This window comes from Schistocerca piceifrons, chromosome 7 (genome assembly GCF_021461385.2).
Source record: "Schistocerca piceifrons isolate TAMUIC-IGC-003096 chromosome 7, iqSchPice1.1, whole genome shotgun sequence".
NCBI lineage: Eukaryota > Metazoa > Arthropoda > Insecta > Orthoptera > Acrididae > Schistocerca > Schistocerca piceifrons.
In genome coordinates, this window is record NC_060144.1 from 338,070,198 (window position 1) to 338,214,376 (window position 144,179).

General features: G+C 44.0%; 1 protein-coding gene across 1 annotated transcript; it reads left to right on the top strand.

Moving 5' to 3' along the window:
• Positions 1 to 3,095: 3,095 nt before the first annotated feature.
• On the top strand, positions 3,096 to 118,695 carry LOC124804977 (acetylcholinesterase-like). Its single transcript, XM_047265368.1, has 11 exons — positions 3,096 to 3,408; positions 24,584 to 24,703; positions 35,605 to 35,739; positions 42,367 to 42,631; positions 68,815 to 69,000; positions 82,790 to 82,989; positions 85,677 to 85,830; positions 90,118 to 90,299; positions 99,642 to 99,774; positions 111,119 to 111,239; positions 117,603 to 118,695. Exons 1-11 carry the CDS (start codon positions 3,352 to 3,354, stop codon positions 117,748 to 117,750), a joined length of 1,701 nt encoding a protein of 566 aa, XP_047121324.1. The 5' UTR covers positions 3,096 to 3,351; the 3' UTR covers positions 117,751 to 118,695.
• Positions 118,696 to 144,179: the final 25,484 nt, after the last annotated feature.

The following is a 144,179-nucleotide window of genomic DNA, read 5'->3' on the forward strand; positions in this document are numbered from 1 at the left end:
TTGCTTGTTGATATGCTGGTTGCTATGGGTTTATTTATTAATTGCAATTTTTTATTTGTATTTCACTGTTGCTATTTGAGTTTACATATTGTCATTTTGTCATTTGAAGGTAGTGAGTGGAGCTGTGGACCCTAGAAAATGGAGTGCCAAGTGGAGAAATTGGAGCGTTTCCGAAATATTCTTCTTTTGAGTTTAATAAAGGGTTTACAGCAGCAAAGGCAGACAGAAACAATTGCGCTTTATATAGGGATAATGCCACTGGACAAAATGGTTTTCTCGTTTTTCGGAGGATCATTTTGAGATTAGAGACTCTTCGCTTTAAGAGAGGCATTAGGGGTTTGATGACGGTCGTTTAAACGCATTAGTCCATTATAATCAAAGTAAATGTACTCGAGAAATGGCAGATGTGTGAACTGTGATCATTCCAGCATCGTGCGACTGTTTCATGCAATTGGAAAGGTTAAAAAATCGGAGGTACCATATGCTGTAAGCCAAAATCTCAAAAAACAGCGGGTGGCCATATGTGCATCTCTGATTTCTCGCCAGCAATTATTTCGTGAAGAATTCCGACCATTCCTGTCCTGTATCGTTATTGGTAACGAGAAATGGTGTGTTTATGATAACATAAGGAAAATAAAGAACTGGTTGAGTTCAAACAAACCAGTTACTCCTCGTACAAAGACTTGCGAGCATCCGCGAAAGGTAACGTTATGCATCTGGTGGAACAGCGACGATGTGGTGTACCATGAACCGCTACCTCGAAGTGTAATAAGCTCTGCTGACATTTATTGACAATAACTGAGGCGTCTTGCAGACAGAGCGGTTCCAGGCGCTTCAGTCCGGGACCCGAGGCTGCTACGGTCGCAGGTTCGAATCCTGCCTCAGGCATGGATGTGTGTGATGTCCTTAGGTTAGTCAGGTTTAAATAGTTCTGAGTCTAGGGGACTGATGACCTCAGATGTTAAGTCCTATAGTGCTTAGAGCCATTCGTCTTGCAGACAAAGTCGAAGAACAAGACCAGGAAGACTGCGTGAAGTGATGCAACTGCTCGATAACGCCCGCCCACATTCTGCTAGACGGACAAGAAACACTATACAGGAATTGGGTTGGTAAGTCACCGCACCCATTTTATTTACATCATCTTGCGCTCTGAAATTTGCACCATTTCCGCTCCCTACCGAACAGCCTTCTAGGGACTTCTTTTCCGGCTGGACAATACACTCAGAGCCTGGCTCGACGAGTTCTTCGCCTCGAAACCACACGATTTCTACGGTCGCGGACTCGCAAAGTTATCCGCAGCGTTGGCAGAGCGTTGTAAATAGTGAAGGGGAATATATTATTAATGACTGCAGCATCTGTTGTATTTATTAAACTTACGGAAACACTCTAAAAACTTATGCTCCAGCACGGTATGTGAATGTACACTACTGGCCATTAAAATTGCTCCACCACGAAGATGTCGTGCTACAGACGCGAAATTTAACCGACAGGAAGAAGATACTGTGATATGCAAATGATTAGTTTTTCACAGCATTCACACAAGGTTGGCGTCGGTGGCGAACCTACAACGTGCTGACATGAGGTAAGTTTTCAACCGATTCTTCATACACAAACAGCAGTTGACCGGCGTTGCCTGCTGAAACGCTGTTCTGATGCCTCGTGTAAGGAGGAGAAATGCGTACCATCACGTTTCCGACTTTGATGAAAGTAGGATTGTAGCATATCGCGATTGCGGTTTATCGTATCGCGACATTACTGCTCGCGTTGGTCGAGATCCAATGACTGTTAACAGAATATGGAATCGGTGGGTTCAGGAAGGTAATACGGAACGCCGTGCTGGATCCCAACGGCCTCGTATCACTAGCAGTCGAGATGACAGGCATCTTATCCGCATGGCTGTAACAGATCGTGCAGCCACGTCTCGATCCTGAGCCAACAGATGGGGACGTTTTCAAGACAACAACCATTTGCACGAACAGTTCGACGATGTTTGCACAGCATGGACTATCAGCTCGGAGACCATGGCTGCGGTTACCGTTGAAGCTGCATCACAGACAGGAGCGCCTGCGATGGTGTACTCAACGACGAACCTGGGCGCACGTTAGTTTTTCGGATGAATCCAGGTTCTGTTTTCAGCATCATGATGGTCGCATCCGTGTTTGGTGACATCGCGGTGAACGCACACTGGAAGCGTGTATTCGTCATCGCCATACTGGCGTATCACCCGGCGTGGTGGTGTGGGATGCCATTGGTTACACGTCTCGATCACCTCTTGTTCGCATTGATGGCACTTTGAACAGTGGACGTTACATTTCAGATGTTGTACGACCCGTGGCTCTACCCTTCATTCGATCCCTGCGAAACCCTACATTTCAGCAGGATAATGCACGACCGCATGTTGCAGGTCGTGTACGGGCCTTTCTGGATACAGAAAATGTTCGACTGCTGCCCTGGCCAGCAGATTCCCCAGATCTATCACCAATTGAAAACGTCTGGTCAATGGTGGTCGGCAACTGGCTCGTCACAATACGCCAGTCACTACTCTTGATGAACTGTTGTATGGTGTCGAAGCTGCAAGGGCAGCTGTACCTGTACACACCATCCAAGCTCTGTCTGACTCAATGCCCACGCGTATCAAGGCTGTTATTACGGCCAGAGGTGGTTGTTCTGGGTACTGATTTCTCAGGATCTATGCACCGAAATTGCGTGAAAATGTAATCACATGTCAGTTCTAGTATAATATATTTGTCCAATGAATACCCGTTTTTCATCTGATTTTTCTTGTTGGTGTAGCAATTTTAATGGCCGGTAGTGTATCAGTCAGTGAAGTGCTACTGGCGTGATGGCGTTATCTGAGACTAGCTGGTGGTGAAAAGTTCCACCGTGAAATCCACAAACAAACGACCTAAAAGTCCTCGGACCGGTTCACAACACTGAGCGGGTGATTACGTTAATTTATTCCGCCACGCCAGCACGAAGCGAGCCTACAGCCAGCGCGGATACTGTTCCCGCTCACCGCTGTTAAGGTTAAGGTGCCAAGGTTTGCGCAAGGCTGCCGCGAGGCGCGGCCAGGGGGTTTCCGGCGGACGGGCCGGTGTCGCGTAGTGCGGGTCGCGGGACGGATGCAGGCGGAGCAGCCGCGCGCCTCCGCTCTTGTGAAACTGGCTCACCGAGCTGCACGGGCCGGCCGGCGTCACTCCATATGATAGCTCGAGCGTGGCCGCCAGATTTGGAAGCGGGAGATAAAGAGCCGGCGTACGCGCGGCTATAACAATAGCCGACCGGCACGCGTGGACATCAGTGCGCGTCCGTCCAGCTGACAGATCTCACCTCTCCCGTACAGAGATCAACATGAAGCTCCTCGCGACTATCGTCTTTATCATCATCAGCTTTTACACCTCTTCCCATGTGAGTAAAAACGTTGTTTCTACGTAACACAAAAACACATGCTCAGTGCATCTCTTTATTGTGCTACACAGTTTCGATCAACTAGACCATCATCAGGTAACAAAATCTTAGCATCACGATTCCAACAATGACCATTCTTCCCTAAGTTTAGTACATGTATGGCCAAGTCCACTTCTAAATTGTTGTACGTCAAACGTCAGATACAATCCATCGCAAAAGTTTAAACAGTAATTATGTTGATATCTGAAATTCCAAAGACACTAATTCAAAACATCGGCTGTAAACAATGGTAAGGGTCGAGTTGGTTATTTTGATAAACTGCACAGTTAAGTTTCAGCAAAATATCATAAATAACACATTTCGATTACGTGCAATGTGATTTTCTTATTCGATTATGACATTGTTTTCAATACAACATCTACAGTAACGCCGAATTTTTCAAATGCTGAATTTCGTACTAAATTTTATTATTAAAAATTCTTCATTGGGAACTTAACATTGTTTGCTTGAAAACTGGGTGCACTTGACATGGGTTAGCGTTGACTTACTTGCTGTGCGAATTAGCGAAACATTGCTGCGAAACTTCCCAAAATTACGGGTGTAAAAGGTCCGGAATGTTTCAGTTTTTGATACTATAAGATGGGCCTAAACAATTTGTGCATTAATGAAATATGTTGTTGCTGTTGTGGTCTTCAGTATGCAGACTGCTTTGAAGCGGCTCTTTCATTGCTGCTGTATACTGTGCAAGCTTCTTCACCTCCGAGTAACTAATGTAACCTACATCCGTCTGAGTCTGAAACTGCTTGCTGTAATTATCTCCTGGTCTCCCTCTACGACTTTTACCCCCCCCCCCCCCCCCCCTTCTCCCCTGCTTCACTCTAGTACTGAACTGGTAAACCCTTGACGTCTTGGGATGCGTCCTACCAACCTATCTCTTCTTCGAGTCAGGTTATGCCACAAATTTCTTTTCACCCCAAATCTATTCAGTGTCTCCTAGTTACGTGATCTACCCATCTAATCTTCAGCATTCTTCTGTAGCACCAGATTTCGAAAGCTTCTATTCTCTTCTCTAAAATATTTATCGTCCATGTTTCTCTTCCATGTATGGCTACACTCCATACAAATACTTTCAGGAAAGACTTCCTGACACTTAAATCCATATTCGATGTCAACAAATTTCTCTTCTTCAGAAATGCTTTCCTTGCCATTGCCAGTCAGTATTTTGTATCCTCTCTGCTTCGACCATCGTCAGTTATGTTGCTACCGAAATGGCAAAACTCATCTGCTGCCTTAAGTGTCTCATTCCCTTATCTAATTCCCTCAACATAACATCATTTTAATTCGACTGCTTTCCATTATCACAGTTTTGCTTTCGTTGATGTTCATGTTATGTCGTCCTTCCAGGACACTCTCCATTCCGTTCAATTGCTCTTCGAAGCCCTTTGTTGTATGTGAGAGAATTACAATGTCATCGGCAAACCACAAAGTTTTTATTTCTACTCCCTAGTTTTTGATTCCTACTTCTAATTTTTCTTTGGTTTCCTTTACTGCTTGTTCAATGCACAAACTGAATAACATCGGGACACTCTCTCCTCAACCACACACTGCTTTCCATTCAAGTCCCTCGTATAACTATCGCCTGGTTTCTGTACAAATTGTAGATAGCTTCTCGCTACCTGTATTTTACCCCTGACACCTTTAGAATTTGAAAGAGAGTATTTCAGTCAACGTTATCAAAAGCTTTCGCTGTGTCTACAAAGGCTGTTAAAGCAGATTTGCCTTTCCTTAACCTATCTTCTACGAGGAGTCCTAGGGTCAGTATTGCCTAACGTGTTCCTATATTTCTCCGCAATCCAAACTGATCTTCCCCAAGATCAGTTTCTACCAGTTTTTCTATTCTTCTGTAAAGAATTCATTTTAGTAATTTGCAACCGTGACTTCTTAAGGTGATAGTTCGGTAATTTTCACACCTGTCAGCGCCTGCTTTCTGTGTAATTGGAATTATTATATTGTTCTTGACGTCTGGGGATATTTTGCCAGTCTCATACATCTTGCTCACCAGACGGAAGAGTTTTGTCATAGCTGGCTCTCCCAAAGCTATCAGTAGTTCAAACGGAATGTTGTCTACGTCCGGGGCCTTGTTTCGACTGAAGTCTTTCAGTGCTCTGTCAAATTCTTCACGCAGTATCATACCTCCCATCTCCTCTTCATCTACGTCCTCTCCTATTTCCATAATACTACCCGCAAGTAATATTACCCTTGTATAGACCGTCGATACACTCCTTACACCTTTCGCTTTCCCTTCTTAGCTTAGGACTGATTTTCCATCTGAGCTCTTGATACTCATATAGGTGGTTCCCTTTTCACCAAGCTCTCTTTAATTCTTCTGTAGGCAGCGTCTATCTTTGATCTAGTGATGTATGCTTCTAAATTCTTACACTTGATCTCTAGCCGTTCTTGATTAGCCATTTTGCATTTCTTTTCAATCTCGTTCATCAGAAGCTTTTATTCCCTTTCGCCTACTTCATTCACTGTGTTTTTATATTTTCTCCTTTCATCAGTTAAATTCAATATCTGTTGTCTTACCCAAGGATTTCTACTAGCCCTCGTCTTTTCACCTACTTGACCCTCTGCTGCCTTCACTATTTCATCTCTCAAAGCTGCCCATTCTTCTTCGCCTGTATTCCTATTCCATGTTCTTGTCAATCGATCCCTAATACTCCCTCTCAAATTCTCTGCAACCTCTGGTTCTTTCAGTTTATCCAGGTCTCATCTCCTTAACTTTCTATCTTCTTGCAGTTTCTTCAGATTTAATCTACGAATAAATTGTGATCAGAGTCCACATCAGCCCCAGGAAACGTCTTACAATTTAAAAGTTTGTTCCGAAATCTCTGTCTTACCATTATATAATCAATCTGAAACCTTCCTGTGTCTCCAAGTCTCTTCCACGTGTACAACCTTCTTGCATGATTCTTAAACCAAGCGTTAGCTATGCTTAATTATGATGTGTGCAAAATTGTTCCAGACGGCTTCCTCCTTCATTCCTTCCCCCCAGTCCATATCCACCTATTACGAAGTATAACAATCACAAAAAGTGAACAAGTAAGCATGGTTCAGCACAACAAAAAATTAAGTTTAGCATGAACCTTACTACAGCGTATAAACCATGTTAGGGTGACATTTAACACTCCTACCGTCATTCTGTCACCTAAATTCACATAAATTGTGGTGGGGACAAAACTTAACTTTGTTTACTTTCTTAAATGAATATTCACATTTATCTGAGTAGCAGCAACTTTTCCAGAGCATTTTCAGTCAGATTTTTACCCGAGCCTTAGTTGTCCACAGCATCCTCGGATTCGTACAAATCTTTCCTGGAAGGATTTTTCTGGTACGAACATCGCCGATTACCGAGATACATGTTTTGTTCACTTATCTCTGTTTATGTGCAGACATCATGACGAAGTTGAAGTTAGCGAGAAACTGAAATGAGAGAGAGAGAGAGAGAGAGAACCTCTGTCTCTCGATTTATCGTGGAACCATCAACTAATATGAAAAGGCACATCACTTACCACTTTTTACATGCAGTAACTCTGTTTCTCATCGACTATCCCTTATCATTTTTACAACGAAGATCTTCAATATGAAACCATATCTAACTTTACTAATGGTAAACATTAGGCAGAACAGTCATTGTAGAAGTGATTATGCATTATACATATACCAGTAAACACCTATTCCTTAAATAATCGAGAGTACGAAATTGAACACGTTGGATTTTTTATATGTCTTTCCCTATAGTTTTTAACCTCTACGGCCGCTTCTAGTACATGGAGGTTATTCCCTGACGTCTTAACACATGTCCTATCATAAAGTTCCTTCTTCTAGTGAGTGTTTTCCTTAGTTTATCAGTCCACCTAGCTTTCAATTTTCTTCTGTAGCACCACGTTCTCTTCTGTTCCGGTTTTCCCATTGCCCCTGATTCACTACCATACAGGGTAAACATCAATAAAACGAACAAACTGCAGGGACGGGTTCCTGAAACGAAATGGAGGAGAAAAGGTGCTATGAACTTGCGTCTGGAAATGGACGGTGAGCGTGCAACGACAACAAATCGTCTCGGAACACAGATACAGAGCTGCATCGCATCCACCTCACGAAAGATGTTCAAAGTGGCGTTCATGGGATTTAGGTGATAGGGGTAGTATCGGTTGTCATGCAGGATATACATAATCGTACTTTGGCTTTCACTATGTTGGCGGGCCACTTGCCTGGAGCTTGTACTAGGGTTCGTCTCAGTATCCTGCAGAACCCGGTCCTTCAAATCTAGTGTACGCACAGTTCGACGCCTCCCTGCACGATCGTCTGTGTGAAAGGACCCATGATCACACAAACGCCCAGAAAGGGCCTGAAGTGTTGTGTGATGTGGGTGGTGTCTGTGAGGGTACTTGTTTTGGTGTAGCCGTGCTTCCTCTCGATCGTTTCCATGTGGTTGGACGTACACAAACACCATCTCGGCTTGTTCCAAGTATGAATACCGGACCATTCTGCTGTTTACAGCACGATGCGTCAATCAGACAGCCTGCAACATACATACGGCGCGAGGTCAGAGGAACTTTCATTCGTCATAGCCATTTTCCGCGGCAACGATACATCTCCGGATACAAGGTCATAGTACATTTTTTTGCTCCATTTCCAGTCAGGAATCTGTTGTTGAAGTTTTTAGGTTTCATTAATATTCGCCCTGTACAATACTGCGCACCAAACGTAAATTTTATGAAACTTCTTCCTCACATTAAGGCTATGTTTGATACTAGTACACTTGTTTTGGCCAGGAATGCCCTCTTCGCTTGTGGTAGTCTGCTTGTAATGCCTTTACTACTCTCATTTCTGCTACTGCTGATTACTTTCCTCTTTCTTCCGCTTACTCTCAGTCCGTATTATGTGCTCATTTTATTGTTAATTCCATTCAGCAGATCCTGTAATTCTTCTACACCCTCTCTGAGGATAACAATGTCATCAGCGAATCTTAACATTGAATTGCTTTCACCCTGAATTTTAATCCCACTGTTGAAGTTTTCTTTTATTTCCGTCATTGCTTCCTCTATGCATAGATTGAACAGTAAGGACGAAAGACTGCAGCCCTGTCGTACACCATTTTTAATCTGTTCACTTCGTTCATTTTCTTCCATTCTTACTGTCTGCTCTTGTTTCTTGTGCGTACTGTACGTTACTCGACTTTACGTATAACTTATTCTTATTTTTCTCAGAATTCGAACATCTAATACCGTTTTACGCTGTCCAACGTTTTTTCTAGGTCGATAAATCGTATGAGCACGTCTTGATTTTTCTTCACTTTGCTTCCATTACCAAGAACAACGTCAGGACTACCTCTCTAGTACCTTTACTCGATTGACATTGTTTATCTGACGCTGTACGCTGTGGGAAGCAACAATAAATGCAGCTGATAAGAGTGTCACAAGTGCCTGTTGAGGCTGTGGCTGATAAGTGGCAGATGTCCAAATGAGTGTCGCTTACAGATAAGTCGTGTGATGTTACATCATTCGTAAGGAATAGACAGGCCTGTTGCATTGTACCGTTGTTAAATCACTGAATGTGTCGTGGGGCAGAGGGACATTGCACTAATCAAGATTGAAGGTTTGAAACAAGGAGGTCATAGCTTTAGGCTTGCCTACGTTCAGGTCAGCTGGACAAGGATGAACAAATGCATCGCCGGTGGCCTTGTTATGCGAACCATTCCGAGATTTACCGCAAGTGGACAACATACATCAGCACGGACAGGCAGAGAATAGAACCTCGATTCTCGCCTAAGAGACATGGTTCCAAAGGTGAGAGCTTGTATAACAGACTAAAACCAATAACCACGGTGACATATATCATATGGAAAGTGCCTTCTTGTTTTATCTGAGTGCGGAGATGGGGGGAAACAAATGAGCGTAAAGAGTACTTCAGTCACTCATAGAATGGGGGATACACTGCTGGCCGTGAATATAGCAACACCGTGTAGGTGACATGTTACAAACGTCAAATGGGGTTTGCTGGGATATGCAAATAATTAGTGTACCCCTATAGAGTAAATTTAGAGAAATATCTAAAGAAGACTGTGCGGTCATTATGCTGTTGCTGACGTCTATGTTGCCTAAGGATAGCGAGAATGAAATAAGCAACATTACGGCCTTTAGAGATATACTGAGAGGTCAGTTTTCCACTGCTTGATACGCGAATGGAGTACTAAAGAAATGGGTTACACTGGTACTATGTACCCTTAGCCGTGTAATATGCATTGGCTTCCAGAGTACACTTTTTGATCCAGGGTATCCGGACACCCCTACGTAATGCGGAATTGGCCACTAGATTCGCGATATGCGCATTCGCCAGTGTAAAAGAAAGCGAAGAGTACTGTGTTGTCAGTAGAGAAACAGCAGAATTGGTAGGTTAAAAGATGAGTACTTACTTCGAACGTGAGCTAGTCATTAAATCCAGGAGCGACATTTCAGCCTTTCTAAAGCTACCCAAGTCGAGCATTGGTTATCTGATTGTGAAGTGGAAAAGTGAATGAAAATCCGCAAACTGAGATCAAGATGACGTCATGTACCAGTGGATAGGGACCGTCGAGAATTTCGGACGGTGGCTATAAAAAACGCATGAAATCAGCGTAAGAAATCACTACTAAGTTCCACAGGGCTACCAGCAGTTCCGGCAGCACAGTGACTGGGCGTATGGCGAAACAAAGAATGGGGTACAATGAACGAGCGACTCCCTATACGCCTCACACTTATGTAGTGAGTGTCAAGCGACCCTTGAAGTGGAGTGAAGAGCATTGAGCAGTGGGCGAGTTCAAACGAATTATTTGGAGTGATGAATCACGCTGTACCCTGTGGCAGTCTGGTGGATGGGTTTGGATCTGACGAATGGCTGGAGAACATTACCTGCCACTATGTGTAGTGCGAACAGTGAAGTAGGTGATGTTACGGTGTGGGTGAGATTACAATGTGGTTATCCTACTTCACTTAAGAAAACGCAGAATGTGAAACACATTTTACGCCGTAGTGCACTGCGTACATCAGAGAAACAGCTCGAGGGCATGATTGTTTCATTGCACTCTGTCATAAAGCAGCATCGATGAGACAATGGTTTGTGGACAGCAACGTTCCTGCAGTGGATTGGCCTGCCCAGAGTCTCGGTGTGAACCCAATGGAGAGCATTTGGACTGAGTCAGATCTTCGACTCGGCTCCATACCCCAAAGTCCAACATCACTACTTTGTCTGGTTTCGGCTCTTGAGGAAGAATGGGCTGACACTCCTCCACAGAGATTCAGACATCACGTTGGAAGTGTCTCCAGCAGGTTTCAAGCTTTTATAATCGATGAGGCTGGTCACAGCCGACATTAATTCACACCAATAGGCGTTCGGTTACTTTTGATCAGGTAGTGCAAGCGTGTTACGGCCCGGCATTTGGAACGAGCACCTCGGAAACGGTGAATTTGGCCAGCTGTTTTTGTGCTTCTGTTGTAATCATGTACAGAAAGTGGTTGAAGACGTTGAAACCACCAGTAGGCGACAAGGTGTCGGACGTCCACGTGTCCTCACAGAACGTGTAGGTTGAAAGCTTCCCTGTTCTGTAAAGCAGGGTAGGTGGCGAACGATGGCACATCTGACGACAGAATACGGTGCTGGTGCAGACACAGTTGTCCTGGATCACGCCGTTCAGTGTCTATTGTTGAACACCGAGTTCCACAGCAGACGGCGGCTATGCTTTTCCACGTTGAACGAACGACATTGCCCATAACGACTGCTGTGGGCAGTGGATCATTGCGATGGAAACGTGTCACCTGATTGAATGAATCCGTTTCTTGTTACGCAAAGTCGATCATCGTGCTCTTATACGCCGTCATTCAAGTGAATGGTTGCTCGAAACATACACTGTGCATCGGACGCATGATGGTGGGGGCACTATGAAGCTATATTGGACATTCACCTGGATGTTCACGGTTTTTGTTGTAGTAATCCAAGACACCATGGTAGTTTTGGATTCCTTGAAGATTATTTCGGATCACCTGCAACCCTTCATGTCTGATGTTTACCTGGGACGGCAATGGCACCTTCCAACATGATAAATGTCTCCACTACGGGGCGAGAAACATCCTACAGCGCTTTCAAGAGCATAATAGTTAACTCAGGTTGTCTGTTGGTCACTTGATTCGGATTTGCTGATCAGAACCCGATGTAACAGATCTAAGACACTACTGGGTACCCGTTCCGTTCTCTGAAACCGCTGATCTGTAAATTACGGGAACTGCGTTATATGTTCGTTGACATCTGGTGCTATGTACCACCGAAGGCCTATCAGCTACTTGTTGAACCCACGCCGCGGAACAACGCTTTTACGTTGCTTTCCAATGGCGGACCAACACGCCCTTAAGCACGTGGTCATAATGTTTTGACCTACCAGTGTATGATGTAGCAGCGGTCCGAAGACTGCTTTGATGCAGCTCTCCACGCTAATCTATACGGTGCAAGTCTCATCTCAGAATAGCTACTGCAACCCACATCCATTTGAACCTGCTTATTGAACTCGTCTTGGTCTGCTTCCTCAAGTATCAACCCTCCCCCCCCTTCCCCCTTCCGACAAACACACAAAAACACACATCTCCCTCCATTGCTAAACTGATAATTTGACGATTCCTTGACGCCTCACGATGTATCCTATCAGCAGAGACATTCTTTTGATCAACTTATGCCACAAATTTTTCTCCCCGATTTTGTTTAGTACCTCCTTATTAGTTGTACGATCCACCTATATAATCTTCAGCATTCTTCTGCAACATCACATTTAAAAGCTTCTGTTCTCTTCTTGTCGCAATCGCTTATTATCCGTGTTTCACTTCCATCTAAGGCTACATTCCATACAAATGCCTACAGATAAAACTTCTAAGGCTTAAACATATATTTGAAGTTAACAGAGTTCTCTTCTTGAGAAACACTTTTCTTCTTGTAACCAATCTACATTTTCTATCCTCTCTCCTTCGGCCATCATCAGTTATTTTACTACCGAAGTACTAAAACTAATCTACTACTTCTAGTGTCTCATTCCCGAATCTAATTCCCTCAGTATCGCCTGATTTAATTCGACTACATTCAATTATCCTTGTTTTGCTTTTGTTAATATTCATTTTATATCTTTCGTTCAAGACATTTCCCATTCCGATGAACTGCACTTCCAAGTACTTTGCTCTCTCTGACAGAATTTCAATGTCACTGGCCAGCCACAAAAATTTTACTTCTTCTTTCTGAACTTCAATACCTTTCCAAATTTTTCTTTATCTTCCTTTACTGTTTGCTCAATGTACATGATGTATAGCTTCGGAGATAGTCTACATGTTTGTCTCATTCCCCTATCAACGGCTGCTTCCTTGTCAAGTCCTTCGACTCTTACATCAGCTGACTGGTTTCTGTACAAGTTGTATACACTCTTTCTCTCGCTGTGTTTTACCCCTTCTGTCTTCAAATTTTCAAAGAGTGTGTTCCGCTCAACTTTGACAAAAGCTTTCACTAACTACAAAAGCTATGAAGTAGGTTTGCCTTTCTTTAAGCTACATTATCAACCGTAGGGTGTGCATTGCCTCGCGTGTTGCAACATTTCTCCGGAACCCAAACTGATCTTCCCCGAGGTCGGCTACTACGAGTTTTTGCATTCTTCTGTAAATAATGATGCCGTGAATTATTAATCTGATATTCCGATAATATTCATACCTACCACAACCTACTTTCTTTGGAAATGGATTTATTCTATTCTTGTTAAAGTCTGAGGGTATTTCTCTTGTATGACATACCTCGCACACCAGGTGGATTAGTTTTGTCATGGCTGGCTCTCACAAAGGTATCAACAAGTCTGAGGGAATCACGTGTTCTCCAGGGCCTTGTTTCGTCTTAGGCCTTACAGTGATATGTAAAATTGTTCTCGCAGTATCATACCTACCTCTAATTTTCATCTACGTCCTCTCCCCTTTCTGTAATATTACCTTCTAATTACTTCCCTTCTATGGGCCCTTTACATAATCCTTCCACCTTTCAACTTCCCCTTCTCTGCTTAGTACAGGGTTTCCATCTCAGCTGCCTCTCTTTTCTCCAGAGACCTGCTTAATTCTCCTGCAGGCGGCAGCTGTCTTTCCCCTGGTGTACATGCTTTTGTAATATTAAATTTGTTCTCTGGTAATTCCTGATTAGCCGTTTTGCACATACTCTGTCTCACTTTTTAGGCGGTTGTATTTGTTTTCGCCTGCTTCATTTGCTACTAATATTTTCTTTTAATAATTAAATTTATTATCTCCTGCGATACCCAAGAATTTCCACTAGGCCTTGTCTTTTTAACTGTTTGATCCTTTATTGCCTTTCACCTTTCAAAGCTACCCTTTCATCATCTACTACACTCATGCTCATAAATTAATGATAATTGCAGAAGGTGGTGCCACACAACGTGGCACTAAACACAACTGGCGCTAACAACATAGCCACATAGGGAACAAACACGACACAAATCTGTAAGTCCACGGTATTGGTGATAAGTTGAGAAAAAGGTCCCGAAACACATGTGCTACAAAACGCGCATGTACCCCGACATCAATATGGGATATGATCACCATGCACACGCACACACGCCGCACAACGGGTCGGCATACTCTGTATCAGGTGGTCGAGCAGCTGTCGGGTATAGCCTCCCATTCTTGCACCAGTGCCTTTCGGAGCTCCTGAAGTGTCGTAGGGGGTTTGAAGACGTGCAGCGATACGTCGACCGAGAGCATCCCAGACGTGCTCGATGCGGTGCAGGTCTGGAGAACAGGCAGGCCACTCCATTCGCCTGATATCTTCTGTTTCAAGGTTCCCCTCCACCATGGCATCTCGGTGGGGCCGTGCGTTATCATCCATCAGGAGGAGGGTGGACCCACTGCACCCCTAAAAAGGCAAAATGACATCCCGATACACCAGACCTGTTACAGTTCCTCTGTCGGAGACATGCAAGGCTCTACGTGTACCAATCATAGTCCCACCCCATACCGTCAAACCACGACCTCCATACAGGTCCCTTTCAAGGACATTAAGGAGTTGGTATCTGGTTCCTGGTTCACGCCAGATGAAAACCCGGCGAGAATCACTGTTCAGAGTAAACGAGGACTCGTCCGTGAACGTAACTTGGGACCACTGTTCCAATGACCATGTACTGTGTTCTTGGCACCAGGCTTTACCGGCTCTCCTGTGACCAGGAGTCAGTGGAATGCACCTTGCAGGTCTCCGGGCGAATAAACCATGTCTGTTCAGTCGTCTGTAGACTGTGTGTCTGGAGACAACTGTTCCAGTGGCTGCGGTAAGTCCCGAGCAAGGCTACCTGCAGTACTCCGTGGCCGTCTGCGGGCGCTGATGGTGAGAGCTCGATCTTCTTGTGGTGTTGTACACTGTGGACGTCCCATACTGTAACGCCTAGACACGTTTTCTGTCTGCTGGAATCGTTGCCATAATCTTGAGATCACACTTTCTGGCATATGGAGTGCCTGTGCTACGACCTGCTGTATTTGACCATCCTCCAGTCGCCCTAGTAATCTACCCATCTTAACGTCATCAATATGTGTTCTTTGAGCCATTTTTAACACACAGTCACCATTAGCACATCTGAAAACGTCTGCACACTTACTCGCTGCACCGTACTCTGACATGCACCAACACACCTCTGCATATGTGGACTGCTGTCAGCGCCACCGTGCGACGACTGCATGTCAAATGCACCACATGGTCATACCCTGAGGTGATTTAAACCCGCAAACCGCCCACCAGAGCGTTGTTTCACCGTGTATCAGCATTATCTCTAATTTATGAGCTTGAGTGTATGTTCCTTTCGCCTGTTGCAGTCAGTCGTTACCCAATGCTCCCTCTGATGCTCTTAACAACTTATGGTTCTTTCAACTTATCCATATCCCATCACCTTAATTTCCTACCTTTTTGGAATTTCTTCAGTTTTAATTTACATTTCACGATCAAGAAATTGTGTTCAGAGTCCATATCTGCCACCGAATAAGTCTTGTAGTTTAAAATCTGGTTCTGAAATAACAGTCTCCCCATTATACAATCAGCCTGAAACCGTCAAGGGTCTCCATACCTCTTCGACCTATACTATGTTCTTTCACGACGTTAAACTAAGTGTTGATTGTGCTCTGTGTAAAATTTTGCCAGATGGCACCGTCTTTCATTTTCTCCCCCTTTCCATATTCTCCCACTGTTTTTCCTTTCCTTCCTCTAATTAGTACCGAATTCCTATCATTCATCACAACTGAGTTTTCGTCTTCCTTAACTATCTGAAGAATTTCTCTTGCCTCATCACACATCCTTTCAATATCTTCATCATCTAAGGAGCTAGGGGGATATAAACTTGTACTACTCTGGTTAGTGTTGGCTTTGCCTCTATCTTGGCTTCGAAGATATGTTCACTGTCTTGCTCATAGTACTTTACGTGCATTCCTATTTTATTGTTCATTATTAGCATCTACTCCTGTATTGCCTCTATTTGGTTTTGCATTTATAATCATGTACACACCTGACCAAAAGTCCTGTTCATCCTGCCACTGATCATCGCTACTATATCTAACTTCAACCTATTCATTTCTATTTTTAGGTTTCCTAACCTACTTACGAAATTAAGGGACCTAGCGTTCCACTCTCTGATCCGTAGAATGCCTGTTTAATTTTTCTTGATGGACGTCATCATTCTGAGTAGTCCTCGCCTGTAGATTCGAATGGGGGGACTATTTTACCTCCGAATATTTTACCCAATAGGATGCCAGAATCATTTAACCACCCAGTAGAGATGCATGTCAAAAACAGTTCAAATGGCTCTAAACACTATAGGACTTAACATCTGAAGCCATCAGTCCCCGAGACTTAGAACTACTTAAACCTGACTAACCTAAGGACATTACACACATCCATGCCCGAGGCAGGATTCGGACTTGCAACCGTAGCAGCCGCGTGGTGCCGGACTGAAGCGCCTAGAACCGCTCGACCACAGCGGCCGGCAGCTGCATGTCCTCGAGATAAGTACTGGCTGTAGTTTCCCCTTGATTTCAGCCGTTCGCTGTGCCAGCACAGCATGTTGGCTGGTGTTGCAAGGACAAACTGGACAAACTGTTGCTCCTGCAACTACTGTAAAGGCTGTTGCCCCTCCACAGGAAACGCTCGTTTGTCTTGCTTCTCCAGAGATAACCGTCGGTTGCGGCTGAGGCACTCAAGCCACCTCCGTTAGCCATGTCAGTGACTCACGAGGCATCTTCAGTGTATAAAGAACGAAATAATCTGGTCCTAATGACAATAATCCCCTTAAATGGGTAGGACTTGTCATCGGGCTGAATTATCAAGTTTCCTCCCTTTGAAGGTATTCCTTTTCTTGCTACATAGGCGTAGACCACATGAAAGGCAAGAAGAAAATGGAGTGACATTCGAGAAATCTGAGACATATATGAGAGCTGACTGATGCTAAAAAGCAGCTGACAGGAGCCAATAAAGGAGCAATGTTCCGTATCTTTGGTCTGGTAGCGAAACGATGGTAATGATGATAGTTCGCCAAGAAAATATTAATTTATTTTTTTGTACCTCCAAAAGATAATGACAGAACTGTATTTTTGGAGCGAATTGCAGCACTTGTCTTCCAATATTCTAAAACTGACTGTCCGAAGGAATGAAGATCGTCATTTAGCGTTATTATTATGTGTTTAATGGTGTCCACAGCCCCGCAGTATTTTGGAAGTTGCAATACGTTTTACCTGGAGTTTTATTAAATCTGTGTATTTACTATTAGGATTGTTGTGCTGTTTTCAAGTAATAACTACTATGACGTCAATGCATACATGGAAGATGTAAACACTGTTGACACGAAGATGATATCCTCTTAACAGTAATGCAGTTGCACTGATGCAGCTCGAAGTGTGCCATTACTTACCGAAATTGGGATTGTAAATAACGTTTACATTTTTAAAATTTTGCGGTATGACAACAATGGCCCAATTAAGCCGTACAAGTATGAGGCTCATTCAAGGGAATATGCGTTACATTCACCTGGAGTGGTTTAGCGGTAGATAAAGAATTGAACACCGCTTCTCCGGGGATGAATGTAGTCTTTACTATTGCACCTCTTTAGTTGGTACCAATGTATTCTGACATATTTTCAGTGCTTTGAGCGAAACGTTTCGAAAAATACGAGGGCTATTCGGAAAGTATGGTTCGATGGGGTGCGAAATGGAAATCATAGGGAAAACCCGATGCAGCTTTTCACAGATGTGTTTGGAAGTGTCTCTAATATGCCTGTCGATCGTGTCACGTCGCTCTTTTCAGTTCTGAACGCACAGTGAGCACGTAAATATACCTAGAACAGTAGTGTCTCCCGCCAAGTATGAAGGCCTGGTGTGAGATTTCGTCTGATGTCATGCAGCCCACATAAAATAACTGTCATGCGTTTCCTTCTTCATGACAGTTCTCGGCCGCATTCTGAAGGGACAATGGAAATGTTCCTGCACCGTTTTCGATGTTCGATGTTTGTAATTGACTCTCGCTGAGTTTCATAGCTGCTTACATGAACCACTAACTATGAAGACAACGTTCTGGCACAGACAACGAGCTGTAGACCAGCGTAGAGAATTGGCAAGAACACGGCGGCTTGCTTCTATAACGAGGGTATTGGGAAGTTGGTACAATGCCACGACAAATGTCTAATTCGGAGCGGTGAGTATGTAGAGCGGTAATTGGAAGATGTAGCTAAATGTTGCAAATAAAACCTGCTGGTTTACATTTTTGCGACCTATCGGACCTTACTTCCGAATAGGCCTCGTATAACAGGAAATGTCCCTGTACATGTCATCGGGTGTAGCGGATCTTCTCCTAACTTGCTACGCGAGTATCACAAAATAGGGCTGAAAAGTGAACTTTGCTGCAGATTTCAGACTCATAACCGTATGTTAAACTTTGCAGGGGTATCTATGTGTGCTTTCCTCTGTAAACATTAATCACAGTTGCATTTATTCTAGTCCTCATTTCAGGAATGAAAATACCTGTAGAAAATATGTTTTTCCTCTAGCAAAAGGTACAAATGCTTTAGTGTTTTTGTGTATATTGCAAAATTCTCTGTCTTTTGTGTAGTTTGAGTCACGGAAAACATGGTTTCGGCATCTTGCAGAGTTTATGAAATATCAGTGATGTCCATGTTACCCGGCACACATTATCCTTCTCGGTAGAGAAGATAAGGGATATAAATCAAATGTTTTATCTCGTCGATTTTCATTAACGGTAAACGTGTGTTATCAGATTGCATTTGTGAAGCAATATATGACCTGTAATCATTACCTAGTAGTTCCTTGTGTCACAGCACGTTTCATACAATTGTATCGTTGTTGTCCTCTTCTTTGTCTACTTTTTTGTCATTACTATCTGCCTTCGTACGAGACGTACTGTAGCGTAACATGTCTAACGTGATTGATAAAGTTATTTTGAAAATGTAGAATATACAGGAGTCGAATATGGTTCAAATGGTTCAAATGGCTCTGAGCACTATGGGACTTAACATCTGAGGTCATCAGTCCCCTAGAATTTAGAACTACTTAAACCTAACTAACCTAAGGACATCACACACATCCATGCCCGAGGCAGGATTCGAATCTTCGACCGTAGCAGTCGCGCTGTTCCGGACTGAAGCGCTTAGAACCGCTCGGAAACCGCGGCCGGCTACGAAAAAATTTCATATCAGTAGGACGACATTAATCATTGCCAACTGGAGAGACAAATTTTAATACAGATAATTTTAATTTTAGTCAGTGCAAAAGTTATTGAAGGTTGTATACATCAAAATGAAATACCTATTTGCTTTTCGGGATGCGATTAGTGCTCTTGAAAATATTTTCTTTTCAGTGCTTCTTTCTTGCAATCGGGGTACGGTCTACGATATTCTTGAACACTGCGGAATACAAATTCCTTTTGCTCTTCGTCTACAGTCAACAATCCGTAAAAATTTTGCATTAATTTTACACACATTTCAGCAGGGTCATCAACAGTTTTTAACTCCTTAACTGTCCGTGTAGTGTGTAAATATAAAGTGTTGCTCGTTCAGCTCCTATGAGAGCATTCTTGAATAAAACTAACGTCCATAATCTTCAAGGAGGAGAACAGAAGGCTACTCTTTCTTGATATGGAACATGCTTGAGGAAGGATATATAACTTTAAGAATGAAAACCAATAACAAATGGTAATCAGAATAATATTAAGCTTACCATCTAGTCGTCCATCCACTTCTCCACAGAAAGAAACATATCTGTTTTCGAGTTGTGGATTCTCCCTGTCCAAATTTACTGCCTTTTTGATGTTGGTGTGCACGTCTGGTTTATCATTAAAGAGCAATAAAGGAGAGAACTATTCTGATAAATATGACAAATGATGACTACATTTCTTTACAGACGGTTTTGATATCATAGAACCAGTCCTTTCATACGATCTCGGACGTGGAACTTTTACAGCTCCATTGCACTGCAGCCACGATTTGGCATAAGCACTCACGATGAAAAGAAAGACATCTCTCAATGTATTTTTATTTTTAGCGGATAGTTCAAGCTACGATATTAGCAGAAACATATTAAGCAATAAATTGCTTTTAACATGCATCTTTCTTGACGTATTGCTCCAGCAGAGTATATTTTCAGTTTTTCTAAAGTCTGCTTCCAAAATTTTTACACGGAGATCTGCGAGTTTACTGTAATCACCTCTCACTTTTGGAGTCTCCAATTCACTTTCATAGAAGCCTAACATCTCCTTAATTTGTTACTCATTAAAAAAACAAATCCACAATATTCTTTCCAGAATCAAAATTACTGACACTGGTTTTATCTCAACAGTTTGGTAACTGGTATGTCACGATTGCTTGTTTCACGGTGTCCTTCACAAAATAAGTTCACGAAAGTGATGACGGTATAGTAGATACAACAACTCCCTGTCCATTTTGCGTTCAAGTACGATGTATGCCTCATTGGGACGACCATTGCTTAAGGCAGTTGTGCAGCAGCAGAGGGTTTGTACGTTGCCCTCAGCACCGGAAAGCCAATGAGTTGTTCATTGTCCTCAAACTAAACAGTGATGACGGCTACAGTTTACCTTCCCAATGAATGGTAAGAACTCTAGAAATATCGTTCTACAAACCTGGCTTTATTGTTTCAGACTGTTCTCATCTCTTCTTCTGCCCATCCCTATGAAGAAGTGATTTATTAATACAGAGCTCTAAATTATGGTGACCAAGTCCCTCTGCTGTTGCCGAATTTATGCAGAATCTCTTATATTCAAATGTCATCTATCGAAAAAACCGCTAATTTTTCAGCACTGTTCGGTTCCTTGACTTGCAGCATTCTCCAACAAACTGTCAGTACGTTCTAATAACGTTAATTTCACCTTAACTTGAAAATTTCATATCTGATCTGGAGATAATGAAGAAGGAAGTAAAGCAGAAAATGTAGACGTAGATGGAGTACACTTTTATTTCGTTTGCGTTTTGTTATTTCAATTTTCTTTGCACTCACCCCTACTCTTGTACCTACAGCATCACCGTCTACTACTGAATATCAAGCTTTACGACCTGGCACTCACTGTCGAAGTAAAAACATTATGTCTTTTTTCCGGCTTGGTTGTTTGTAGAGCATTGAAAAGTGCGACATCAAATAAATTGTCCAAATTATTCATAAATTTGACAGCGTTTGAATACATCTTGACATCTTTTCGCGCTTTTTGCTAGTTTCTCCACTCTGAAAGCCGATTAATAAGTTTTTGAGTACAATGCTGAATAGCTCTTGTCAGAATTCTTGCTTTGTCCAAAAATATAATGCGACGCGAGTGGGAACAAATAAACAACTGACTGCACTGCACGTGCACGTATTGTTAAGCTGAGCGTGACATCTATGAGCAATGTGAGTAATGTGGAAGATCGTGTTCCTTACGCGCTGAAGTGGGCATGGGGTTATAGTGCTTCGGCCACCACAGAATTTTGTACAGAGATGTTTCAGAGTCATCCAAGCGGTACTGGGCGGGGGGGGGGGGGGGGGGGGAGCATTCAAAAAAACTGAAAAAACTGAAGTCAGAAAATAAAGGATATCCTAGCGACGTATACTGCGCGCGACCAAGGCGGCTGGAACGCCCCGATGACCCAAGTGAAAACTGAGAAAGCAACGGCAGTCAATGGGTGGGCAGGACTCGACTCATTATCTGAAGCCCAGAACCATCAGGGCTAGATGGCGGCTCAAAGACTAGCGACATCACATAGTTGATGATGGTGATCTGTGAGGCACATTCGACCGATGACTGGCACGGAGACTGCGCCAATCAAATGCATGGTGCCGATGGAATCTGCTGCCACAAGATGAGGTTGGGGCCTACGTACTCACTCTGGCCGGATGTGATGTGAGGTAGCATCGCGTCACTTAGTGGCTTGCCGAAACGCAGCGTTGTGCTGTGGCATGTTGCAATCTAGACCACTGCTGATGGTATAAGCCCTCGTTACTGCACGCTACGCCAGGCATTACTGCACTGTCTAACTACAAAATCATGTACGTGACTGGCCAGCATACCGCTCCACTGGTTCAAAGGCTCGTCTAAGGCCGATGCCGCACATTTATCCCCCCCCCCCTCCCGCCACCCATGGGACAATTCGGTCCTCGGAATTGCAGACTGCTGCTGAACTTGTGGACTACTGAAGCATCATGATATTGCTGTTACCACAAGTATTCCCTTGCATTCTCTCTCAGACTGCTATTCATACTGTACACATTATCTGTTCTTCTCTGCATCCCCCATCACACAGTGTACGGCAAGCGGTGTACTCACAACGTTCTTTCACTGTAGCTAAATTTCGTGGCTGATCCATTGGGTTGGCAGATCAAGGACTGGGAGAGCAGATGAGCCGATAACTCTCCGATGATGATTTCTTTTGAATATGGAACATTCTGATAGTATACTTACTAAACGTTGCAATTTCCCCGAAATATCACATCTACGTAAAATCCTTAACTAATTTGAGTAGATTTTTTAGTGTATGAATAACACGTAATTCCGGAAAACTGAGTGTCGGCGAACAGATTGATGACAATATTGTTAACAAATTTGATTCGATCTTGTATTACGAGAAGTCAGAAAATGGAATCAAACGCATCCACACCGGCATTCTGACACCATCCTTCTACACTGAAGAGTCAAACAATCTGGTACACCTGCCTAATATCGTGTAGGACTCCTCCCCCCCCCCCCCCCCACCGCCACCCCACCCTCCCGAGCACACAGAACTGCCACATCACGGGTTCTAGGCGCTCAGTCCGGAACCGCGCGACTGCTACTGTCGCAGGTTCGAATCCTGCCTCGGGCATGGATGTTTGTGATGTCCTTAGGTTAGTTAGATTTAAGTAGTTCTAAGTTCTTGGGGACTGATGACCACAGATGTTAAGTCCCATAGTGCTCAGAGCCATTTTTTTGCCACATCACGACGGGGCACGTACTCTACTAATGTCTGGAGGGAAATGACACCATGATTTCTGCAGAGCTGTCCATAAATCCGTAAGAGTACTAAGGGGTTGAGATCTCTTCTGAAAAGCACGTTGCAAGGCAACCTAGATATGCTCAGTAAAGTTCATATCTGCAGAGTTTGGTGGCCAATCGAAATGTTTAAACTCAGAAGGGTGTTCCTGGAGCCACTCTCCAGCAATTCTGGACGTGTGGGCTATAGCATTGTTCTGCTGGAATTGCCCAAGTTCCTCGGAATGCACAATGGACATGCTTATGTACGTGTCATCTTCCAGAGTCGTATGTAGACTTATCAGGGGTCCCATATCACTCCAACTGCATACGCCCCACACAATTATAGAGCCTCCACCAGCCCTGATAACATGCAGGGTCCACGGATTCATGAGATTGTCGCCATACTCGTGCACGACCATCCGCTCGATACAATTTGAAACGAGACTCGTCCGACCATACAACATGTTTCCAGTCATCAACAGTCCAAAGTCGATGTTGACGGGCCCAGGCGAGGTGTAAAACTTTTCGTCGTGCAGTCGTCAAGGGTACTCGAGCGGGGCTTCGGCTCCGAAAGCCCTTATTGATGATGTTTGGTTGAATGGTTCGCACGCTGACATTTGATGACGGCCCAGCACTGAAATCTGCAGCAATTTGCAGAAGGGTTGCACTTCTGTCACGTTGTACGATTCTCTTCAGTCGTCGTTGGTCCCGTTCTTGCAGGATCAATTTCCAGAGATTTGATGTTTTATACGATTGCTGATACTCAAGGTACACTCTTGAAATGGTCGTACGGGAAAATCCCCACTTCAAACTCACTTGTCCACTGGACCTGTCGGGATACCAATTCGATTCTACACAGAGTACGCGAAAGAACCTGCCCCCTTTCTAACAGTCGTGTACCGCAAGTCTCTAGAGGAACGGAAGGTTTCTTTGACACTTCAGTGTACAAGGCGATAGCTGCGCTCCAAGCAGACAGTAAGCTACACTTTTAATTGAGATATGCAACGAGTGCGAGTATTATCATGTATATTGATTTTTAACATAGCTTTTACGTCAGGGACAGTGGATAAATAACAAAACGTTTATTTCATTGAATCAGTGAGATTCGCCTCTTTTTGCATTTATTTCATAATCAGCGGTTCCAGGCGCTTCAGTCCGGAACCGCGCTGCTGCTACGGTCGCAGGTTCGAATCCTGCCTCGGGTATGGATGTGTGTGATGTCCTTAGGTTGGTTAGGTTTAAGTATTTCTAAGTATAGGGGACTGATGACCTCAGATGTTAAGTCCCATAGTGCTTAGAGCCATTTGAACCATCTGATAATTTACTGTCGCTTAGACTGCACAACTATAGCAATTATTTTGTAAATTAAATAGAAAAGTAGTTTAAAACACTAACCTCACGACTGGCACTCTCGCCGTCTGTGGCGCTAGTGCCTTTCCCATTGCCAGAGGTTAGAAACTTTGACAGCAATAATGTCAAGACTGTATAATTATGTTACACTGTGACAGTACTCTGAAGATATAGTTACGATAGTACTATCTGCAGACAAGACGGCACTAGCAGCAGTTTTGTGTGTTTGCAGGGCCGGTACTTGCATCAGGGGCCCCACACTGCCGAGTCACAGCCTGGAATCTCGGCAACACCTCGCCCCAGTGCTGAAGCAACACGACCCGGAGTCCAGGCGTCACCTTTGGTGGTAGAGGTGAGACTGCGCACGCAGCTCTGTCGCTTATTCTACAAGTCATGCTCAAAATACTCAGTATTCAGTGGCACCTGTCGCAAACACCACTCATAATGTGCATTCACAATAGATGACTGCTTATTCATTCGTTACATCTCTGAGCACCACCGTGAATTCCACTTACAGATCCGTCCTGGATCAAATGCTTTATCTCACATATACAGCCGACCTTTTTAAATCGTCCCCTCCCGCTTACCTACGCCAATATGCTGACAGACCGTTTTCTTTTCTGTCCATGCCACGCTCCATTCGTCTCAATAATCACTCCAACTCCAACCCAATAACGTCACATCTGGTCTAGCCAGTTGTACCTCCCAATCAATCGTGCAAAAACCAAGGAAGTACCTATATATAAACCACCCAAGCTTTCGAGACCTCTACCTAACAGTCTTCTGTCGACCAAATCAGTACTAAAAACTTGAAATTCCTCGAATTAAAAGTCGACAGAAAGATAACGTGGAACCCCCACAGTCAAAAGAAACCACAGATTAGTATAAGAACTATCAACTGGTATAATACAGGATCTAAACAAATCGATTGTTATACGTAGCTACAAGACCCTCCTCGGTCCCATCCCCATCTATGCAATTGTTGCATAGATATCCGTCACTTCCAAGTTTTATCACTTCCTGCAAATCCTTGAATTTTACGACTCTGCCTTGCTTTCCATATCCGTCTCCTCTCCCTCATCAGTAGCCTAAACAGTTGACTAACTTACATCTCTCCAAACATCTTGAACACGTTCACCAGTGTTATGTCTCCCTCAGACTAGAATTCCAACACCGCATTGTATATATTGCTCCTTGAGAACTGTAGCTTTCCGGTGCGGCTCCATCATCACACCTCATCTTCCTTACAACGCCATAAATTCGTGACCGTTTCCCGGATGGTTTCGACTGCGTTCCTCTATGAGACCATGAAATCTTCCTTGAGATCATTTCATCCTGTCAATTGCATCAAACATGATGATGTTTGCTTCACCAACAGCCATATGTTCCCTTGGAGGCCATGTTTTCTGCTTCCAATGTTCGTGCTTTGCCCTACTATCCCACATGCAGATAAAACATGGGTGCTTTGTGTATCCACTTTGTTGTCCAAGCAAGAAGTTCACCATTTTCAAATCAACACAAATCAACCACTGGTGCTGCATATACTGAATTTTCTGCAGAACCATCTTGATGTTAGCATATGCTTCACAAAGTTTTGTTGAGTGGGCAATTGGAATAGATGCGTAACGATTGCCATTGTGTAGGAGAACACATTTTAAACTTTTAGTGGAACTGTCTATGAAGAGACGCCTGTCCTCTGGTCTATATTCCGGCAGCCCCAATTCAAGTAAAAGTCCAGGTATATTGCTGCAATACACTATAACCTCTTCTTGGTTGAAGTATGGAAGAAGGTTTTCTTCTCTCGTCCGGTAAGCTGTTATTTTAACACTTGGATGAAGACAGTTCTTTTCCTTAAGCCTGGATGCTAAGAGTTCAGATGCTTGCTTTGAAAGATTGAGTTCTCGTATCAAGTCACTGAGCTCCTTCTGGTCGAACTGCTGGGGTTGTGTCTCACGTCCTTCGTATTCCGAACCACTACTTGTACATTCCTCGCCGTGCACATCGTCATCTGATGATGTTAGCGTGGGTAATGTTGTGAAGGTTGGTACAGGAACATCGTTGCTGTGCACCACCGGTCTTCTTGCTGACTCCAAATCGGGATATTCCCACTTTCGTTTTTTGAACCTATTAAAACCTTTCACATTAACAATGCAAAAATAGCAATCATCTGTATGGTTCTTCTGCTCTCGCCATACCATAGGCACTCCGAAGTTTAAGCTTTTCCTTTTTCGTTTTGTCCACTGCCGTAAGCACTCCACACAGCATTTACAAACTTTATGGGGTGCCCACGCCTTGTCTTGATCTCCAAGTTTAATTCCGAAATATGCCAGATACGCTTCCTTCACAAAAGGAGTGATATTCTTCCTGTTCTTTTGAAGAACGTATTCACCACAAATGTAGCAGAACTCATCTGGATGGTTCACGCAAAGACGGCGTGAAGAACTCATGTTTTCCTAAAACAAAATTGCACAAATACTACATATTATGCAGAACTTTCTTGTATTTGCATGTCAATCACATCCAACAAACATCATTAATTGTTTTGTGTGAAATGAATACTCACCTCTTATTTGCTACGTCACGATGAAAAGGTTCTATCTCCTTGACGCTGCACTGCACATGTGTGTGACTTTCGACCATCGCCATTTTTCTTGTTTACACTGAACGCTACCTATCGGCTGTTGCGGGGATTACCTCGGCCAACAAATGAATGTCGAGTACCGCCGAATTCAAATCTGCACAACCCTCAATATCTTCAACACACACACCGCACAACAGGACTGAACACATGCTGACAGTGTGATGTTTGCATGATGTAATCCTCAACCACACAGATGCACTACCTGAGCACAATTGTTTAATAAAGATAGTACAATATCACTAATTAAAAAACAGGTAGCAAATACATTACACCATATATGGACCCTGCAGTCGATATTATCCACATGAAACTCTCATTTCCACAAATAACCTATATCTCAAAAACCAGAGCCAATTTGGAAAAAGTACAAATATACTCGGAATGAGTATCATAACAATATCCCATTTTCGTTCAAACTTCCCTGGCAACGAAAAAAAAATTTTATTTTGTAGAGCTGTGTTATCATTTACCCTAGTTCTTGTACTTCAAACGAAGGGTCCAATACACATTGCATAACTGAAATCCTACCCATCTGCTCCCTACCACCTAATTTCCTTCTTACTTTTACCAGTACTCATCCTGCATCCTTTCTCATACCGCCTCCTCTCCAATCACATCTGCATCCAAATCCTTCACTTAGGAAATGTTGCTTGAAACTCACAGGGCCATCATCCTCTCCGGTATGGAGACGTCTAATATTATCACATAATCATGATTTAGGTCATTGTTTTTATTAATTTTACGGTATTTTATGGCTTTAACCAAACTCTGAAGAGCGGCAGTGTGGCAACTGACAGCACCCCTCCCCCCACCCCCGCCATATGTGCTAATTTAGCTACGAAATAGATAAAATCGGAACTCCAAATATGTTGTTGTTGCCGGCCGCTGTGGCCGTGCGGTTCTAGGCGCTTCAGTCCGGAACCGCGCTGCTGCTACGGTCGCAGGTTCGAATCCTGCCTCGGGCATGGATGTGTGTGATGTCCTTAGGTTAATTAGGTTTAAGTAGTTCTAAGTCTAGGGGACTGATGACCTCAGATGTTAAGTCCCATAGTGCTCAGAGCCATTTTAATTTGTTGTTGTTGTTGTGGTCTTCAGTCCTGAGACTGGTTTGATAGAGCTCTCCATGATACCCTATCCTGTGGAAGCTTCTTCATCTCCCAGTACTTACTGCAACCCACATCCTTCTGAATCTGCGTAGTGTATTCATCTCTTGGTCTCCCTCAAAGATTTTTATCCTCCAAGCTGCCCTCCAATGCTAAATTTGTGATCCCTTGATGCCTCAGAACATGTCCTTCCAACCAGTCCCTTCTTCTTGTCAAGTTGTGCCACAAACTCCTCTTCTCCCCAATTCCATTCAGTACCTCCTCATTAGTAGTCTTCAGCATTCTTCTGTAGCACCACATTTCGAAAGCTTCCTTCTCTTCTTGCCCAAACTATTTATTCTCCATGTTTCACTTCCATACATGGTTACACTCCATACAAATACTATAAGAAACGACTACCTGACACTTAAATCTATACTCGATGTAAACAAATTTCTCTCCTTCAGAAACGCTTTCCTTGCCATTGCCAGTCTACATTTTATATCTCCTCTAATTCGACCATCATCAGTTATTTTGCTCCCCAAATAGCAATCATCCTTTACTACTTTAAGTGTCTCATTTCCTAATTTAATTCCCTCAGCATCACCTAAGTTAACTCGACTACATTCCATTATCCTCGTTTTGCTTTTGTTGATGTTCATCTTATATCCTCCTTTCAAAACATTGTCCATTTCGTTCAACTGCTCTTTCAAGTCGTTTGCTGGCTCTGTCAGAATTACAATGTCATCGGCAAACCTCAAAGTTTTTATTTCTTGTCCATGGATTTTAATACACACTCCGAACTTTTCTTTTGTTTCCTTTATTGCTTGCTCAATATACAGATTGAATAACATCGGGGTAGGCTACAACCCTGCCTCACTCCCTTCCCAACCACTGCTTCCCTTACATACCCTTCCATTCTTATAACTACCATCTGGTTTCTCTACAAATTGTAAATAGCCTTTCACTCCCTGTTTTTACCCCTGCCACCTTCAGAATTTGAAAGAGTGTGTTCCAGTCAACATTGTCAAAAGCTTTCTCTAAGTCTACAAATGCTAGAAACGTAGGTTTGCCTTTCCTTAATCTATCTTCTAAGATAAGTCGTAGGGTCAGTATTGCCTTACGTGTTCCAAAATTTCTACGGAATCCAAACAGATCTTCCCCGAGGTCGGCTTCTACCAGTTTTTCCATTCGTCTGTAAAGAATTCATGTTAGTATTTTGCAGCTGTGACGTATTAAACTGATAGTTCGGTAATTTTCACATCTGTCAACAACTGATTTCTTTTGGATTAGAATTATAATATTCTTCTTGATGTCTGAGGGTATTTCGCCTGTCTCATACATCTTCCTCACCAGATGGTAGAGTTTTGTCAGGACTGGCTCTCCCAAGGCCGTCAGTAGTTCTAATGGAATGTTGTCTACTGCCGGGGCCTTGTTTCGACTTAGTTCTTTCAGTGCTCTGTCAAACTCTTCACGCAGTATCGTATCTTCCATTTCATCTTCATCTATATTCTATTCCATTTCCATAATATTTTCCCCAAGTACATCGCCCTTGTATAGACCCTCTATGTATTCCTTCCACCTTTCTGCTCTCCCTTCTTTGCTTAGAACCGGGTTTCCATCCGAGCTCTTGATATTCATGCAAGTGGTTCTCTTTTCTCCAAACGTCTCTTTAATTTTCCTGTAGGCAGTATCTATCTTACCCCTAGTGAGATAAGTCTCTTCATCCTTACATTTGTCTTCTAGCCATCCCTGCTTAGCCATTTTGCACTTCCTATCGATCTCATTTTTGAGAGGTTTGTATTCCTTTTTGCCTGCTTCATTTACTGCATTTTTATATTTTCTCCTTTCATCAATTAAATTCAATATTTCTTCTGTTACCCAAGGATTTCTACTAGCCCTCGACTCTTTACCTACTTGATCCTCTGCTGCCTTCACTACTTCATCCCTCAGAGCTACCCATTCTTCTTCTACTGTATTTCTTTCCCCCACTCCTGTCACGCTAGAAACGTAGGTTTGCCTTTCCTTAATCTATCTTCTAAGATAAGTCGTAGGGTCAGTATTGCCTTACGTGTTCCAAAATTTCTACGGAATCCAAACTAATCTTCCCCGAGCTCGGCTTCCCTTATACTCTTCCTGAAACTCTGTACAATCTCTGGTTTAGTCAGTTTATCCAGGTCCCATCTTCTTAAATTCGCACCTTTTTGCAGTTTCTTCAGTTTTAATCTACAGTTCATAACCAATAGATTGTGGTCAGAGTCCACATCTGCCCCTGGAAATGTCTTAAAATTTGAAACCTGGTTCCTAAATCTCTGTATTACGAATATATAATCTACCTGATACCTTCTAGTATCTCAAGGATTCTTCCACGTATACAACCTTCTTTTATGATTCTTGAACCGAGTGTTAGCTATGACTAACTTATGCTCTGTACAAAATTGTACCAGACGGCTTCCTCTTTCATTTTTTACCCCCAATCCATATTCACCTACTATGTTTCCTTCTCTCCCTTTTCTCACTCTCGAATTCCAATCACCCATGACTGTTAAATTTACGTCTCCCTTCACTACTTGAATAATTTCTTTTATCTCATCAAACATTTCATCAATTTCTTCATCATCTGCAGAGCTAGTTGGCATATAAACTTGTACTACTGTAGTAGGCGTGGGCTTCGTGTCTATCTTGGCCACATTAATGCGTTCACTATGTTGTTTGTAGTAGCTTACCCGCACCACCGTTTTTTTTATTCATTATTAAACTTACTCCTGCATTACCCCTATTTGATTTTGTATTTATAACCCTGTATTCGCCTGACTAGAAGTATTGTGCCTCCTGCCACCGAACTTCACTAATATTCACTATATCTAACTTTAACCTATTCATTTCCTTTTTTAAATTTTCTAACCTACCTGCCCGATTAAGGGATCTGATATTCCACGCTCCGATCCGTAGAAAGCCAGTTTTCTTTCTCCTGATAACGACGTCCTCTTGAGTAGCCCCCGCCCGGAGATCCGAATGGGGGTCTATTTTACCCCCGGAATATTTTACCTAAGAGGACGCCATCATCATTTAACCATACAGTAAAGCTGCATGCCCTCGGGAAAAATTACGGTTGTAGTTTCCCATTGCTTTCAGCTGTTCGCAGTACCAGCACAGCAGGGCCGTTTTGGTTAGTGTTACAAGGCCAGATCAGTCAATCATCCAGACTGTTGCCCCTGCAACTACTGAAAAGGTTGTTACTCATCTTCAGGAAACACACGTTTGTCTGGCCTCTCAACAAATACCCCTCCGTTGTGGTTGCACCTACGGTACGGCCATCTGTATCGCTGAGGCACGCAAGCCTCCCCACCAACGGCAAGGTCCATGGTTCATGGGGGGGGGACTCCAAATATACCCAGAATTAAACATATGCTCCCAAATTCAGGAACACCTCACTTGTGCTTTCGCTTAGCCTCTGACACATGACTCTATTACCAGTTCGTTCTAGACATACGCCTTTCTAATACTGTTCATTGTACAGACTTACATATACCCTACAGGTTCCGACATCTAACTGATTCTTCTTTATTCTCCGGTTCTGGTTCTCTGTTGTGCACAGAACAACACTGCCATTCAGCAATTCACCTATACCTTCTCAGTATCCTCTGCCAAGGAAAATTCGTCCAATTTCTTCACCATGTCTTATAACGCCTACTCATTCTATCACCACGTCAGAGCTCCTTCCCAGCTGGCCGGTGTGGCCGAGCGGTTCTAGGTGCTTCAGTCCTGAACCGCGCTGCTGCTACGGTAGCAGGTTCGAATCCTGCACCGGGCATGGATGTGTGTGATGTGCTTAGGTTAGTTAGGTTTAAGCGGTTCTAAGTCTAGGAGACTGTTGAACTCAGATGTTGTCCCATAGTGCTTTGAGCTCCTTCCCATTTGAAAACCCTGTGTTTAGGAATCACTGTGCAAGCTATCCTCCCTCCCCCCCCTTCCCTTCAGCCCCTAAAACGTAGTGGAGTGGGAGTTGTATTATAACTTCGTGACAGATTTAATATGTGTAATGAACTGAACTGTAGCCTGGGAATTTGCATTTTGCAAGCAAAGGCTTGAACGACTGAGCCGCGCGGTGTGGGTTCGCGGTTAGAGGCGCCATGTCACTGACTGCGCGACCGCTCCCGCCGAAGATTCGAGTCCTCCCTCTGGCATGGGTGTGTGTATGTTGTTCTTAGCGTAAGTTACCTTAAGTAGTGTACGAGTCTAGGGACCGATGGCCTATGCAGTTTGGTCCCTTAAGAAGTCACAAATATTTGAAAATTTTTGAACGACTGAGCTATCGAGATTGTTGTTGTGGTCTTCAGTTCTGATACTCGTTTGATGCAGCTCTCCATGCTACTCTATCCTGTGCAAGCTTCTTCATCTCGCAGTACCTACGGCAACCTACATCCTTCTGAATCTGCTTAGTGTATTCATCTCTTGGTCTCTCTCTACGATTTTTACCCTCCACGCTGCCCTCCAATACTAAATTGGTGATCCCTTGGTGCCTCAGAACATGTCCTACCAACCGATCCCTTCTTCTAGTCAAGTTGTGCCACAAACTCCTGTTCTCCCCAATTCTATTCAATACCTCCTCATTAGTTATGTGATCTACTCATCTAATCTTCAGCATTCTTCTGTAGCACCGCATTTCGAAAGCTTCTATTCCTTTCTTTTCCAAATTATTTATAGTCCATGTTTCACTTCCATACATGGCTACACTCCATACAAATAATTTCAGAAACGACTTCCTGACACTTAAATCTATACTCGATGTTAACAAATTTCTCTTCTTCAGAAACGTTTCCTTGCCATTGCCAGTCTACATTTTATATCCTCTCTACTTCGACCATCATCAGTTATTTTGCTCCCCAAATAGCAAAACTCCTTTACTACTTTAAGTTTCTCATTTCCTAATCTAATTCCCTCAGCATCAGCTGATTTAATGCGACTACATTCCATTATCCTCGCTTTGCTATTGTTGACGATCGTCTTATATCCTTTCAACACACTGTCGATTGCAATAAACTGTTCTTCCAAGTCTTTCCCTGTCTCTGACGGAATTACACTCCTGGAAATTGAAATAAGAACACCGTGAATTCATTGTCCCAGGAAGGGGAAACTTTATTGGCACATTCCTGGGGTCAGATACATCACATGATCACACTGACAGATCCACGGGCACATAGACACAGGCAACAGAGCATGCACAATGTCGGCACTAGTACAGTGTATATCCACCTTTCGCAGCAATGCAGGCTGCTATTCTCCCATGGAGACGATCGTAGAGATGCTGGATGTAGCCCTGTGGAACGGGAACGGGATACATGCGGACGTGCATTGTCCTGTTGGAACAGCAAGTTCCCTTGCCGATCTAGGAATGGTAGAACGATGGGTTCGATGACGGTTTGGATGTACCGTGCACTATTCAGTGTCCCCTCGACGATCACCAGTGGTGTACGGCCAGTGTAGGAGATCGCTCCCCACACCATGATGCCGGGTGTTGGCCCAGTGTGCCTCGGTCGTATGCAGTCCTGATTGTGGCGCTCACCTGCACGGCGCCAAACACGCATACGACCATCATTGGCACCAAGGCAGAAGCGACTCTCATCGCTGAAGACGACACGTCTCCATTCGTCCCTCCATTCACGCCTGTCGCGACACCACTGGAGGCGGGCTGCACGATGTTGGGGCGTGAGCGGAAGACGGCCAAACGGTGTGCGGGACCGTAGCCCAGCTTCATGGAGACGGTTGCGAATGGTCATCGCCGATACCCCAGCAGCAACAGTGTCCCTAATTTGCTGGGAAGTGGCGGTGCGGTCCCCTACGGCACTGCGTAGGGTCCTACGGTCTTGGCGTGCATCCGTGCGTCGCTGCGGTCCGGTCCCAGGTCGACGGGCACGTGCACCTTCCGCCGACCACTGGCGACAACATCGATGTACTGTGGAGACCTCACGCCACACGTGTTGAGCAATTCGGCGGTACGTCCACCCGGCCTCCCGCATGCCCACTATACGCCCTCGCTCAAAGTCCGTCAACTGCACATACGGATCACGTCCACGCTGTCGCGGCATGCTACCAGTGTTAAAGACTGCGATGGAGCTCCGTATGTCACGGCAAACTGGCTGACAGTGACGGCGGCGGTGCACAAATGCTGCGCAGCTAGCGCCATTCGACGGCCAACACCGCGGTTCCTGGTGTGTCCGCTGTGCCGTGCGTGTGATCATTGCTTGTACAGCCCTCTCGCAGTGTCCGGAGCAAGTATGGTGGGTCTGACACACCGGTGTCAATGTGTGCTTTTTTCCATTTCCAGGAGTGTACAATGTCATCGGCATACCTCAAGGTTATTATATCTTCCCTTTGGATTTTAATTCCTACTTCAAATTTGGTTTCCATTACTGCTTGATCAATGTACAGATTAAATAAAATCGGGGATAGGTTACAACCCTGTCTCACCACTGTTTCCCTTTCACGTCCCTCGACTCTTATAACTTCCAACTGGTTTACAACTCGCCCTCACAGCACTGCCAATGAACCTGTTGCGTACGTAGTTCCGCGTAGTCAGTGCGTACACAACTTTCCCACTAGAGCGCGCCCCGCTAAGCACAACAGCGCAGGCGCAGCGCTCGTCTGCCTCCGCACTACGAGATGGCGCTGCCATATAGACGGACCAAATTCTGCTTCCGCCAATCCGCGTATTAATATGTAACGCAGCCAATGAGATTGCTGCTAACGTAGAACCTTTTCTCCTCACGGAACACACTCGCGCAGAGATACATGGACGCGCGAGGTATTATAACGAGTGTACAGACCTCCGATTAGTCAGTCTGCATTTGTCTGCACCAGTCTGTACCAGTCTGCATTAGTCTGTACGGGTTCTACATTTGTCTGTACCAGTCTATAGTCAAGTTTCAGTCTGCGCCTAATAAGATTACCATATTCCTGTACATAGCCATGAAGATACATGTATAGACACTTTTGTCAAGTATCAGAGATATATGTGAGAATAATATTAACGTACCAATACCAAAGGAACTTCAGACTGTCAATTTTAAATAGCATCCAGCACCAAGTTAAGTAATTTTTATGCTTGTTGTTATTTTAATAAATGTGTGTGAAAATTAATCAAGTTCGGTTTAAAGTTGGTCTCCGTCAATCTGCTACTCTAAGCATGCAAGTGGCCTTTCTATCGTCTGACCTAACGGCAGAAGATAAACACGCCACGATAAGACCACGAGACATATTGCTGACACTCGGCTACTTCGTTAGAGTAACAAGTCAAATAATCTGATGGTGTGTGTACTGAAGGTCTTACAGTACGCACACCACAGAACCATTGTTTCAGAACACTTTCGGTCTCACGTAGATTCCATGCAACGACGCCTCCTCACTTTTGTCAAGGTGAAAAGAGCTACTATGCGCTGCTGCGTATGTGTTTCTAGCTCTTTTGACCGTGAGTGTGTAAGTTGACTCAAGTGTCAGAGAAGTAACACAAAGCCTCTGGTGTCCTCACAGGGAGAAGACGTGTACGCGACGGTGGAGCAGGGCATGCTCAGAGGCGCCGTAGTCACCAGCGAGCTTGGCCAGCAGTATGCCAGCTTCAGGGGAGTGCCGTACGCGGAGCCGCCGGTAGGGGAACTGCGTTTCCAGGTGAGCGAGAGCGCAGCACTGTCGGTGCTCGGCAAAGCACACGGTAGTCAAACGCTTGGGAGAACTAATTATAATTACACGATAAGATACATTGCAAAAAAGTACAGAGGGTAAGTCTAATTGTACACTTCTGGCCATTAAAATTGCTACACTAAGGAGAAATTCTGATGATAAAACGAGTATGCATTGGACAAATATATTATACTAGAACTGACATGTGATTACATTTTCACGGAATTTGGTTGCATTGATCCTGAGAAATCAGTACCCAGAACAACCACCTCTGGCCGTAACAACGGCCTTGATACGCCTGGGCATTGAGTCAAACAGACCTTGGATGGCGTGTACAGCTACAGCTGCCCATGCAGCTTCAACACGATACCACAATTCATCAAGAGTAGTGACTGGCGTATTGCGACGAGCCAGTTGCTCGGCCACCATTGACCAGACGTTTTCAATTGGTGAGAGATCTGGAGAATGTGCTGGCCAGGGCAGCAGTCGAACATTTTCTGTATCCAGAGAGGCCCATACAGGACCTGCAAGATACGGTCGTGCATTATCCTGCTGAAATGTAGGGTTTCGCAGGGATCGAATGAAGTGTAGAGCCACGGGTCGTAACACATCTGAAATGTAACGTCCACTGTACAAAGTGACGTCAATGCGAACAAGAGGTGACCGAGACGTGTAATCAAAGGCACCCCGTACCATCACGCCGGGTGATACGCCAGTATGGCGATGACGAATACACGCTTCCAATGTGCGTTCACCGCGATGTCACCAAACACGGATGTGACCATCATGATGCTGTAAACAGAATCTGGATTCATCCGAAAAAAATGACGTTTTGCCATTCGTGCATCAGGTTCGTCGTTGAGTACACCTTCGCAGGCGCTCCAGTCTGTGATGGAGCGTCAAGCGTAGCAGCAGCCATGGTATCCGAGTTGATAGTCCATGTTGCTGCAAACGTCGTCGAACTGTTCGTGCAGATGGTTGTTGTCTTGCAAACGTCCCCATTTGTTGAGGCAGAGATCGAGACGTGGCTGCACGATCCGTTACAGCCATGCGGATAAGATGCCTGTCATCTCGACTGCTAGTGATACGAGGCCGTTGGGATCCAGCACGGCGTTCCGTATTACCCTCCTGAACCCACCGATTCCATATTCTGCTAACAGTCATTGGATCTCGACCAACGCGAACAGCAATGTCGCGATACGATAAACCGTAATCGCGATACGCTACAATCCGACCTTTATCAAAGTCAGAAACGTGTTGATACGCATTTCTCCTCCTTACACGAGACATCACAACAACGTTTCACCAGGCAAGGCCGGTCAACTGTTGTTTATGTTTGAGAAATCAGTTGGAAACTTTCCTCATGTCAGCACGTTGTAGATGTCGCTACTGGCGCTAACCTCGTGTGTATGCTCTGAAAAGCTAATCATTTGCGTATCACAGCATCTTCTTCCTGTCGGTTAAATTTCGCGTCTGTAGCACGTCATATTCGTGGTGTACCAATTTTAATGGCCTGTAGTGTAGGAAGTGATTTTATAAAGTTATCTGAAACAGTATGGGGAGGACAGGTAAGCCGACATAAAGACGGCTGAATTGGCTTAAACGTGGAGGAGAGGGGCTCCCAGTTCTGAGTGAACTGGAGTGTTATCAGTTACGGCATTTCCCTTACAAACCACGAAACCCTCACGAAATTTTTTTATAGTCTCATAATACTAGATGGAAACGAAAATTAAAAACCAGCAATAGAAAAAAGGAGTATGGAGAAAATGCTGTTGAGAAGAAACAAAAATAACAAAAAATGTCACATTAACCACCGAAATTCCAGGGGGTGGATACTTTATGTCAACCTTTCCAAAATATTGTACTCAAGTAATTTTACATTTTAAAACTCTGAAAAATATATTTATTGTTTTTAATGAAGTCTTCTACCAGATTCCACAAATGTTTTAAATACTTCGGATAAACTTAATCCAAAATTTATGTCGTAGTAGTAGCTTTGACTTTTCACAATAAATGTCATATTCCATACATTCAAGTGCAGGACCCTACTTACACATCAACATCTCTTTAAAAACTATGTTGTAAGTAAAAGTAAACAACAATCAGCGAAATACGTATATTAAATTTTTCCTAGTGGACATAAAATGCACACCCTTTTGTAGTATACTTTTTTGAACGTGCGTTGGTATTTCCAAGAGTGTGCTAAAAGACATTTTCAGCTGACAACTGAAAGACAGAATTCGTATCTCTATAACCGCACATGGTGTTGTTACACACCATTCGTTTCAGAAGGTCTTAATTCCTAGAGAGAAAATCCTTTCGTTCTTGAAATGTCACTCTTTTTTCCTCTCTTCTAGAGCAGAAAATGCTATTTTCTCTTTGGGATTGATGCATACTGGTTGCAGAAATTGCAAGCAACAATGGGCTTTCCTTCGTATACATACAAACGGTAAACTACTGTCGAAATTACCTCTGAGAGAATTTTGGACGGGTGACGAGTCGTATACTGATCCCATGTTTATGTTGTGCTGAGAATCCGTGCGTCACAGAGATGGACCGGTACCTTTCTGCAGCTCGATAAGGTCTGTACGGGAAAGAGGCAGAGAATACAGTACACTGTTTTGGCACTTGTGTGTTAAGTTCGCCGGCCGGAGTGGCCGAGCGGTTCTAGGCGCTACAGTGTGGAACCGCGCGACCGCTACGGTCGCAGGTTCGAATCCTGCTTTGGACATGGATGTGTGTGATGTCCTTAGGTTAGTTAGGTTTAAGTAGTTCTAAGTTCTAGGGGACTGATGACCTCAGAAGTTAAGTCCCATAGTGCTCAGAGCCATTTGAACCATTTGTGTTAAGTTCACATCCATACTGACTAATAACAATAATAGCAGACTAAACGTAGATTTAAGTGCTATAATGATTATCATAAAGATCTACTGCTAGAAAATAAAAGTAAATACGTAGCCACAATGTTAATAAACTCTACTAACACTGGCTTAGCTGTTTGGAAAGTAATAAATAGCTTTAAGGATTGTAAGGATAAATTAACTAGTGGTCTAACTATAAACCATAAAGGGTGTGTCATGAAATGCAAATATCAGATCGCAAATATTTTTAATGAGTACTTTTCGTCTGTCGGAAAATCCGCCAATACATTAAAATATACAAAATCAGAAGGCTATGATGGATTGTGTATCAATATACTGAAAAGATGCATAGACAACATACATGATTCCATGGCCAAAGCAGTAAATGATGTAATTGCATCAGGTTGTTTCCCAGATAATCTAAAGATAATACAAGAAACCTCAATTCACAAGGAAAGTGATAAACATAAAAGTGAAAACTACCGCCCTATTTGGGTCTTACCCGAATTTTCTAAGGTAGTTGAAGTTATTTATACTAGACTAATGACATTTCTGGGTCAACACAATTTAGTATTTGGAAACAACAATGGCTTTATTAGAAACAAGTCAACTTTAGTAGCCGCAGCACAATTAATAGAAGAAATAATAAAATCCATAGAGAAAAAGGAGTATGTTACTGGAGCATTCCTTGATCTAGAAAAAAGCTTTTGATTGTGTCAACATAGCCATATTACTTGAAAAGCTGTGGAACTTGGGTATTAAAGGAGTTGTCTATGAGTTAGTAAAATCGTATATGATCAATAGAAAACAATTTGTCTTGCATAAGACAAACATTGGGTTTTTTAAATCCAAAATTACTGATATCGAATACGGAGTGCCTCAAAAAAATATTGTATTCAAACGATACCTCAATTGCGTGCAAACACAAAGCCTATGACAGTCTGAAGGTGCTGCGCAATAGTGTAACCAACGAAATAGTCAATGAAATCCATCAAAATGTAAGCGCTTCAAAGACTGCAATAACGGAGTGTAACACAAGGAAACAAATTCTTGGGAATCACAATTGAGAACAACCTCAAATGGGACATGCATATAGATTCCCGAGCCTCTAAGCTGTCAAAGAATGTATTTGCCATAAACACGATTAGCAAATATTGTAAACATATGTGTGTACTAAAAGCTGCTTATCAAGCACTATTCTCATCAAATGTCAACCATGCTGTAGAAATATCTGGTGCAACAACTCAAGCAACCTAAGCGCGTTATTAACACTACGAAAAAAATTATATGAATTATTTGTGCTGCTAAACCTTGGGCATCATGTTGGAACCTGTTCCCAAAATTAGGTGTGCTTATCATTGTAGGTGTATACATATTGAAAGTTATATTACTCGTGAAAACAATAGATTCAAATTTCAACTGTGACCTGCACCAGCATGATACAAGACAAAAATACAGGTACCATGTAAATAGCTACAGAACAGCTTTATATTTAAAAATGCACTTCATGCTGGGCTGAAGCTAGCCAATGCCCTTCCAAAATGTTTCACAGGCCTTCCTACTAACACATTAAAAGACCAGCTAGAAAGAATTGTAACTAAAAATCGTTTTTACTCCCTAGCTGAGTACTTCATCTTGAGGAAAAGTGCTTTGTAAGTGTGTTAAGCTCATAGTTTTAAGTAACTCACATCCGATCTATGTATTGCGTTCTCCTACGTACTCGTATTTCTCGCGGAAAGACTATTAAGATAAAATAAGAGAGATTCGAGCCCACACAGAGGCCTACCAGCAATCTTTCTTCTCGTGCACCAGGAGTAAAAGAAGGAAGTAACATCGTTATAACATCTTTATTTGTGTATTACCAAACATAAAATGCATCAAGACGTAAAATTTGTTAATACCTAACCTAACCTAACCTAACCTAACCAGTTTGTAACTTTTATACTGACGTATTCAGAAGAATAATCTGCATGGTGTCCTGAAACTGTTCAAATGGTTCAAATGGCTCTAAGCACTATGGGACTTAACATCTGAGGTCATCAGTTCCCTAGAACTTACAATGCTGGCCATTAAAATTGCTAAGCCACGAAGATGACGTGCTACAGACGCGAAATTTAACCGACAGGAAGAAGATGCTGTGATAAGCAAATGATTAGCTTTTCAGAGCATTCACACAAGGTTGGCACCGGTGGCAACACCTACAACGTGCTGACATGAGGAAAGTTTCCAACCGATTTTTCATACACACATAGCACTTGACCGGCCTCGCCTTGTGAAACGTTGTTGTGATGTCTCGTGTAAGGAGGGGAAATGCGTATCAACACGTTTCCGACTTTGATAAAGGTCGGATTGTAGCCTATCGCGATTGCGGTTTATCGTATCGCGACATTACTGCTCGCGTTGGTTGAGATCCAATGACTGTTAGCAGAATATGGAATCGGTGGGTTCAGGAGGGTAATACGGAACGCCATGCTGGATCTCAACGGCCTCGTATCATTAGCAGTCGAGATGACAGGCATCTTATCCGCATGGCTGTAACGGATCGTGCAGCCACGTCTCGATGCCTGAGCCAACAGATGGGGACGTTTGCAAGGCAACAACCATCTGTACGAACAGTTCGACGACGTTTGCAGCAACATGGACTATCAGCTCGGAGACCATGGCTGCGGTTACCCTTGACGCTGCATCACAGACAGGAGCGCCTGCGATGGTTTACTCAACGACGAATCTGGGTGCACGAATGGCAAAACGTCATTTTTTTCAGATGAATCCACGTTCTGTTTACAGCACCATGGTGGTCGCATCCGTGTTTGGCGACATCGCGGTGAACGCTCATTGGAAGCGTGTATTCGTCATCGCCATACTGGCGTATCACCCGCCGTGATGGTATGGGGTGCCATTGGTTACACATCTCGGTCACCTCTTGTTCGCATTGACGGCATTTTGAACAGTGGACGTTACATTTCAGATGTGTTACGACCCGTGGCTCTACACTTCATTCGATTCCTGCGAAACCCTACATTTCAGCAGGATAATGCACGACCGCATCTTGCAGGTCCTGTGCAGGCCTTTCTGGATACAGGAAATGTTCGACTGCTGCCCTGGCCAGCACATTCTCCAGATCTCTCACCAATTGAAAACGTCTGGTCAATGGTGGCCGAGCAACTGGCTCGTCACAATACGCCAGTCACTACTCTTGATGAATTGTGGTATCGTGTTGAGCTGCATGGGCAGCTGTAGGTGTACACGCCATCCAAGGTCTGTTTGACTCAATGCCCACGCGTATCAAGGCCGTTATTACGTCCAGAGTTGGTTGTTCTGGGTACTGATTTCTCAGGATCTATGCACCCAAATTGCGTGAAAATGTAATCTCATGTCATTTCTAGTATAATATATCTGTCCGATGACTGCCCGTTTATCATCTGCATTTCTTCTTGATGTAGCAATTTTAATGGCCAGTAGTGTAGAACTACTTAAACCTAACCAACCTACGGACATCACAAAAATCCATGCTCGAGGCAAGATTCGAATCTGCGACCGTAGCGGTCGCGCGGTTCCAGATTCAAGCGCCTAGAACCGCTCGGCCACACTGTCCAGCCCTGAAACGGTATTATTTCCAATGATTGTATTTGATTATTGGATGTTGTATAAATATTATTATTATTGTCATTATTATATTATGAATGGTGATGAGAGTGATGTTTGCTGTGAGCTTGGGAGACGCTGTGTTAACGGCGCCGCCGTGTCCCCACAGGCTCCGCGGCCGGCCGCCTCCTGGAACGGCAGGCGCGACGCGCTGCAGCAGGCGCCCGCCTGTCCGCAGACCACGGGGCGGGTGACGTCAGAGGACTGCCTATACCTGAACGTGTTTGTGCCGCTGGGCGCCGCTGCGGCACCCGTGCTCGCCTGGATACCCGGAGGCGGTTTCAGGGTGGGCACCAGCGAGTACGAGGGACCCGACTTCCTGGTCGCCGAGGGGGTCATCCTAGTCGCCTTCAACTACCGGCTCGGAGCGCTGGGTAAGTACACTCCTGGAAATTGAAATAAGAACACCGTGAATTCATTTACCCAGGAAGGGGAAACTTTATTGACACATTCCTGGGGTCAGATACATGATCACACTGACAGAACCACAGGCACATAGACACAGGCAACAGAGCATGCACAATGTCGGCACTAGTACAGTGTATATCCACCTTTCGCAGCAATGCAGGCTGCTATTCTCCCATGGAGACGATCGTAGAGATGCTGGATGTAGTCCTGTGGAACGGCTTGCCATGCCATTTCCACCTGGCGCCGCAGCTGGACCAGCGTTCGTGCTGGACGTGCAGACTGCGTGAGACGACGCTTCATCCAGTCCCAAACATGCTCAATGGGGGACAGATCCGGAGATCTTGTTGGCCAGGGTAGTTGACTTACACCTTCTAGAGCACGTTGGGTGGCACGGGATACATGCGGACGTGCATTGTCCTGTTGGAGCAGCAAGTTCCCTTGCCGGTCTAGGAATGGTAGAACGATGGGTTCGATGACGGTTTGGATGTATCGTGCACTATTCAGTGTCCCCTCGAAGATCACCAGTGGTGTACGGCCAGTGTAGGAGATCGCTGCCCACACCATGATGCCGGGTGTTGGCGCTGTGTGCCTCGGTCTTATGCAGTGCTGATTGTGGCGCTCACCTGCACGGCGCCAAACACGCATACGACCATCATTGGCACCAAGGCAGAAGCGACTCTCATCGCTGAAGACGACACGTCTCCATTCGTCCCTCCATTCACGCCTGTCGCGACACCACTGGAGGCGGGCAGCACGATGTTGGGGCGTGAGCGGAAGACGGCCTAACGGTGTGCGGGACCGTAGCCCAGCTTCATGGAGACGGTTGCGAATGGTCCTCGCCGATACCGCAGGAGCAACAGTGTCCCTAATTTGCTGGGAAGTGGCGGTGCGGTCCCCTACGGCACTGCGTAGGATCCTACGGTCTTGGCGTGCATCCGTGCGTCGCTGCGGTCCGGTCCCAGGTCGACGGGCACGTGCACCTTCCGCCGACCACTGGCGACAACATCGATGTACTGTGGAGACCTCACGCCCCACGTGTTGAGCAATTCGGCGGTACGTCCACCCGGCCTCCCGCATGCCCACTATACGCCCTCGCTCAAAGTCCGTCAGCTGCACATACGGTTCACGTCCACGCTGTCGCGGCATGCTACCAGTGTTAAAGACTGCGATGGAGCTCCGTATGCCATGGCAAACTGGCTGACACTGACGGCGGCGGTGCACAAATGCTGCGCAGCTAGCGCTATTCGACGGCCAACACCGCGGTTCCTGGTGTGTCCGCTGTGCCGTGCGTGTGATCATTGCTTGTACAGCCCTCTCGCAGTGTCCGGAGCAAGTATGGTGGGTCTGACACGCCGGTGTCAATGTGTTCCTTTTTCCATTTCCAGGAGTGTAGCAACGACTACTCTTCCAGTCGAGTCAGTACTGGTTTCAGTCTGGTTCCTCCGAGGCTACAAACGTTCCAGTGTTACTGAAATGATTATTTTGATTCGATACCTGTTGTACCACTATCAGCAAGAGTTAATCGAAAATGTAGTACATGATAAAGTTCGAGTCGCTAGGCCGCGTCATTCCCACATCTGCATTAACGCCTATAGTCCGCAAGCCACCTTACGGTGTGTGCCGGAGGATACTTGGTGCATCTACATCTACATCTACAACTACATGGATAATCTGCAAATCACATTCAAGTACCTGGAAGAGGGTTCATCGAACCACCTTGACAATTCTCTATTATTCAAATCTCGTATAGCACGTGGAAAGAATGAACATATATCTTTGCGTACGAGCTCTGATTTCCCTTACTATATCATGGTGATCGTTCCTCCTTATGTGGGTCGGTATCAACAAAATATTTTCGCATTCGGAGGAGAAAGTTGGTGATTGCAATTTTCTGAGAAGATTCCGACGCAACGAAAAACTCCTTTCTTTTAATGATTTCTAGCCCAAACCCTGTATCATTTCTGTGACACTCTCTCACATATTTCGCGGTAATACAAAACGTGCTGCCTTTCTTTGAACTTTTTCGATGTGCTCCGTCAGTCCTATCTGGTAAGGATCCCACACCACGCAGTAGTATTCTAAAAGAGGACGGACAAGCATAGCGTAGGCAGTCCCGTTAGTGTCCTGCCAATAAAACGCAGTCTTTGGTTAGCCTTCCCCACAACATTTTCATTGTGTTCCTTCCAATTGAAGTTGTTCGTAATTGTAATTCCTAGGTATTTAGTTGAATTTACAGCTTTCAGATTAGACTGATTTATCGTGTAACCAAAGTTTCACGAGTTCCTTTTAGCACTCATGTGGATGACCTCACACTTTTCGTCATTTAGAGTCAACTGCCATTTTTAGCACCATTCAGATATCTTTTCTAAATCGTTTTGCAGTTTGTTTTGATCTTCTGATGACTTTATTAGTCGATAAACAACAGCGTCATCTGCAAACAACCTACGACGGCTGCTCAGATTGTCTCCCAAATCGTTTATATAGATAAGGAACAGCAAAGGGCCTATAGCAATACCTTGGAGAACGCTAGAAGTCACTTCTGTTGTACTCGATGACTTTCCGTCAATTACTACGAACTGTGACCTCTCTGACAGGAGATCACAGATCCAGTCACATAGCTGAGACGATATTGCATACGCACGCAATTTCACTACGAGCCGCTTGTGTGGTACAGTGTCAAAAGCCTTCCGGAAATCCAGGAATACGGAATCGATCCGAAATCGCTTGTCGATAGCCCTCAACACGCATGTGAATAAAGAAGTAGTTGTGTTTCACAGGAACGATGTTTTCTAAACCCATGTTGACTGTGTGTCAACAGACCGTTTTCTTCTAGGTAATTCACAATGTTTGAACACAATATATGTTCTAAAATCGTGCTGCATATCGACTTTAACGATATGGGCCTGTATTTTAAGGGATTACTCCTGCTACATCAGTTTCACTTCCGCCTTTTACTCTTTCGCTCGCGTGTGGTTGACGAGAAGACCGTTTGCTGGTAAGCTTACGTGTGGTCTCGAATCTCTCTAGTTCCATCTTGATCGTCTTCTCGCGAGGTATACGAGTAAGTAGGAGGAAGCAACATGTTGGGTGACTCTTTTAGGAACGAATCCCAACGGAACTTTAATAGCAGACCACACCTCTTGCAGCGTCTGCCAGTAGAGTTGATGAGATCTTCGTGACGCTTTCACGCTTGCTTAATGAACCTGTAAGGAAACGTGCTGCCCTTCTTTGGATCTTCTCTGTTTCCTCTATAGGTCCTATCTGGTAAGAATCCCACACTGACGAACAATATTCAAGTATTGATCAAACAGTTTTGTAAGCTACTTCCTTAACTGATGAATCACATTTCCTGAGGATTCTTCCAGTGAATCTGTCTGGGACTTGCCTCGCGACTAATTTTATGTTGTCGTTCCCCTTCATATCGACCCGTTCCTAGTTATTTTATGGAGGTAACTACTTCCAGTGTCCGCCTGGTTAGCTAAGTGGTAACATGCTTGCCTCCCATGCACTGGGCCCCGTGTTCGATTCCCGGCCGGGTCGGAGATTCTCTCCGCTCGGAGACTGGGTGTTGTGTTGTCCTCATCATCGTTTCATCCTCATCATCGACCGCAAGTCGCCCAGTGTGGCGACGACTGAAATGAGACTTGCACTTGGCGGCCGAACCCGAATGGGACATCCCAGCCAACAATGCCATACGATCATTTCATTTCAACTACTTCCAGTGGTTGTTCTGCAATTTTGCGGTAGTAAAAAAAAACGGTATTTCTGTCTCCGTATTCGTAATACGTTGTTTTTGTTTATGCTACGGGTCAACTGCAACTCCCTGCACCAAGCATCGATCCTCTGCAGATATTCTTGTCTTTCTACAATTTGATAGCTTCGCGACATCTCTGTATACAATAGCATGCTGCGTGAAAAGCCACGTGAAACATCTGACGTTATCCACTAGGTCATATATACACTATGTCATTAAAAGTATTCGGACACTGACAAAAACATTTTCATATTAGGTGCATTGTGCTGCCACCTGCTGCCAGGTACTCCATATCAGCGACTTCAGTAATCATTAAACGTCGTGGCAGAGCACAATGGGACGTTCCGCGGAACTCACGGACTTCGAACGTGGTCAGGTGATTGGGTGCCACTTGTGTCATACGTCTGTACGCGAGATTTCTACACTCCTAAACAATTCCTAGGTCCACTGTTGTCGATGTGATAGTGAAGTGGAAACGTTAAGGAACATGTAGAGCACAAAAGCGTACAGGCCTACCTCGTCTGTTGAGTGACAGAGACCGCCGACAGTTGAATAGGGTCATAATGTGTAATAGCCAGACATCTATCCAGACTATCACATCCAGACTATCACACAGGAATTCCAAACTGCATCAGGATCCACTGCAAATATTATGACAGTTAGGCGGGAGGTTAGAAAACTTGGAATACATCTTCGTGCGGCTGCTCATAAGCCACACATCACAATGGTAAATGCCGAACGATGCCTCGCTTGCTCTAAGGAGCGTAAACATTGGACGATTGAACAGTGGAAAAACGTTGTTTGGAGTGACAAATCACGGTACACAACGTGGCGATCCGATGGCAGGGTGTGGGTATGGCGAATGCCCAGTGAACGTCATCTGCCAGCGTGTGTAGTGCCAACAGTAAAATTCGGAGGTGGTGGTGTTATGGTGTGGTCGTGTTTTTCATGGAGGCGGCTTGCACCGCTTGTTGTTTTGCGTTGCACTATCACAGCACAGGCCTACATTGATGTTTTAAGCAGCCGGCCGCGGTGGTCTCGCGGTTCTAGGCGCGCAGTCCGGAACCGTGCGACTGCTACGGTCGCAGGTTCGAATCCTGCCTCGGGCATGGATGTGTGTGACGTCCTTAGGTTAGTTAGGTTTAAGTAGTTCTAAGTTCTAGGGGACTGATGACCACAGCAGTTGAGTCCCATAGTGCTCAGAGCCATTTGAACCATTTGATGTTTTAAGCACCTTCTTGCTTCCAACAGTTGGAGAGCAATGTGGGAATTGCGATTGCATCTTTCAACGCGATCGAGCACCTGTTCATAATGCACGGCCTGTGACGGAGTGGTTACACGACGATAAAATCCTTGTAATCGAGCTGGCTGCACAGAGTGCTGACCTGAATCCTATAGAATACCTTTGGGATGTTTTGGAACGACGACTTCGTGCCATGCCTCACCGACCGACATCGATTCCTCCTCTCAGTGCAGCACTCTGTGAAGAATGGGCTGCCACTCCCCAAGGTTTCTGAATGAACGTATGCCTGTGAGAGTGATAGCTGTCATCAAGGCTAAGGGTGCGCCAACCATATTGAATTCCAGAATTGCCGATGGAGGGCGCCAGGAACTTGTCAGTCAGTTCCAGCCAGGTGTCCGGATACTATAACACTCTCCTGGGGCACAACCGGAGCTACTTTTACCTCTTAATTGTTCTCTCCATCCAGAATGACATGCTGTGTTCTGTTTTCAGAAACTCTTCAATACAGTCACACAGTTGGTCTGATATTCCATACGGTGGCGGTACGTAACTGTTCCGAATGTCTTCCAGACATCAAAAGAACACGGCATCTACCTGGGCGCTTTTGTCCACTGCTTCTTGGTTCCTCTTCGAACTTCAATACTTCTCGATGTTTCGAACTCTCTTCTCGGGCTTTCAGAATTCACTGGTACTACTGGATGGCTGAACGCTATCGTAAGACTGTGTCGCGTTCACTTACAATAGGATATTTACCCTCGGTTTTTCGGAGGAAGAGTTACTGGGTAAGAAAAGTGAGCGCGACACGGTCTTACGAGAGCGTCCAGCCACCCTGGGACACCAGTGGAATTCTGAAGAAGATTCCAGCAGAGGGTTAGAAATATCGAGAATTGAAGAAGTACTACTACTGCTAATCCTTGGCGCTACAGCCCTTGTAGGGCCATGGCCTCCCGGACAACCTCCGCCCACTCTTCTCTGCTGACTGCCTTGGCTCTCCATCTTCTCACTCCCATCCTTCTCAAGTCCTCCTCCCCGTTGTCTCGCCATCTGATCCTTTGTCTGCCCTCATACGACGTCCACCGGGTTTTACTTTGAAAACTTTCTTGACTGTGCTGATATCCACCATTCTTTCTACGTGTCACAAGCAACGTAGCCTATTACTCTTTGTTTCAGTCACGATATCTGGGTTGTTGTACAATTCTCTGATCTCCTTATTATTTATGATTCTCCAAAAATCTCTGACATTCATTGGCCCGTAGATTTTCCTAAGTATCTTCCTTTCCCATCTCAGCAACAACTCCTCATCGTTTTGTGTCATAGTCCAGGTCTCCGAACCATAAATCACCACAGGTCTAACTACTGTACGATACCCCGTCAGCTTCAGGTTCCTACTAAGGCTCCTTGCTTCAAACACTTCAACCAGTGCAAAGTAGCTCCTGTTACCAGCTGCAATCCTTGCATGTGTTTCTTCTCTCATATCATTATTCTCACTTACCAGTAACCCAAAATATTTAAAGCTCTCACAGCGTTCATATTCTTTTCTGTTCAAAGTCATGCTTCTTTCTCCTTCACTATATCTTTTCCTAGATGTTAACATATACTTGATCTTTGACTGATTAATGGTAAGCACCATCTCCACACCGTATCTTTCTACTTCTTCGAGATTTTCTTCCAGGTCCTGTTGCATTCTGGATAAAAAATCAATATCATCCGGATATGCAGGCTCCTGAGTCACTCTACTAAACAGTGTTCTTGCAGGGTTGTTGCCTTGTGTCTTTCGCAGTACACTCTCCAAGGCGACATTGAGCAGAATGGTGGAAAGCACATCAGCCTGCCGCAGTCCTTGGTTAACTTCAAATGCCTTTGATAAAGTGCCCTCGATCTCTGCTTTGCATACCGTTCTTCTCAAAGTCATTCGGGAGGACGACGGTTCAATCCCGTCTCCGGCCATCCTGATTTAGGTTTTCCGTGATTTCCCTAAATCGCTTCAGGCAAATGCCGGGATGGTTCCTTTGAAAGGGCACGGCCGATTTCCTTCCCCATCCTTCCCTCACCCGAGCTTGCGCTCCGTCTCTAATGACCTCGTTGTCGACGGGATGTTAAACACTAATCTCCTCCTCCTCCTCCTCCTCAAAGTCATTTGAACCAATCTTGTCAGTTTGTTAGGGACTCCTGCCTCTTGCATTGCCTTCCAAAGCTGATCCCTTTTGAAAGCTTGTTTAAAGTCAATGAAAAGCTGGTGGACATCGTTGTTGTACTCATAGCATTTTTCAAGGGTCTGTCTGATAGTTAAAATCTGGTCTGTAGTGGATCTATTGGTTCTGAAACCACACTGGTAGTCTCCTAGATACTCTTCTACATATGTTCTTAACTGCCCATCCATGATATTTCCTAATACTTTATATACTATACAGAGTAATGCAATTCCTCTATAATTCCCGCAGTCAGCTTTGTTATGTTTCTTTTGTATAGGGCAGAGTATTGCAGTACGCCACTGTTGTCGCATATTTTCTTTCCGCCATATTCCCACTATAATCTCACGCAAAACTCTTACTAGTTTTTCTCCACCGTATTTTATCATTTCTGCTGTAATATTGTCTTCTCCAGGAGCTTTATTGTTTGTAAGAGTCTTGATACTAACTTTAACTTCTTCCAGTGTGGGTTCTGCTTCTGATCCCTGGTGCTCTTCAACTGTGTTTACTTCTTGCTCCACCTCTTCTGCCATACCGACATCAACCCCACCTTCGTTTTCCGATTCAGCATTCAGTAGTTCACTAAAGTACTTCACCCATCTGTCTAAAATCTGTTCAATGTCCTCTCCTGCCTGCTCTTCTGCTTTATTAACTCTATTTGTCAAGATAGTTTTATACTGTTGTACTGTATTTTCATCGTTTTGTAACTTGGTATCATCAAACCTTGGCATGATAGCTTTCTTGGTCTGTTTGTAATTGGCTATCCTCTATCTGTATTTGATTCTTACCCCAAATGATGATCACTGTCTCCATCTGCACCACGACAGTTACCCACCTCTAAAATATTTGAAGCATGTCGTCTACCTATGAGTATGTCATCAATCTGATTTTTTGTGATCCCATCTGAGAAGCTCCATGTAACATTCTTTATATCCTTCCTTTGCACCCCAGTGGTTTCAATAATCATGTTATTGTTCATGGCAAGATCAATTAGTCTGATACCATTATCATTAGAAACTTCATGCAGACTCTCCTTACCAGTTTTGCCACCCATGGTATTTCTTGCTCCAGTTGCTCATAGAATACATCTTTTTCCACCAACTCTGCATCTTCTGCTGGTGCATATGTTCATATGAAGGACATATTGAGGAAAAGTGCTTTCATTCGTGATACACAGATTCTTCCGCTAGCATGCTTAAAGTTCAATGTGGCAGCCTTTTGAGCATTATCAACCAGAAAACCTGTACCTCCATATCCTCTGCTGTAAAACAGTATGTGTGTCCCAGATGCTAATATTCCACTTCCTTTCCATTTCACTTCTTGTACTGCTGCCATCGTCACATTATATTTCTTCATTTCCTTTTTCAGGTTCTGTAGTCCTCCAGGGTTGTTCCGTGTTCAGTGTCCTCACATTCCATGTCGCTAAATACCAATTCGTGTTCCGTTTCCGCCGCCAAGACGGTTTATCCGTTACATCCATGCGGCTTTCTTTGTCCTTTTGTTCCGTAACAAGCTCTTTTTTTCCAGGGTGGCGTAGTTAGTCTCACGGCCCCCCCCCCATCTTGGATGGCCTGGATTTTTTTAGGGTTCACCCCCCTAGGACGGTTGGCTTCCTATGCCAATAGAGCAGCAGCCCCCCCCCCCCCCCCCCCCCTGCCCTGTGTTGCAGGACACACTTCGTCTGTCTCCTCCGTCGAGACCAATCCGGCTTGGATGACCCTGCCAGTAGCTATGCTACCGCCGGCACAGCTCTCGATGTGGTGGTGGTGGTGGTGGTTAGTGTTTAACATCCCGTCGACAACGAGGTCATGAGAGACGGAGCGCAAGCTCGCGTTAGGGAAGGATTGGGAAGGAAATCGGCCATGCCCTTTCAAAGGAACCATCCCGGCATTTGCCTGAAACGATTTAGGGAAATCATGGAAAACCTAAATCAGGATGGCTGGAGACGGCATTGAACCGTCATCCTCCACAGCTCTCGACTTCATCGGAGCACGCAAACCCTCCCGCCCGACACTGAAGGTGCCTACGGCAAGGCGGTGTCCCCTGGGAGGGAACTGAAGTACTACGAAGAAGAATATAATGCGTCCTAATGACTCAGGTTTTATTGTCAATGACAATGGCCAGGAAAACCTGCAGACTTAGACAATTTCTTAGTTTTGTAAGATACATCGGAAGTATCATATAGTGTTATGGAAAATAATTACCTTTAAGTACTGGGATAATGAGGCTATAAATGTGTGCAATATCTACACTGTACACAGGAAACACAAACGGAGTAGAAAAAATTACACACACTAAATAACCAGCATACCACATTCCACCAACATATACCAGTTTATCAAGCACGAGAGGCGTCCGGAAAATCGCGAAATGAAAATCCGATGAAGCTGTGCATAGATATTACTATTATGGACGTCGATCGTATTACGTCGCTCTTTGCATTTATAAGCGCACCATTAGCACTAATGATGTCTAGGAAATGGTGTCTTCCGAGAGATTTCTCCTGATTTCATGCAACGCCACATAACGTAACTGTCGCTCATTTCTTTCTTAGTGACAATTCTCGGCCGCACACTGCAGGCGCAATTAGGAATTTCCTGCAACTTTTTCGATGGGCAGTGTTCGATCACCCACCATAGAGCCCGGAAGTGGCTCACGTGAAGCGTTCGTTATGAAGACAACATTCTGGCACAAAAACGAAGCAGCAAACCAGCGTAGAGAGTTGGCGGAAAAGAGGCAGGCGGCTGTCATCTATGACGAGGGAACTGGAAATTTGGCACAACGCGACGACAAACGTCTAAGTCGGAGTGGTGACCATATAGAAAAATTGATGGAGACGTAGCTAATTGTCGGAGTTAAAACATCTATAATTTTCGCTGTGGTCTCCATTTCGTGACCGATCGGAAGCTACTTTCTGAATAACACTCGTACATACGCGCTACCTTGAAAATGTGTTTCTTGATATTATATGCGATGTGGTTCAGGTCTCATCATCCTATCTGTTGCCGGCTCTGGTGGCCGAGCGGTTCTAGGCACTACAGTCTGAAACCGCGCAACCGCTACGGTCGCAGGTTCGTATCCTGCCTCGGGCATGAATGTGTGTGATGTCCTTAGGTTAGTTAGGTTTAACTAGTTCTAAGTTCTAGGCGACTGATGACCTTAAAAGTTAAGTCCCATAGTGTTCAGAGCCATTTGAACCCATCTGTTCCTCTAGAGATTGTAATCCACATATTCCTTCCCTCACCGGTTCTGTGGATAGTCTTCCTCATTTCCTATCAAACTACTTAATTTTCAGCATCCTTCTTTAACACCACATCTCATACATCTCGATCCCTTTCTTTTCAGCTTCTCGCATGGTCCATGATTCTCTTCATAGTCCAGATGTACATTCTCAGAAATTTCTTTCACAAATTAAGACCGTTGTTTGATGTTAGTAGATTTCTATCGTGAGCAATGTTTCTTTTGTCTGTGCTAGACCCTTCCTTATGTCCTTCTTGCTTCGTCATGGGTTATTTTGCTTCGAAGTAAGCAGAATTCCTTGATTTCGACTACGACGTGTTTTTCGATTTTAATGTTAACTTTGTCGCTAGTCACGTTTCTGCTGCTCCTCGCTACTCTGACCCTCCTTCGTTTACTCGCAATCCATAATTTGTGTTCATATTCTGTATTGTTTAGACTGTTCAGTCTATTCAATAGACACTGTAAATTATTCATCACTTTCTTTGAGGACAGCTGTGCCATCAGCAGAAAATTCTCACGAGATGATACTGCCAACAGGTTCACACAAATCGACTCGCAACTGTGGTAGAGCCTTCTGTTACTTGTAATGGGTACGATATTAATGACATCCAGGAAAGCAATCAAATTCCGGAAACTTATTATCTCAAAGCAATCTCTGTTAAGATAATTCTTGTCCCACACTTATTGAGTCTCATTTTCACCGAAGAAGATAGTGTAGCTCCATTTGTTCTGTACTAAAAGCATCTTTATCTGATATAATCGTACATATTCCACTCTAGATCATGTCATATTTCAAATGTGAGAAGTTTTAGTGTCCCACTGCAGATAAAAGAAAATGTGAGTTCCGTAACCCTGTCTAGAAATTCATTTTTAATTCTTGTTGGATCACTGACATGGAAATTTTCGTCATTGCAAACGTGATTTTACAAGAACTAGAAACAGTTGTCGGACTGAATGTTTCCCTATTCTTCGCGCAGTTGAGAGCAACTGTGAGTTCACCCTTGGGTTAATGGGCTCTGTGAATATGATCTATAACGTAATCACATTAGGAGGAAGAGATTCTTGAGAGAAAGAAATATGTGAAAACATCATTCACAAGAGAGAAGTACATCTGTAAGTCACCGAACAATAAAAGGTCACAGATCTTGCCACAAATCAGAACACTCTTTGAGAGTTTTCCAGTTCACTCTAAATTTACTGTAGAAACAACACAAAGTTATTCATAACCATCTCTGGAGTTTTCTAAGACTAATGTGCGAAAACTAAAGGCCATACAGAAAGTAGAAACATATCAGTGGACAGAAAATCTCTGTAGCTATTAATTCACGATGCAGGTATTCAGTATAGCCACTCTTTGTGACGCTGCAGTCGTTGATATCGGTGGACGAACTAGGGCATGCAATTCATTGCTGCCCTGGGAATTGCAAAAATATCAACTCGCTTTGTAAATTACACTACTGGCCATTAAAATTGCTACACCACGAAGATGACGTGCTACAGACGCGAAATTTAACCGACAGGAAGAAGATGCTGTGATATGCAAATGATTAGCTTTTCAGAGCATTCACACAAGGTTGGCACCGGTGGCGACACCTACAATGTGCTGACATGAGGAATGTTTCCAACCGATTTCTCATACACAAACAGCAGTTGATCGGCGTTGCCTGGTCAAAAGTTGTTGTGATGCCTCGTATAAGGAGGAGAAATGCGTACCATCAAGTTTCCGACTTTCACAAAGGTGGGATTGTAACCTATCGCGATAGCGGTTTATCGTATCGCGACATTGCTGTTCGCGTTGGTTGAGATCCAATAACTGTTAGCAGAATATAGAATCAGTGGGTACAGGAGGGTAATACGGAACGCCGTGCTGGATCCCAACAGCCTCATATCACTAGCAGTCGAGATGACAGGCATATTATCCGTATGGCTGTAACGGATCGTGCAGCCACGTCTCTGAGTCAACAGATGGGGACGTTTGCAAGACAACAATCATCTGCACCAACAGTTCGACGACGTTTGCAGCAGCATGGAGTATCAGCTCGGAGACCATGGCTGCGGTTGCACTTGACGCTGCATCACAGACAGGAGCGCCTGCGATGGTGTACTCAACGACGAACTTGGGTACACGAATGGCAAAACGCCAGTTTTTCGGGTGAATCCAGGTTCTGTTTACAGCATCATGATGGTCGCATCCGTGTTTGGTGACATCGCGGTGAACGCACATTGGAAGCGTGTATTCGTCATCGCCATACTGGCGTATCATCCGGCGTGGTGGTGTGGGATGCCATTGGTTACACGTCTCAGTCACCTCTTGTTCGCATTGACGGCACTTTGAACAGTGGACGTTACATTTCAGATGTGTTACGACCCGTGGCTCTACCCTTCATTCGATCCCTGCGAAACCCTACATTTCAGCAGGACAATGCATGACCACATGTTGCAGGTCCTGTACCGGCCTTTCTGGATACAGAAAATGTTCGACTGCTGCCCTGGCCAGTACATTCTCGAGATCTCTCACCAATTGAAAACGTCTGGTCAATCGTAGCCGAGCAACTGACTCGGCACAATACGCCAGTCACTACTCTTGATGAACTGTGGTATCGTGTTGAAGCTGCATGGCCAGCTGTACCTGTACACGCCACCCAAGCTCTGTTTGCCTCAATGACCAGGCGTATCAAGGTCAGGTGTTGAGGTTATTACGGCCAGAGGTGGTTGTTCTGGATACTGATTTCTCAGGGTCTATGCACCCAAATTGCGTGTAAATGTAATCACATGTCAGTTCTGGTATAATATATTTGTCCAATGAATACCCGTTTATCATCTGCATTTATTCTTGGTGGAGCAATTTCAATGGCTTTCAATGGCCAGTAGTGTATATTCACTGGGTTGCCTATCTGCAGACGCGAACTGATTGTAGAGTGGATGGTATTTCTACATGTTCAGAAATACTGGCCCCCTGGTTGTTTACTTGCAACTACGTCACAGCGCGTATTACGAATCGAAACTTGGCATGAAGATATATCCGCTGATACAAGAAGTGGACAAAAGTGTGGAAGCAGTACGCATTCCACACCTAAAACGGAGTAAGAAGACGGAAGATATTTGACTAGGATTGGATAAATACAAGAACTGTATGCAGAATGAGATTTTCACTGTGCAGTGGAGTGTGCGTTGATATGAAACATCCTGGCGGATTAAAACTGTGTACCGGACCGAAACTCGAACTCGGGACCTTTGCCTTTCGCGGGTAAGTGCTCTACCATCTGAGCTACCCAAGCACGACTCACAACCCGTCCTCACAGCTTCAGTTCTGCCAGTACCTCGTCTCCTACCTTCCAAACTTCACAGAAGCTCTTGCCCGCGAAAGGCAAAGGTCCCGAGTTCGAGTCTCGGTCCGGCACACAGTTTTAATCTGCCAGGTAGTTTCAAGAACTGTATGGTTTTCCAGGGAATCTTATACAATTCTTTCTGTAAAATAGTGGGAAGTTCAAGTAACAATGATGGAGGTGAAAGGCGATCACACATCCCTCTCTCCAACGTAGACGGCAAAGGCTCAGTAATACTGACATTTGGTGACTGCGGTGGACGGGGGAAATGCGATACATCATCCTCGTGCTCAGGAAACCATTCCTCGACGATACGAGCTGTGTGGACAGAAGGCCTGTTGTCTAGGAACAAAGCGTCACCTGAGGAGCAAACAATTTACCTTGGGATGAACCTGATCAGCTAAAATGGGCACATAATCTTTGGCAGTAATGCGATCTTGCAAAAGGAATCATGAGACCTATGGAATACCACAATACGATGGCCGAGATCATCACTGAAGCCCGGACACTTGACGAATCGAGCTGTGTGAACAGGAGGCCTGTCGTCTAGGAACAAAACGTCTTTTAGGGCACGAACAATTTACCTTGGGATGAAGCAGATCAGCCAAAATGGTCATATAATCCTTGGCAGTACTACGACCCTGCAAAAGCAATCGTGGGACCTAATACCACAGTACGGTGGCCCAGGTCACCACCGAAACACGAACACCTTTCACTCATGGGGCGTAAACCCGACCAGAAGCAGGAAACAATGTGAAACAAGAGTAATCTGGCGAAATGGCAGCCCTCAAAAATGGATCAAATGGCTCTGAGCACTATGCGACTTAACTTCTGAGGTCATCACTCCCCTAGAGCTTAGAACTACTTAAACCTAACTAACCTAAAGACATCACACACATCCATGCCCGAGGCAAGATTCGAACCTGCGACCGTAGCGGTGGCGCGGTTCCAGACTGCAGCGCCTAGAACCGCTCAGGCACTCTGGCCGGCTGGCATCCTTCCATTGTTCCATAGTCCAGATATTATTCATTCAGTACCACAGTTTCGTATTAAAGCAACTTGTTTCACTGATGAGTTGTTTGGGATTTCCACCACGCCCCGCAATTTCCTTCGTGTTATTTTGTTGCTTACGTGGTTCACGATTGCGACATTCAGTTCTGCAGTGACTTTTGCAGCTGTCGATCTCTTATTTTTCGTCACAAACCTTTTCACTAATTGTCCGTGACGATCACTAACGCACATTTTCGACGACATTGTGACATGAAGTGATAAATCAAGACCCTAAGCTGTCGACAGGCGTTGATATACATCAACGGGGACAGCTTAAAATGTGTGCCCCGACCGGGACTCGAACCCTGGATCTCCTGCTTACACGGCAGACGCTTTATCAATTTCTTTAAATTTTTTTTGTTTAGTTGATCTCATTTTGTTCTATTTTGTTCGTTGAATTTGTTCGGGGCGGACGTACGATAACACCCGTTGAAGTTCTTCATTGATCCGTTTACTCAGTTTTTCACTACAGAGGGTAACTAACCCTCTGACCGAATACGCTGAGCTACCGTGCCGGCACACATCTGAGACACCGAGGGCACAGAGGACAGTGCGACTGCAGGGATTTATTCCTTGAACGCTCCCCGTGAGACCCACATTCCCAACTTATTGTCCACACACTACACTAGTAGTGTCCCTGCCCATTACACTCATTACTTGCGACAGACAATCTTACCAAGCCCCGTAAGAGTTCGGGCAATGAGTCTGCATCCAGCACAGAAGAAGGTCAATGGCCGGTTAGCCTTAACTATGTGAAGATGGTATCTGTTCTTTCGGACATGTACCACACACAATCATTTTTATTGTACTTTAAACTTACTTTTTATTCTCACCATCTTCATACCATCTTCAGATCGTGACATAGCAGATGACATTCTGCTTTCCCTGTATGCGGTACAAATCTTCGGCACAGTGCCTCTTTAAACATCAGACTCTTCGGCTTGTTGGTTACGGAACCACCGGCCATACGAGCGCCAACAATTTTCTCACGTTCGAATTCACTTAGCTCCGACATAATGAACTTCCAGTTAAGAAGTAGACTGTTCTGACCACAACTGACAGTTCCAAAGCATTGAGGACATGGTACAGGTACCATTTATGGCCACATACAACAGCGCAACCTGCGGTTTTAGCTAGCACTTGCATTTATGTTCAAGCATGCATCTCTCCCGATGTTTCCAAAGTTTTCTCGTCCCCTGTATGTGTCATTTTTCCGTGTATATTGTAGTTTCCGCGCAGTCCAGACTTCCCGTAGGTAGTTACGAATAATCCTGTTCCTGAAATGATTGCATTTACAGATCCGAATACTAGCATCCAATACTCCATATTCGTATGATAATCGTGTAGTCGTGATATCGCGACTAACGGGAGAAGCAATATCAAAAAGCGGTAAAGCACATCGTCGATAGTCCACGATCTTTCTGCTGTCGAGTTCCAACGTGCTGGTGGATGTTTCTCTTCCTTAGACGAGACGTAACATGATCTTCTCATATACAACCAAGATTCACACCGAGATCTGAATTAAAACTCATTTCGTAATGTTTCCTTGTACACTTCTAACCGCTAAGTGCGGTTGTGCCGAAACATTAATTAATTGCATATACAAACACATGGCGCGTTTTGTACCACTTTGGCTTTTGCTCCAAGTTGCCATCACGGAGATGCAATTTTAATGGACAAAAACGTGCATTGTACACATTTATTTCTATGGGTCTTCGGTGATCGGTTTCATACCAGCTGCGTTACACTTTGGATTTATTGATGATTTTATGGGGCAGGCTACCATACTACTGCTCTTCAACTGAATGACGTTAAACATGTACATAACCTTTTCTACGGTTGAGATATAAAAAAATTGGTTTATAGTACAATAAAAATGATTGTGTGTTGTACTTTACCGCAAAATAGAGAGGGTGATACTGTAGTCGGTGTTAAGGCGATGACAACTGTCATGACAACGGTAAATCCGGCATGTCCTTTGAAGTGATCTACCAACAGATGATGAATGTGTTGTAAGGATGGGAGGATAGCGGAATGACAGGAGTAGGACAGTGCAGATAAATAGGAGTAGGATGTAATACTGGGCCGGGAACAGAGCCGTATAAACAACTGTAACCGGAGCAAGAAGGAGCGAGAGTGTGTCAGGATGCTCCGAAAGGTGTTGGGGCCTTGATCTAAGGAGACGTTCTGGGAATTACAGCAGATTTTCGGATCAGGAAGATGGAGCCTGTCGAAGTTGCCTTGCAATAAAATGTGATGTAGAGGACCCACCCTGATAGCAGAGTGCTATGACGCTGCCTCCAGGATTCGAGGAGACGAGCCAAACCTAGATCAAATCCATCTCACGTATTAACAATGAAGGCTAGCGAGCCGACCAGCCTAGATGTAGTATTTAGGCGGTTTCTCAGATCCTGCTAGGTAAATTCCGGGCTGTTACCCAAGTCTTGTCTCAGATACACCCTACACAAATATTTAGCAAAACGTTCTCACATTCGAACGTAAAACTTACTCTACACGCAGTCAGATGGGGTAGACTCAATCCGTCGCGATGTTAGTGTTGGCTTTAAGAACCTCGTCATTGCTAAAATCCATATAACAGTGCCGATCCCCTCCAGTACACCTCCTGCAGTGTGCTGATGACACCACCTTCCTTGCCCTCGCTCCTACCCTTCAACGGTCCCAACGCTTTCTCCAGAATCATCTTGACCTTTTTGCCGCATGGTGTAACCAGTGGCACCGAAAATCAATCCTTCCAAGACCCAGCCAATCATTGTAGGTCGTACAACTCGTTCATTCCAGCTCCTTGATTTTTCCGTTACCATCTGCTCCGTCCTGTCCGTCTCTCCCCCTCCCACACCTACCTTGGCCTCATCATTGACCGTTACCTCACCTGGATCCCTCATCTCTGCTCTATCCAATCCAAAGCCCACAACCGCCTCTGACTCCTTAAACTCCTCTCTGGCCGGACATGGAGGCTGAACCCCTCTACCATCCTTTGCACCTGCAAATCCTTAATCGGTCCCATCCTCTGTTATGTCAGTCACACCTGGATATCTGTCTCCCCCCCCCCCCCAAATTCTGTAAGTCCCTCTAGATCCTCGAGCACCATGCACTCCGCTTCGCCTTCTGTACAAGCCTCCCATCTCCTATGCAGATCCTCTATAACCTGATTCCTCTCCCCCATCTGCTCCTTTTCCTAGAATGTATCTGCATGCTCTACACCTCCCGCCACCTTTATCCTCCTCATCCCCTGCTTGCTCCTCTCCTCTCCCATCCCGCCTGCTGCCAGACATTCCCCATTCTGTCCCCCCTACTTTCCAACTTCACACCCTTCGTCTTATTTCAGGTGGCTTCCACCAACTTCCCCTCCCATATGATGTCCTCTCTCCCTCCCTCCCTCTGTACTTTTCCTGAGCTCTCTCTCGCCCCTCTTCCATTCTGTTCTTCCCTGCCCATCCTCTCTTTGACTCCCTTCTCTCCCCCAAGTCCTTTTGCTTTCCCCTCCACTGCCTTTCCCACTCCTTCTCGTGTCTGCTCTGCCCTCTTTTTCTATGTCCTCTTCCTCCATAGGCTCCCCCCTTTCTTCTTTTTCACTCCTGCCCCTCCCCCCCCCCCCCACACCTCCATCTTCCGCCGTGTCGCCTACCAGTGAATGTTCACTGTTGTGTGTCCCCTGTCAGTGTAGCAAACAGCCACCATACTATCGATTGTTGTGTTTTTTATTTTGCGCCAACAGATGCCAGACTGTCGCCGTGTTATTTAATTGTGCCTGTCTACTTAGTGTGTGTCTTCATCTGCATCGACAATGCCGTGTTTTTATATTTTAAATTCCGCAACTTTCTGCCATTTTAGTATTATTAACGAAGTCACCGTTTTATCACCTTTTTTATAGTTTTGTACCTTACCATTGTTTGTTTAACTCTTCTCTCGGCTGTAGAGCAGCGTATTAAGCTGCTGTCAGCCCGCCCCTACCCCAGTGGGGGGTGGGGAATCGAAAATCAATAAAGAAAAAAAAAGTGGAGATACGTGGAAGGACGAAGAAGAAGAGAGGCTATGGTGTGGAGGTCGATTGCTGCTCCATGTCCCTGGACTTTCTGTGTCTCGCACTTGCTGATTGAGCGTTTCTGTCCACATGGTATGCGTCAGACGCCATCTACTGGTGAATGTTTGAACTCGTTGCTCCAGTATGTCGTTATCTGTGCCGCAGCTGCTGTCATTTTCCGGATTAAAAGCTGATGGTCTTTGTCTCAGTTGACGCTGTGCTAGGTAAAGAGTTTGTTACCTTTCTTATATTGTGTGGGCACTTCATGGTTGTCTCCAAGCGCTTGGGTGTCTTGAATCTTTATGGACTACGTTATATGTTGTGGTATCGAACAGGGATACTGAAAATTAAATTGACTGTTAAAGAGTGAAATCTGGTGTAGAATCAGGAAGAAAGGCAATATAAGGAAACGTATCACCAGAATATGGGACAGGATGATAGGACCTGTGTTAAGAGATCAAAGAATAACTTCCCAGTTACTAGAAGAAGTTGTAGGGGTCAAAAAGTGTAGGGGAAGGCAGTGATTACAAAATCTGCCTCAAATTTTCCAAGACTCTGTTGTAAGTGCTATTCTGAGGTGAGACTGCCATAGAAGAGGAAGTCGCGGTGGGTGATATAAAGTCAGTAAAAAGTTTACCCATAATCAATATGGGATTGCGCTAGCGCCGACGTGTAATGCTGCCCTGATCGAACACTGCACTCGTGCTCTGTTACACGGGGGCTAACAGGCCTCTCAGTTTCCCCAACTTAGGTGGTACTGTGCCCGAAATATAATTCGTAAAGTCTTTGTATGTCCATTTTTCCAGAGATGGCTGCATGACTCGGTTGTTCGACACAGGATTTCAACTGAAACACCTTTCAGCCGTCTAGTTTCCAAACCTATTCTATTCGGCTACCAGTTTCGGTGATTTACTACGCCATTTTCAGACCCCTGACCAATGTGTAGGAAGATTTCACCTCCTTTCTGGCCCTGTTTTGACCAGAACTGAGGTGAAATCCTCCAACACATCGGTCAGGGGCCTGAATATGGCGTTGTATATCGACGAAACTGGTAGCCAAATAAAATAAGCTTGGAAAGTAGACGGATGAAAGATGTTTGATTTGACATCCTATAATTCGTAAATGCTAGACCCTGCGGCCTCTACGAAAAATTGATTTGATTCTTCTCCAGCGTGGGTTTGTTGCCTATTCGTCAACGCCATTCACCCACTGCACTGATGAAACAAAACATTATGACCATCCGCTTAATGAGCCAGCCGCTGTGGCCGAGCCGTTCTAGGTGCTTCAGTCCAGACCCTCGCTGCAGCTACGGTCGCAGGTTCGAATCCTGCCTCGGGCATGGATGTGTGTGATGTCCTTAGGTTAGTTAGGTTTAAGTAGCTCTAAGTCTAGGGGACTGATGACCTCAGATGTTAAGTCCCAAAGTGCTTAGAGCCATTTGAACCATCGGCTTAATGCGATGTTGGTCTACCACTGAGTTCCCATTTTACTGATCATAGCTTCGACAAGTTTTTGTCCGATTTCCGGAGATATGTGGCACTAAATGTCTACGCACAGGTCACGCAGTTTCCATAAATTACGGACTGGTGGTTTGTGGACGATTGATAAGAGTTCCTCATGCGTTGCAGCAGTGTGCGCTGAACGATGTGCTCCGAAACACTTGCGCATGCACCAGAATTGTAGCCTGTCTTCCAATCTGTCATATATCTCCATTTATCCCGCTTTACAGAGCCCCTCTGACCTTCACGTTTTGAGACGGGGCATGAACGTCTAACATCTTGTCGCCTAGTAGTGGGTTCACCGTCCTTGAAGCACTTTCCATAGATGCTCACAACAGTAGCACGCAAACAGCGGAACAGCTTCCCAGTTTCCTAGATGTTCGTTGACAGGAGTCGAGCCATGACTATCTGTCAAAATCGCTAATGTCATTGGATTTCCGGCTCGTATCGTCAATGGCATGGTTTCCCATTCATCTCTGCTACGCTTATACATTTTGCTTACCGCGTTACATGCCTTCAACGCGACTTTGTCTCGTGATGCGCAGTAGCCACATTTTTTTTACTCAACTGTGTATAAAGTTGAAAGCTACTGCTAGGTTCTAACATTAAGGGGAGGTTTACTATCTTTTGGTTCAAAAAATCGATTTTTAAATGCATTTTTGGATCCATAAAAGTGTTTAGAATCCACCCCTGAAACTGATTTTACGAATACGGAACGGAAATATTTGTTATTCGCGGTTGAACAAAAAAAATGCACGTGCCTGAAGTCCCCCCTTTTCACGCACCAGTTTTTCTCTTTCGGGGTACGAGTTATTGTACCGGTGTTTGGGAGGAAACACACAAAATTCAAATGAAAGTTTGAACGTATGTGTTTGAAAGTTCACCTCCCAGCATTTGCTTTCTGGTGCGAAGACTGTGGATATTGCGACTTTCCTGGCAGTGAGCAGCTTCAACGAAGGGTATTCAGCAATTCTGAAGGCCATGAAAACGATGGGCGTCACCCTGGGACTCTATTCGGCGCAGTGCGTCAAGCATTCGGACGACCTCCGGATTCAAGCGGCCGAAACCCGCTTGTCACCGGCCGTACGAGCAGCGCAGGATGGCCCAGATCAAGCAGAACGCCCTCTATGAGGAAGAGGAAGGACTAGTTTATGGATCCGGAATAGCAGATTCAACGTACGTGGCATAATATTGCATTTTTCTCGAAATCACGTTTTTTTTTATTGCGCAGTATGGTAACTTCAAATCTACTGAACCGATTGGCACGATTCTTAGTTTCCGACGAAGGTAACTAAATTGTCTTGGAGTTGTACCACTTTTATTCCGATCCATCAACTATAAATATTTTTACTTGGCCGACGTAGTCGGAAAATCGATGAAAAAATCCTATTTTTTTTCAAATGGCCTCCATTTTGTTTCCTATGGTCCAAATAACTTATGCGAGGTGCAACTCCTACAGAACCTTATATACTTCGCTAACGTCAACTCAATTTTGATTCCAGACGAGCCGGCTGACCTGTGACATAGCGCGCTTGGAGGTCTACATCGAAATTTTGTTTCGTTCCGACTGCACTTCCGCCTTTGCTCTTCGACATTTCCGGTCGAAAAATTCCAGTTTGTAGAGGAAATATCAATAAACATTTTGACCAAATTTGACATTAATACCTATAACACATCTCGAGAAAAAAAAATTCTCGAAGAACATGCTTTTTTCGGTCCAAAGATAGTAAACCTACCATTAACCTAAGAGTACACAGCATATTATGTCTCTGATTCTACTGTCCTGGAAACAACCCGTTATATGAAATTTGACCCATAAACGAGCAATAATGCAATCTGAATGCTATTAGTAAAACACGCGGAAGTGAACCAACCAACACAACGAAGTAATAAAGGGGCACTTAACGCAAGTTAAATCAAGATAAACTGCATCCTAAATCTTCAACTGTTCTACTACAACCTGCCAGAGTTAATGTATCACTACTTGTAGAAGTGATACGTGCCATGCAGATGTAAATGCACAGAGTATTTTATAATGCCTAACGAATGGAAGATGTCTCATTTTACAGCAAAATCGCGAAGAAATCTTCGCTGCAGCACTTGTCTTGAAGGCCACTAGAACTCGTCTATGCTGAAGAGAGTTTAGGAACTATTTCAAATACGTTGTACGTAAGGGTGGTGCTTTCATCTACAAAACCTGAATGGGCACATGCGGGGACGAGCATCAAAGATCGGAGGAGTAAAAAGGACTTCGTGAAGAAAAGGATTCCGAGACAGCTGAATTTAAATTCAGATATTATTGAGAAAATAGACACAGAAGCTCATGAATAATACATACGAATGTTTTCGAAGGGAACACGTGGTTGTACAGAGACACGCACTTACAAAAAAGAGAAAAATAGACCCATATTCATAACAACACCCGTAATATTATTTAATGACTGGGAATGTAGTGTGATAAGCCGCTGATATGCTCGGATGAATCAACGAAAAGCTCATATTGATCCATACGTATTCTAATAAAGACGCAAATCGAACGAAGAAATAATCTTGCTCAGGTGGTCCCCAACTGCAAAGCATGTCACATGAATAAATATTAAACAGCACCAACACATAATTACGTCAGTGCAGTACAAGCAGGACGCAACTGTCTCACCAGGAATACTGGACGATATAGCTTAAAAATGCCCGTTTAAGAACCACAGTACAAATGTCTATACTTCACAAGTCGGCAACAGGTAGAAGACGTTCACAGCCGCAGTGTTGCTTACACTAGGGTACTCAAGTCGTGGCACCAAGCAATATGACTAGCTGGCGCAACCCAACGTCAAAGCGCTTATTCGGGACTTGCTTTGCACCACCCAACTGAAGATTAAACTATTTTTAGTAAACAGGATTTTGACTATAGCATTTTTGAGTCACGAAAGTGCATAGCCACTCGCATAAATGATAGTGGTTTGTATTGCTTTCAAGGTAATTGAGCTAGTGGGAATTGTTCGTCTTTTTCATCTGTCTTTTTTCTTACTGGAATTTGTAGCTACTCTATCTGTCGTATCGTCTGGGCTTGAACATGCCACCATCCTAGAAGGATTTTAATGAATAATCATCGCGTGGTGTTGCAGTTCTTCTTGTTAATTCCGTGCTTACTGCGTAAACAGGAAAGAGTAATTCCGCCTGATGCAAGACACTAACAAAACAAAACAGAAAAAATGTGTCTTGCAAAGGTGGAATTACTCGTTCCAATTTTAATGAAATTTACCCCGGTAGGTGAAGCTTACGTAAGTGTATCACTTATTGTCTTGTCGGAGCTTAAACAACCGAGAGCGGTAGCGCAGTGGTACGATATTATCCCCGCACTTGGGAGGTCTGTGCTTCAAATACTCGTCCGGCCACACAAATTTAGATTTCTTGTACTTCCCCTACATCATTTAAGGTTTGCTGAAAGAAGAAGGTTCTGCTCCATATCTAATGATGTAGTCGTTGATGGCACGTTAAATCTCAATGTTCCTGTTTTCTTCACTTACAAACTTGGGTGAACGTCCACGGTTTGGCTCACTCCCGTGGAAATTCGTTTCCTGTGAGTGACTTTTGGACGGTCATCAGCGTGTAGTCCTTAGAACCATGAGCTGCCTATGATGTGCTACAAACTACAACGTACATCAGTATCTCCAACTCCATCGGCAATTACATGAATGACTTGACGTACAGGCTGGGCAAAAGTCTGGGATTGTTTGCTGATGATGCTGTGGCGTACAGTAAGGTGTCGCAGTTTGGTGACTGTAGGAAGATACAAAACGACTTAGACAAAATTTCCTGTTGGTGTGATGAATGGCAGCTAGCCCTAAATGTGGAAAAATGTAAGTTAATGCGGATGTGTAGGAAGATCAAACATGTAATATTCGGATACAATATTTCTAGTGTCCTGCTTGAAACAGTCAAGTCGTTTAAATATCTGGGCGTAGCGTTGCAAAGAGATATGGGGTGGAACGAGCATGTAATAACTGTGGTAGGGAAGGCAAATGGTTAACCTCGGTTTACTGGGAGAATTTTAGGAAAGGTGGCTCACCTGTAAAGGAGACCGCCTATAGGCCGCTGGTACTGCTCGAGTGTTTGAGATCCGTAGTAGGTCGGATGGAAGAAAGTCATCGAAGCAATTCAGAGGCGGGCTGCTAGGTTTGTTGGAGGTACCTTCGGAAACTCAAATGGGAATCCCTGGAGGGAAGGCAACGTTCTTTTCGACAAACACTATTGAGAAAATTTAGAGAATCAGTTGACTGCTGATCGATTCTGCTCCCGCCAACATACACTACTGGACATTACAATTGCTACACCAAGAAGAAATTCTGATGATAAACGGGTATTCATTGGACAAATATATTATACTAAAACTGGCATGTGATTACATTTTCATGCAGTTTGGCTGCATAGATTCTGAGAAATCAGTACCCAGAACAACCACCCCTTGATACGCCTGGGGATTGAGTCAAACAGAGCTTGGATGGCGTGTACAGGTACAGCTGTCCCTGCAGCTTCAACACGATACCACAGTTCATCAAGAGTAGTGACTGGCGTATTGTGATGAGCCAGTTGCTCCACCACCATTGACCAGACATTTTCAATTGGTGAGAGATCTGGAGAATGTGCTGGCCAGGGCAGCAGTGGAACATTTTCTGTATCCAGAAAGGCCCGTACAGGACCTACAACATGCGGTCGTGCATTATCCTGCTGAAATGTAGGATTTCGCAGGGATCGAATGAAGGGTAGAGCCACGGGTCTGAAATGTAACGTCCACTGTTCAAAGTGCCATCAATGCGAACAAGGGGTGACCGAGACGTGTAACCAATGGCACTCCATACCATCACGCCGGGTGATACGCCAGCATGGCGATGACGAATACACGATCCAATGTGCGTTCACCGCAATGTCACCAAACACGGATGCGACCATCATGGTGCTGTAAACAGAACCTGGATTTATCCGAAAAGATGACTTTTGCCATTCGTGCACCCAGGTTCGTCGTTGAGTACACCATCGCAGGCGCCCCTGTCTGTGATGCAGCGTCAAGGGTAACCGCAGCCATGGTCTCCGAGCTGATACTCCATGCTGCTGCAAACGTCATCTAACTGTTCGTGCAGATGGTTGTTGTCTTGCAAATGTCCCCATCTGTTGACTCAGGGATCGAGACGTGGCTGCTCGATCCGTTACAGCCATGCGGATAAGATGCCTGTCATCTCAACTGCTAGTGATACGAGGCCGTTTGGATCGAGCACGGCGTTCCGTATTACCCTCCTGAACCCACCGATTCCATATTCTGCTAACAGTCATTGAATCTCGACCAACGCGAACAGCAATGTCGCAATACGATAAACCGCAATCGCGATAGGCTACAATGCGACCTTTATCAAAGTCGGAAACGTCATGGTACGCATTCCTCCTCCTTACACGAGGCATCACAACAACGTTTCGCCAGGCAACGCCGGTCAACTGCTGTTTGTGTATGAGAAATCGGTTGGAAACTTTCCTCATGTCAGCACGTTGTAGGTGTCGCCACCGGCGCCAACCTTGTGTGAATGCTCTGAAAAGCTAATAATTTGCATATCACAGCATCTTCTTCCTGTCGGTTAAATTTCGCGTCTGTAGCACGTCATCTTCGTGGTGTAGCAAATTTAATGGCCAGTAGTGTAGATGTAGAATTAGTCTGTAAACATGGTAGTGCCCGCATCGAGATCACTATCCGTTCTATGGCGGTAGAGATTTGGTACAAGTGTTTACACGTTCCTCCTAAAACTGATGTCCCTTGACGCAGGCTTCCTGAGCACCGGAGACGAGGCGGCTCCCGGCAACGCAGGCCTGAGGGACCAGATGCTGGCGCTGAGCTGGGTGCAGCGCAACATCGCGGCGTTCGGCGGCGACCCTGCCAGGGTGACGGTCGGCGGCGAGAGCGCGGGCGGCTGCTCCGTGGGTGACCTCATCATCTCGCCAGCAGCAGCAGGTAGTCTGCCGTCCGCTCACCTCACGTTCACCACGACCCATCCGAGAGTATTCGGACAATTATTCATTTACATCAGCGAGCGACGCGGCGCAGTGGTTAGCACATTGGACTCGCATTCGGGAGGACGTCGTTTCAATCCCGGGTCCGGCCATCCTGATTTAGGTTTTCCGTGATTTCCCTAAAACGCTCCAGGCAAATTCCGGGATGGTTCCTCTGAAAGGGCACGGCCGACTTCCTTCCCCGTCCTTCCCTAATCCGATGAGACTGATGACCTCGCTATTTGGTCTCTTGTCCCAAACACCCCCAACCTAACCCAATTCATTTACATCGTTTTTCCCTTTTATTTAGGCAGACGATAATCACATCTCTCACTCATACCACAGCCGATTTCTACTATAAGCTTCAATCAACTTCAGATCTACCACTGCTGGCCATTAAAATCACACGGAAGGATAGCAGATAACGGGATATTAAAGGTTTCCAGAAATGACTGCCAATTGTACTAATCGTGCGAGCACCAAATAAAGTACACCTGACAGTAACAATGGCCCTAACATGGATGGGTATCACGCCGAATTGTGGTTGATAGCCGGCCGGAGTGGCCGAGCGGTTAAAGGCGCTACAGTCTGGAACCGCACGACCGCTACGGTCGCAGGTTCGAATCCTGCCTCGGGCATGGATGTGTGTGATGTCCTTAGGTTAGTTAGGTTTAAGTAGTTCTAAGTTCTAGGGGACTTATGACCACAGCAGTTGAGTCCCATAGTTCTCAGAGCCATTTGAACCATTTTTTTGTGGTTGATAGACATATACATGTTCCACGCTGCTTCACCTCAAACATAGTGTTCAGCGTGCTAGTATATTGGCAACCTGTGACTAGGTGTCAGGTTCAATACGTCACAAACATAAAGGCTCTTGTCTAAATTAATGGCTATATGAACCAGAGATGGTTGTGTGGTGTGTACAATATTATCCCACACCATCACGCCACACGTTAGGCCCGCATCACGGAGAAGAATGCAGTCTAGTATCGTTCACTCTCTTCGGAGCCAGCCGCGCGGGATTAGCCGAGCGGTCAGGGGCGCTGCAGTCATGGACTGTGCGACTGAACCTGGCGGAGGTTCGAGTCCTCCCTCGGGCATGGGTGTGTGTGTTTGTCCTTACGATAATTTAGGTTAAGTAGTGTGTAAGCTTAGGGACTGATGACCTTAGCAGTTAAGTCTCATAACATTTCACGCACATTTGAACATTTTTAACATCTTCGGAGCCTCGACAGACGGGTATGTCCGACGAATTAGCGTACACATAACTAGCACTCGTCTGAAAAGACGACTTGGCCCCATTCTTGTGCCCCGTGCGTCGTTGCTGAACACACTGACATCGGCGAGATTGCCGGCCGAAGTGGCCGTGCGGTTAAAGGCGCTGTAGTCTGGAACCGCAAGACCGCTACGGTCGCAGGTTCGAATCCTGCCTCGGGCATGGATGTTTGTGACGTCCTTAGGTTAGTTAGGTTTAACTAGTTCTAAGTTCTGGGGGACTAATGACCTCAGCAGTTGAGTCCCATAGTGCTCAGAGCCATTTGAACCATTTGAATCGGCGAGATTCTCTCTGCTGCCGCGTCAAAGGAAACCGCAACAATGCTCGCCGAGACGACAGTCTGTGGTGCTCCATACGCCGGCACACTGTCGTTGACTTGCCGACCGTGGACTCTGCGGCCCCATACCGTCAACGTGATGTCTCCGACTACAAATATTTTAGCCATGACATTTTGGACTGTTGAAGGAAGCCGCAACATTGAGGGAGGCATTGCTCGGAACCAGCACAGTGGAAAACTGGCTACTGGGAATTGCCACTGTATCTGTAGCACCTGCACAAGGGTCGGAAACGCCATGGTAGGAAAGTCTACGGAGCCGCACAATTCGTGTGCATACTTTTGTTGCTGCAAACCTGCCTGTAGAAGTAACACCACTGGCCAGAATGACGTCAAATTGCAGCGGAATACTATCGGAGAAGGGGGAAAGGGTATGGCAGAAGAAAAATAAATAGCTAAAGTGAAGCAACAGATGCCGCAGTAAGCGTCATAATTTAATAATGATCCACCAAAAATGACAAATGAATCATACAACAATGCCTGAAGTGTACGTCTGACGATAAACAAACTGTACTCCTCAGTGTGCATGGGTGTACAGATGTGATACTGTTAGTTACGTAAGCCCATCCACCATGACAAAGTCATATCACATCGGATGGGAAAAACCGGTTCCTAATTGTCCTGAGGCCAAAAACAGCCTAAAAACCATCACTCATATCAGTTTTTAACTGTCCCGAGGCCAAAAACCGCATAAAAAGCATCAATCAAAATCAAATCGGGCAATTAGTACTGGCGCAAAGCATAATCGATATGCTGTCCACCGTTTTCTGCAGCAAGCTGACATCGAGAAACAGAATGTTCCACAACTGCTCTAAGTGTTCCCGGGGTCACGTACAGAATGTGCTGCGCAGTATGCGCCTTCAATGCAGCTAAGTTTGCAGTCGCAATACTGAACACAACATCTTTTAGATAACCCCACGGCCAGAAGCCACACGGATTAATATTAGGTGATCGGGACGGCCAGGCCTTAGGGAAATGAAGGATGTTTCGTAGGATTTTACGCACCGTCCTCACGAGTATGTCTAATGTTCGGGCAATTCTCCATGCACTACAAGTTTGCACACCACTACTCGTCTCCACCTGCATTGCTGTGCCCACGGCTTCCACCGACGTCGAATCAGTTCGTTTCCTCACTCTACCAGGTTGCACAACAAAAGAACCCGTCTTTTCGAATTTCCGAATCATTTTCTCCAGACGACAGTCATCGGACCAACGCCTTTTTTCAAACCCTTCAGTGTATGGAACTTCTGCTCAGCGACGTGTGCACAGTCATCATTCTTGCAATACAGCTTTACAAGCAAAACGCGATCCTGCATTCAGACAGTCAAGGCGAACGTCGCCCTGTACCCGGCGTGTTTATACCAACTTTTATGGATCGTGCGCATGATAGGTGTTTTTATTTACGTATTATGACACATACAGCGCCATCTATTAATAAATTTTCACACTATTTCTTTTTCTTTTACCATACGTTTTCCTTAATCTTCAATTATATTCCGTTGCAATTGGACGTAATTCTGACCAGTGGTGTTATTTCTACAGCGTTTTGAAAGTTTGACTTCAATTATAATCACCCCGTATTTTGATTCATGATGCTTGACATCTGTAAGATCCAAAATGGCCGAGGGCGCCATACACCTGTCGTCTCGCCGCAGTTGAATTCCTCAAATGCGGTGTATATAATCCTCCTGAATCTACAGATTCGATATTCGAAAGACAAAAGTGGAATCCATCCAGTGCGAGCAGCAATATCGCGGTACGATAAACGGTCTCGGTAGGCCACGATTTTGCCGCTACTGAATCTTGGTACGTCCATACAGAAGGCATAATACCATCATCTCACAAACAACCAACATCCAACTGCAGTTTCTGAATAAGAACGTTGCGTAATCTTTCCCTATACAAAGAATGTACATAGCGTTACTGGTACGTACTTCGTGCAGTTGCACCGAAATGCTGATCACTTGCATGTTAAGGCATACAGCGATTAGACAAAAATATGAAAACCTCACTAGTAATGCATGCCTGAAGATAAATGGAGATGTTGGCCAAGCCTGCAGGCAGCGCTGTCGTGTCTGACCACGATCAACGCCTGAGCAATACCTTCAATATGTTCCAAGTGTCAGTCGCAGCCAGAACTGTGTCCTGTGTAGACGTGAGCGCATGATGGCGGTGCTTAATGAAGTCCAACGTGGGGAAATTATTAGTGCTCGTATAGTGGGGTGCTTCTGTAATTCAGATAGCCGAACCGTTTCATGTTTCAACAGGCAGTATATCGAGGGGTTATACCGCATACACGAAAAGCGGAAAACCTCATCCGCTAAGTCACGACGCCGATGAAAGTGTGTGGAGTGACTGAGACGGACGGTAACTGAAGAGGGTTTGGCGAAAGACAAGAGGACGGCTACTGAAAAAGTCGCTGCAGTACTGAAGTCGTACCCGCCAACCCAGTCAGCACCAAAAGCATCACGACGTAACCTTCATTAGCAGTGAAAAATGGCTCTGAGCACTATGGGACTTAACTACTGTGGTCATCAGTCCCCTAGAACTTAGAACTACTTAAACCTAACTAACCTAAGGACATCACACACATCCATGCCCGAGGCAGGATTCGAACCTGCGACCGTAGCAGTCGCGCGGTTCCGGACTGCGCGCCTAGAACCGCTAGACCACCGCGGCCGGCATTAGCAGTGAATCGCAGGGCGAGCTGGAATTACAAAAGCACTCACCAGGGATGCAAATGTCCGTAATAGAAAAACATGTTGCAGAAGCCACAAAATGAAATGAAATGATCGTATGGCATTGTTGGCCGGGAGGCCCCATGCGGGGAAGTTCGACCGCCGTATTGCAAGTCCTTTTTAGTTGACGCCACTTCGGCGACTTGTGAGACATCCAGTCTTCAAGAGGCACAGAAAATCCGTGAGCCCGCCGGGAATCGAACCCGGGACCTCGAATGCAGGAATCAAGAACGCTACCGCAAGACCACGAGCTTCGACTTTGGAATAACTAAAGAAAGTAATTTTGTCGCATAAGTCTTGTTTCAATCTGACAGAAGATGCATAAATATTCAGTCAGATCTTGATCAGATTTCAATGTGGTGCAGAGACTGGCAACTTGCTCTAAATGTTCAGAAATGTAAAGTTTCGCACTTCACAAAACGAAAAAACGTAGTATCCTATGACTATAATATCAATGTGTCACTGTTGGAATCGGCCAACTCATACAAATGCCTGGGTGTAACACTTTGCTGGAATATAAAACGGAATGATCACACAGGAGGTTCACTCGTGTGTGAAGCAGGTGGTGGACTTCATATTGGTAGAATACTGGGAAAGTGCAATCAGTCTACAAAAGAGATTGCTTTCAAATCACTCATGCGTCCGGTTCTAGAATATTGCTTATGTGTATGGGGCCCGTAGCAAATAGGACTAACAGGGAGTATCGAACGTACACAGAGAATGGTAGCACGAAAGGTCACAGCTTTGTTTAATCCGTGGGACAATTATTACTCTACAACCCACCACGTATAGCTCGCACAGGGATCGTGAGGATAAGATTAGAATAATTACTGCACTCACAGAGGAATTCAGCAATCCTCCCCGCGCTCCTTCAACGTGGATGGAGCGGAAAGAAATTCTAATAACTGGTCCCCATACGCCACTCTGAGCCTCCGATGCAGACTGGTTGTTGGCAAGAGTGAAACGTGGTGGGGGTTCGGTGATGATTTAGGCAGCCATACCATGATATCCCGTAGACTGCAAGGTTACTCTGCAAGGTCGCGTTACTGCCAACGATTTTGTGACTATTTTGACTGATCAGTTCTGTCCCATGCTACAGTTTTTATCTCCCATTGGTAGTGCTACGTTTCGTGATGACAGGGCCCATGTCCACACAGCTCGCATCGTGCAGGATTGCTTTGCTGATCACGAAAACGAATTGTCACATATCCCTCGGCCACCAAAGTCTCTGATCTCAACGTTATTGAGCCTTTGCGGTCTGCTTTGGAGAGAAGGGTGTGTGATCGCTATCCACCGCCACTACCGGAACTTGCCACTATTTTCCAGGAGGAATGGTTTAAGATTATGTTTATAATCATATAGGACTTGTACTTATCCACACCGAGACGACCGGACGGTTTTCCTACACCGTATTAGGCATGGTAAAGTGCTGTGTTTATTTGTTTCCACTTTCTTGTCCAACCCTTGTAATACATTTCATGGCAGTTTGACGTTTATTGCATATCGCCATCTTGGTGTTGCATTGTTAATCAACAGTAATGTATAAACAGGACCGCCACTCGTGGTCTCGCTCTAGCGTTCTCGCTTCACGAGCACGGGGTCCCGCGTTCGATTCCTGGCGGGGTCAGGGATTTTCACCTGCCCCGAGATGACTGGGTGTTGTTGTGTCGTATTCATCATCATTCATTCCCATTACGGTTGGAGAAAGAAAACGTTAAACCAGCTCCATTAGGACCTTTCCTACTACGGCTGTGCAAGTCTCCCGCATCGTTCCCCTACGCTCTGTCAAGAAGCATGGGACTTCATTTCCAATGTATAAACAAAGTAAATCAAACTGACTTTGATCAACAAACAAATAATAACATGGTAAAATGAAGAGATTTAAAATATCTTTGTGCCGGGCACAGGCAAAAATTACGGAAAGAAAGGTTGGCACATCCTCTTATCTGCTGTGCTGGACCAGGCACAACTGCATTAAACAGGCACTATTGACTACGTGGCGTGTTTCCAGACTGAACGAATCAGCTGAAGTACATGACCAGAACGGCGTCTTAGAGAACTCACCATGAGAGGCAGAAAGCAACAGTGGAACCAGAAAAGTTCCAATATTTGTCGTTCCAAAACTTTCCGCGGTTGATGGACGATTCGCAAAGGTTGCGCTATTATTGGAATACAGTCCTCCTCTTACGGAACAGTCCGTTCGCTGGCATTTCGCAGATGCACTACAGCACAATTGGCATCCGTATTGGACGAACCAGAAGACAACGATGAGAAAGAGAAGGTGGCCAGTCAGAAGCTGATCTTGCACCGCCTTCACTCTGTTAGTATCTGCCTGTCGAATATGCTCAGCGCTGGGTCACTTGCAGCTGTTTTCAATAGTTGCACTCCACACAGAATAAACCTTTTCCGTAGGTGACAGGAGTCCGACTCTTGTTTTCCCTTCTCCAAGTTCCCTACTCCACAGAATTGCGTTAACGACAAACTATTCATGCAATTAGTCTCTACTCATCTTGTCACTAGTGGTACAAACCACACATTACTCTCGTTCTGTGTCGAGACCGCACGCTGTACGCAGCAATGCCAAATGTTGCACCACAACAGGGCCACTTGAGATCTGTCCGCTGTCGGACTGTCTAACGTGGCGTGTAAAAGTGTTTGTACATGAATATGCAAGAGAATTGGACATGATAAACGATGCACTTTCGCGATAAAAAAAAAAAAAAATGGCTCTGAGCACTATCGGACTTAACATCTGATGTCATCAGTCCCCTAGAACTTATAACTACTTAAATCTAACTAACCTAAGGACATCACACACATCCATGCCCGAGGCAGGATTCGAACCTGCGGCCGTAACGGCCGCGCGGTTCCAGACTGAAGCGCCTAGAACCGCTCGGCCACTCCGGCCGGCTTGGCGATAAAAACATGATTACATAATATTAAATACTTTTTAATTGAAAGTAAAATAAATATGAACCACAAATCAGCCGTATTTTCCAATAAAATGAAATAAAATAAAAGATCGATAAAATGTATGTAAAATGAGGAATCTTGACGTAGCGTAACATGACATTAAAATGTACTTCTAGGACAGACAATTAGTAAGGAAACAAGTCATCAACATAACGTGTTTAAAAAACTGGTAAAATATCAGAGAAGGGGGGTGATAAACATAAGTTAATTTACAAAAACAGCAGTAAGTGAACGGTCAGCTATTGTTTGTTCATGTATCCTAAACCCAGATTTCTCTACAATGAACGGTGGTGCGGTATGTTGGCGAAGTTTCCATTGACAATTATTTGATTGAAACCTTCATTTTCAATTTCCGAAGCAGACAAATAAATTGTGCGGAATGGTATGAAACAAGCTCCACTTAGTTGTCTGTAATAAATAAAATTAATAACACTGACGTATCAACTGGAAAAGTTGGGAATAAGCTGTACTGTTTGCAAACCCAACAGCTTAATCACCTCTTCATCTCGCTCGGTATCCCTGATAGTTATCGACGTCTCAAAATGCCTTCCTTATACCAACTGCGCCGTACCAACACTACGACGTCTGTTTTACGAGAACGCTGCTGCGATATTTTTGTTTATATAAGGGAGAGTTAATCGAAAATGAGACAGATGGGAGGAAAACGAAGTACAGTAAACTGTTTATTATTTCATGTTATTTCGATTTATCTCCAAAAGATAATTCTTTTGATTGTTGTAGATTTTATAAAGGTTGTATTTGGCGAAGATCACAACACAGAAAACAGTGATTACCAGTTTCAACCGCATAAACGTTCACCTTCAGATCATCATACAAACATGCGGTATCTAAATCAAGAAAATAAGTAAGACATATAATCACAACTGAGTTAACACCCCTAGGGAAATCTCAACTTACAGTCGTATTTACAGTATACGTCTAAGTGTGTAAAACAAATTTAAGAAACATCGCTGTATTAATTTGAATATAAAGTTAGCCTTAATGCCCGATCACAGAGTTAGTCAAAGTCATCTATATGAAGGTAGCAAACAGACTTATCATATGTGCTCTCTCTTTCTCCTATGAATCCCACATGTGGGCCCACCTCTTCATCTGATAGTACCATTTGCAACGTACGTCCTTAATTATTTGCTGGATATATTCTGATCTCTGTTTTGTTCTGTAGCTTTTACCCTCTTCTGTTCCCTCTACTACCGAGCGAGGTGGCGCAGTGGTTAGCACACTGGACTCGCATTCGGGAGGACGACGGTTCAATCCCGTCTCCGGCCATCCTGATTTAGGTTTTCCGTGATTTCCCTAAATCGTTTCAGGCAAATGCCGGGATGGTTCCTTAGAAAGGGCACGGCCGATTTCCTTCCCAATCCTTCCCTAACCCGAGCTTGCGCTCCGTGTCTAATGATCTCGTTGTCGACGGGACGTTAAACACTAACCACCACCACCACCACCACTCCCTCTACTACCATGGAAATTATCCCCCGATGTCTTAATAGGTGTCCTAACATCCTGTCCCTTCCCCTTGTCAGTGTTTTCCATATACTTATTTGTCCGCAGCTTGTGGTCGTGCGGTAGCGTTCTCGCTTCCCGCGCACGGGTTCCCGGGTTCGATTCCCGGCGGGGTCAGGGATTTTCTCTGCCTCGTGATGACTGGGTGTTGTGTGATGTCCTTAGGTTAGTTAGGTTTAAGTAGTTCTAAGTTCTAGGGGACTGATGACCATAGATGTTAAGTCCCATAGTGCTCAGAGCCATTTGAACCATATACTTATTTCCTCGACGATTCTGCAGAGAACCTCCCCATTCCTTACCTTATCAGTGAACTTATTTTTCAAAATTGGTCTGTAGATCACATCTCGAATGCTTCGATTCTCTTCTTTGCCGGTTTTCCCACAATCCATATTTCACTACCATACAACGCTGTGCTCCAAATGTACATTTTCAGAAATTTCTTCCTCAGATTAAGGTCTATGCTTGAAACTAGTAGACTTCTCCTGGCCAGGAATGCCCTATTTGCCAGTGCTAATCTGCTTTTTACGTCCCCATTGCTCCGTCCGTCATGGGTTATTTTGCCACCTAGGTAGCAGAATTCCTGCATCGTATCTACTCCGTGATCACCAATCCACATGTGCATTGTAAATACGACTGCAAGTTGCCATTTCTCTAAGAAATGACGAAGTGTCTCCCTTATTCTCTTGGTTTGCGCATATCTGTATCCGCATCTGAAGATGACCCTACAAGCAACTGAAACTAGCAATCGCTATTTTCTACATTGGGATGTTGACCAAATAAAATACAATCTACAACATTTAAGTTTACAGATCGCTGTCTCTGTGCTGATTATGTCAGAAAATTACTGCATAATTTTTTTACCGGTGACCATATGAGATATTACATGTCACTATATATTCTACAAGTAGTCGATACTGTAGCTAGTGCTAATAAACATCAAATAAATTAAGACTGTGAAGAGTGGTTGAAAAATTAATGATACCCTGTTGCCCAAAGTGATCCACCATCAAAAAATGCTTATACAGGAGAGTAATATCTACATATTGGGTACTAGAAGATGGTACCATGCATAAAACTTGCAAAGGCGAAGGCCATTTATCAGTTGGAAATTACTGTATGACGTTTCCGGGCGAGAATCATTGGCGCAGATGCCGTTTCTCCCCCGGTCCGTGTACTGAGCCCTGAGCACTGGGGATGACTGTGCACTATAACGATGTACAGGTTCCCTCCTTACGAAATGAGGAGTTACGGGGAAAAACCAGCTTACGCGTGAAGACAGCACGAGACACTGCCTGTGTAAAATATTCGAAAAAATTATGTATTCAAGAGTAGTCTCACATTTAAGTGAAAATAATTTACTCAGCATGTCACAGTTCGGATTCTGGGAGGGTTACTCGACTGAGAATGCTATCTACACATTTACCCATCAAATAGTACAAGCCCTAAATGACAAATTATCGCCAGTTGGTATTTTTTGTGATCTCTCCAAGGCATTTGACTGTGTCACACTCTTAGAAAAACTCAGGTTTTATGGAATTGAAGGCTACACACACAGCTGGTTTGAATCATATTTATTGAACAGAAAGCAATAAGTTGTGCTGAGTAGCACAAATACTGTTGGGAGGATGGTAAATTCTAGTGAGTGGGGAGTTATCACAAAGGGAGTCCCACAGGATTCAATTTTAGGTCCTCTGCTGTTCCTTATTCATGTGGATGACCTCTCACTTAACGTTCAGCAAGCGGAACTAGTACTTTTTGCAGATTACAGGAGTGTTATAATAAATCCCATTCCAGAAAAAGCAGCTGAAGATATTTTTAAGGATGTCTTTCAAAGAATTATTAAGTGGTTCTCAGAAAATGGACTGTCCCTTAATTTTGAAAAAAACTCTCTATATCCAGTTCCAGTCTATCCGAATAGAGTCATATCAACTATTGATGTACCATATGAACAGGGCTCAGCTAACAGGGTAGATTTATACAAATTTTTGGGTGTTCACATTGATAACAACTAGAACTGGAAGAAGCATATTACTGAGCTTCTCAAACAACTAAGTTCAGCTTCTTTCACTCTTCGTATAATCGCTACTCTTGATAATAAACAGATCAGTCTCCTAACGTACTTTGCAAATTTCCACTCAATATGTCTTATGGAATAGTTTTCTAGGGTAACTCACCACTTAGATATAAGGTATTGATTGCACAAAAGAGAGCAGTGAGAATAATTTGTGGTGTTCACACAAGAACGTCATGTAGGCACCTTTTCATGGAGTTAGGTATTTTAACTTCATCATCTGACTACATATATTCACTGATGAAATTCGTTACAAATAATCCATCTCAATTCGCGAAGATCAGTGATGTTCTTACGTAGAACATTAGAGGGAAAAATGACTTTTCCTATCCGTTATTGAGGCTCTTAGTTGCTCAAAAAGGCCTACATTACTCAGCAACTAAAATCTTTGATCATTAGCCCAGCAACATAAAGTGTCTGGCAGGTAGCAGATCAAGTTTTAAATCTAGCTTAAAATCATTTCTTTTGGACAACTCCTTCCAGTCCATGGACGAATTTCTGTTTCAGAAACGGTAACAAAAGAAAAAAAAAACATATTGTACCTCTAAATGTAGTTGCATGTGTAGAACTAAAAATTTCAGTAATATTAATATTAGCTCTATTCATGTGTGTGTACACAGGGTGGTCCATTGATAGTGAACGGGCCAAATATCTCACGAAATAAGCATCAAACGAAAAAACTACAAAGAACGAAACTCGTCTAGCTTGAAGGGGGAAACCAGATGGTGCTATGGTTGACCCGCTAGATGGCGCTGCCAGAGGTCAAACGGATGTCAACTGCGTTTTTTAAGTAGCAACCCCCATTTTTTATTACATATTCGTGTAGTACGCAAAGAAATATGAATGTTTTAGTTGGACCACTATTTTCGCTTCGTAATAGATGGCGCTGTAATAGTCACAAACATATAGCTCACAATTTTAGACGAACAGTTGGTAACACGTAGGTTTCTTACATTAAAATACAGAACGTAGGTACGTTTGAACATTTTGTTTCGGTTGTTTCAAGTTCACAAGAACTTATCACTCTGAGAACGCATGCTGTTGTAGCGTGATTACCTGTAAATACCACATTAATGCAATAAACGCTCAAAATGATGTCCGTCAACCTCAATGCATTTGGCAATACGTGTAACGACATTCCTCTCAACAGCGAGTAGTTCGCCTTCCGTAATGTTCGCACATACATTGACAATGCGCATTGTTGTCAGGCGTTGTCGGTGGATCACGATAGCAAATACCCTTCAACTTTCCCCACAGAAAGAAATCCGGGGACGTCAGATCCGGTGAACGTGCGGGCCATGGTATGATGCTTCGACGACCAGACCACCTGTCATGAAATATGCTATTCAATACCGCTTAAACCGCACGCAAACTACGTGCCGGACATCCATCATGTTGGAAGTACATCGCCATTCTGTCATGCAATGAAACATCTTGTAGTAACATCAGTAGAACATTACGTAGGAAATCAGCATACACTATACCATTTAGATTGCCATCAATGAAATGGGGGCCAATTATCCTTCCTCCCATAATGGGTTCAAATGGCTCTGAGCACTATGGGACTTAACATCTATGGTCATCAGTCCCCTAGAACTTAGAACTACTGAAACCTAACTAACCTAAGGACAGCACACAACACCCAGCCATCACGAGGCAGAGAAAATCCCTGACCCCGCCGGGAATCGAACCCGGGAACCCGGGCGTGGGAAGCGAGAACGCTACCGCACGACCACGAGATGCGGGCCCTCCCATAATGCCGTACCATACACTAATCCGCCAAGGTAGCTAATGTTCCACTTGTCGCAGCCACCGTAGATTTTCCGTTGCTCAAAAGTGCATATTATGCCGGTTTACGTTACCGCTGTTGGTGAATGACGCTTCGTCGCTAAATAGAACGCTTGCAAAAAATCTGTCATCGTCCCGTAATTTCTCTTGTGCCCAGTGGCAGAACTGTACACGACGTTCAAAGTCGTCGCCATGCAATTCCTGGAGCATAGAAATATGGCACGGGTGCTATCGATGTTGATGTAGCACTCTCAACACCGCCGTTTTTGAGATTCCCGATTCTCGCGCAATTTGTCTGCTACTGATGTGCGGATTAGCCGCAAAAGCAGCTAAAACACTTGGACATCATGATTTGTTGGAGGTCGTGGTTGACGTTTCACATGTGTCTGAACACTTCCCGTTTCCTTAAATAACGTAACCATCCGGCGAACGATCCGGACACTTGGATATGTCGTCCAGGATACCGAGCAACGTACATAGCACACGTCCGTTGGGCATTTTGATCACAAAAGCCATACATCAACACGATACCGACCTTTTCCGCATTGGTAAACGGTCCATTTTAATACGGGTGATGTATCACGAAGTACATACCGTCCGCACTGGCGAAATGTTACGTGTTACCCAGTACTTATACGTTTGTGCCTATTACAGCGCCATCTATCACAAAGCGAAAAAAGTGCTCCAACTAAAGCATTCATATTTCCTTACGTACTACACGAATATGTAATAAAAAATGGGGGTTCCTATTTTTTAAAAAAACGCAGTTGACATCCGTTTGACCTATGGCAGCGCCATCTAGCGGGCCAACCATAGCGCCATCTGGTTTATCTTTTCAAGCTAGACAAGTTTCATTCTTTGTAGTGTTTTCGTTTGACGCTTATTTCGGGAGATATTTGGCCCGGTCACGATCAATGGACCACCCTGCATATCTTGTAATCTGACTTTTTCCCCATCATGTCGATAAAATAATCGGGAAAATGATCTACCAAACATGACATAACTAAAACTGGGAGTCACTACTCAGCGGGCTACACGTTCTTGCAGGGTTGTTCCAACAAGCGACTATCATCAGCGGGGAGGCGGTGAGCCCGTGGGGCATCGTGACGGACCCACGGCGGAGGGCGTTCGCCCTGGGCGAGGCCCTGGGGCTCAGCACCAACGACTCGCAGCAGCTGGTCGACTTCCTGAGGACTCAGGACGCGGCCGACCTCATCACACACGACGGTGACGTCATTCCTCCAGAGGTGAGGCAGTATTTTCTACTCGCATTCTAAGACGTCTACTTAGTTTTCTCTTCCCAGACGACCGATAATTCATTACTTTCTCACAATTTATTTTCTATTTCTCTATCAATATTATCCTTCCACTTCATTCTATTTCGTTCTATCTTGTAATTAACTGAAATGATTTTTAAATCTGATGTTATTTTGTCATTCCTTATTTTATCCATTTTATTATAAACCCTCACATATCTGATGAACTTCATCTCTGTTGCCTGCACACGTGTTTTTTTTTATCTTACTGTCCATAATTCGAAGTTACATGCAAGAGTAAGTACAACCACAACTTTGCAAAATTCCATTTGTGTTTCCGTTCTTGTTCTTCTTCCCATAGCTCTTCCAATCGTTTTTAGAAAACACATTTTAACCATCAGCTGTTTTACTTAAACTACATATCATCTAAATAAATTCCATTTGTGTTTCCGTTCTTGTTCTTCTTCCCATAGCTCTTCCAATCGTTTTTAGAAAACACATTTTAACCATCAGCTGTTTTACTTAAACTACATATCATCTAAATAAAACAGCTGATGATTACAAAGTATTTTCTAAAGTACTTAACGGCTGCTGGTTCTCACCTGATGAAAACATTAAATTTCTTCCAAATATTCCGCTGATAGCTTGAAACGTACTAACTTTTCTCAATATCTTTGGCATAGTTAAAACTAACCTCACATTGTAGGTAACTGAAGTGGGATACCTGTTCTAAAATTTTCTCATTTGTTTTTATTTTCGGTATGACTGGTTTCTTCCATTTGAAGACCATGATCTTTGTCTTACTTGCAGATGTAATTAAATTGTAGTATATTGTGTTTTGGCTCAGTCTGTGCAAAGGTCTTTGTAAATTATCTTCTAGTTCCTGTAAATCTCATCAGCATATAAGACCGTGCAGCACCTTCATTAAAATTTACGTCTACTTACACACCTGTACACCAAAGGACACCATAATGTAGGTTTTACAGATTAGTTACTGTACCAGTGGCACTCCCCTCCTCCCCCCCTCCCCCCCTCTCACCTCTCTCCCCATGGGGGAAGTAAGATTCTTAGTGCCACTCCCCATGATTCCGAATTTCTCTAACTTTACCATCATGGTCGTTTACACGACATATATTTCGGAGGAACATTTTGTGAGCACGACTGTCCGCGATTCACATAGTCTTCTTGTAACATCTGCCATTCCAGTTCGTTGGGCATGTCTGCGATAATTTCGCGTAGAGTAAACAAAATGGAGACGAAGCCTGAGGCTGTTTTTTGAATCCCTTCTATCTCGTCCGGTAATCCAACCTGGTAAAGATCCAGACCGACGAACAATACTGAAGAATTTGTCGAACGAGGTTTTTAGTAAGCGCCCGGTTTTGCTAAGCGACCTCATTCGTAGATGAACTACATTCCGAATAAATCGTTGGCTGGTTTCTGTTTTCACAACGACTGGATTATGTGGTCGTTTCATCTTAAAGCGCTACATACAGAGACTCTTATTAGATACTTGAAGGATGAGACTGACTTCACTTGCATAGTCAAACGATATCGGATCTCTTGGTGTATTTACGCACAGTACGTTTGGTTTACTTACGTATAGGGTCAGCTACCAATGTTCCTCGGACACTGCGCTTCTAGTTGCGCTGTCCGAGCAGGGATGATGTTGCGAACCACCGATTCAGCCTGGCCGGCCGAAGTGGCCGTGCGGTTAAAGGCGCTGCAGTCTGGAACCGCAAGACCGCTACGGTCGCAGGTTCGAATCCTGCCTCGGGCATGGATGTTTGTGATGTCCTTAGGTTAGTTAGGTTTAACTAGTTTTAAGTTCTAGGGGACTAATGACCTCAGAGGTTGAGTCCCATAGTGCTCAGAGCCATTTGAACCATTTCATTCAGCCTGCGTCTACATTTCGTCTGAATCAGTTCGCCAGTTGAGCTGGGGAGGATTGTATTGTGGCACTCTGCATGGATCATTGTCCAAGTCCTGATTCGGTACTCAACCTTATCACAAATGTTTATAAATTGCAAACATCCCGGGGTAAAAAAGAAACAAATCTTTTTCGCCACCGACTGCTCTATTGCCATATTTTGGTTGCAACAGGAATCTAAACAGAATGACAACATAAAATAGTTTCATCCAGTGACGCTTCCATCATCACGAGGACTAACGGTTTCTTGGATAGCATAATAAAACAAACTACAGACTAATAATACCCTCAATAGAGACGGTGACTTGCGGCTTGTTGCATTGTGGTACCCATTCATCGCGGAGTTAAAGTGGGCGCGACAGACACGAGGATGGGGACATTGCTTATGTCCCACAGACTGAACACCAGTGACGTCACAGCCGTTACCATGGCTGTATAATGGCGAGACCAGAAGCCACATGGCATTTAGCTACCCTCTGATGATGGTCGAGGATGGTTCGTACGGAATGGCAGTATTTAGGGGAGTGATCAGTGGAGACTAATTTGAGCAAAAAATACCATTAAGCTAAAGAGCAAGCAGGAGTAATAGGAGTACCATCTACTTTTATCGTCGGTATTGACGTTACATGAAATTCAACATCGTGCGTTTAGTATTGAATTTCCTTCGGAGGCTTTCGTACCTTCAAATGTATGTCTGCCCCGAAAGTTTTGTTATGTTTAATGGTTTGAAATTAAGTCGTGTTTCTCACAGGAATTGATCCGCCTTGTCGCCGTGGCCTGGGGTCCCGTGATCGACGGTACCTTAATTCAGGAGTACCCCATCAGCAACCTGAAGGCCGGCCGTTTCAGCAGGATGCCCATCCTCGTGGGCTACACGTCAGGCGACGGCATGATTGGAGCGCAAGGTGAGCGGTCGTCAACCTGTGCCAATGGTAGTCTTATCTTCAGCATCTGTTTCATCCTCGCTGCGTGGACTGTCTGTGTCACTTGTAAGCTGGTGTTGTTGACCGTGGACGACGACGAGACAAATTTTCAACGTTTTGTTTCTCACGATAGCGGCTGAGTGTTCTAATAACGTCGTCTGTCCTGCACACACATTCGGCGAACATTTTCATGTGCATAAGTTATAGTGAAAGTTTCAGGGAAAGTATACCATCACTGGTGATAGTGCAACTTCACTGGTGCATTTAGTGAAAGTGGATTACTAATTGCAGCTCTGTCAAACAATACACATTGACTAGGGATAGTGCACTATCACTAGTGAACGTGTACCTTCACTGCCAAGAGGTAAGGAATGTGAACCATGGCTGCAATAACAAAACAGTCGTACTTCGAAAGTTGCATTTATCACCTGTACTTTGAAAACATAGTCATATTATGTAAAATTCATTTATACATCTACATCTACGTGATTACTCTGCTAGTCACAATAAAGTGCCTCGCAGAGAGCTTAATCAACCAGCTTCAAGCTGTCTCTCTACCGTTCCACTTTCGAACGGCACGCTGGAAAATCGAGCAGTTAAATTTTTCTTTGCGAGCCCTGATTAATTTTATTTTATCGTGATGATCATTTCTCCATATGTAGGTTGGTACCAACAGAATTTTTTCGCAATCGGAGGAGAAAACTGGTGACAGAAATTTCATGAGAAGATCCCGTCGCAACGAAAAACGCCTTTCTTTCAATGACTGCCACTCCAATTCACGTGTCATATATGTGACACTAGCTCCTCTATTTCGCGGTAATACAAAATGAGCCGCCCTTCTTTGTACTTTTTCGATATCATCCGTCAGTCCCACCTGATGAGGATCCCACAGCGCACAGCAATACTCCAGAATACGGAGGACAAGCATGGTGTAAGCAGTCTCTTTAGTAGACCTGTTCCACCTTCTACGTGTTCTGCTAATCAATCGCAGTCTTTGGTTTGCTCTACCCACAATATTATCTATGTGATCGTTCCAATTTAGGTTATTTGTAATTGTAATCCCTAAGTATTTGGTTGATTTTACAGCCTTCAGATTTGTGTGACTTATCGCGTAATCGAAATTTAGCTGATTTATTTTAGTATTCATGTGAATAAATTCACACTTTTTCTTATTCAGGGTCAACTGTCACTTTTTGCACCATACAGATATCTTATCTAAATCATTTTGCAAGTCGTTTTGGTCATCTGATAACTTTACAAGGCGGTAAATGACAGCATCATCTGCAAACAATCTAAGACGACTGCTCAGATTGTCTCCTATGTCGTTAAAATAGATCAGGAACAATAGAGGGCCAATAACACTTCCTTGGGGAACGCCGGATATTACTTTTGTTTTACTCGATGACTTTCTGTCTATTACTACGAACTGTGATCTTTCTGACAGGAAACCACGAATCCAGTCGCACAACTGAGGCGGTACTCCGTAGGCACGCAGTTTGGTTAGAAGACGCTTGTGAGGAACAGTGTCGAAAGCAAGGATGTGCACCATGGCACTTTGAACTGCACAACACATTTTTGTTCATGCAAAAGCATCTCAGAGTCTGACGTTTTTGCTGTCAGTTGCATTTGAAGAATCCCTGGCCATTTCCCATCGACTGAGACGTCACAACTGTCGTCAGGGCAACAGTATTCTCTGCTGGAACTTCCTCCTCTGAGATTATTCTCAGAGGGGAAGGTACTGAACTGGGACGTGAAACAAAATATTGTAGTTGTAGTTGCAGTGGCGTATCGTATCGTCCTTTCCATAATTATTTAAGAACAAACAATTTATTACCGTGTGTATAGTTGGCTCAGCACACCATCTCTCTTCCCGGTTCAGCCGGCCGGTGTGACCGAGCGGCTCTAGGCGCTTCAGTCTGGAACGGCGCGACCGCTACGGTTCCAGCGCTCGTGCGCACCACGTTCAAACTCACTTAAATCTTGAGAAACTGCCATTGTAGCAGCAGTAACCGATCTAACAGCTGCGCCAGACACTTTTCTTATATAGGCGTTGCCGACCGCAATGCCGTCTTCTGCCTTTCTCCTTATATCTGTATTCGAATACGCTTGCCTGTACCAGTTTCTTTGGGGCTTCAGTGTACAAGGTGATAGCTGCGCTCCAAGCAGACAGTAAGCCACACTTTTAATTGAGATATGCGACGAGTGCAAGTATTATCATGTATACTGATTTTTAACATAGCTTTTACGTCAGGGGCAGTGGATAAATAACAAAAAGTTTATGACATTGAATTAGTGAGTCGCCTCTTTTTGCATTTATTTCATAATCGGCGGTTCTAGGCGTTTCAGTGTGGAACCGCGCTGCTGCTACGGTTTTCAGGTTGGAATCCTGCCTCGGGCATGGATGTGTGTGATGTCCTTAGGTTAGTTAGGTTAAGTAGTTCTAAGTTCTAGGGGACTGATGACCACAGCAGTTAAGCCCCGTAGTGCTCAGAGCAATTTGAACCATTTCTTCCCGGTTCGGCAGAAGCCATCGGCCATTGTCTCGAGGACGACACCCAAGATCGACCCAGCATCTCCGCTTTCCCTATCGAAGACGGGAATTGGAATTCTTACAGTTCAGCTCTTTTCCACTGTTGGAAAGCAGCGATCTGAACACTGCCGCATTCTTTGCGCTTGCTCTTCTAGGCACTTGTACACTTCAGTTCTGTGTTTCTTAACCCTTTCGTGGGCAAAATTATTGAGCATTTTTTTTAATGAATGGAGAGCAGATATTAGTTAACAGATAGGTATATTTATCATACAGAATATCAAATTTGCTCCAACTGTGAAAGTGAGGTCACACAACAGGATGGGAAGTATTCTTCCCACTGCCCTTCCTTGGAGTTAAATGACAAAAACAACTTTTTCAATATATGTCATATTTATTTGATAAATTTACTTCCCTTGTTACAATGATTGTTCAAAATTACTTGCCATGAAATTTTCTGAAACATGGATCTATGCAAAGTGGTATTTCACAATATGTACAAATACAGCGAGTGCTCTTTTCCGCAGCTTTGGTACTATAATGGCGGCACGTCCAGTAGGTTTCTCCTAAAATGGGTTGATGCTCCGCTACAGCCACATGACGAAAATCTTCAGGCAGGTTTTTGTCCACGCCTGTTTTGGGATGAGAAGCCAGCGATCAATTGTCTGGCTAGATGGATCCTGTATGTGAGCTGATCATGCTGTCCAATTTCTCTTTTACTTATTTTCCACAGGATAAAACTGCTCACTGCAGCAACGTCCACCAGGAAATAAGATATTCCGTGCCACCATTTTACAGAACGTTTGCCGATAGCATATCTTTCTCGTAATTGATCAAACTTACCGATACCACCCATTATTGTGTTGTATTTTGCCACAACTTCAGGACAAGAAAACTCTGTGCTAGTACCATCCTTCTTTTTCCTTTTCACTGTGGCTGTTTCTCATGGGTCATGAATTGAGGACAGGAAAGTGACTGCAGAAATGGCTCCTTTTGTTTCAAACTGGAATTTTCCTCGTTCCACTTTTACGTTTTCCTTCAAAAATTTGGGTAAATCAAAAGTATTTAGCTGATACTATAGCTTTCAGGAAAAAATCACAAAATGTAACGCAAACAGCACTGAACGGCTCCTCTACAGAACAACACTCAGCTATACAATGCCTCTGCGTGAAGGTACAGCAAAAACGGCGGGAACTTCCGATTGGAAATAGTACCCTATACTGTTAACTAGGTAGTAGCACCGTACAAATGGTTCTGAGCACTATGGGACTTAACTTCTGAGGTCATCAGTCCCCTAGAACGTAGAACTACTTAAACCTAACTAACCTAAGGACATCACACACATCCATGCCCTAGGCAGGATTCGAACCTGCGAACCGTAGCGGTCGCGCGGTTCCAGACTGTAGCGCCTAGAGCCGCTCGGCCACCGCGGCCGGCTACCACTGTACAGAGGTGGGACCTGTGAATCCCACAGGACTAGGAGCGAGTTCATTGTAGTGGGAAGCATGTTTCCACGGCTCACGAAAGGGTTAATAGCACTAACTGACTCTTCTAGATCGGTCAGGCAGTAGCTATTATTGTCAGGAATATTTTCGTTCTCTCTGTACTCAACCCCTGTTCCTGTTGGTATGTTGTCTTTTTGCAATGGAGATTTTCCTTCTTTTGCGGACGCGCAATCTCCACAGGTGAAGGTGGGATATTTTAGATGTTGGATGAGAGGAGTGCTTGCACTGTGTGTGCAGGGAAGGGCTACCTGAGCAGCGAGGCCGCCGTGCAGCAGCTGGACGAGAACTTCGTGGAGGCAGCGGCGCCGCTGGTGCGTCTGCCGACGGCCGATCAGCGCCAGGACGCAGCGCTGCGCATCCGCGACTTCTACTTCGGCAACGAGAGCATCACTCTGCAGGAGGCGCAGGCTATCGTCGACGTGAGTTCGCGGCGGACTCTCCCTCCCTCAAACTTCCTTTAGTGTTTAAAATCAGTCCCTTTCTAGAGTTTAAAATTACACTACTGGCCATTGAAATTGCTACACCAAGAAGAAATGCAGATGATAGACGAGTATTCATTGGACAAATATATAATACTAGAACTGACATGTGATTACATTTTCATGCAACTTGGGTGCGTAGATCCTGAGAAATCAGTACCCAGAACAACAGCCTCTGGCCGTAATAACGACCTTGATACGTCTGGGCATTGAGTCGAACAGAGCTTGGATGGCGTGTACAGGTACAGCTGCCCATGCAACTTCAATACGATACCACAGTTCATCAAGAGTAGTGACTGGCATACTGTGACGAGCCACTTGCTCGGTCACCATTGACAGGCGTTTTCAGTTGCTGAGAGATCTGGAGAATGTGCTGGCCAGGGCAGAAGTCGAACATATTCTGCATGCAGAAAGGCCCGTACAGGAACTGCAACATGCGGTCGTGCATTATCCTGCTGAAATGTAGGGTTTCGCAGGGATCGAATGAAGGGTAGAGCGACAGGTCGTAACACATCTGAAATGTATCGTCCACTGTTCAAAGTGCCGTCAGTGCGAACAAGAGGTGGCCTAGGCGTGTAACCATTGCCACCCCATACAATCTCGTCGGGTGATACGCCAGTATGGCGATGAGGAATACACGCTTCCAATGTGCGTTCACCGCGATGTCGCCAACCACGGATACGACCATCATGATGCTGTAAACAGAACGTGGATTCATCCGACAAAATGACGTTTGCCCAGGTTCGTCGTTGAGTACACCATCGCAGGCGCCCCTCTCTGTGATGCAGCGTCAACGGTAACCGCAGCCATGGTCTCCTAGCTGATAGTCCATGCTGATGCAAACGTTGTCGAACTGTTCGTGCAGATGGCTGTTGTCTTGCAAACGTACCCATCTGTTGACTTAGGGATCGAGACGTGGCTACAAGATCCATTACAGCCATGCGGATAAGATGCCTGTCATCTCGACTGCTAGTGATACGAGGGCATAGGGATCCAGCACGGCGTTCCTTATTACCCTCCTGTTACCACCGATTCCATATTCTGCTAAAATTCATTGGATCTCGACCAACACGAGCACTAATGTCGTGATACGTTTAGCCGTATTCGCGATAGGCTGCAATCCGACCTTTTTACACGAGGCAGCAGAGCAACGTTTCACCAGGCTACGCCGGTCAACTGCTCCTTGTGTATGAGAAATCGGTTGGAAACTTTCCTCATGTCAGCACGTTGTAGGTGTCGCCACCGGCGCCAACCTTGTGTGAATGCTATGAAAAGCTAATCATTTGCATATCACAGCATCTTCTTCCTGTTGGTTAAATTTCGCGTCTGTAGCACATCATCTTCGTGGTGTAGCAATTTTAATGGTCAATAGTGTAATTTATAGATATTACACCTTTTTCCTGTACAGGGCAAGACATTTCTAAAAGAGTCCCCTCTCCCGAATAAAGTATGACACTTATATTGATACACAAAGGTGGTTTACACTGAAGTTGTCTGAGAAAAATGTGTATATAACGCAGGATTAACAGTCAATTCGTGTTGTTTGAATGTTTTCGTCATCTGACTGTTATTTTAGATCCTTCTGGTTGCACTCTGACATTTCCGGATTTTTTGTCATTTTCGGATGATTCTACAACAAACACACACTTTTCAACATAAGTACTTGCTACAATTTACATCATAGATAGTCGAATCAAGTATACAGTTAATAGGTACCACACCATGCTTGTGTTATCGAAATTAGGCACACTATCTGATCAAAAAACCTGGAAACATATTAGTGGACATTAAGTTGGAATGTTTCCAGAATGAGATTTTCACTCTGCAGCGGAGTGTGCGCTGATATGAAACTTCCTGGCAGATTAAGTTGGTAAAGCACTTGCCCGCGAAAGGCAAAGGTCTCGAGTTCGAGTATCGGTCTGGCACACAGTTTTAATCTGCCAGGAAGTTTCATATCAGCGCACACTCCGCTGCAGAGGGAAAATCTCATTCTGGAAACATCCCCCAGGCTGCGGCTTAACCATGTCTCCGCAATATCCTTTCTTCCAGGAGTGCAATTTCTGCAAGGTTCGCAGGAGAGCTTCTGTGAAGTTTGGAAGGTAGGGGACGCGATATTGGCAGAAGTAAAGCTGTGAGGACGGGGCGTGAGTCGTGCTCGTGTAGCTCAGATGGTAGAGCACTTGCCAGCAAAAGGAAAAGGTCCCGAGTTCGGATCTCGGTCGGGCACACAGTTTTATTCTGCCAGGAAGTTTCAGTATGGGATGTGTCCACTCTTCGCCTTTATGACGCCTTGAACTCTGCTTGAAAGTATGTGGAGGAATAGCAGTCCACATTTCCTCAAGAGCCGAAACCAGCGAAGGTAGTGATGTACTCTGGGGTCTTTTGCGAAGTCTAAGTTCCGACTCATCCCAAAACTGTTCCATTTTGTTCAGCTCAGGACTCCGGGCAGCGCAGTCCATTTTAGGAACAATACTATCCACAAATCATTTTGTTGTGGACTGACAAGACTGCCAATCCACAGTGACGGATAACCGAAAGGCACGCGCTTAAACTCACGCAGGCTGGCGTGAGGTCTGAAACAGGATACGTAATGAATGCTATAAAGAAAAGTACGTAGCTGCTGGAATACTTAACTTTAATCCACAATTGGTGAACATTGGTCTTGTTGATACAGTATATGCGTCATTAGATACATAGCAAAGGATAATTGGCACCTTGCTAGGTCGTAGCAATTGACGTAGCTGAAGGATATGCTAACTATCGTCTCGGCAATTGAGAGCGTAATTCTCAGTGAACCATGGCTAGCAACGTCGGCTGTTCAACTGGGGCGAGTGCTAGTGCGTCTCTCTAGACCTGCCTAATGGTGGCGCTCGGTCTGCGATCACTGACAGTGGCGACACGCGGGTCCGACGTATACTACCGGATCGCGGCCGATTTAAAAGCTACCACCTAGCAAGTGTGGTGTCTGGCGGTGACACCACACATTTCATCACAGATTTTGCTTTATGACAGGGTGCATTGTAATGCGGATACAGTCATCGTCTCCGAAATTTCTGTTTGCTATACTCAGTACATAATGTTCCAAAATGTGGTTACACATTGTGGGCGACACCCTTCTTACGTCGTGAATCACAGCAGAGCAGCGATTAGCAGTCTAACAACACTTTATTACACAGTCACAGAACATACAATACAACAAGTCAAAGATACATTGTCCTAAGAGTAAACAAACAGTCTCTCATTTGCCCGAAGTACATCACTCTGTGACATCCTCCCCACCCTGGTCGACCTCCAAAGGTACGGCCAGCTGCACAGGACGACTAATGATGAGACCTTCTGGTGTCCGGAGTATTATCGTCCTTACGCTGCCGTCTCTTCCTGGTAGTACCTTTTCTATCCTGGCCTTCTTCCACATATGTCGCGGACGAAGGTCCTCTTGGATCAGCACGATGTCGCCAGGGCGAAAGGGGATGACTCGTCCCGATGGGCGGTTAACTTCATGGTAGTTCCGGAGCTCCAATAGGTATTCTTTAACCCAACGGTTCCAAAAACTGTCACAGAGCTGCTGTCTCAGTCGGAATTCCTTTTTTAAATTCGTGTTCGCTGAAGGCTCTGGTCCTGTCGGAATAGTCGTAAGTTTTTCTCCCGTCAGAAAGTGGGAAGGTGTGAGTGCATCACAATCATCTCCTGGTGTGATGGACCTGGAGTTCACCGCGGCTTCAGTGCTGATCAAGGTGGTGTTCAGTTGTTCCTCAGTGAGCTTTGCGAGTCCCATTACCTTCCGTAGACAACGCTTTATAGTGCCCACCCCCACCATCCTCCCCACCAACCCGCCCGAGAGAGAATGAATCTCCAAGTAATACCTCGGTGGGCGAGGAACCGATAAGTTTTTGTGGTGGTTAATGCCTTCCAAAGTTGGGATAGTTCCATATTTGTGGAGTGGAATGTTTTCGCGTTATCTGTATACATCGTGTGGGGTAGTCCACGACTTCCGGCGAATCGCTGAAGTGCCATAAGAAACTTGTCCGATGACAAGTCTGTACAGGGTTCGAGGTGTACAGCTCGTGTGGCAGCACATGTGAAAAGAGTGATATATGACTTGCGCGTTTCCTTCCCCACTTTGATGAATAGCGGGCCAGCAAAGTCTATTCCGGTTACAGCAAATGGTTTGGCAGGTGAAACTCGTTCAGGTGGTAGCGGTGCTTCGATCTGTTGCCCTCGTGGATTCTTCAAGATCTTGCATGCGAGGTATGAGTGTAGGATTCTTTTGATGGCCAGACGAGCTGTAAGGATCCAAAATTCGGTTCGCAGTTCGGATAGTACAGAACGAACACCAAAGTGATGGAGGCGGATGTGTGTTTCTCGAATAACCAACTGTATGAGGTGGTGGGAACTGTCAAGGAGTACAGGATGTTTTTGTCCCCTATTTTGGCTAGTGCACTGCAGTCGACCTCCTAGTCGTATCAGTCCATCTTCTACGAAAGGATTGTATCGTGTGATTTTTGACTCTTTTGGCAGTGGTAAGTTATTCTGAAGTGCATTTAATTCCCTGGGGAAGGAATCTCTCTGGCCCACTCGAATCCAATACATTTTGGCAGCTGATAATTCGGTGGCTGTAAGTTCTCCTGAAGATTTATTCTTCTGACGAATGTTGTGTAGGAAGCGGAGAGTCCATGCTGTGATACGAATGAGCTTCCAGTATGAGCTGAATTTAAGTAAGTTCAAAAGGCTGGTTGGCGTACATATCGACAAGACTTGGCTTCGAGATAATCTAAGTGGGCTTGAATTATTCGATCCTTGTTGCCATAACGCGTTCGGAGAATCCTCTTCGTTTCTGCGTACGTCTCGGCCGTCACCGCAATACCGTCCACTAAATGCTTTGGTTCTCCCGAGAGATAGCCGCAAAGAAAAATGTGTTTATTGATTGTAGTTACCGCCGGATCGTTGTCAACCGACTGCTCAAACTGCTCCCAGAATCGTGCCCATGTCTCGAGATCGCCTGAAAGAGGCTCAAGTTTGATCGGCGGAAGTTTTACTGAAGCTGTGGGAACACTCATTGTTACAGATTGTACGGGCGGATTGTCGGGAATCTTTATGTCTGCTACCGATTTCGCAAGTTGTTTCTCTATTTCGTGAGACAATCGAGAAATTGTAAGTTTCGCGGTGTCTATATAATCTTCGCATTTACGAACATCTTCTTCGTATTCGTCATCGTCTAACAACTCGTAAATATCCTCATCTAATTTAACGAGACGGCCCAGAACGCTTCCCAATCTGTCATTGCAATATTTATAATCCGCGATTTCCGATGTGTCTGACAACCTTGCAACTTCCGCTACGAGTCGCGTAATGTTTGCTCTTTCTCTCATACGTTTTCTCTTTAGAGAGTGTAACTGTGCTTCTGGTTTGTCCATTCCGTCCGATTACTCCAAAGTTTAAAGCAGTGTCGGCTAGCGATCAGCTGGTCCTAGTAAGGCGTTATCTTTGGATCGAAGTAGTTCAATTGATCGTCGCTAGATGGCAGCACTAGTCATAAAAAAATCTACAGGCGTAGCGTAGGATCTGATAATTCGTTAAAGCGTTAATCGAACAGCTACAATAGCAGCACACAGCGTCAATAATGTAATCAGTTGCCTTTACAAATGACACTACAAAACATGTTGCGTGATAATTCAACTGAACTTAGCTGTGTATGCAGGCGTTTGTCGTCGAAGAGCTTGTTGCGTGGTGTGACAAATCGCTTCAGCAAGACCCCCTCGTAGTATTGCCGCGTGACGTGTGTCCAAAATTCGTGGTTCCACAACTGCAATCGTGGAAACTGTCTCGGGCAAAGTCTATCCCGGGTTTCGGCACCAAATTCTTACGTAGTGAATCACAGTAGAGCAGCGATTAGCAGTCTTACAACACTTTATTACATAGTCACAGAACATACAATACAACAAGTCAAAGATACATTGTCCTAAGAGTAAACAGTCACTCACTTGGCCGAAGTACATCACTCTGTGACAACCCTAGCCACGAAAAACATCCCCCTACCGTTACACCATACTTCACTGTTGGTTCTATATTGTGTGATTAAGCTGACCCTACCGGTATAGTATTATGCAACACGCAATGCTCTGTCGGGCATTCAAAAACAAAGCATGAGATTTTCATGTTCTCTCGCTCGCTAGACGCAAACTATTAGCACTACAGAAAAAATGAACAGGGGCTTTTTGTGAGAAATTTGATGCAGTTAAGTATGGACCTGGAGTACATTTTCGCTGGAGATCACGGTTTTCGACTTATTCACGGAAATGTACAGAAGTGAACTTAAGACGCAGCTCCACCCCCACACTCACCCCTCACCAGTCAGGACTTCTAAGATGTTGTTCATGCCAGTCCCTTCTACCACTGTCCAAAAATTTCTGACTACATAAACTATTCCCGATATTCGACCTTTCTCAGTCTGTACTGATTGGGCTGTTGAAGGTCTGACGAATACAACATTGTAATTGTTAATTTTTTGCTAGTAACATTCACAAAAGTTTTAGGTTAAGTTAACACAAACGTCAGTTTTAAAATCTGTAAGTACTCGACGAAGCCGTCTGCGTAATAAGGCCAATCAATAAAGACCAAAATAAGTCGAATGTAGGAAATAATTCGTACAATCGCATATTTTTTAGCAGTGGTAGAAGGGAGTGCCATTAACAACATACTAGAAATCTTGACAGGTGGGGTCTGAGTGTGGGTGCGTTGTAAGGTCAGTTTTGTACGTTTTTCTTGAATAAGTCGAAAATGTATCCCAGTGCAATATTTAACTTTATTAAATTTCGTACAAATAAGTCCTGTTCATTTTTTCAGCAGGACTAATACACTCATGCTCATATATTAAAGACAGTTGCAGAATGTGGTGCCACACAACGTGGCACTACACACAATTGGCGCTAATAACATAGGCACATAGGGAACAAACACGACTCAGATCTGCAAGTCCACGGTATTGGTGATAAGTTGAGAAAACCGTCCCGAAACACATGTGCTACAAAACGCCACTGTTTCCTGCGCATGTACCCCTACATCAATATGGGATATGATCACCATGCACGCGTACACAGGCTGCACAACGGGTTGGCATACTCTGGATCAGGTGGTGGAGCAGCTGCTGGGGTATAGCATCCCATTCTTGCAACAGTGGCTGTCGGAGCTCCTGAAGTGTGCTACAGGTTTGAGGACGTGCAGCGATACGTCGACCGAGAGCATCCCAGGTGTGCTCGATGGGGTTTGGGTCTGGAGAACAGGCAGGCCATTCCATTCACCTGATATCTTCTGTACAAGGTTCGCCTACATGATGGCAGCTCGGTGGGGCCGTGCGTTATCATCCATCAGGAGGAAGGTGGGACCCACAGCACCCTTGAAAAGGCGGACATACTGGTGCAAAATGACGTCCCGAGACACTTGACCTGTTACAGTTCCTCTGTCAAAGACATGCAGGGGTGTTCGTGCGCCATTCATGATCCACCCCCACCATCAAACCACGACCTCCATAGAGGTCTCTTTCAAGGACATTAAGGGGTTGGTATCTGGTTCCTGGTTTACGCCAGATGAAAACCCGGCGAGAATCACTGTTCAGACTATACCTGGACTCGTCCGTGAACATAACCTGGGACTCTGTTCCAATGACCATGTAATGTGTTCTTGACACCAGGCTTTACGGGCTCTCCTGTGACCAGCGGTCAGTGTAATGCACCTTGCAGGTCTCCGGGCGAATAAACCATGTCTGTTCAGTCGTCTGTAGACTGTGTGTCTGGAGACAACTGTTACAGTGGCTGCGGTAAGGTCGCGAGGAAGGCTACCAGCAGTACGCCGTGGCCGTCTGCGGACACTGATGATGAGATATCGGTCTTCTTGTGGTGGACGTCCCGTACTGTAGCGCCTGGACACGTTTCCTGTCTGCCGGATTCGTTGCCATAATCTTGAGATCACGCTTAGTGGCACACGGAGGGCCCGTGCTGCGACCTGCTGTGTATGACCAGCCTCCAGTCGCCCTAGTATTCTACCCCTCATAACGTCGTCAATATGTGTTCTTTGAGCCATTTTCAACACACAGTCACCATTAGCACGTCTGTAAACGTCTGCACACTTACTCGCTGCACCGTACTCTGACATCACCAACACGCCTTTGCATATGTGGACTGCTGCCAGCGGCACCGTGCGACGACCGCTGGTCAAATGCACCGCATGGTCATACCCCGAGGTGATTCAAACCCGCAAGCCTCCCACCGGAGCGATGTTTCGCTATGTATCAGCATTATCCTTAATTTATGAGCATGAGTGTAGTTTGGGCGGAGCGAACGAGTGAATATGAAAAGCCTTCGTTTATGAAGGCGATATAACATAGCGGGTTGCATAAAACGACATTGGTAGGGGCAGATAAATTAGCCTGAGCATGACTACACGTAACGTTTCCCATGAATTCGCCAAATCCAGTCCCTTCCATCGGATTGTTACAGGGTATAGCATGATTCATCACTCCAGATCACTTGTTTCCAGTCGTCCGCTGTAGAGCGGCGTCGGTATTTATACCGTCTCAAGCATCTCTTAGCACTGACTGCAGAAACATATGGCTCATTACGAGCTGTTCGATCACTCTACCTCATTCCTTTTAGTTCCCTACACAACTCACGGTGCTAGGTGGACTGCTGATAGCATTTTGGAACTCGCGAGTGATTCCTTCCGCTGATTTTATGCGATTTTGTAAAAGTACCTTCCACAATACTCCACGATCCCTGTCCGTCAGTACAGTAGCTCTGGCAGGTCTTGGTTTAGCTGTTGTTGTTCCTTCGCGTTTCCAGTTCACATCGCCAGCAGTCGCCTTGGGCAGCTTTGGAAGGGTTAGAGTGTCTCTGATGGATTTGTTACTCACGTGACATCTGTTGACCAGTCACGTTCGAAGTCACTGAGCTCTTCTGAATGACCCACTCTGTTGTTAGTGCTTCTTTACTGACAGTACAGTATTCGTCGCCTCCTTCTATGCTGGTGAGTCCGTCTCTCGTCTCATCTGCTGGTCAATTCTGCATTCCATAGATGTGACCGGATATTTCTGATCAGACACTGTACATTGCATGTGATAGTCCACATCAACAACATAATATTCATTGTAAAACTCTGGCACTCTTTTGAAACGTAATGTGCATTGTGAAGCTAAAAGGTCACTCACTCTTTTACAACAAGTGTAAACTGACTCCTTATTTTCAGGTAATCGTACACGTCATTTTTTGACATAGATGTTTATGTTTGCAGATGCTGACGGACTTCGGCTTCGTGGAGCCATCAGATACCGCAGTGAGGATCATGGCTAACCAGTCTGACGCCGCTCCCATCTTCTACCACCTGTTTGACTATCGCGGACCTTCCATAGGGAACTCCACCTACGGTATGAAATCACACTTATCAGCAGACTACAGACAATAGCTTTGCGTGCGATTTGTCCATTAGACTCCTTTTCTTTCTAGTGGCGCTTGCGTTTATGTCTTAAAATCATAATGTTATAAATTCAGAGCAGAAGTGATGTTAATTGGTCTAGAACTGTTACGTATTTTCATTTTCGCATTCGAGTCGGGCGTGAGAGATTTAAAATGTCGCATTAATGAGGGAGACTTTCCAGCAGCACGGAAAAAATTCAGATATATATGCGTACTACCTGAAACTCCAGTGAATCAAGAAAGTAACTACGTTATCAGGATCACTCTCATTCACGTAAACAGTTCTCCTCCAGATTTTGTTTCCAACTGAAGTGTTTCTTTATGCCTTTTATTCTGATAATATTTGCAATCATTGTTCTTAGTCATAACGCACTTGTTTCCACAGTTGAAAATTAAGATGACTGTACTCTTCCAGTTGTTGTGTACGAGCTAAAGAAAGAAATCGGTATACAATTAAGTCAAGTGAAACACAAACATTTTATTAATTAAGGAAGAACTTATCTTTCATGGATTGACCCAGCAGTGGCGGTTTGTAGTAGTGCGTGATTGTTTGATACTTGGTGGCCGAACTGCTTCAAGAATGAAACACGCAAACAGCAACTTTGCTGTGAGGTAACAGTGGTCTGAAAAGTCCACTCCAATGCTGCAGATGAATAGGTACTTTGCTCGGAATGAGTAAACATTGAAGACAGTATTACAACGTTCAGCAGTACAGTGAATACTGCTAAGATCTGTATGCTTGTTACACTCATCAGGCTGACAACGTACTCTGAACTGGCTCTACGATGGTAACTAACTAACAGCGCTCGAGGCACACTGCTGTGTATGCTACACTAACGCTGCGCGGCGACTACCGGTATATTAGACTGCGGGTCTGGTGCGGCCGTCTTCATGGCAAGGACTTATAATTGTGCTCCGAGGGCTGTGGCCCGAGGCTGGCTCGGATGGACCCTGCCAATGATGCTTTGCTGGCTTTCAGCTTCTTTGCGATTGTCGACCTTTTGCTTGAGTTTCGATAGTCGACTACGCCACACACCTACCCCCAAACCTTACGCAACGCCGTCGTATACAAAAGTTGAGAACGCTGGCGCGGAGAAGGACAGAACACCGACGTAGTTGCGGGGGTAGGAATCGACGCCGAAGCCGGCGATATGCTCCTACCAGCACCCCGGAATTCTCCCTCCACATGGCTGCAAAATCCAATTGGAAAAACGTCCACAGGGAGCATGTCGAGGTCCGCAGAGGCAGATATTGGCTCTGAAACAGATTGAAGTCGGATACGGCGACGGGAAACTCCCAAGCGCCCGGCCAAGTGACTGGACTCAACTTCCCCATGGCTGTGGCGCGGGCTGCCAGACCAGCTGCGACGCTAAAGGCACTTCCATGACGATCTCCACTGGGGTCTCCGACAGGGGAGACGACCACGCTGCAGGTGGAGGCAACTGAGACGGTGAAGGCGGCTGCTGCAGACACTGGCGACGAAATGGGACCGCGAACACAAGTAGATGTGGAGCAGCTGGGAAAAACTTCAGTTACTTCGCAGCAAACTGCGACACTTGCGGAACACTCGAAAGTAAACGGCTTGCTGAAGCTGAAACTTGCATGTGTGCAGCAGACTGTGAACCTGTAGGGGCAGACACGTGTTGCAACAATGCTCGATGACGGTGCTCATGGAGATGCTCCACCAGCCATTTGCCGTCTCTTGGCAAGGAGCGGTACACAGAAAAGAATTCCTTGAGTGTTTGGTTCCTTGAGTCTGTAGAGCGAAGCTTGTCCATCAGTGATTTGAAGGTCCGAAATGAAACGCCCTGGTTAACCCGCAGGACAGGACAGATAGTATAAATTGTGGAACGGGGCCAAAATAAGTGGCTGTCAGTTACAGTCGAATACAGAACTTTATTATTTGATCAAAATTTACAAGAGCCCAAAAAAAAAATTTGTTTCAAACACTCAGCTTTAATCTTAGGGGCTTAATTACCGGCTTAAAGCCATTTTAATTTAAAAGCGGCTGATGGTCAATAACTTAAAACGCAAGCATAATCATAAATTTAAAAGGCAAGCCTTATCAGAAAACAGTTCTTTAGTTAGGCTGAAGTATCAAGTTAAAGTCAAATCGTCCGAAGGGCTAACACTTAAAACTCCATAACATTAATTTTTTTTAAAAATACCAAAGGCCTTAAGTGAAACCGTTCTTTAATTTAGGTTGAAGACCTTAGAGAAAACAACTCAAACTCAAAACCGGATGAAGACCCAAGACTTAAAATTCAACAACATTAAAATTTTTGAAATGTCAAAGGCCTTACGTGACACAGTACCTTAAACTAGGCTGAAGGCTTTTAGAGCAAAACAGCTCTAATTTTAAAAAATCGGCTAGAAGTCATACAAGTACAAACAACAAGAACAAATTAAAACAAAGGGCAGTACACACAAGGGCGCTAAGATGTTCGACGGTGGGCTTGTAATTCAATCACTATCGCTCGCTTAGGTGAGGCAGGCAGTCGGACCAACCATTCACGATCTGACGACAATCCAATCGACCTACAGTCAGTGGGCCCACCGACAAGATAACTTCCACTTCACCCGACCAGGGCACAACAGGGAGTTCAACGGAACAACGTAGAAGATATTGGTGCCCACACCCAATCATACATGGAGCTGTCAAACTACACATCTTGCTGGACAGCAACAACACGATGAGGAAACTACACTGCCTGAAATTTACTTCAACGGCCAGGGCAGGTAACCGGAGCGTTAGCGGCCACAAGGCAGAAGATTCCGCTTGTGCACTTCAATTCAAATAACCAAATATAATGAAACTCCACCGGAGGGTGGCTAGAATTTTCCAAATTGAAAACCACGCTGTTTCTCGCGGGAATATCCCAACAGCCGACAACGAACTCCAAACGACACAATGTGAACAGTCTTGACATGCTGGTAGGTTAAATCAAATCTCAATTTTCGTGTCCAGGGTTGGTGAGCCACGGACCTCGTAGCAATGGGAACAGCGACACACACTTCGACACCACGTAGAGACCGCCAGCGTGCCCCGACGAAACTACGCCCCGCCGAGAATTCCTCGCTGCTCCACGCCAACCGAACGACAGCACTAAAATAAATGGGCAGTGGACATCACAGCCTACACAAAATTTCACAAATACTTGGACAAAGAACGCTACCAATGCTAAAAGCAGTGACTGTGCAATCACCAGGACGAATCACGAGTTGAGACACACACCGGCAACCCATAAGCGATCGGAGAGCAAATACACGTCGTGCAGCAAGACGACCAACCGACGATCAACCAAGACCGTCCCCAGCCACATGTGCCGGCAACGGTCGGACGAGTCACGGCTATCTGAACTTCACTTTCGCTCCAACCCGAACGAACTTCTGCCTCGTCCCAACTGTCCGACTGCCAGGTCCGAACTCCCCTGCTGGCGCGTTCCATCTGACTTCATTGCCCCGTCCGAACTGCACTGCTGGCGCGATCCAACCCGTTGGTCGACACAAGACGAGCAGGAAGTAATAGCAGTCCAGCAAAGATAATACGGCAGGGCCTATATCGATAAGCGGTGCTGCTGCCGTTCACGGGCAGGCAAAGCAGCAACTCAGTGACACCAGTAATTGAAAATTAAGATAACGAGGCGGCAGTACGGTAAAAACAGGATGTTAAACAAGAGGTGGCACGAACACGAACCACACACGGCTCACGAACAAACCGTTCTACCTCATTATTTGACTGTGAATGGAAGGGTGCTTAAGAAAATATGCGGAATACCATTGTTACTACAAAACCGTCGGAACCGTTGAAAGGTAAATTATGGCCCGAAATCTGAATCTATCGCTTCAGGCACCCTTCAATGCAGAATACTGAAGTAAGTGCCGACAGTGTATTTGCTGATGCGGTGCACTTCATTGGCACAAACGGGAATTTGCTGAAAGCATCCATTGCTAACAAACATCTGGCGTTCCAGAATGGACTCTGTAATACTGCCAAGCCACACCCATCATGAACACATTCCAAAATGACCCTCAGGGTCGGCTCAGATGCAATTTCACTTGCTACTTGAGGAAAGTTCAAAGAAAGTCGAGACGCAATCTCTGGCTTGGTCCTGAGGGTCGCGACCAGTTAAAATAACTTTGAGCTGGTGCGGCATGATGCTTTGAATAAGCTGTACATTGAGAAGTCATCTGTTCGATATTACTGTTCATACCTGGCCGTGTACAACTGTGTCTTGCCAACTGTTTCATGCGGACAATGCCCCAATGACTTCGAGGTAAATTTCAACACTACTAACTGGAGGAACTGTGCGACTGTAACATGGGCATCGCCATTTCCCGTATGGATAAGTAGCATTCGCATCTGCACTGAAATGACAGGACGAAGCATATAGAAATCGCCTACCATGGGATGACTGAACTCTGTAATACTGCCAAGCCACACCCTCCATGAACACATTCCAAAATGACCCTCAGGGTCGGCTCAGATGCAATTTCACTTGCTACTTGAGGATAGTTCAAAGGAAAGTCCTCCAAAACGTTCCGATCTCGAGAATCCACTTAAATGCAGGAGCATTCAGAGGAGTTAGACATCTCATTGGAAGCACTGGTAGTTGCAGTAGAAGATCAGCATGTGAATGCTTAGCTGTGGGCCAATACATAGATTCATATTGATAATATGAAAGCAGAAAGACCTATCACTCCAACTTCTGGGCTTTCTGACGAGGAACCAGCTTTGATTGATTAAATTGGGCCGTCCATGATAACATGATAAAGCAGGAACGTCCCTCCCCTCCCCCCCCCCTCCCCACCATAGATGACGGGGACGGCCGTCTCTTTTGACTGACTATAATCGCATTGTGCCTTATACAGAGTTTCGGACGAGAAGATAATTGGCCTGTATGTGGATCCTATTCTGTTTGACAACACAGCGCCGGTATCATAAGGTGAGACGCCTGGTTTCTTAGTGTCGAGGTGGATGAGACAACCTTCCCTCAATAGGACATCCTTCAGAGGCTGAAAAGTGCTCTGACAGTCTTTAGATCATGCAAAAGAAACCCGTTTTCGATGAATGCGATTCAAAGGAGCAGTGATCTCTGCTGCGTGAGGAATAAAAAGAATGTAATAACATAATTTGCCTATCACTGCTTACAGTTCTTTGACAGTCTTGGGTGCAGACAAACCACTCATAGCACTCAAGTGAGACTGTGAAGGATGAATGGGTTGCGCATTAACGACAAGTGCAATTGTACTCCATTTCAGTATTGAAAAAGGAACAATTTCACCTATTGCACTTTACACCTACTTCTGATAACACTTTGAGCAACGAATCTAACTTCTGCTAGTGATCAGCTGGTGTCCGGCCAGAAGTTACTGTATCATGCAAGTAATAAGCACAGTGAGCAACTTCTGAAGTAAGCTGCTCTAAAAGCCTCTGAGAGATCGTGTGCAATGAAGCCCTGCCGAAATGCAATCTTTGAAACTGGAATAGACCCTGATATATATTAATAATAAGCTTCGTGGATGTCTCGTCCAATGGCGCTTGCAAATATCCGTCTTGTAAGACAATTTTTGGTTCAAAAAATGGTTCAAATGGTTCTGAGCAGAGTGGAACTTAACATCTGAGGTCATCAGTCCCATAGACTTAGAACTACTTAAACCTAACTAACCTAAGGACATCACACACATCCATGCCCGAGGCAGGATTCAAACCTGCGACCATAGCAGCAGCGCAGTTCCGGACTGAAGCGCCTAGAACCGCGCGGCCACAAAGGTCGGCACAATTTTTGGAAAAAAATGTGACTGTGTTCCACTTTGTTCATGAGCTCGTCTGGGCGAGGCAACGGGAACGAATTACAGACAGTTTGTGGACTCACAGTAGCCTTAAAATCTGCACGTAGCCTTAACCCACCCGACGGCTTCGTAATAAAGACCAAGAGGGCGCCCACCGACTATCTGACACAGGTTTTATCACACCGCAGTCCCGCCATCGGTGTAACTCTTTAGAAACCTGGTCCTGAATAGCATAAGGGACAGGCCGTGGGCTGCGCGTTGTCTTTCAGAGTGACATGAGCCTCAGAGTCTGATTCCTTGTCTAAACCTCCGCCAAACAACTGACTGTGTTTAGGGCACAACATCAGTGCTAGCTTGAGGCACATCCGCATTCACTTGTAGGTCATTGCCTTGTATAGACAAACCAAATAAATCGCATCTTTCCATACCGAAAATGGAAAACCTATTACACCAGAACGTCCTGTTTTTGTAGTATTTCGAAGAGTGAAATACAGACTACCCACTCCCAATACAGGGATACCCTCATCATCAAGAGGTGACATTGTGGCAAGAGGCTGTTGTAGCCGAGGACTATGTAATCATTCATACGATGCGTGGTTAAGCACTGTAACAATTGCACCAGTATCTAACTGTAATTTCACATCGCAATTAGTCACACGCACATGAACAAATAACTTACTGGACTGTCGTTTGACACCTTAAAATCCATTCTATATTCCGACATAATTGTCGTAAAGAAGTGTGGCTATAATACTTGTTAAATCTTTATTTGAAACTACAATAGTGAAACCATAGTCGCAGTAGATAAAATTTTTCTTTAAAAAAGAGGTGTTACATTACCGGTTTCAACAAACGACGTCATTTTCAAATGTAAAACATCAGTTATATACACATTATGTATTCTCCAACTGACATTTTACATTTGAAAATGATGACGTAGTTCGTTGAAACCGGTAATGTAACGCCCCCTTTTTTTGAAAAAAGAAACATTTTATATACTGTGACAATGGCTTCACTATTGAAGTGCCAAATAAACGTTTAACCTTGAGATCGTCTGCACTGACAAACAGGTTGAGCCGCTGAGGGTCACTGTGCATAGGCGTGGCAACAACATCATTCACTTTCGAGGACACAGAGTTTGAATTCGACCTTGAAAATTACCTGGTGCGGGGGTTTGAAGACACACTCGTTGAATACGGCTTTGCTTGCCGCATAAAGAACACTTTGCTTCCACACACCGATATTGTTACCGATCATGCGCTCGGAAACACCATAGGCAAGACTCCCTTGTGTTGTTCGAAATTTATTCACTGACCGCGGATTCTTTGGCATCATCTTTATTAGATATAGATATACTACCCATTAATGACACATGAAAATTTGTGCCGCACCGGGGCTCGAACTCAGATTTCCCTCTTATCATGAGCGATCGCCTTCCCATCTCCTGGCGTTGCTACTTTATTACAGGCAATCGAATCATCTGCGGACAGTCCAAAAGAGCATCCGACGCTTTCTACTAGGTGATTTATATACATTATAAACAACAATAGTCCTGTCACACTTCCTAGGGATACTGCGGAAATTACCTTTACATTTGTCGATTTTGTTCCCTTAAGAATGATGTGTTGAGTTCTGTCTGCAAGGAAGTCTCGAATCCAGTCGCAAATCTTGTCCAATACTCGATAAGTTCGTACTTTTTTCACTAAACGCCAGGGTGGGACGATACCAGATGCCTTCCTCAAGCCAAAGAAAACGGTATCAACCTGAGCTATGGATCTCATGGAGGGGTTTCGCAAGATCTCTAGTCACAGAATCCACGATGATTTTTATAGAGGAGATTTTCGTTCTGCAAAAACGTCAAAATAATTATGCATAAAACATCTTTCATAATTCTACAACAGATGGAGGTCTACAATACAGGTCTATAATTGTGTGCATCTGCCCTACGGGAATAACATACGCTTTTTGCCAGTCGCTTATACCCTTCGTTGCTTCAGTGATCCGCGATAAACTGCTGCTAGAAAGGGAGCAACTTCTTTCTTATAATCTTTGTAGAGTCTCATAGATATCTCATCTGGTTCTTTCCACTAATAAGCGACTGTAGCTGCTTTTCTGTTCTGCTATCGGCTGTCTCAAAATCTTCCATTTTGACGTTTGTACGAAGATTGAAAGAAAGGACTGGATTACGATCTTCCGCGGCATAGAAATTTCAGAAGATCGAATCCAGTATTGCGGGCTTCTCTCTGTTATCTTCTGTTTCAGTGTCAGTATAGTCTCTGAGTGAATGAATAGATGATTTCGAACTGCTTACGGATTTTACATAAGACCAGAACCTCCTAGAGATCTTATTCATATCAGTAAACACAATTTTACTTTCACAGTCATTGAAATCTTCTCACATTGCTCTCCGTACACTCATTTCCACATCATTCAGCTTTTGTTTGTCAGCTATTTTTTATCTTCAGTCTGAGACGAAGTTCTTTTTGTTTACGGAGCAGTTTCCTATCACGGCTATTACACTTCGGTAGGTCATTCCGATCCCTTAAGACCTTGTTCGGAATATACTTGTTTATGACATATTGAACGATGTTTTGAATTTTTTCCATTTGCTCTCCACATCTTCGTCCTTATCAATGAATATCTGATTATGACTATTCAAATTCTTTGCAATTTGCTTTTGACACTCTTGCTAAGCAAAGAAATCTTCCTACCTTTCTTAGCATCCCATAAAACCCGTAGTCATAACCTCTCTGAAAACCTGATGGTCTCTGATACCCTTCTGTACGTAAAACTCATACGTTCAGTCCTGTTTGTTGCTATGAGGTCAAAGACGTTACTTTCACCAATTGTTTCTCTATCTGTTTAAAGCGAATTTCAGAGAAGACATCCAGAATAATGTCACACGAAAACCTGTCTGTGGCACCAATTTTGGTAGCATGAATATTCCAACCTATAGCTGGCAAGCTGAAGTCATCCCCATTACAACAGCATGATCAGGAAAATCGTTAACGATTTTCTGTGCGTTCTCTCTGAAGAGCTATACCACTATAGCTCCAGACCCAAGTGGTCTATGGAAGCATACAATTACCATATTTGACCAGCCTCTGACGCTTAACTTCACCTAGGTTGAGTTAATTTCGGGATACGTGGTAACTTCGCTAGCTATTTTCCAGTTCTTTAATGAAATAAATACGCCACAACCATTGGCAACTAACCTAACCTTACGATAAATATTCCAATCTGAACTTAGGATTTCGCTGCTAATAACTTACAGTATCAACCACCTTTCTGTTCCTAATACTATTTGGGCATTATAACCTTCAATAATCGATACTTTTCCTTGATTGCTCCTACAGTTTACTAATATCATGTTAACCTTTTCTAAACCCGATCTATGAGGACGAGCATCCTCTGAGAGTATTATGGCTGATGTAACTTCGATTTTGAAATCCAATTCGGCTCTCATCCGAAAGGGGTGGGGGTTTCTCTAACATAAAAAACCCATGTGCCCGCCACACGTACTCCGATACATTAGTATCAGCTTCCTTCACCCGATAGTGCAGTTAGAGAAATTCGCATCCCATACAGTCGCAGAGTCGTATGAGCTCTGATTTAGACCTTCCACTCTGCTCCAAAACACAGGGCAGCGATCGGCCCTGGGCACAATGCTGCAAACAGACGGCTTAGCCTGCATCACGCCTGCGATAATTGCCTTCACCAAATCAGCCTTCTGGCGAAAGGAGCCAAGGATGGTCTTCAGAACCCAAGCGGCAGGCGTCATACGTGCCGAAATTTGTCCCTACACTAAGAAATATATCAAGATGTGTGGCGTCAGTGTTCTCGAACTGACTGTAGAGCCTCATTAATGTGTTGGAGGTGGGTTATACCCTGTTATACCTATGCCCCAATAACAGCACCAGCTGTCTAAAATAGGTTTCGTCGGACAAGAACCAGCTAAACCGATAAAACTGATAACAGGATAAATAAGTTAAAGAAAGTATGTAGTAATTTGGTCTGAACAAATAAATCAATGTAGTTGGTTCAATGGCCAAGTTAAGTCTGAATTCTGTATTCATATTGCGGCTGAATCTCATATTTTGTCTTTTAATATACAGTATAGTCACAGAAATACGTTTGTGCCTAGAGAAAACACGAGGTATTCTTCATTAACACCCAAATATATTTCGTTGAAGTTTCACCATTGCAGTGGGTTCACTTACTTTCCGTCAAACAAAATGTAAAAAAAGGGTGATAATATATAAAGTTTTGATTATTAGATTATGGTATTTACATTTATAATTTTACTATCGAAAAATATATAGCTTACATCACATACTGATTTTATGTGGCTGTGTGACATTTGAAACATCAGTTGTAGTGCAAACTGCCGTTCGTCTACTCCGGTTTAGATTTTTCGCGCTCTCATCAGTCACTCCAGATAAATGCTGGAGTGCTTCCTCTACAAGACAACCCCCGATTTCCTACCAGAGCTTTGTCCATCTCAGTTAATATTCCGTTCAATTACCTCATTGTCTGTTCGTCGCCAATCTCTAATTATCTTCATTCTTTCCTAAAGTCATGTCATACAAAAGGCCACAGTTACGAATATAGTTAGCTGAACATGTGCAAAGCCCCCCTAAATGAATCAGTATGGGAAGAAAGTAAACAAAACATTGACCATAGACACGATATTAAACAAAGACCATAATACATGACATAGTTCCAATATATATGTTGATATTAGGTATAGTTTGATTTTAGATTAGCAGTCTGTGATAAGCGTTAAATGTAATTTTCCCCTCCTTGAGTAAGTTTAATGGTCACTGATATTCACTGAAAGCTCGTCGTTTCATACAACAACGATAAAATGGAATGAAGTGCGAGTACAATTTTACTACAAGATATTTGCAACACACACTTTCTTTGTCAGAGATGAGTTACACTAGAATTTTATGCAAGAACATGTAAAAAATTGGAAACGTAAACTTATGCTATGTTATTTATCTGGAATGTCGCACAGTGCAAAACTGACTGAAAGCTGAACTTAATTATCAGTGAAGACCATAGTGTCTTCCAAAATAAAGTTCTCAACGGCGGCAGTATAGGTTTGTCGAGGCCCTACCTTAATCTCTACGGTGCAACCATTTTGAACAGTGTCATTATTCATTGTTTTATAGATGTTACTACTTTGGAGTTTTATTTCCAAAAGACAGCTGCTTAGCTGCTAAGCGTATTGCATCCTGTAGCGTAATTACATATTCTTTCCACTTTAGCGTGTTAATTGGTTTGATTTTTTTTATTCATATGTAACGGTGATAGTTAATATCTATGAGGTCACGAATTGATTAAGAAAATTCTATACCTACTTAAATATTGTAGTATTACGTATACCGATCGTCAGAACACTCTGGACTAATGTCTGTTTGATATATTGTGTTTTAGAGTTTGCAAGCTTAATGCGTGTATGAGAATGTGCTGGCTAAGTTTCTTCTTTTCTCACAGGAACTCCTCATGGATCACAACGGTCGGTGCTCTTTTCAGGATTAGTCACGAACCCTGACGAAGAATTCATCCAGCTAAGGACAAACATGGTTAGATTGTGGGCCAACTTCGTAAAATACGGGTAAGCATAGCATGTGCCAAGAACCTCGTTTCTTACAACATAACGGATTTTTTCGTTGTTGTTAATGTAGTCTTCAGCCAAAAGACTGGTTTGATACAGCTCTCCAGGTCAGTATACCCTATACAAAAAATATACCCTATACAAACCCCTTCATCTCTGCGTAACTACTGCATCTTACATCTGTTTTACTGTGCTTACTTAGTCACACCTTGGCCTCCTTTTATTATTCTAACCTTTCACACTTCCTTTCATTACTAAACAGACATTGTATCCCGTCAACAGCCCCTTTAGTGGGGTTTTGTCATCATTTTTTTCTCTCAAAGTCGATTCAGTATATCTTTAATAGTAATCCGATCTAGCTATTTGATCTTTAGCTTTCTTCCGTAGCACCACATTTCAAAAGCTACTATTCTGTTCTTCTTTGAACGGCTCATGGTCCACATTACACTTCCATACAAAGCTACACTCCGGGCAAATGACTTCAGAAAAGACTTCCAACTGTTAACAAATTTCTCTTTTTAGGAAAATTTTTTGGATCTTGCCAGTCCGTATTTTATAATCTTTCTACTGAAGCCATTTTTCTGTCGAAATATCAACACTCATCGACTACGTTTAGTGCCTCAATTCCTAATCTACTTCCCTCAGCATCGTCAGATTTCAGTGAGTGCGTTCTATTATCCTTGCTCCTCTTGTAACCCATTTTCATGACACTTTCCATTACCTTAAATTGATATTCCAAATCCTTTAGGGTCTTTGACAGTTTGAGTAACAGTGGGGGATGGTACAATCGTGTCTCACTCCTTTCTCAACTACTGCTTCTCTTTTATGTCCATCGCCTCTTTCAAGTGGATTCTGGTTTTTATATAAATAGGAGATTACATTTCGCCCTCTGTATTTTAATGCTGCTACCTTCCTAATCAGAATTTATGTACTGTTTTGCCTCCTAAAGTAAATTAAAAGTAATTAATATTGACTCAAAAAATGCAAAGTAAATCAAAATATTTTCCCTACTTATCAGCGTGCTGGTTAAGCGTGGAACATATCTGACAACTTAGTCGTTCTTAGGGAAACTCTTAGAATTAGTCTCTATTGCTGGTCTGATAGAGCCATGTTACATTTCTGTGTAATTGTGGTTGCCGATATTTTTACTAAGGTGGGGAGGTAACGTCGATCAGTTAACATGGGGTTGGGATCGGGGATGGAGGTAGTCGATGAGGCTAATAGGTTTACAGCCTTAGGCTACTCTGCTTTACAGTTTTGCATAATTTGGAATAATTATTAAATTCACAGTACTGTTCTTCTGTTGCTCCGTTAACCAAACAGGACAAATCAATAAAGATACGACTTTTAAGAAGTCTGATACTACTTGCACATGGAAAATGAAAGATTATGCAAGATATGCTTTTTCTAATAGAGTTATTCTTTTCATTTGCTTTTTTCATGTCTTTTATTGTATACGTGGCAAAGAATCTTTGTGAAGGAACTGCTCCTTCGATTATGTCTGTATAATATCCGTTTTCAAACATGAGAAAGACAAGTGTTTAAAGATACAGTAACAGTTTTAAGTAAAGGTAATACGAACTGATTGAATACGCTGAATTAATCAAATCTGCTCGAAATATCTTGGAAATAGTGTGAAGAAGTTTAAATGAAAACAGTACAAATATGAAAAAGAAACTTAAATGTACTGTGGAAAACTGTGTATAATCACCAGAAGTCTACACACAGGTAAAAATTGCATGGAAAGAAATTGGCTGTATCTTTCCAAATGAACCATCCCGTCATTTACCTTAAGCCAGGGCAATTCAGCTGGGGTGATCAGGAGCACGTAACAGTCGGAGGTGTAGCTTAGCATCTGGGCAGAGTTGGGTTTGGGCTGAGTGTTTTGCAGGAGTGGGCTCATTATAAAAAAAAAAACATATTTACTAAACGCAAATAAATTCCCCAACAATTCACAACAATTTAAAATTAGCAAGAGTAAACTCAAGTATCTTGCCCGCTACAGTTCTTGAGAAATTCGGCAACAAACAACTGTAAATAAATTAAAATTTCTTCCAATACAGTAGTAAGCGAATCTGATATTAAATACCTTTCCAGCAATAGCAAAATTCAAGGTCTGTAACAAATCAATATACATCTCACAATACTACAGCTAAACAGGGGGCACTAACAAAACAATGTACATCTCATAATACTCGGCCTCTTTGTCCACAAAACATAGTAAAGCAGAAAATAACGATCGACACTCAGTGAGAAAATAATGACAAATCACACTCGCAATGCTCAAACTTCACAGCAGTGTGTACTCACAATAAAGTTCACTTCTCCCTCCACCAGATACTCATTCCTGCTAATCCTATTAACTTTTGTTGTTGTTTTGAAATAATACACAGCTGTATACGACCTTTACTTGAATATTTGTTTTGATGTAAATGGTGAAAAAGAAGATTTATAACCAAAAAGACACACAGAAAGAAAACATTTTCTAAATCTTACAGTGCGAGATGTTAAGAAATGTGTCGTGTAGCTTGCGCCATAAAGCAAAATGTGTTTTAAAATAAAAACGGTTTTTGTGGTTCACGAATAAATTAATCTATTTATATATCAGAAATTCAAGACAGTAAAATAACAGTTCGTTGGAAAAACTTTCAACTTTGTGGTCGGTTGAACCTGATACAACATATTATGAAACTTCCTGGCAGATTAAAACTGTGTGCCCGGCCGAGACTCGAACTCGGGACCTTTGCCTTTCGCGGGCAAGCGCTCTACCAACCGAGCCACCGAAGCACGACTGACGGCCCGTACTCACAGCTTTACTTCTGCCAGTATCTCGTCTCCTACCTTCCAAGCTTTACAGAAGCTCTCCTGCGAACCTTGCAGAACTAGCACTCCTGAAAGAAAGGATACTGCGGAGACATGGCTTAGCCACAGCCTGGAGGATGTTTCCAGAATGAGACGAGATACTGGCAGAAGTAAAGCTGTGAGTACCGGCCGTGAGTCGCGCTTCGGTGGCTCGGTTGGTAGAGCACTTTCCCGCGAAAGGCAAAGGTCCCGAGTCGAGTCTCGGTCGGGCACACAGTTTTAATCTGCCAGGAAGTTTCATATCAGCGCGCACTCCGCTGCCGAGTGAAAATCTCATTCTGCCAACATATTATGTTTGTGAATTGAAATTTTCTACAAGACAGTTCCCAGTGCTTCTTCATTAAGTTTTGACAGTAATTTTTATGTGTCAGTTTCTCTTCTCTGTTAAATTTGTGAGTCAGTTTTAAACTTTCTGGCAAATAGTAGGCCAACTTCTGAGACTCAATCTTAGCGTGCGGCGTTAATGTGAAATTTAATTTTCTCAAACGTGCTACATGCATTCCTTCTTAGTTTTCTACAAATGTTGATTAGAAAAAACCCATACGAGGTGTCACAAATATCTGCTGATTCTCTACAGTGGTTTTCATCTCCTTTTACGATTATTAAACCAACGGACAAAAACCAATTCGATTTCGCCTTCCTCTACTTTCAGGACATTCTGGCACCACTCCCCTCTACCCCACCAGTGCGCTCCTTCTTCAGCGTGAAAAACAAAATAAAAAATTACGTATATGTTGATTACCTCCCGACTGTGGTATGGCCTATACTACCTAATGTTGCACATTAAAACATGGCGGTTACAGAAACTGATTTGAGTTGGCGGAATTTCATTATCGCTTTACAATCTACAACAGACTACTTAATTATTGTTAATACTCGTGAAATAAAATACTCCTTACTTTTGAAAGTGTAAACACCGTTCACCAGCTACTATACACGGAAGCAAATAAAATTCGCTTGTAAAACTAAATCAAAGACTGCATCACACATGTTGCACAAAATTCAAGAGTGATGTCTGCACTTTATTCCACTTTATTCCAAACGCTGCATGCGTCCGCTGTTATGCGGTAAACTCGAGAATCACGAAGCTATTCATATTATCCGCCGCCCATACTAACCGCCGTTCCCCTACATGTAGTGTTAATAAAGCTCGCAGCGTAATGATCACAGAGCCATCCTCACGAGAGTTATAAACGCGTATTCTCTGCTTGCAAGAAAATGCATCAAACCAAACATACAATACTGTGTTTATGGTCCTGTCATGCGAAATACAACTCCCAACATCCGGTAACTTCTACTAAGTTTCCATAAGACATAATTTGACCAGCTGACCAAAATGACTGCCAGCCACTAAAGCGATCACCGGAGCCCTTGTCTGTACCTCTCCTGTAGCCGCCATCCTCTCGCCACGGAGTAACAACTCTTAGTATCTTCCTAGCCCATTGTGTCCACACCACACGGGTGCACCCTGCATCGACCTACACAGGTTTCAAATATACAGGCGCTACAGCGCACCAGCTCAGAGACGATTCTTTTAGAGTTCACTCTCTCCCCAGTGACCTGCTGACTGCTTCACTCCACCCTCACAGCTCCAACTGAGACCCACTGATATGCTTTAATCCTCCAGTGCGCCTTCAAACGCATCGAGCCAATGCTCCCCCACCAGGCACGATGCCACTCCTCGAGTCGCCTGCTGCTGGCCCCAGCAGCGTCTGGTGGAGGCTCTCTTAGACGTCGCCTCCACTCCCGCTCCATTGTCCACATCTCCTAGCTCATCCCACTTCCACCAACCTCGACAACCGCCTCCCAATTCGGCCAGGCACCATGTTGATCGTTGGGGACCCGCCGCAGGATTGCCGACCACGCCACGGCTATCACGGCGTTGCCTTCTGGGAGATGTTCCTCCTTTCAAGTGGGGCAGGTGACTGACGTCCGTCGCCTCCCACCGCCCCGGCTCACCTCCGCGCGGTGCTAGCTGCAGTACAAACTCCGCTGATCGTATCCTTTGGCTAAAGTCAAGCGCCGGAATAGTGCAACCACACTTGGCTGGGCGGGAACGTTCCGCGAATTTGAAATTCACGGCACATAGGTAAACACAGACACTCTTATAAACAAAAGTTCGTGCACTGCTAAATGGTAGACAAAGCGTGTTTCTCTAATAGCAGACCTTCAACGCCAACTGTTTCCAGTAGCCCATGGGAGGATCTGCATCTTACTTCCGGTGGTGATGGTAGTTATGCAAAATGTTTAATATACCGTAAAATTTGCGATGACCTCGACACGAAGAGATGAAACTCTCTCTTTCTCTGGGAAAGGCGAATGAAGACTAGAAATCTCACATACTTTCCAATATTGTCTGCAGCGCGCAACGTTGCCATTGGTATAAAGTTTGGAGAGTGTTTAAGCCTTCTAAGACAGTTGCGTAACGAATTTGGGACAGGGTTCTGACGACACATATCAGGAATTTTTGCCACGAAGTACACTGTTGACGACCAGTCTGAAAAACCACGGATTACAAATGTAGATCATTGAAATCCAGTCATATGGAATCAAAAGACAGATATCAGACCAGAAAGATTCTAAGTGACCTCTATAAACATTTATCCCGAAATTTCATACCTCTGCAGCAAGCATGATTAGTTTGTTCGAACAAAGGAATGACTCCGACCAGTTCTTTTCCCTCATGAAAATATGGATACTGTGTCTGAGGTGTTCCATATCACAGAATAACTTGAAATATGTTTTGAGATTGTGCTCATTCAGTCGTTCCAAAAACTGAGGATCTTGTACGAGGAAAATCAAAGACATCTAAGAGGAAATAATAAAATACTAGTATGTACTAATTTTGCGTGGTTTTAATGCATTTTGGTTTCGCTATGTTGACTTGTAGTCAGCTAACTGTGGATGAAGAGATCAGTGATTAGCTTACTCATTTAATTCGTTCTTACATTTATTTCGTTTCATATGCCTACTTTCAGCTGCTTCCTTTAATTGTAACGTATTAGTAATTATGCTCACTGTAATCATCTACTTCCTTAAATGCTAAACATGTTTAATCAACATATCTCATATTGCTCAACAGAACATTTACTTGTTTATTACAACTAAAACTGCAATTTTTCTCTTTAATTTACGATACCACCATCCAAAATTGCCTGATCTTCATCCCACTGTGCGCCGTATGATTCTTTCGGTGACACACCTGACACATCTCGTAGCGATAAGCCCTCCCGCTCCCAGGACCCGAGCCAAATCTTTCTACTCTATAGAGAGCGCTATCGTGAAAGGGAGTGTCTTAAGTAGTTTAGGAAAGCACGGTAAACGTAAATGTTAATGACTGCACGGGTTTTTGAAGCACCGTCCAGTGTCTTATCATTGCGAAAGCTCGCTCTCTCCTAGTAAGAAAGCGAGAATTGCAAGAGAAATATGCGCTTCAGGTTTTATATGTCTGCAACAGTGTGACTCTGATGTAGTACAGTACTGTTTTCCTTTTTGTTCCAGCACACCGTCCCCCGAGGGTGAATCAATCGAATGGACGGCGTTCAACAACAGCGACCAGAATTACATGCACATCACGAATATCTTTGAAATGAAGCAGAATGTGTACGAACAGCGAATGGATTTCTGGCATGAAATAATGCCTATCTAACGCACAGAGAAATCTCCTACAATGACACGCAGCCCTAAAAAGTGACTGTTGAACATCTGTGTTGAAAAGGCCAGAATCTGATACCCATAGCGAAACCAGTATTAAAGTGTATTTATTACTCGTACTTAGGTAATAGTACGCTGTTGTGTTCAGTAATATTTCTCCGCATTGTAGCCGTCAACGTCAACACGTGTGACACAAAAAGGAAAATGGAAATTCCTAAATTATGCATGTCCTTCAGAGAATATCGATTTGCACCATATTGGATAATGTTTAACGTTTAATAATCTGAACATGTTTGGAGATGCAAGTTCACCAATTCTGACTTTCATCCTCCCCAACAGCTCACATTTAGCAATAAATGTGCTTCTCTGTGACTGGATATACTAAGCAACTGACGCTTATCGTACTAGATCAACTTTACTAGTAGTATGGAAGCCTGGAAATATCCACTTATTGTGAAAAATGGACTTTTATCTTTCAGTAGACGACTTACAATGTATACTTTCATTGTATTAGCTTTAAGAGACTCATTAGTGACAACACTAACTTTTTTTTTCCTAAAACGAAGAAGTGAGTAGCTTCAAATTCTATGGTTCTGTTGTGATACCTGTAACTAATTTTTCAACAAAGCATATATTTGCCCTCTTCTTGTTGATTTGAGGTATTACATTAGTAATTAACTATATCTATAAAAGAAAACACACAGAAAACCAAATAGACAAAAAATGTTTGTTGGAGCACTGTTTTTCCTTTCACTCTTACTGTATTCATAGCTTTCATTCTAGTTAAATTAAGACAATAATAAAAGACTTCCAAAACCTGGATTTTAAAATCTGAAACTTTTCGAAATAAAAGAACTTCTCTATCAAATGAGATATTATTGTATGGATACGGTTTTTCACTGTAATATATTATTAAATTGCGACGGAGGATTAAAAAGCAAACAATAAACTATAACTGCAGTATGAAAATTACAAAATTAAGAAAATTATGCTTACTTCGTATGTACATACGTTCTATGAACGATTGCAGAAAAATTCTCCCAACCATGTGTTATTATTATCTAATACTTGCTCTTTATGAACAGCTTATTTATCAGAGGACTGACAGTTCTGTATTAATTAAGTTCGTTATTGTAAGTATTTTCGTAATAAATATAATTCTATTGTTGGTTTCAATAGTCAGAAACGTGATGGCACGCATTTCTCCTCCTTACACGGGGCATCACAACAACGTTTCACCAGGCAACGCCGCTCATCTGCTGTGCATGTATGAGAAATCGGTTGGAAACATTCCCCATGTCAGCACGTTGTACGTATCGACACAAAATCAAATAGAGGTAATGCACTAGCAGACCAAATAGTGAATGAGAAAATAGGAATGCGTGTGAGCTATTACGAACAGCGTAGCGAACGCATTATCGTAGCCAAGTTAGACATGAAACCAACAGCCACCATGGTAGTACAGGTTTACGTGCCACATGCCATCTACTTCTGCAAACGATGAAGAGATAGCAAGAATGTATGATGAGACATAGGAAGTTAGTCAGAGAGTTAAAGGAGACGAAAATTTAATTCTATTTTGTGACTAGAATTCGACAATGGTAAAAGGAAGAGAAGGGAAAGGAACAGAAGAACGTGGACTGCAGGAAAGGAAGCCACGTGGTAGAATTTTGTGCAGAGCTTAATTTAATCATCGCTAATACTTCGTCTGCGAAACATGAAAAAAGGCTTTACACGCGGAAGGGATCTGACGACTCTCGAAAAATTCAGAATTGTTATATAGTGGGAAGACAGAGATTCCGAAATCAGACTTTAAACTGTAAGACATTTCCAGGGGCTATGCGGACTCTGACCATAAACTATTGGCTATGAAATGCAGATTAAAAGTGAAGGAATTGGTGTAAGGTAGGAGATGAGACATAGATAAACAGAAACAACTAGAGGTTGTTTATAGTAGGAACAAACTGTCAGTTCTGGAGAAGATCACTGACATCAGCACTTTTCTTTTGCATCCGGCTTCAGATTACAGCTGAGGCAATTATTCTTGTTCTATTCAATGTAATTCCTCCCCTCCACTCCTTCTCCCTCCCCCCTTGTCGATACCCTCTGCTACTCTGACCAGAAGTCCTGTTATTCAGCAATTGCACTAAAGTAGTTCTGACGATATCTAACTTCAACCCATCCCCCAGAAGAGCTTCTGTGAAGTATGGAAGACAGGAGATAAGGTATCGGCATAACTGAAGCTGTGGGGATGGGTCGAGAGACATGTTTGGATAGCTAAGATGGTGGTGTACTTGCTCGCAAAAGGCAAAGGCAAAGTTCCCGAGTTCGAGTCTCGGTCCAGCACACAGTTTTAATCTGCCAGGAAGTTTCATATCAGCGCACACTCTGCTACAGAGTGAAAATCTCATTCTAGACGCAGTGGGTGTTTGCGTGACCAGTTCTCTGGCACCTCGTCATTTAAAAATTTAAGTCCTTTTGAAAAGCTTCTTTTGATAGGCTTGTGTTGAAACATACGCAGAAATTCTTCTTCTCCCACTATTTTAGCCCGAATGGTGTTCAGATGCCTACTGAGGAGACATATTTGCTAACCCCGTCCTGCGCATCCCATCGGTTACAATATCTTTGCCGAAGGCATTATTAGACAAAGTACGGACGTGTCCCAGCCGTTGGTGCCTTGCCTCATCGACGCTAGTGAGCCAAATACTTGAAAAGAGTCAGACCACCTACAAAGACAATATCGTTTTCGTGTATGGGCCTCCCTGTAGTGTAGACTCAATTCTTGCGTTGTCCCTGTCTATAGAAAACAGTTTCCACTTGGTAGAGAGCCGTCTCGGTTGACATACTGTATTCTCCCTCCACTGGGATTGAGAACAGCCATGACTGGAGGCCGTAAGGCTAAAATTACCTTTAAAATTCTTGCTCTCTTATAAACAGTGATCATCATCTCCCATGATTTGCCTGTACTATAAGATGCGTTTAAAGTGGGAAGCTGGGATAACTGAGGTACTATTCATAGATCTTCTAAAATTGCTCTTGCTGACTGTTATGATAGCGCTTACTCCCTTTCAATTATAGGGGGACAGAAATTAAATATTAAGCAGAGGTGGGTAAGGATGTTAAACATCTGAGACTGTGGGAATTGGCCGGATCATTTCATCACCTCCTGCACCTGATTAAAAAGTGTGTTAGTGGATGCGTCGCTGAAAGTGTTATACTGTGACGTAGATAAACACTTTTTCATCTCCACTGTATATTTCGTTGTTGAATGGGATCAGGCAGAACCTGCCACCTCATCAGGTATTCTTTCTTTCACTCCATTCATCATTAAAGCCAAGGCTCACAGATCCTTAATTCTTGGCCTGCAGTAATCACTTCACAAAATACCGCACCCTTGCTGACGACAAACGCATTCACTCTTTCAATTTTACAGTTATCCATTTGTTATATCAGCAAGATCATCCACTAATCCAGATGTTAACCATTAAAATTTCCTGTCAACATTCTAAATATAGATTATATACATACAGAACATATATATAGAAAAAGTGACGTGTACATTACAAGAAATACAAAAGTCATATATATATATGTCGTATATAACGACAAATCACATTACTAATCGAACTCATTCAAAAATTTACAAAACTTCGCACGGCACAAATGTTACTAGCTACAAGAGGACTTTTTAAAGGTAATTGCTTAGTTATGAAAACATCCCGCACAAAAAGATGAAAAATAAGAAGAGTGACTGCCCTTTGAAAGTATGGCTGGTGCGTATTTTGCACTGTATAAAAATACTTAATTACTGTACTGTAGTTAACAATGTCTGTTACAAAATTGTGTACGCTTCATCTGAGTAATCGGAGTTAGTATTAAGGATGTTCCTGTAGTAAAAATACAAAAAAATAGTCTAATCGTAGCACAACACTCATAATTATTAGTTTGCTACATAGGTTGGCAATCACATTTTTTTTTTCACAGTATCATTCAGTAACCTTCGGCATGTCTTTCCATGTCTCTCTTAATCACTTCACAACTACACAGTGGTATGCGCACAGTAGAAAGTCGCATTATAAAGTTCTATTCAGGCTATACACCTAATATATATATATATATATATATATATATATATATATATATATATATATTCGAGACACAGATACTGTAATTTTGTTAGTGGTGAATGAAATGATCGTACGGCATTGTTGGCTGGGAGACCGCATGCGGAGTGTTCGGCCGCCGAAATTGCAAGTCCTTTTTAGCTGACGTCACTTCGGCGACTTGCGCGTCAATGATGATGAAAGACACACAACACCCAGTCATCTCGAGGCAGAGAAAATCCCTGACCCCGTCGGGAATCGAATCCGGGACCCCGTGCACGGGAAGCGAGAACGCTACCGCAAGACCACGAGCTGCGGACTTTGTTAGTGGTGACCAGGAATGACTGTTCGGTTGTGGTTGTAATAGCAACAATGGTGTCAACTGCCTGACTGCTGTACAGTTAAAAATGTGGCGTATCAGTTTTCTGCATTTTTGTTTGCAGCAAAAGGAAGTGTAGGTACAGATAAGTAGAAAACCGAAGTTAATGATCCAATAACTCAAAATTTCATCGCGCAGCTCGAAGGCCTTGCGTAGAGGTAAGGGCACTGTGTAGAACGCCTTCATTTTTTCGTCTGTCCTTTCACTCTCCTGAAATACCGCAACGGGAAAGAGAAAGGAAAAACTAGATTACTCGGCCGACCCAAAGCGTCACAGCTATGTCTGTTTATTCAGCCTGCGATACACGCGGTTGGCCTTCGTGGGTTGAAAGAAGCTTCCGCATGGTGACGATTCTCTCAGACAGAATGGTGGTGGCTGAGGCCTGGCTTCTTCTAGTAGCGAGCCGCATTATAGCGGCGCCCAGCCTTCCAGAGACAAACTAGTGTCGTACTGTGGCGGCGGAAGGTCGGCACACAGACATGTACACTCATCCTCATAAATTAAGGATAATTGCAGAACGTGGTGCCACACAACGTGGCACTACACAAAACTGCCACTAATAGCATAGGCACATAGGGGACACACACGATACAGATCCTTAAGTCCACTGTATTGGTGATAAGTTGAGAAAACCATCCCGAAACACATATGCTACAAAACGCCACTGTTTCTTGCGCATGTACCCCGACATCAGTATGGGATATGATCACCATGCACACGTTCACAGGCCGCACAACGGGTCGGCATACTCTGGATCAGGTGGTCGAGCAGCTGCTGAGGTATAGCCTCCCATTCTTGCACCAGTACCGTTCGGAGCTTCTGAAGTGTCCTAGGGTTTTGAAGACGTGCAGCGATACGTCGACCGAAAGCATCCCAGACGTGCTAGATGGGGTTTAGGTCTGGAGAACAGCCAGGCCACTCCATTCACCTGATATCTCCTGTTTTAAGGTACTCCTCCTCCTACAAGGTTCGCCTACATGATGGCAGCTCTGTGGGGCCGTGCGTTATCATCCATCAGGAGGAGCGTGGGACCCACTGACCCCTGAAAAGGCGGACATACTGGTGAAATATGACGTCCCGATACACCTGACTTGCTACAGTTCTTCTGTCAAAGACATGCAGGGGTGTACGTGCACCGATCTTAATCCCACCCCACACCATCAAACCACGACCTCCATACAGGTCCCTTTCAAGGACATTAAGAGGTTGTTATCTGGTTCCTGGTTCACGCTAGATGAAACCTCTGCGAGAATCATTGTTCAGACTATACCTGGACTCGTCCGAGAACGTAACCTGGGACCACTGTTCCTATGACCATGTACTGTGTTCTTGACACCAGGCTTTACGGGCTCTCCTGCGACCAGGGGTCAGTGGAATGCACTTTGCAGGTCTGGGCGAATAAAAAATGCCTGTTCATTCGTTGTAGACTGTGTGTCTGGAGACAACTGTTCCAGTGGCTGCGGTAAGGTCCCGAGCAAAGCTACCTGCAGTACTCCGTCTGCCGTCTGCGGACACTGACCGTGAGATATCGGTCTTCTTGTGGTGTTGTACACTGTGGATCCCGTACTGTAGCGCCTGGACACGCTTCCTGTCTGCTGGAATCGTTGCCATAATCTTGAGTCAGTCTTTATGGCACATGGAGGGCCCGTGTTTGACCAGCCTCCAGTCGCCCTAGTATTCTACCCCTCATAAAGTCATCAGTATGTGTCCTTTGAGCCATTTTCAACACACAGTCACCATTAGCACGTCTGAAAACGTCTGCACACTTACTGGCTTCACTGTACTCTGACATGCACCAACACATCTCTGTGTATGTGAACTGCTGCCAGCGCCACCGTGCCACCGTGCAGCGACCGCAGGTCAAATGCACCGAATGGTCATACCCCGAGGTGATTTAAACTCGCAAACCGCCCACCAGAGCATTGTTTCCCCATGTATCAGCATTATTCTTAATTTATGATCATGGGTGTAGTTCTCCGGTAGCAGTTGCACATTTCTTCCCACAGGTGCCAGCATCTCCATCGGAATGGATTCGTTCAGCTCACGCCTTGGTGGTCGGTGGCGGCAGTCCGTATGCTCCCCACGGTTACGGAAGCGCCATTTCTTAGCCGATGGGTTCCCGGATATTAATCGTGCGTGAAATTGCGCGGTCCCTTCACCTCTTTGTCCGCGTCTACTGTCCTTAATGCTCGGGCTTCTGTACATTTAGGGTCAACGTAACCAAATTTTCGCCCGAAGAATGAGTGTTCGTAGGACAATGAAACTTAGTGGAAACATTTGTAAGGACATGCGGAAGAGAAATAACGAATAAGCCATTCAAAAAAACACATTTTAAATTTCTACATGAGTGTGAAATATCTGTTAATTGAGTACCATGTCTACGTTCCATGTTACAAACGTTGCTCACACCCAAACCTCAAGACGTCAGACACTCAAATCGCTAGCATCGTCGTCGTGCCAGTGGTCCCGTGTTCTAATCCCACTGATGGCAATTTATTTTAACTTTTACGCGTGAAACTGTTACATGTGAGTACACTTTCCTGAGAGGTAAAAGGACTTTCCGGAGTTTGTGGCAATGTTATTCTTGCAGTCTGCTTCCGCTTCGTTAGTTAAAAGTAGCAAACCTATAGAGTATATTTGTATAGACAGGTGTGGTGTTCTTTCGGACATGTGCGATAGAACAGACACTACTTGTGATGAAGCAGCAAGTGCATTTATATTTTCACAGAATAAACATAATCAATGGCAACAGTAGAATAAAGAAACAACTGATCACACGTGCGGAAGTATTAGTAGTTCCACGTAACACTTTCACGCATAATACAGGGTGTATCAAAAAGAATCATCCGACTTCCTACTTTTTTTTTTTTTTTTTTTCTAATCTCATTCTGTTCGTTAATGTTCGTTGTATTTGTCTAGGGTGGATTCCCATGACACCTATTAAAGTTCATCGTTGATTCGTTTACTCAGTTTTTTATTACAGAGGACAGCTAACCCTCTGACCGAAGGCTACGTAGCAGAAGTGTGCGCCCTCTTCAGTTCTAGTAAAAATGGTGTAGGGACAACGGAAAGCGTATTGTGTTGAACGTTTTGCGCAGTGCGGGTCAGTAATAACTGTTCAGCGTTACTTTCGTACTAGGTGTGGTGTGGATCCTCCGACAGCACAGAGCATTAGACGATGCCATGAACAATTCCGAGAAACAGGTTGTTTTTGTAAAGGAAAATCGCTGGGCCGTCCCCAAGTCTCTGGCACAGACGTGGAACCCATCCGGCACAGTTCAACAAGGAGTTCGCAGAAATCCGTTCGCCGCTCAGCTCGACAGCTCAAAATGCCCCCGATGTCTGTCTGGCGTGTCTTGCGTCACCTTATACACATGAAGCCATACTGAATTCAGCTACTGCAAGCTCTTCGTGGAGGCGACAAACAACAACGTGTGGAGTTCTGTAATTGCGTTCTTGACAAGATGGCGGATGACAGTTTATTTCCACATTTACTGCTTAGTGACGAGGCAACATACCATTTACATGGAAAATTGAACCGTCGTAATGTGAGAATCTGGGATGCGAAACAACCATATGAAGATGTACATGAGAGGGACTCTCCAAAATTTAATGTCATGTGCAGTTTTGCGGGAAAAGGCGTATTGTCAATTTTTCTTTGCCGAGAACACTGTTACATGAAACACATATCTGGATACGCTTGAGTACTTTCTTTTCCCAGGAAACACATGTCTCGACATGCTTGAAAACTTTCTTTTCCCATAGTTGGAGAATGATTCGAACGACTTCATCTACCAACAGGGTCGGTCACAGCCACACTGGCATCTGGAAGTGCGGGGATTTTTAAATCAAAGGGTTACTGAACGATGGATCGGTCGCACTGGACCAAATGATTCAGCCTTACATTACTGACATCCAAGGTCACCGGACCTGACTGTATGTGATTATTTCTTGATTGGTTTATAAAAGACTGTTTATGTGCGTCCGTGACCAACAACAATGAATGAACTGAGACATCGCATAACAGCAGCTGTGGAAGCTGTTAAGTCAAACATACTCGCTGCAGTGTGGGAACAGTTTGAATACCGCACTGACATGCGCCGTGCATCTCAGGGTGGGTATATTGAACACCTATGAAAAGGTACATATAAAAAAAAAACTTTTTGAGTTTCCCGTTCATCATAAAACAAAATTCATTGTATATGTTTACTAGTTTCAGAAATATAGACGTGATCTGGTATGATTTTTTTTTTTTTTTTTTAGTAATTCAATTGAAAGCTTTGTTGCTTTGGTAAAAATAAAATTGGTTCTTTTTGTCGTGACAGAATAAATTACTATTAATCACACCAGATTTGTCGGAGAACAGCAGCAACATGTGTAATTGATCCAGCTTTAAGAAATTCTATCACCTTTTAGCGGAAAATTCGTGCGGTACTCTCCGAAGTTAGAAAAGTCGTAGTGTTCCGTTCGGAGCAGAAGGCGGCTGTCTTTTCTCATTCGCGATATCGAAAATTACTAAAAAAAAATGAACAGAAATTTTTTTTCGGAGGAAGATCGCGTGGAGAAAACAGACGGAAGTTACATGAAAGAAACCTAAGGGACCAACTAATTGGATTTGTACGAACATATAAACGGAACTGAAGGAACTTGGAATAAATACTATAACGATGTCGTCACGACAGCCTCCTGTTCCGACAGAACACACGCTGGATCATAAGCTGCATAAATCTTTTAGACAGGAAAGATTATCACAAGTATAATTAATGAAAATAAGGTTGCCCGCATCTCGTGGTCGTGTGGTAGCGTTCTCGCTTCCCACGCCCGGGTTCCCGGGTTCGATTCCCGGCGGGGTCAGGGATTTTCTCTGCCTTGTGATGGCTGGGTGTTGTGTGCTGTCCTTAGGTTAGTTAGGTTTAAGTAGTTCTAGGGGACTGATGACCATAGATGTTAAGTCCCATAGTGCTCAGAGCCATTTGAACCATTTGAAAATAAGGTTGATAGATTTTCTTTGAAATTAAATGAACTTCAAGGCTTCAAGTATTATATTATGAAACGGAAACTTACATTAACATGGCCACTCATTGTGGCGGTGGAGCGAATTTTCATGATGTACATTCTCGCTTGTTTGTGGCTACATATATTTTTTAATCACTTAAACTCTTAAAGTTACAATAAAATGATTATATCAGCATGGAGCACAATACTTTTGCGTCCGACTCGCAACACATTCACAGAAGAACAGCTAGAGAGCGGCGCGGCTCCCTGCAGAAGTAAAAATTGGCAATTGTTATTTTGAAACATAGGTGCATCGTTTTTTTTTTTTTTTTTACTGATCAATAGCAGCGTATAAGAGTTTATAGCTATCGTGATATTCTGCGCTTTTCAGGAGCGCGGCAAAGATATCTGGTTACAACATTCATTGGTATATGTTAAAAGTTCGCACATGCTGACGCGAATACAGAAAAAAAACTTTTACATGTTAAAAATCGCAGTGATAAAGGCTGTAATGTCACAGTGACCAACAACAATGAATGAACTGAGACATCGCATAACAGCAGCTGTGGAAGCTGTTAACTCAAACGTACTCGCTGCAGTGTGGGAACAGTTTGAATACCGCACTGACATGCGCCGTGCATCTCAAGGTGGGTATAATGAACACCTATGAAAAGGTATATACACTCCTGGAAATGGAAAAAAAGAACACATTGACACTGGTGTGTCAGACCCACCATACTTGCTCCGGACACTGCGAGAGGGCTGTACAAGCAATGATCACACGCACGGCACAGCGGACACACCAGGAACCGCGGTGTTGGCCGTCGAATGGCGCTAGCTGCGCAGCATTTGTGCACCGCCGCCGTCAGTGTCAGCCAGTTTGCCGTGGCATACGGAGCTCCATCGCAGTCTTTAACACTGGTAGGATGCCGCGACAGCGTGGACGTGAACCGTATGTGCAGTTGACGGACTTTGAGCGAGGGCGTATAGTGGGCATGCGGGAGGCCGGGTGGACGTACCGCCGAATTGCTCAACACGTGGGGCGTGAGGTCTCCACAGTACATCGATGTTGTCGCCAGTGGTCGGCGGAAGGTGCACGTGCCCGTCGACCTGGGACCGGACCGCAGCGACGCACGGATGCACGCCAAGACCGTAGGATCCTACGCAGTGCCGTAGGGGACCGCACCGCCACTTCCCAGCAAATTAGGGACACTGTTGCTCCTGGGGTATCGGCGAGGACCATTCGCAACCGTCTCCATGAAGCTGGACTACGGTCCCGCACACCGTTAGGCCGTCTTCCGCTCACGCCCCAACATCGTGCAGCCCGCCTCCAGTGGTGTCGCGACAGGCGTTAATGGAGGGACGAATGGAGACGTGTCGTCTTCAGCGATGAGAGTCGCTTCTGCCTTGGTGCCAATGATGGTCGTATGCGTGTTTGGCGCCGTGCAGGTGAGCGCCACAATCAGGACTGCATACGACCGAGGCACACAGGGCCAACACCCGGCATCATGGTGTGGGGAGCGATCTCCTACACTGGCCGTACACCACTGGTGATCGTCGAGGGGACATTGAATTGTGCACGGTACATCCAAACCGTCATCGAACCCATTGTTCTACCATTCCTAGACCGGCAAGGGAACTTGCTGTTCCAACAGGACAATGCAATTCCGCATGTATCCCGTGCCACCCAACGTGCTCTAGAAGGTGTAAGTCAACTACCCTGGCCAGCAAGATCTCCGGATCTGTCCCCCATTGAGCATGTTTGGGACTGGATGAAGCGTCGTCTCACGCGGTCTGCACGTCCAGCACGAACGCTGGTCCAACTGAGGCGCCAGGTGGAAATGGCATGGCAAGCCGTTCCACAGGACTACATCCAGCATCTCTACGATCGTCTCCATGGGAGAATAGCAGCCTGCGTTGTTGCGAAAGGTGGATATACACTGTACTAGTGCCGACATTGTGCATGCTCTGTTGCCTGTGTCTATGTGCCTGTGGTTATGTCAGTGTGATCATGTGATGTATCTGACCCCAGGAATGTGTCAATAAAGTTTCCTCTTCCTGGGACAATGAATTCACGGTGTTCTTATTTCAATTTCCAGGAGTGTATAAAAACAAACTTTTTGAGTTTCCCGTTCATCATAAAACAAAATTCAGTGTATATGTTTACTAGTTTCAGAAATATAGACGTGCCAAATAAGATGATTCTTTTTGATACACACTGTATACTAAAACAAAAACAGTCACCAGTGTGGTGTGAATCAAGGATCCTTGGTACGACGATCTAACGCTCTACCAGTTTCCTCACCGAAGCTATACACATCAGTTACGCACAGTTACGCTTTTCCTGTGATCCGTAGCTCTGGTGTTACTTTTATCTAACGTTCTGCTGGGCGGTAGCACATAGTACGAACAAAATCGGAGTTTTGGTTGATAATCTATCGACATAAAACGTCTGGAGGTTTTCGTGTCACTGTGACGACCATCTGCATCCATGTCAGCCTGGAACTGCACCAGAGACATTATTTCACAATACTGTTCGCGGCATTTTTCGAACGGTGGACCATGGAAGTTCAGCTGTCATGACACAGCTCGAGCACTGCTTGAACTGCGCACATTGTGTTCAGAATTTCCAACCATGGCAACCGTAACTTCTTCAGTAATCTGTGTGTAATTAGCCGTCGGCCTCTCCCAGGTGCAATTCACCAGTTAATTCGAACTTCCGTATCATGTTCTTCAGTCCTGGTGCGGAAAGAGGACCTCTCCGTATTCCTTTTAGTGCGACGATACTCATGAAGAGCAGCAGCACTACTTGCTGCTCTTTTCATAAAACAGCTTTACGAGTAAAGCTTGTAACCTCCTCCTCACTTATCGACCTTAATGACAATGAAAAATTAAACCCCGTGTAACTAATGGAAATTTGGGAAAAGCAATCGTCACTGAAGTTAATCTGTCGGTAAAGAGGGAGGAAGGGTTACATCTAAACGAAAGGAAAAATGCAAATGAAATTGGTGGATATTAATTTTGAAAAAGGGTAAAGTTAATAAAGAAAGTAAATGTGCGGTAGTTATGTTAACAATAAACTAGCGTTAATTAGATATTTGAGATTTGGGGAAAATTGCGGTCGCCAGTCCTATGGACAACTACTATAATAACTGAAAAAAAGGTTAATGCGCATATAATTAGCACTAAAAGCGTGGCAACTAAAGGTTGACACGTGTTGTGTGAAAACTGAATGTTTGTCAGAAGTAATAAATTTCGCTACACTCTGACTTAATTTAGCAAAAGAATTAATAAAACCGGAAAGTTGAAAATTAATTTAGTGACTGAAATTAATAGTGAACTTTGTTTCTGAAGCACTACGAAATTAAATTAAATAAGGTTAGTCTTGGGCTACCTCAACAATCATCTCAAAGGCAACTTGAATCTACGCAATTTAGAAATAAAAGATTTAACTTTGAACTTGAATTAAATGATTTTGAACAACTAACAAAAGTAAAATTTAGTACGTACCAAGCTGAGCTGCAGTCACAAAAAAATGGTTCAAATGGCTCTGAGCACTATGGGACTTAACTGCTCATCAGTCCCCTAGATCTCAGAACTACTTAAACCTAACTAACCTAAGGACATCACACACATCCATGCCTGAGGCAGGATTCGAACCTGTGACTGTAGCGGTCGCGCGGTTCCAGACTGTAGCGCTTAGAACCGCTCGGCCAATAAGGCCGGCTGCAGTGACAGGTAAGCTAAAACATGATAACAAAACTCGCACTCTAATCTGTTCTTGTGTAATCTAAATATAGTTCTGTTTGTTTATTGTAGCCAGCTATGAATACTTTAACTGAACTTTGAAATTAAAGCAGTGAAATAGAATGATATTACTTTAATGCTGGCGTTTGAATTTCAACGACACTCGGGTTCATTTCGGAAAAGGATGGGACCCTGCTTGGTAATGCAATTGGGACAATGAGCAACAAAGGTTCATGGTAAGTTGCTGTATTTTAGTGATGCAAATGGAACAGTTTGAAAAGCTGAGGTCTGCCATACAGTTCTCAAACTTTACGTGCTTTCAGTCTTCCTTGTTGGTTGACTGAAGGTTTGAAGTCGTCGATCGAAAACGTGGCGACAATCACTTACTGTCGGCCGTCGCTGTTGCAGAAGCTGGATATTGGCGCGCCTTCTTCTCGACACGGTCACTACGCGAAAAGGGCTCTTGATGTGTGCCAGCTAATGTTCCCCGTCCGCGACACCGTGCCAGAAACTATCGTAGCAAGTAGAGTGCAATTACATGCTGCCAAACCCCGAAAGCGCGGCAACTCGCGGGAGCGTGACACAACACACCTGCTCCACCGCACTACTCCAGCCAGACTCCGCTCTGCCCGCGCTCCACGGGCGCACTACCAAGACCCTAAACACTTTAGTTCTCCATACGACCTATCGATGTAATCGTTCGGTAGCATAGTTTTCCCTAGGCAAGACCCAGCGTAAAAATACCAACAATATTTACAAAACAAACCAATTATACATCGACATAAATGCATAAATATATATATACAAATTGTAAAACAATTACAATATATAAAGACACCGAAATGTCATATCTTCGGGTACTAAAATAAGGAAAAATTTAATACAATAGATGTAAATAGCAGGATATGTATTTCCGGCGTTACAAGCTCTGCTCATCTTTTCCAGATACATCTTTACTGTCTGCAACTGTAATGCACACTGATGTTTGTGTTTCAATCCTACGTCACCGTACCAATACCGGTAACTGACGGAAAATCATATAACTAACACTACAAAAACACAAATCCTGCAGTGCACAGTCTGGACATCACTCCTATAAAATTGGCCACCCATATTGTAAGCAGCTTTCCGTCTGCACTGTAACGTATTGGTAACCTCAGCATACATAGAACAAACCAAAGTCCGAATTTACATTGAAAGGGTAAAAACAGTTATCGTCCGAGTCGCGTCTGAACTATACATCTCATCCATTAAAATCAGTCTCAGACTCCTTTTCATTCTGAGACACAAGGAGATATGATAAGATTTTTATTTAGTGATAGGGTGTAACAAAACATAATCATTTTAAAAATTGTAGCTTCTTTCTTCAGTCGTTGGGAGAAAGGCAAAAACTGACATGCGTACTACTGGCCACCAAAAATTATTGATACTAGAAATAAAATATTTATTGTAACATCTTAATATGTCGCATTATTTTTCAGGGGTACTACTGCCCCAACTGCTCAGGGTTAATTTCTAATTGGTTATCTCCACCTACTACCGTAACCCGTCAATCTGCCGATGCAACATGCTATAAAGAAATAGAAAAAAAGGCACCAACAATCTACTGAATTATAGCCCATTACTATGCTACTGTATCTGTTCGGGATCTCCCTTTCTATATACGTTAAGCCATAAGTTAGATGACTGAGTTGTTTCGGTGACTCCCTGTTTCAGTACCATGTCTGGATTGCTTCCAAGTCGCATCATCAGATAGACAACTCAACGCTGCGTGAGTGATTCTGGACACTATCCAATTCTGGAATATATGAAACAGGATAATGAAGATCGTTATATTCACAAAATCATGACATCAAAAAGAAAACCCTTTACTTACTTGTCGCTAATTAGATGTTCACAGGCTCTTAAAGTCTAGTGACAGAAAAATTCTCTCTTCCTTGACGACAGGTTTCTCATCTTCTAGAGTGACCACCCCTCCAGAATTGTCGCAACAGCACCCGGTTGTCTCTTTCTTGTCCTTTCACAGTGTTCCTTTCAGGTTTTCTCAAATTATTTCTTATTCAGCATACTACGATAGGTTTTCCTGCCATATTGTCCAGCGCGTACTAGATCGGTCTACTAGACTTCCTATCAACAACATCAACAGTATTCCTCTTACATGGTTCTTCCAGTACTTCCTCAACCTTCACTCACTAATAATACGCATGATTAATACTAATTCTACAAAAGACATTCGCAACATATCCCCTCCAGATAGCTCGAGTTCAGCATTCGCAAATACCTAAACTGACGGCAGCAAAGAAAAAGGAAACAAACTCTACTGCATATTCAAAAGTTCCTTTACACAGGAAGATCCAAGAATAAGGCCCCAGTCTCGTTCTCACACCACTGGAAAGTTGAGTGGTACAAATATTAGCGTGAGTGGCGCTGGGAAACATCTAAAATTCGCTAAAAGTAAACGAGGTCCCAGAAACTGATGGAATCATAGTCAAATCTTATACAGAATTTACAGATGATTTATTTCCCCTCCTAACTATGATGAACCGTACATCTATTGAACAAAACCTGTGCCCACTGACTGGAAGGCAACACAAGTTCACCAGGCAACGGAATGAGTGACAGGAGTGATCTAGAAGCTACAGTGCGTTATCAGTTACCTCTTTGTGCTGTGGAAACTTAAAATATATTCTGAACTCAAACGTAATAAGCTTTGTTAAGCAAAATGACCTCCTCCATGCCAACCAGAACTGATTCCGAAGAAACAAAAAATCCTTCATCTGAAACCCACCTCGCGGTTTTCTCACATGATAACCTGAAAGACATGACTCAAGGCAAGCCGGTGGATACCGTATTTCGTGATTTCGGAAAAGCAATGGTCTCGGTATCACATCAACGCTAACTAAAGAAAATACGATAAAGTGGGGTATCAAACGAGTTTTGTAATACACTGCGGACTTTTTAATAGGGAGGACGCAGAATGTTATCTTGGATGGAGAATCATCGACAAATTTAGAACTAACTTTAGGCTTGCCCCAGTAAAGTCTTTTGGAACCCTCTCTGCTCATTTTGTACATTCATTTCCTGGCAAGCAATTTTAATGGTATCCTCAGAGATTTCGCAGGTAATGTTGTTATCTAGAGGGTGAGCCAGAACTCCACAAACAAAATTTCAAAGGCTGTTCAGGGATATTGTCTGAGTATTTTGATACAAGGGAGCCGTGATCTCCGGTGGCTCGTTACAGAATAATGATATAATTGTGATTTATTCAGTTCGTCATATTACATACTTTTGTTTCAGGAAAAATACCTTCACGACGGCAACACAAAACACAAAGTAACGCAGGAACCATCAACCATTACTTTCTTGTAATATGAGTCCACAGCTTCTATAAATCTTTTGAATGATATCATATTTTTGCTTTTAGGTGTTACTGTTTCTATTTTGTTATTGCAGTTTTGACATTTGTCCCATTTTGAAGCATAAGCATGACAAAATCAATATGTTTGAAAAGGCACAGATGTAGAAATTACGGTAGTAAAATAGAAACAGTAGACCCTAACAGCAAATATGGCGTCATTTAAAACATCTTCAGACACATGTAAAGTGCTTGTCGTCGATGGGGCAACAACTCAGCATAGCGTCATAGTGTCGCTATTCCATTTCACTCAGTAAATCCGTAAACGAGGAACATTTCGGTGAAGTCACCATTAGTGAAACTCTGTATCACCATTAACGAACAACTAACTCAGTCAAAAATAAAAAATAAAAATAAAAAGGGCCGGAGAAGTGCGAGTAGCACTCGAGATCTGAGGGTTTCGTGCAAATTGAAATACGTATATAGATAATACATAGTAATAATAATAATAGTAATAATGATTCCTTGTGGCTCAATTGTCTGGTGCAACTCTTCCTATTGGACGCCACTTCGGTGACTTTCCGTCCCTAACCTACCCCAGTTAGGGGTAGGGACTTACAGTTTGACGTGGAATCCGAACCACTTGTTTTGGCAGCTCCTCACATCGCTGAGGTGAATACTAGTTAAAACGAAGACTGAAAAAAATCCGAGGTCCTACTGAGATTAGATCACGCACCAGCTTCCTTCATCTCTTTCTTCCATCTCTTTCTTCCTTCTAAAAGTGAGTTGTGTGCTTCTTTATACATGCAAAGAAAATCAAATATTTTGCCTCAATCCAGTTGCTTGTCGTCTATAGAAACTGTGGTTCCTGTTTATTTGTCAGGAAAATTAGAGAAATAAATAAAATAAATTTCTTCTCCTTCGTTGTATCATATTTTCTTTGACTACCTGTTTCCCGCCTCGAGGTCGTGAGGTACATCTAAAATACAAATAACATAGAGTAAAAATATTAATCGTAATTACAAAGTAAAACGAGAGTATTCAGCAATCCGTACACCGGTCTTAATAGCTCAGATGCAGGGATACCATACTCTTGCGTAGATTGCAAAATTGTTTTCATAATTTCGTTTGTTTTGTAGTACATGGCGTAATGTTGTCAGCTCACACTTAAATTCGTTTACACTTAGTGTTACTGTTGTTATCACGTAGTATACGAATTGATCCGATAACCAGATTACCAAATTGTTTTTCTGGTTAGGGTGTGGCTTTCGGTCTGGTGTCACAACTTCCTGTGTCTTTGCATGTTGCGGTGCCGTCCGCAGTAGTGATGTTTTTTTTTTTTTACTCCATTCACAGATTTCGCGGTCGTGGTTACATGTAAACCAGTGTATAAGTGTATTCTCCTCATTACTCCTATCAGAATTCGGTGAATCCGCAAGATGGATAGAGTATAACTTCGTGCATACTGGAATCGTTTCATTGACAACTTTGTACCATTGTGTCCTAACATCTGACATAAGCTGTTTGTTGTGAATGTTCTTCCACAACCCGGACCAATTGACGTTCTGATAGGAAGGGAATGTTTCTTAATATGATGATATCATTTCATGGATTGCACATTTTGTCTTGGTGGGAAACGTAGCTGTTCTCGACTGTGGTGTTTATGAGAAAACTGTTTTGTATGTATTTTGCCAATGCTGATGAGTGCTACTTGGCTTTCTGGCTGAATTCTTTTCAGAAGTATACTTTTGAAGCTAGTAGAGCTGAATTTTGATCTTTTTAGGACACTGTGTACTAGTAATGGTTTGCATTTTGCATCGATCATCATATGCACTATTTCTCAACGGTGTTTTTGTTTTTGTCGGTAAGCCAGTACTCACGTATTACTTGATCAAAAATAATGACCGAGACATCATTTTCAAGATATCGTTCAGCAATAATGACGAGAAATACACAAATAGCTTACAGTTACCGTTTTCGTTAAAAACTATGTTTCGAAGACATTTTCATAAAAATAATGTAGAAGGCCTCATGAACTGACAACCTGTTCAACACGCACGACAGCCGTTACAGCTGTCTAGAATCTTTACACAGGCGTTATCTATCAAGAGATTTCGGTCATGCACAGCGATGTAAAGAATTTAGAAGGCGCCATCTGACCAGTGTGCACTTTTACTATTATGCACAAGAATGGTTAGAGTTTTTTTTGAGGGAGCGTTGCGTACTTCGTGAAAATGATAAGAAAACACTGTGCAACAAAAGTAACCTTCCGTATGACCATTACTAAAGCACAAGGTCAGATGATTCCAAGGGTAGGATCCTTTTTTTCCGCATGAACAGTCATACGTGGCTTTTTAACGACTTCGGACATTCAGTGATATTTGTGTTTGTGAAAAGGACGCTTAAAGCCAAAAAGCAACGGATGACCACAGTGTAACTACAAACATTATTTTCGAAATTGTTTTATAAGTGTTCGAGCGCAGTTCCAATCTCTCTATCAGGGTCGAATTGTTTAGCATTTGTTCTACATCTACATTTATACTCCGCAAGCCACCCAACGGTGTGTGGCGGAGGGCACTTTACGTGCCACTGTCATTACCTCCCTTTCCTGTTCCAGTCGCGGATGGTTCGCGGGAAGAACGACTGTCTGAAAGCCTCCGTGCTCGAATCTCTCTAATTTTACATTCGTGATCTCCTCGGGAGGTATAAGTAGGGGGAAGCAATATATTCGATACCTCATCCAGAAACGCACCCTCTCGAAACCTGGCGAGCAAGCTACACCGCGATGCAGAGCGCCTCTCTTGCAGAGTCTGCCACTTGAGTTTATTAAACATCTCCGTAACGCTATCACGGTTACCAAATAACCCTGTGACGAAACGCGCCGCTCTTCTTTGGATCTTCTCTATCTCCTCCGTCAGACCGATCTGGTACGGATCGCACATTGATGAGCAATACTCAAGTATAGGTCGAACGAGTGTTTTGTAAGCCACCTCCTTTGTTGATGGACTACATTTTCTAAGGACTCTCGCAATGAATCTCAACCTGGTACCCGCCTTACCAACAATTAATTTTATATGATCATTCCACTTCAAATCGTTCCGCACGCATACTCCCAGATATTTTACAGAAGTAACTGCTACCAGTGTTTGTTCTGCTATCATATAATCATACAATAAAGGATCCTTCTTTCTATATATTCGCAATACATTACATTTGTCTATGTTAAGGGACAGTTGCCACTCCCTGCACCAAGTGCCTATCCGCTGCAGATCTTCCTGCATTTCGCTACAATTTTCTAATGCTGCAACGTCTCTGTATACTACAGCATCATCCGCGAAAAGCCGCATGGAACTTCCGACACTATCTACTAGGTCATTTATATATATTGTGAAAAGCAATGGTCCCATAACACTCCCCTGTGGCACGCCAGAGGTTACTTTAACGTCTGTAGACGTCTCTCAATTGAGAACAACATGCTGTGTTCTGTTTGCTAAAAACTCTTCAATCCAGCCACACAGCTGGTCTGATATTCCGTAGGCTCTTACTTTGTTTATCAGGCGACAGTGCGGAACTGTATCGAACGCCTTCCGGAAGTCAAGAAAAATAGCATCTACCTGGGAGCCTGTATCTAATATTTTCTGGGTCTCATGAACAAATAAAGCGAGTTGAGTCTCACACGATCGCTGTTTCCGGAATCCATGTTGATTCCTACATAGTAGATTCTGGGTTTCCAAAAACGACATGATACTCGAGCAAAAAACATGTTCTAAAATTCTACAACAGATCGACGTCAGAGATATAGGTCTATAGTTTTGCGCATCTGCTCGACGACCCTTCTTGAAGACTGGGACTATCTGTGCTCTTTTCCAATCATTTAGAACCCTCCGTTCCTCTAGAGACTTGCGGTACACGGCTGTTAGAAGGGGGGCAAGTTCTTTCGCGTACTCTGTGTAGAATCGAATTGGTATCCCGTCAGGTCCAGTGGACTTTCCTCTATTGAGTGATTCCAGTTGCTTTTCTATTCCTTGGACACTTATTTCGATGTCAGCCATTTTTTCGTTTGTGCGAGTATTTAGAGAAGGAACTGCAGTGCGGTCTTCCTCTGTGAAACAGCTTTGGAAAAAGGTGTTTAGTATTTCAGCTTTACGCGTGTCATCCTCTGTTTCAATGCCATCATCATCCCGTAGTGTCTGGATATGCTGTTTCGAGCCACTTACTGATTTAACGTAAGACCAGAACTTCCTAGGATTTTCTGTCAAGTCGGTACATAGAATTTTACTTTCGAATTCACTGAACGCTTCAAGCATAGCCCTCCTTACGCTAACTTTGACATCTTTTAGCCTCTGTTTGTCTGAGAGGTTTTGGCTGCGTTTAAACTTGGAGTGGAGCTCTCTTTGCTTTCGCAGTAGTTTCCTGACTTTGTTGTTGTACCACGGTGGGTTTTTCCCGTCCCTCACAGTTTTACTCGGCACGTACCTGTCTAAAACGCATTTTTCGATTCTCTTGAACTTTTTCCATAAACACTCAACATTGTCAGTGTCGGAACAGAAATTTTCGTTTTGATCTGTTAGGTAGTCTGAAATCTGCCTTCTATTACTCTTGCTAAACAGATAAACATTCCTCCCTTTTTTTTATATTCCTATTTACTTCCATATTCAGGGATGCTTCAACGGCCTTATGATCGCTGATTCCCTGTTCTGCACTTGAAGAGTCGAAAAGTTCGGGTCTGTTTGTTATCAGTAGGTCCAAGATGTTATCTCCACGAGTCGGTTCTCTGTTTAATTGCTCGAGGTAATTTTCGGATAGTGCATTCAATATAATGTCACTCGATGCTCTGTCCCTACCACCCGTCCTAAACATCTGAGTGTCCCAGTCTATAGCTGGTAAATTGAAATCTCCACCTAAGACTATAACATGCTGAGAAAATTTATGTGAAATGTATTCCAAATTTTCTCTCAGTTGTTCTGCCACTAATGCTGCTGAGTCGGGAGGTCGGTAAAAGGAGCCAATTATTAACCTAGTTCGGTTGTTGAGTGTAACCTCCACCCATAATAATTTACAGGAACTATCCACTTCTACTTCACTACAGGATAAACTACTACTAACAGCTTCGAACACTCCACCACCGGTTGCATGCAATCTATCCTTTCTAAACACCGTCTGTACCTTTGTAAAAATTTCGGAAGAATTTATCTTTGGCTTAAGCCAGCTTTCTGTACCTATAACGATTTCAGCTTCGGTGCTTTCTATCAGCGCTTGAAGTTCTGGTACTTTACCAACGCAGCTTCGACAGTTGACAATTACAATACCGATTGCTGCTTGGTCCCCGCATGTCCTGACTTTGCCCCGCACCCGTTGAGGCTGTTGCCCTTTCTGTACTTGCCCAAGGCCATCTAACCTAAAAAACTGCCCAGCCCACGCCACACAACCCCTGCTACCCGTGTAGCCGCTTGTTGCGTGTAGTGGACTCCTATCCAGCGGAACCCGAAACCCCACCACCCTATGGCGCAAGTCGAGGAATCTGCAGCCCACACGGTCGCAGAACCGTCTCAGCCTCTGATTCAGACCCTCCACGCTAGTACGATCTGTGCTAAGAACCTCAGCTACACTACTGGCATGTCAGTGACTGTCAAGTAATGTTTCAGTATTCCTCGTTATTTCTGCTACGAGGCCTGAAAATAAAGGCTGCTGAGGCAGTCTGGTTTAACGTGATCTGTTTCATCGCGTATGAAGCATGCTAGTAGTTGCCCCATGTATGTTATGTGAGCTTGATAGTCCTCAATACTCATTACAGACGGGTTGGTGTTTTAACTTCCATTCTGATAGAGCTGATTCCATTAGGGACTGGGAAGGATAAAAATCTGGCCAGACTTCGTTCCGAATTGCACGAAATTTTCCCTGAGGCTGCTATTTGAGTTTTATAACTTCGTTTCTAACCTCCATTGGGGTGGTAAGGACACGCACATTTGTTAAACTGTCTTCGACTGGACTTATGGTAAAGTTTGCGGCAGAGCCAGTTACTAACGTTAACTCCAAGTGGCCAGTACATTCACAGATTAGTCGCCCGTGCACTAAGCTAGAGTGAATTTACAAATAGTAGACTGACTCGTTCGTGTTCAATTGCACACTGTCTACGTGATCTCATGTTAGTTTCATATGGGGAGTTACCCTGGTGGCCGAGCGGTTCTAGGTGCTTCAGTCCGGAACCGCGCGACTGCTACGGTCGCAGGTTCGAATTCTGCCTCAGGCATGGATGTGTGTGATGTCCTTAGGTTAATTAAGTTTAAGTAGTTCTAAGTTCTAGGGGACTGATGACCTCAGAGGTTAAGTCCCATAGTGATCAGAGCCATTTGAACCATTTGTAGTTACCCATTCTGGATTTCGGGAGCTGCTGGCCGCTCATTCTCCCTGCTGAATTCCAGTTTCACATTATTCTTCCCGGGGAAGGTTTCTATTGATGTTTACACCTTATATTTCTTCACACACTTTGGAAAATGTGTTCAATTGCACACTGTCTACGTGATCTCATGTTAGTTTCATATAGGTAGTTACCCAGGTGGCCGAGCGGTTCTGGGCGCTTCAGTCCGGAACCGCGCGACTGGTACGGTCGCAGGTTCGAATTCTGCTTTCCCCGTAACGCAGCTGTGTAGTACACGCTACGTGAAAGGGTGCCGATCGCAAGCAACTTGTAAACACTGGCTGCGACGCAGACAAGTAAACACCGCTTGGACGACATCTACGACAGCTGTTGTGGAAATGCTAGACCACCAGGCTGGACACATACGTGCATAGTTCATCTATAGATTGTGATGAGTGACTTTGGTAGTGTCAAAACATGTAACATATCTGGCTGTATATTTTGATTGCACTGACTTAGGAGCTTAAATTTTTCACTCTGCTAACGGACCATAGACTGTAGTAAGTGAGATAAATTTTAACTTGGTAACTCACCCGTTCCTGAGAAAAAGGGTCTTAACAGTCGGACTGACAGACAGACAGACAGACAGACGGACTATGAAGTGATCCAAAAAAATGTTCAAATGTACGTGAAATCTTATGGCACTTATCTGCTAAGGTCATCAGTCCCTAAGCTTACACACTACTTAACCTAAATTATCCTAAGGAAAAACAAACACGCCCCGCACAGTCCATGACTGCAGCGCCTAAGACCGCTCGGCTAATCCCGCGCGGCTGAAGTGATCCAATAAGGGTTCTGTTTTTACCGAGCAGTACTGAATCCAGTCTTGAGGTCTAAGAGTAAAGTTGGCTTTACTGTTGTCGGCAACAGGTACCATGAGTGAATGGAGCAAGTGTTTCCGAACAATACATACATTTGCACTATTATGTGGCTATTTTCAGTGCAGTACAGATACAAAGATAAATAAGAGCAAGAAATCAAACGAAATGCAAATACTCTGAAACAAATCACAGGAGAGCACGGGTTCTCCCACGAAAATACTCAACAAATATCCCTGAACAATTTTTGAAATTTTGCCGCTGTAGTTATGGTTCACTCTATATAATGAATAACTATAAGAAACGTTTGCACAAATATCCAGTCAGATCTTGAAAAGATTTTAGTGTGTTGTTTTAAATGTTCAAAATTATAAAATTATTTATTTTACAAAACATATTACCCTATGCTAACAGTGTCAGTGATTCACATTCGTATCAGTTAGCTCATACAAATACCTAAGTGTAAAAATTTGTGGGGGATTCACAATGGAATGAGCATAAAGCTTCAGTCATAGGTAAAGTAGCTGACAGACTTGGTTTCATTGCTAGGATATTGCGAAAAATGCGATCAGTCTACATAGTAGAGTGTTTACAAAACTCTCGAGCGACGCGTAATAGAATACCGGTCAAGTGTTCGGGAACCATACAATATGAATAGCAGAAAATACCTGTTATACAAATAAGGGCCGTACAAATGGCCACAGGCTTGTCTGGACCACAGGAGAGCGTAGCGCATATGCTGAAACATCTGAACTGACAGCCTCTCGAAGACAGGCGTCAACATGCCACGAAAGCTTATTACAAAGTTTCTAGAACCAGTATTAAGTGGGAATATAGGAATATACATGGTAGTTATAATTAAACTTTGGCTACTTGAGAGGGGCCCCGATGAAAAATGATCTGTCGTAGGGCAATGAAAGTTTGTGAAAAGATTTTTAATTACATGGGAAGACAAATGACGAATAAGTTACTGAAGGAAACAAATTTTAATTTCGATGACAGTATAGTATTTGTTAATTGCGTACCAAGTTTACTTTCCAGATCACAAACGTTACTCAATGAGAGTACCATCTGCATCCATGCAAGTCTGTAACCGCACTAGAGATTTCTCTACTGCGGCCGGAACGTCTCAGGTACACCACAGAGTGTTCAGCTGTCGTGGCATAGATCGTGCATTGCTTGAAGATCGCACATTGCGTCCAGCATTCTCAGCCATGGCAACAGTAACTTCTTCAACAATTTGTAGCGGATTTGACCGTCGGCTTCTCCCAGAAGCGGTTCCCAAATCGTAATTTGATTCGTACTTCCGAAACAAGTTCTTCAACCATGGGCGGAAAGAGGACTTTTCCGAATTCAATTTAGTACGTCAATACTTATGAAGAGCAGCAGCACTATTGCTGCTGTTTTGACAAAGCAGCTGTAGGAGTAAGGCCCTGGTCGTGTTGTCCTGGCCCAAGTTGACTGTCTGCAACGGTAATGAACACTGATGCTTACGCTTCAGCCCTCCGTGGCCACACTGGTACCGCCAACTCATGACTCTAACACCACTAACAACGCAAATCCTACAGCGCAAGTGTGAACATCATTTCTGTAAAGTTGGGGACCGATAACGAAAAAAATTTTCTGTCTAAACTGGCTAAAGTAACGAACTTTAATTATAATCACGCTGTACTGAAGCCCCTTACTTATATCTTCTGTAGGAACCGTATGGAAACTAATTATACTTCGTACAAAGGCATTTAAGATGTAATTCATATCTTGGTGGTTGGGGCACAAACGCTTACATGCTGCATGGTAAGTACCCTCTGCCATGCACTTCACTGTGGTTTGTGGTTTTCAGACTGTGAATGTACGTCGGTTTTAGTGTAAATTTACAGCCATTAATCCAGCTGTCTTACTTCTTTCCTTCACACACACACACACACACACACACACACACACACGCACACACAAACGAGCACACGCGTTACACTATGTTTTTGAACTTCGACTTATTCAAATATATTACATTAAAAGATGAGTCACACTTCTATTAAAAATGGACGTAAAAATGCGGTATATTCGAAAGAAACCGCTGCCATTTAGGAAACAAAAGAAGTTTGACAGAAGTAGTTTGTTGATACAAGTCGTGGACGTTTCCATGGTAATTGACGGAAAGAGACAAACGCAGCAGAGAATGCTGACATATTTGCTTCAATGATCTATCTACTTTAGTTTTGCAGTACGTTGGTTTTATCTTTTCTTTGGAAGCTGATGGTGACACTTAGAAGGAAGGGCACTGATTATTTGTTCGGAATTCATTTCGCAGCTGTGGCGACGCCCGTACGTGGTTGTGGTATGTGGTCCTTATTGCGACAAAATTCGCCGGGCGCCTGAGGGTATGCAGCATAGAGTCGCCTCGTCCCATAAGGTAAGTGGTTCCTCTCGACAGCACCAGAGATACTGACACTTCTGTGTTGGGAACTGGTCGACTTCACGGCGGTGACATAGCGTAGGTGTTTGTGTGTACGTGACTTGTGTGTGTGGGTGAATGCGTATCTGTGTGTGTATGTATCTAAATGTCAAAACAGCTCAAACGTATCACCAATTTCCAGGTATCGAAACTTAGT

What these genes read in the sequence shown, in the direction of transcription:
- LOC124804977 (XM_047265368.1), top strand. Translation starts at nt 3,352, where the DNA reads ATGAAGCTCCTCGCGACTATCGTCTTTATCATCATCAGCTTTTACACC. An exon ending in TAGGGGAACTGCGTTTCCAG is followed by an intron (nt 35,740 to 42,366) that starts GTGAGCGAGAGC and finishes GTGTCCCCACAG; the next exon opens with GCTCCGCGGCCGGCCGCCTC. An exon ending in CTACCGGCTCGGAGCGCTGG is followed by an intron (nt 42,632 to 68,814) that starts GTAAGTACACTC and finishes CCCTTGACGCAG; the next exon opens with GCTTCCTGAGCACCGGAGAC.